The sequence below is a fragment of the Phaethon aethereus genome (genome assembly GCF_964289735.1).
Source record: "Phaethon aethereus genome assembly, chromosome: 3".
In the NCBI taxonomy this organism is placed as follows: Eukaryota; Metazoa; Chordata; class Aves; order Phaethontiformes; family Phaethontidae; genus Phaethon; species Phaethon aethereus.
The window spans coordinates 76,796,274-76,901,969 of record NC_138576.1 but is presented as its reverse complement, the minus strand read 5'-3'; the positions used below and the strand labels follow the sequence as shown (position 1 = coordinate 76,901,969).

Genomic DNA, 105,696 nt, shown 5'->3' with positions numbered 1-105,696 from the left:
TCAGAAGAGTCCTGTGGCAGCTGGTCTGCTTCCTATCTGGGGCACAGCACTATTCTTTAGCTATTTGGTGCCTAAAAGAAATCTGCCCTGTTGTGTCTTCTCTGCATTGTCTTCAACACCCTCAAAGCAGCTTACAACTGGTCATCTATACCAGTGTAATTTCGAGTATACTGTTCTTAAGTTGTGTATATACGAGAGGACAACATTGCTTTCATAATATTTACGGCCTCTGAAAATACTGGACAAAGGAATTATTGCCTACCCCATACTGTGCACTGGAAGACTCTTGGTGACAGACCAAACGGGCCATAATCTAAGATACTAGCTCTTGTATTTCAAGCGTGTCATACACAAAACAAAAGGACAACAGAGGCTAAAACAAGAGAACCAAAGTTTGTTTAGAAATGGCATTTGAGAAACAAAGGTTGTGATGCATGGCTTGACAATTGACAAAGTTAATTAATTATTGGTGTGTGAGTTTTGAGCAAACACTTGGGCCATTATTTAAGCATGCAGGCAAAGGCAAAGCCCTGGAAAGTAGCTGAGTTAGATAGTTTAATTAGTTGCAACATACAAAGATGCCAACCCTGGATGATATTTTAGAGCAGATCGGAGAATTTGACTTCTTTCAGAAACAAGCCCTCTTTGTCTTATGCCTGTTTTCTGCTACCTTCGCTCCCATTTACGTGGGGATTTTTTTCCTGGGATTCACCCCCGAGCACCGCTGCTTCAGTCCCGGGGTGGCTGAGCTGAGCCAGCGCTGTGGCTGGAGCCTGGAGGAGCAGCTGAATCACACGGTTCCCGAGTGGGGTGGCCATGGCCACGGGGCCAGTTTCAGCAGCCGCTGCAGGAGGTACGAGGTGGACTGGAACACGACGGGCGTCAGCTGCACCGACCCCCTCGGCAGCCTCGTGGGCAACCAGAGCACCATCTCCCTCGGTCCGTGCCAGGACGGCTGGGTCTACGACTCCCCGGGAACCTCTCTTGTGACTGAGGTAAGACACAGTTTGTCCAGTAAAATCACTCTTGCCTGCACACCTTGAAGCTAGAAGACGCTGTATTGGTAAAGTTTGCTTTTGGTGTACAGCCTTAGCCTGACTGCTGATAAACAGTGAATATCAGGACTTGCTAGGGACTTAGAACAAAGATATATATGGAACAATAATGGGAAGTGATTGCTTTTCCTGGGAGGATAATATTGCAAGCTTGTTATCAATCAGACAATGGCTATTCTCATAATTCAGTATTTCAGTCACCAAACTGAGGGAAGCACCCCATAGCCCAAACTGAGGAATTGCACATATGGGTGATAATCCAAACAGACACTCACGTACAATGAACAAGAAGTACAAGATGGGGCTAAATTTGTGAGATAATGAGTTAGCAACAGCAGCATTCCTTTCTTCCAACTTAACGCTATTTAAACCATATAGTTTAGAAAGTGGAAAGCTGTGCAAACCAGTACTAACAGTCTAAAATCCATATAGACACCTGAAGCATAGGAATGACCTCGAGAGACATCTCTTTTACTCCTCCTCCAGTCCCAAATCTGTATTAAATATACCTCAACCATGCCTAGCAGATGTTTCTGTAACCTGTTCTTAAAAAACTGTGATGCTGGATACTTCATAACTTCCTCGGGCAGGGTATTCATATTCCCTTGCTTCGCTATCATCACCATTACAAAGCAACTCCACCTCGCTTTCCCTTGGGACAGATGGGTTGGGGCAGAGAAGAGCACTCACAGCCTTCCTCCACATCAGTCAAGCCAGGGAAACCAATCTGAGCTGTTTGGTATGGCCCCAGCAAACTTGTCTGGGTTAGAAAAAGACTAAATAAGCAAAGACATTCATACTTCTTTCTGGGCTGAAGTCTAGTTACACCTGAATTAATATTTCCAGCTCTAGAGAAGTTAACACCAGTTTCCCCTCCTCCCCTCGCAGGGTGTGGATTGGTAACCTGTTAATTGTAAATCCAAGGCAAGCTACAGAGTACCGGTTCACTGCAAAGAAAAGTCAACCAAATCCTGGGTGTTCTGCCAGTGCTAATGAGGAGCGGGACAGCCATCTCTTGGCTCCCCTCCAGCAGGGCTCATGGCAGCCCCACCACCTCTCACGCCCGGCACTGCTGTCACACAGCGAGATAGTACATGATTAGAGACAGACTTTGGCATCTGGGAAGGAAACGATGCTCCAAGCGTCCTCCAAATTTCAAGCAGATGGGTGGGGAGGAGAGGGTGAGATTTTTCTGAACTTTTTAATTTGTTCATTCAAAGCTTCTCTCCCTTTCTCATGTGTCATTGTGCAATCATTTTCCAGGGTGTAACTTTTCCACAAGGTTTGGGAAAATCCGGACAAGATGTATTGCAGATGTCAGTTTGAGAGATTAGAGGGTTTCTTTTCTGGAGCCTGTTTTCTAGTTGCGTGTCATTGGTTTCCTTCCTCCTCTAACAGCTACGGTTTGTGCTGCATGTTCCCGCGCTTCTAACTGTGGTTGTCCTTGCAGTTTAACCTGGTGTGTGAGGACTCCTGGAAGCTGGACCTCTTCCAGTCGTGTGTGAACGTTGGGTTTTTTATTGGCTCCATGAGCATTGGCTACATAGCAGACAGGTATGTGGTATGCAGACAGGTGTGAAATGAACTGGTTCCTCTGGTTACCTGCTTTCTGCATGTCGTTGAACAATACTCACAATTCAAAGAGGAAATGAACACAATTAAAACTTGATTCAAAAGGCCCATGTGTCACTTACAAAGGGGTGGATGGTGGTTCCTAAACCCCTGCTTTCAAAGTCTGTTGTGACCCAGGAATCCACAGAAATGACATAGTATTGCTCCACTTTTACAGCCTCTCAGTGGCTCCATGGGGAATTTGCACATTCACAACTGAAGAGATTGTGTTTTCTTTCATAGTGGCAAACTGCAATGCAAGCTCAGAGTTTGAGATTAAATTTTAATTCACGCACCAAGAACTATTTGCCCATCTTTGTGATAAATTTGTTTCACATTAATTTTAACAGTATCCAGATGGCCATAAATCAGTTTCAAAATAGGAGAGTTTTTCTCAGATACAGAAATAGAAGAAGTTGCTCCTTCCTAAATTTTCTTTGGTCCCCCTTTTTCTCAGTTGGCTCTGTATGTAGCTGGATCTAGACCTTATTATCCCTCATCTCCTCTTTTCCGTCACAAATGTCATTGTGCCATGTATCTGCCCAGTGGGGTTTTATTTTTTAGGTTAGACTCTGAACAAATGTAATGCTTTGTAGCTGACCTTCCTAAACATGTTTACCAAATTTTTCAGTAAAAAGGCAAGAGAGGCTGAGACTGGAATTTGAAGAGGTGAAGGTAACGTGGGGTGAACAATCCTTCTGTAAAGTCAGTCTGTCCTGGAGAAAAATTTTTTTGCTTTGTATTCTCAGAACATAGGAGAGTACAATGAGCAGCAGCCTTTTCCTCCCATGCTGTTCAGGCCCCAAAATCATGTCTGTGGACAGATATTGCCACCATTCCCTTCTTTTCACTTTCCCCCTCCTCCAAGGGGGAAGGTCTAGGGGAAGGGGCACAGCAACCTCCCATTGTACTTCTGCAGTGTCACAAAACAAGCATGGGACTGTGTTTGTCCTGCTGGTCCCTGCTCTCATGTTTCACTGCAGGCAAACACATCATCAGCTAGGTTATGCACACCATCTTTGTGGGGAAAGTGGCTACCACAGCCCTAGCTAACCCTAAGCTGTCCCTCCACACAGATCAACCTGCTTATGAAGAAGGTCACTTGGGCATAGATTGGACAGACTGCTTTCCAGTCCTCAGTAAACCTTTACTGCCAGCAAACCAGACCATGGGGTTTTTTAAGGTTTCTGCTTAAACAGATTTTTCATCAGAAGATAGTGGTCTATCAAAGTAACTCCTTCTGGCTGCATCTTGTGTGCAGTTACACCTTTGGCAAAAAGCTCTCTCAGGTGAAAGACATCAAATGGCTACAGCGGTACTGCAAAGATCCTGCATTTGTCTTCAGTCTTGGGCTAGACTCCCTGTCTGATTTGAAGGACAAAGGTTGACACATGCTGATTTTTGCTTTTCTTCACATGCATTTTGAAAGATGTTGGTTCCTTTATTGCATCAGAAACATACGTCAGCCCCCCATCCTCTCTGTTCCTTAAATCCAAATTCTTGTTTTCTGGCCAATCTTCTAGTGAATTTGAACTATTCCATCCTTTTTCCCAGAAGGAATGGATAATGACACGCAGATAATGATGCACAGCTTATGGGAGCAAAGGAGAGGATATATAGCAACTACTCACCCAGGCATGATGGAACATGAAATAGCTGTAAGCAGATCCTGCGACCATCAGAGGCACCACTCTTCAGATCACCTTTTCAGGACAGAGGTGGATTAAGCAATCATGCTCACTAGCAAAGGCATTTCTTGGCAGCGTATTGCTGTGCAAGCCAACAGAAACCAGAGCTCCCAAACCCACAGCCATTTATATCTGAAATGCTCTCTCTCTGTGTCAAAATACTGAAGGATCTTTTTACCAAGGCTTATTATCAAGCAAAAGTATGAAAAGACATGAGGGAGTAGGATATCATTGCTGTTAAGATAAAGCACATGCATGTCATAGCTTCAAGGGCTTTTCTACTGCTCTACTCACTGCCATCCTGCCCCAGTTCACCGTGGTCCCTGCACTGCAAGCACTCAAGAACAATACAAAACCCCATACCGAAGACAGTGTTGTGCTTAGGGCAAAAACAAATCCAGAATCAAATTTAAGAGAAGGAATGGGGAATAGGCCCATGAATTCTGTGTTTCCTGGATTTGAGATACCCATCCTCTTCTCGTCAGACAGCGTGAGTGCAGCTGGAGTCTTCCCATGCATGAGATGATTCCTGCAACATGCTGTACTCAGGACAACTTCTGCAAACATTTCAAGTGCTTCGGGGGAGGTTTCAAAAGCTCTTTCCAAATGTGCTTCTCTCTGAGAGATTAGACCTACTCATTTACTTGATTGGTGTCTGGGCAACTGGTGCTGACTTTGACATTCAAGAGTCATAGGTGTCTTGGAAATGGCACCCCTGTGTCCTTAGAGAGCTCCTGAGATCAGTGCTAACATGCAGCATTGCACCTCTGCCCTTCAGAGCTGGGGCATCGGGAAAGGCCCTTTGCAGGAGAGGGCTCCTCTCATGGTCTGATGAAGCTCTCTTGGGCTGGACTTCAAGGCAAGTCAAAAATGCCTGTATGTCAGGCTCATGACAGGAGGAAAGTTTGAGTGATGAGATCTGCTGATGTTATTGTAGAGAACAGAAGAAATTTATTTTGGCTGGCATTTATTATCGTGCTATTTTTGTTAGTGGACATGGACGAATTTAATGTTTTTTATAAAGCATAGTTTTAACTGAATATCTATCTCTGTCAGCTAGAAAACAAATGCCTTCCCATTGTTCCAGTAAGCTTGTTTCTTTTGGAAATAATTTATTTCTGACTATCAGTGAGTCATGGTGATACAGGGAATTGCAAATAACAGGGATGTACGAAGTCATTTTCAAGAAGAGCTCAATAGTCCGCCAAGGTTGATGAGAAAATAGGCAAAGAACAGTTATCAAAAAAAATCCCCTTTAAAAAGCTATTGCAGCTTTGAAAGATGAGCCAAAGAGCCATATTAGAGCATTTCTTGAATTCATTAGCTAAGTCATTAACCAGAAGTGAGCAATGACCTGAAAACACAGGGCAGGGGAGTCCCCTAAGCTTCCATTGAGATGAAAAATGCTGCAAAGGGAAGAGCAGATACAGATTCCTACTCAAAATGAACAGAGAAGAGGGGGACAGGCACCATCTCCAGCCTCTCTAAACCCTTTGGTTTGCCACCCTGCTCTGCTGGCAGCTGAGCCTCTTTCTTCTCTTTTCTTCTTTCCCTCCGCAGGTTTGGCCGCAAACTCTGTCTCCTGGTCACAGTCCTCATCAATGCGGTCTCAGGGGTTCTCATGGCCTTTGCGCCGAGCTACAGCTGGACAGTGGTCTTCCGCCTGATACAGGGACTGGTCAGCAAGGGAGGCTGGCTGACAGGCTACGTCCTCAGTTACGGCAGCTTGTAATTACACTTGCTGGGCAGGAACCCTCTGGTTTAGGGGGGTTTAGCAGCAGGGCTGACCCCCACTGGTGCCATCCAGCTGGAGTCGCGTGTAACAAGAGTAGACAGTGGCACCCTGCTATTTACTGCCAAACTGCACCTCTTTGCTTAAATGCAGGTGTTTATGACCCAAGCTTGCACCAGCTCATACACATAAATGGAAAAATTAGGAGGCAGCTCTGAAAACTGGGGAGCATTCATACCTGGAGAGGCACAGTCCAAAATGAAGGACAAAGGCTAGAGACAAGAACTAATTGAAAATGTTGTGAAGATGTATGACCCTTTTCTAGGAAAGGCAACAAGTGGTGCTGTGAGAGGTAACACTTGAGTTTCACAGCCTTTGTGCCAAAACAATCTTTGCTGTGCTGTTTCACATGCTTGGTGGGGAGGAAGACACTGTTTCCAAGCCGTACGGGAGGAGGGAGATGGAGGCAAGCAAGCGTCAGCTCTCTGTTTTATTTTCCCATTTAGTTCTTAGCTAGCGGGAACGGGAGGAAGAAAGCCAGCTTTGCCCTGTGTTGATGGGTGAGGGCCTGACACCCTTGAAGGCAGGGGCAAAGTTCCCAGGTGACCAGTGGAGGAGGAAGGGTCAGGACTTGCCCTGTGCTCTACGCCAGGGACCCAGCCCTGATCTGCTTTCCCATCCAAGCCCCCACCCGCACACCACGCCGCGAGGGCACGGCTGAGCACAGGGGCTCTGCGTGGTTTTAGAGCTTTGGAGTCCCCCCCCGACTCTCCAAACCGATTTATTTTCTCTGCGCCTCATGCAACTTGTCCTTGCAGTTGCAGAATTTGTTGGCTCAAACTACCGGAGGGCAGCGTGCATCATATACCAGACCGCCTTCACTCTGGGACTCCTCATCCTCACCGCCCTGGCTTACGCGCTTCCGCACTGGAGGTGGCTCCAGCTCACCGTCACACTGCCCAGCATCTTATTCCTGCTCTACTACTGGTAAGTGCCCACTGTGACAGCCGCCAGCAACTGGCGGCCGAAAACAGGGGACTGCAGCTGGGAGCAGAGGCTGCTTTGTAGGGATCGGCCGTAGCGCTACCGGAAGCATTTCCAAGACAACATCGGATCAGATCTGGCAGTTTTCTCTTGTTCTGTTCCCCCTGCCCAGGGCTTTAGTCTGAATCACCTAAGAGCAAGGGACTGCCTGCAACGTGTTGTAACGCTTCTGTGTTCGGAGCCCTTGCCACCCATCACAAACTAATACGTCATTCTTTCTTGAACAGTACTTGAGCTACTCTGAGAAATGAGTTTTTCTAATCATTGATTAAAATTGCTTTTTTTAAAATGAAATCAACAGACTTTTGTTGACTGTTCACAAAAAAAAATGAGTGAAAATGATCCTTAGAAAATTTCATAACCAGATCAGGGAACAGATTTGGGAGAGTTTTTTGTGGGGGTTTGTTTTTTTTTTTTTTTGAAAGTTTATTTTTAACATAGAGAAGCTGAAGGATCAGGTTTACAGCTGTTCTTTTCTATGTCCACAGACTATTAGCCATTTCTAAAACATGCCAACTGAATTTATCTCAGACTAATGTTTCCAAACTACAATAAACTGGTTTTAGCCTTAAAGAAAAAAAAATCAAGCTATGTTGTCATTCAAGTGAGGCATGAATCAGAGTGCAGAGACAGACACAGCTACCACTCAGTTCAATACCACTGTTGGATATTCAATACACAATAGGATCCCTGTCTGAAAAACTCATTTTCATTCTCTGTGTACCAGTAACGCACATTTTCCTTCCCCGTAGCTGTCATGCCTATATGTCTTGCAGGTGTCTGCCTGAGTCTCCCAGGTGGCTCATAGCTCAAAAGCAAAATGACAAAGCTATGGAAGTTATTAAGCACATCGCCAAGGGAAATAAGAAGAAGCTACCTCTCTCTTTCCAGGTGACTGCACTGCATTTGCTGCGTATATGCAAACCACGAGGCAAATAATGTTATGAGTTTAGGATTGTTTTGGGGTTAGAGTAGGGAGTAGGTTGGCAACCAAAAGCACTGCAGTTCCCTAAAGCAGAAGCAAGTGAATTTTCTTCTCTTTGACTGCCTGGCACTCTCTTAGAGCATGTTTAAGAAAAGAGGTTTGCAAAAGTGGCCAGCAGATAAGAAAAATTATTCCTTTGAGTAGTATCAATCAACAGTAAACCTGACAAATCTCATGACTTAAAATTTCAGAACATCCTTATTCATTTTTTTTTAAATGCTGCTTCATGACATGCAACAACCTCATATACGTGCCTACACAGATATGAAGACTATATAAATTTCATGTTTCCTTTCCCCAAAACACTCCGGAGAAGTTATTTTGCCCTCAGTTACTTAACTGGCAAATGAAAACCCTCATCCTCCCATTAATGCAGATAAACATAGCCATTGCAGTGCTCACCACCCTCTCTCCTGCCCACTGTAAGCTCTTGTCCTGTCGCTTGTACTCCCAGAATCTCAACTCTGAAGAGGAAGATGGAGAAAAGCTGAAACCTTCATTTCTAGACCTGGTCAGGACACCTCAGATCAGAAAACACACATTCATTTTGATGTACAGTTGGTAAGGGAAGGCTTTTGCAGCCCAAACGGAGGTGTGTGATTTGGTGCCCTAAATTGTCATCATTGATTTAAGCCTGTTTTGTTCACAGCCAGCTGCAAATCTCAGTTCTTTGCATAAACTCTCTCCCAAAGGGTTTGGCTTCATTTGCACCCTGTTCTCTGCCCAGGTTCACAAGCTCCGTCCTCTACCAGGGCCTCATCATCCACATGGGAATAGCGGCTGGGAACATGTATCTGGACTTCCTCTATTCTGCTCTCGTCGAGTTCCCAGCTGCCTTCATCCTCATGCTAACACTGGATCGCATCGGCCGTCGCTACCCCTGGGCTGCGGCAAACGTGATGGCAGGTGGTGCTTGCCTCGTTACAGCATTAGCCCCAGACAGTGAGTCATGCAAACCTCTTCTGTCCACAAATTCTCTCCCTGTCTCTTGGTTATTGCCCTGGAAAATGGAAATCAACCCTTGCTGAACTGGCCCGTGTCAGTACTGTGATCCGGTGAAGACCAATGCCATAAAAGCTAATGCATGTCCCGCCATCAGCATTTATGCCAGCTAATGAGAGGCTGGAGAAATGAGGTGAATTAGATTTCCAAAATGGCATCAAATCAGATGGCAAGTCTGCAGGCGCTAGATCATGAAGCATGCCATATTAAGTCCACAATTTTTTTCTGGCCTAAACTTTGGATTTGAATGCACAGTTCAGGGTTTTCATCCAAAACCCCTCATGTTTTCTGTTTCTAAAAAGGAAAAATGCATGGGCACGCACGTGCACTTGAACACCGTCTGGGTACAGTAAGTGCTTTCTGCCATCAACAGTGCTGCTGCCATGAATGTAGGGTGTTGAGCAACCATGGTGACAGGCACTTGGCTTTTGTTTAGCTAAGCATTTGCTCCAAGGCCATAGTCTCAAAGCAACATGTCCCTTAAGGGCCACCGGATGAAATATCTTTCCTTTTTCTATATGGAATACAGCCAGGCTGAAGCCACAGACATAGCAGTGCCAAACAACTACCAGTTCATGGGGGGACAAGGACAAAACCACAAAACGTTACAGAAAAATGTCATAGGCAAAAAAACCCAAAGCGCCCAGACAACGGAAACACGTTTTAACCAGTGACTGGGGAGTGCAGGGGCTGTGCAAGGGGCTGCTGGGCTTTGCTGGGGATGGGGGTCCTGCGGCCCCGCAACCGCTGCCCATGCCATGCCGCGGGGAGCAGCAGCGCCCGGGTGAGGGCCTTGCAGTGGGGCCGGGGCCGGCGGGCGAAGGTGCTGCTGCCAGCCCGGCTCAGCCCGTGGCTCAACGCCCTGCCGGGCTTGGCGGCAGCACCCGCTGGCAGAGACCCCAGCCTTCCCTCCTGCCTGTGTCAGCACCGCCAGCACCGAGCTAAGCCACCTTTGGTGCCCACAGCCCAAAGTCCGTCGCTCCAGAAAAAGGCTGTTTTTCACTCAGGCCAGCTCTGCGGGGGCAGCGGGGCGGGCAGAGCCCCGGTGGGGAGGCAGGGACGGCCCTGGACCCCCACAGCTGCAATTTCTGCAAACCACGTGCAGCAGCGGCTGGTGTCCCAGCTGGGGAGAGACTCTGCCCGCGGGGCTTGCCGGCAGCCATGGGTCAGTAAAATACTGCCCTGGGCTTGATGCGTCCCTCAGCTGGTTAAGCGAGGGAGAAGCTCAGTGCTCAGAGTGTACCAATAGCTGAAACGTCTGAAGCTGTGATCCAGGGTCAGTTTGGGATCTAAAAGCCCACGTGGCACAGAGAGGTGTCCTGGACTGACTCTACACGCAGAGCTGGGATAGTAATTTATTTTCAGCAGACACGTGTAGCTCCAGGTGTGAAAGCAAGTGTAGAGCACACACAGAGAGACAGGGAGGCAGCACAAACTTGTCCCAGCCTGAAAGCTGTCAGAAGCCTCTGTGCAAAAGTACGGAGCATCTTGCTGATAAGCAGATTTCAGCTACCAAAAAACACAGCGGCCCTCTCTTCCATTTTACTGCAAGCAAGAAACGGTGTCTTGCACGAGCTTTTGGTTAATGCACTGGATAACCCAAACTACTTTGTACCACTGATTTCTCCTCCCTGTGACAGCAACCTAGCAAAGTCCCAGGTCTTGGTTCTTTGCTTGAATCACAAGTCAACAGCATTATAAATTCTTTATCGAGTGAAACAGAACACCATCATGTGCTGTCCTCTTGCCCCTTCATGACAGCAAACTTACTGTTTCCTTAAATTAAATCTTTAATGCTGTTCTATGTCAAGAGCAGAAACAAACATGGTTTTGTATTTCAATGTGCACAATGTCTTTCCAGCTCTTTATTGGCTTAAAATGACTGGAGGGTCCTTGGGCAGGATGGGAATTACCATGTGCTACGAAATTATTTGCTTGGTAAATCCTGAGCTGTATCCAACATTTCTCAGGTAAGTGCACTGTCTTCTGTTAGCTGGTAAAAGCACTGGGTGTTTCTTTGGGAGAAAATGCAAGAGGCCAACTCAAGGCTGTGGCTGCACGCGCTGGCACTGCCCTGGAAAAGGAGTTTGCATGTATAAAACACACCTTGCAAAGGTGGAGGAGAGCTGCTGGGTGATGCGGCAGTAACCGACCGCCTTTACTGGCCAAAGCCCCTTCTCCACCTCTGAGCCCAGCACTGGGGAAGCAGGTTTCTGAAGGAATGGTAAGAAACCTCCCCAGACACCCTCCAGACTCCCTTTCCACCACGAGAACTCAACTGCTCGTTAACATCTCTCCTCCAATACAGGGCTAGTCTTAATGTCTTGCCTCGTCTAACTCTCTCCCTCCTCACCCATTTAATCTGGCGGTATTTCTCCACAGCAGAATGCTCTGCCCGTGCTCTCTTTTGATTATGTCGACCGCAATAGGGGCCAGGCCTTTCCTAAGCCCCTTCCTAAGCCCCGGGGTGTTATCTTCCTTTTCCTCCCTGCGGCTCATGGCCCATCCCTCCCCCATCAGCGGCAAATCCCCCGGGGCAGGGTGCTGAGCCGCTCATCCCGGCAGCCGGGGTGCGGAGCCTTTGTGGGTCCCGCCGGGGTGCTGGGACGCAGAGCTGGACGAGGCACCCCCGGGCAGAGCTGGCATCTTGCACGGGTCTGCGTGCTTTGCAGGAACCTGGGAGTCCTCGTCTGCTCCTCCATGTGCGACCTCGGTGGGATCATAACGCCCTTCCTTGTGTTCAGACTAGCGGAGCTCTGGCACGAACTGCCCCTGGTCATCTTCGGTAAGAGCGCTGCGAGACAGATGGCCTGCCCGCAGCCTAGGCGAATGAGTTTGGCAGTCTATTTCCCGCCTTTCAAAAAAAAAAAAAGGTGGAGAGATGTATATACACGTGTGTACGCGTGTAAGATACAGCTTGGTAAGTCTGTTTCATCTGGGTGTTTGGAAGTTGTAGCAAAGTCACCCCTTAGCCCTTTCTACAGGCAAGGGGAGCCTATGTTTTTGGGACAGCGCTCTCAAGCTTTGACTTCTTCCTGCTGAGCTCCTCCCAAGGGAGGAACGTCTTTGGGTTCTGCCCCCCTCACCTGCAGCGTTGTTATGGGACCTGAGGTCTGAGCAGGATGGCCTCTTGTCGCCCTATGCAAAAGTCACACTCCACCTCTTGCTGGCACCTCACGGGGCCCAGTCTGTCAAGGATCCCATGGCAATTTAGGATGGCAAAGCAGCATGTCAGCCCTAATGGTAAGGCTGCTATCCCAAAAAAAGGGCTGCCTTGAATGTCTGCTACTGCACGTATTCAAATCAGTATGCCCCGTATGCACCATCTGCCCTGAGTATGGTCATAGCAGGGTCTAAAACTAATCAGAAGGTGAAAGTGCATGTCCTAATCTAGCCAAAAGAGCGGGTGACAGCTAGCTACTGTCACCCCAGTCCCATGCCAGCTGGACAGCAGGAATCAAAACCTGTTTCCTTTGCATTGCATGCACAAAGCAAGGGAGCCAGACCACCTCTGGGTCTATGGCCCAGGATGACTTTCCAGGCCTCAGATATGTCAGCAATTACTCTGAAAAATTAGAATCACATAGATAGAAAGCCAAGCATTATTACCGCTTTGAGGAATCCTTATTCAATTGTCGGGGCAGCTGTGTCTCAATGAGAATTAATTAGTGACTTGGAATTAAACTCGGGCATGACCATTGTGTTGCCTTTGTGATCCTTGTTCTGTGCTTGCAGCTGTCATTGGTTTAATCGACAGCGGCTTGGTTTTGCTCCTACCTGAGATGAAGGGAAAGACTCTGCCTGAGACCATTGAAGATGCTGAAAATCTGCACAGGTATGGCACTACATCATTCTCTGGCAGAGCACAGCAACTCTCCTTTACATCTACAAAATCTGCTAAAAAACCCCATTTATTGTACATCTCCAAAGATCTGTTGGGTTTTGTTGTAGACGTAGAAATACAGTGGCTAGCTGGTGGGTAACTCACCCCTGGCAGCAATATCAGGCTCTGGGCTCTCCTGTATGATCTGACCAGAATCCACTAACAACTTACTTGGGAGCCAGACAGTAAGAGAGGGCGTGGAGGGCGGTTTCATGGGCCATCCAAAAAGCATCGACCTGGACTTCAGCCACTCCTTAGGCAGCGCGTACAGCTGCTCTGCCCTGAGAGACGTCTGTCAGCACAGGGAAATGCATCCTCCCTGCCACAGCTGGCTGCTGCCAGCAGCCGAAGGCGGCTTTCAAGGAGGAGAGCACCTTGGCACAGCAGCAGGAGTTTTCAGCAGCTTGTTCAGCCATCCTACCTGCCCAGGGAAGGTGAGGCAGAGGGGCGAGGGCACAGCTCTTTGGGAAAAGCTGAGCAGATTGATGGAACCCTACTCGAGCTGGCTGTCATACCTGTGTGAAGTAAAGCCGGGGAACACAACCCTTGGTCACACCATCCTCCCGAAAACTTAGCAGTCCCATCTAAGTGTCTGTGGCTGCTAGCTGCACCCCACATGTGCCCAGGGGTGCTCACCACCCTGGTCTTACCTCCTGTATGCGGCTCTGCCAGCGAGAAGACCTCTGATGTCCCCAGAGATGCTCACACGCAACAGGGACAAAGCTGGCTGAGGTATAGTTTTAAATTTGGGAAGCAATGTAGGGAACGTCCTGTGGTTTCAGTGCTTTCTCCTTCTGGCATGACTCACACCTGCTGGAGCAGCTCCCAGGGTGAGGGTAGAGCTCCACAGACACTGAAGGAGCCACTCGGATTTACCGAAGGTGATGCAGAGCCAAAAGACTACTTTTTTTTACCAAGTTAAGGGTGGTAAAAAATTGGGTGTGGGAGGAAAGGACCCAGCCTGGCCAGAAAAGGGTGGCAATGTAGAACAGGGTAGAGCATGGAAAGGTTGTTAGGGAAAAGTTAGGAGTTAGGAAGTCCGTACATGCAACCACACACCCAGACGTTACTTTAGTAAACCACCTAGAATAACACTTTTTACAGTAGGAAATGCCAGAGTTAAAGTTACTAACGCTACCGTTGTGATAGATTTCCAGACAGCGGTGCAGCTGCAACAAGGCCACAGAAAGTCTCTGATTTACTCCTTATTCTGCTGCTTCTCAAAATAATCTAACCTCATTTGAAAAATTGCCAGTGATGAGACATCCATTAAATCTAGTTTTCAATGAATGTAAACATATGGATTATTTGGTGTATACTGTTAGCCACCGGGAGCATCATCTGCCTTTTCCTCTTTCCTTCTGCAGGCAAGAGAGAAGCAAAGAAAAAACAATTTATCTCCATGTTCTGACTTCCGAAGCTGCGCCCAAGTAAGAATCACAGAATCGTTTAGTTTGGAAAAGACCTTTAAGATCATTGAGTCCAACCGTTAACCTAATGCTGCCAAGTCCACCACTAAACCATGTCCCGAAGCACCACATCTACACATCTTTTAAACACCTCCAGGGACGGTGACCCCACCACCTCCCTGGGCAGCCTGTTCCAATGCTTGACAACCTTCTCGGTGAAGAAATTTTTCCCAATATCCAATCTAAACCTCCCCTGGTGCAACTTGAGGCCATTTCCTCTCGTTCTATTGCTTGTTACTTGGGAGAAGAGACCAACACCGACCTCGCCACAACCCCCTTTCAGGTAGTTGTAGAGAGTGACAAGGTCTCCCCTCAGCCTCCTCTTCTCCAGACTGAACAACCCCAGTTCCCTCCCAGCTCCGTGTAAGACTTGTGCTCCAGACCCCTCACCAGCTTCGTTGCCCTTCTTTGGATGCGCACCTGTACCTCAAGGACGCATTTTGCCCCAGATCTGCCTTTGTTGGGGCAGGGACACAGAAGGGGGGCAGCAGAGCAGCCATAGCAAGCCCAGCCCTTGACCCCACATGCAGGGGACGAGCCAGGCCAACGCAATGGTCTTTTCCCCATTGCACTATCCCAGCTGCCAGCAGTCTGCAGCTTGGGGACTTCCCGAGCCAGAGATCATCTGCCCACATTTCTGCTGCAGTCCCTTGTGGACCATCCTTCCACGGATGTTTTCTATTTGTCTTCTGAACTCATTCATGCTTCTGGCATCCCAGGGCATCTGGCAGCAGCAACTTGTATGGCATGAGTGGGAAATTCATGAAGAAACACTTTCTTCTGCTTGTTATAAAACTAAAAATCTCTTTGTACAGCTCACTCACAGCTCATTTTTGTAGTGAGGGAGAGTGTATTCATGAGCCCAACTCACCCTCTCCAAGCTACACCTGATTCTGCATGAAAGCAAGCATGTAGACAGTAACTGACTTACTGTCACAATATCACCTACACCCCTTAAAATCTTGGTACCGTTGGTCAGTCTATAGCTCCTGAAGCCCAGCAGGCCATCTTTGAGAGACAGCTCCTGCTGCCCAGCAGCAAGCACTGCCACTGCAAAGCCCGCTTCGGGAGTCCGAGGCATCCAGAAGCCCCTCTTCCCTCACAGTTTACTCTTCTTCCAGAGAAACAAGTACCAAAAATAAGTACTTCTAATCCCACACTGACTTTTAAGCTTTGGCATCCCAGAACTCGACTGAATATTAGGAAAGCTGGAAAACACAAAGGAAGGTGAAGAGGAGTCGGAGGCAGCAAAGCCTCATGACTGTGGGGGGCTGTGTGCAATTACAACATCATTAGGGATCAGTGACGGGGAAGAGGAGAAAGCCCCATCACAGACACCCACTGGGAGCAGCATGAGCAGTAACAGGACACCGTGCATGTTAAAGCATATTCATGTTTGTGTTTACGCATATTTGTTTTCCTAATGCAATGAGTTTTGGGTTTTGTATGGTCAAACTCCAAAAAGAGATGCAAGGGATAAGGACTGAGGTGGCACAGAGCGGGAAAGATGAGCCAAAAAAAGGATATGGCTTTCTAAGTAGATCTCTCTCAAGAATATGCTGGAAAAATCACTGCTCTGGTGCTTTTGAAGGGTCCTCTCTATAGCCCTTAGGAAGGACTTAAAATGCGATTCACATCATATTTATCAATTTGTGTATATTCTCTGGATTGGGGTTTGTCTACTGACCAGTCTCAGTTCTGGAAGAAGACCCAAATTCTTTGTATTTTAAAACATTTACAAAATGTAGGATGTCAAAGTGCCATACAGTAAGGATAGGATTGGAGCAAGTTGCAAATAAAATCTAGCGCATGCATCGTTTTGATCACACAATAAACAGGAGAGCTGAAGATCACATGAGCTTTGTACTGGCCTGTAGGATGCGATTTTCTGCCAACTCATGCACTCAAGAACACCGTGAAAAAACCACCATGTTAAGATTACAGCTTGCAGACAATAAGCCTTAATGAGTCTCTGATACACCACAGAACCCGTAGCCATGTTTAATGGGGTAAAATTAGCACTGGAGTCTCCAAAGAGTAGCTATGCTGGCATGGTGGTGTTTGGATGTTGGTGCTGACAGCAACAGCAGAGGACAAGAACAGTGCTTAGAAAGTGCCGCCCTGGACCACATCTGCAGCCAGGCTGTCCATCAGATGATGCCAGGGAGAACACCAGAAACTTTGTAAAAGTGAAGAGCAGTTCTTTCCAAAACCCAGTTATGGAAAGCTGGTGGGTACCCCAAAACATGGAGTTTTTATGTTCACTTTAGGCACAGTCCTTAAAACCACAGTATAAGTAGTTGGGCAGGGAACAGGGTCTTCTTAAAAGGCCGGTCTCACTTTCATTAACCTGGACACAGCCATGTCCAGGTGCCCCCTGGGTTACCTGAGCCAGTCAATGGTTGGGCCCTGAAGTGCTGCTTCCCAAGTTGCAGGGACGGCCCTGCCACCAAGCTGGTGGTGCTCCAGCAGCCCCAGGAGCAGACAATCTTCAGCTGCTATTAATGGGGAAGGAAGCTGGCAAACTGTTGTTTTATCTAAGGCAGAATGTTAGACAGCTTGTCTCATACCCTGAAAGAGACCCAATCCTACCACGTGCCCAGGACACAAAAGCTCTCTGCACCTTGACAGCAACCATGTGCATCTGGACGTGATTTGACGTGTTTCATTGACTTCCCAACTCCAGGCAGTACTACATGAATCGACAAGGTCGACAGCAAGGAAATCAATGAAGCACATTTGCCCTTGTGCTCATTAAGGTGCCACGATATAACTTGCAGGTGACCGCCAAGGCACATCGGAACCTGCCACCTCTGCAGCTCCTCCTGTGGCAGTAGCAGTGCTTATGGAAAAAAATGCCAGTGTGATGGGTAAGGGTCTTGAGAGTCAGATTTTGTAGTTACTCATTTATTCATCCCAGTATTTGCTTTGCTTGGCTTCTTGCCTCCTCCTCCATTTTCCTTCTGCATGGAGTTTTCAACAGCTTTTGAATTAATGAACTATAATAAAGAGAGCTGTTCTGCTAGATTTCTTTTGTTGCGGAACAGAGACATCTCTGCAATCACAACAGGACACCCACTCCACAGGACATACATTCCCACTGTCCCTTTTGCCCATCTCAGGACCAGACTGTTCCTCTCTGACCCTAAAGCAAATATTTTGCAACTGCCTGGGCCAAAGCCACGTCAAAGCCATGTCACTCCAGATTTGTCCTCACCTCCTCAGAGCAACCTCGTCATGGCCCTGCTTTGCTGGACGTGCTTCCCTGCCTTTGAGGCCCTCACAGCAAGACTGAACATTAACTCATGCAAGTTGAAAGCAAGGGCAAGGTCACCGTACTGCCACACCGGGAAGCAATCCCAGGGGAATAGCACGCTGCCTGCGAGAGTCCAGCAACACTTTGCTCAGCTGGAAGCTCTCTCATTGCATGGCAGCAGTATCTGTGCCCTGCATACAGCATCCTTGTTGAAAACTAGCGTTTCCCCACAGGGCTGGGGACCAACAAGACAGCAACGGTGATGGAGAGCCGCAGTACCATTGTGCCTCTTTTCCTCTGCAACCTCAAGGCTCTTACAGTTGCTAAGTGGGAAAGACCAGGAAAACTGTGAAAGGTGCTGGATATTTCTTGGCAGACCCAGTGTTGCCCCAGCGCTCCCTGAAGCACAGGACCCTTGGCCAAATCCCAGATCAGAGTCCTGCAGGTCCTTAAGCCTGAGCCCAGCTCACTCCAAAACGATGCCCCTGCAGGGCTGCCCCCTCCAAACACAGAATCATTAAGGTTGGAAAAGACCTTTAAGATCATCAAGTCCAACCATCAACCCAACATCACCATGCCCACTAAACCATGTCCCCAGGTGCCACATCCACACGTTTTTTGAATACTTCTGTAGAGATACAGCTCTGTCCTGGCCTCAGCCCCATACTAAGCCTCCAGCTGAGCAGGACTCTGGTGAGATCTCAGACCCATGGCAGCTGTAATACTTTTCCCACCCTGACTGGAGTGTCAACATAATATTTTTAATAAAATTCTGCATGTCTGTGCATGCACACAGTTATAATCCTATGGAAGCTTAGGAAATCAGCTTCATACCAAAAAAACAGTATAGATTATCCGCTATGAAGATAATATTCAGACAGGAAAATTTAGTGGTTACACATTGAAAAGTGCGCAAGGCTATTACTTTATGAAGGACTATGAGTCTTTCTCCCATGCACACCTTTTCATGATCTGGAGTTGCCACATGCCCATCTTTGTGAGATTGAGGATAGCTAATAAAATCCCCCAAGAGAGCTACTGTACAGGCACCTGGTCTCACATAAACACCATAACACTAAGGGCTAGAAAAATAATAATCTGTGCAAATCTGTTGCAAGTTGTACCAAGACTGTATAAGCTTTGTAGTCATCTTGTCTCCATAACAGAAGTAAATCTCTGTTATATTATGTTACCCCTTCATAAGGCAAAACAAAGACTTCATGGAGGCTTGTAAGCTTTTGTTGGGATGGACCCCACCATCCCCAAATTGAGATCTGCCCCCGTGTTGAGGTCCACATAGCTGGTATGAAAAGTTCCCAGCTCTGAAACATATTTATATTATAGTGTACAGAGAGGAAAGCAGCTATGCAGTAATAGGGACAATCCCATCAGAAACCCTCAAACGTTGTAAATAAAGGATTGTGAGACAAAAAGAAGCAAGACAGGAGAGAGTATTTATTCCAATTTCCCTTTCCACACTAGTGCTTTAAAGCAGACAACCCAGAAAGAGTTATGCCTTCTTCAGTTATGTGCTACTTCTGACATTTGGACATGGAGATAGATCTTTTTGGCCTTTGGAGCACTTTGCCTGTGAGAATAACAAGACATGAGCTGCAAACCAGGAATGAAGCTGTTCAGTGAGCACCTAACTTCAAGTTCTTCACTTGCCCCGTCTCTTTCCCAGAGAAAACGAGCAGCTAATCCTGAAAACCTCTAGATTTGCTCTGGCTCCTCAGTAGATATTAGTGCTTCACTCACAGTATGAATAGCTGCTATCAAGAATGCCCTTTTTCTGTTTCACAAGACCAGTTACTTTTTTTTTTTTTAAGCACAAATAACATTTATAATAGTGTTGCAGCAGGTTTGAGAGAGTGGTGCAGCTATTCACAGGCCAGTAAAGGCCTATGCTGCTTGTTTTCACATGCCTAGGTAGACAAGCAGTAAAAAGAAAATCTCTCCAGCTAGTCTGGGAATGAGCTAGCAACTTCTTGGAAGCATCGGAGCTTCCCCAAGGAGCTCTGAGCAGGGATTTTGAACAATTTCAAGTGAAAGCTGCTAAGAGTTCATCTTCCTGACTCACCCGTGAAAGTTTTCAACATCTTCAACAGTCTCAGGCAAAACTCTTCCTTTAGTTTCAGGTAGAAGCAACACCAATCCGCCCGCAATCAAACCAAGAACAGCTTCAAATCGAACAGATGCACAAAGAGCTTGTTAGCACATACCAGTTTCCAGCATATACACCACTTTCTTCTCCCTGGCACAAAGGACTCATAAGTGGCATCTTATTTTGTTCTTCATACAAGACGTGCACGTCAAGGCTCTACATGCAAAACTGGCATACCACCTCTGGAGGGTGTGGCAGCCGCTTGGAGACAGCAACGAGCCAAGTTCAGTTGCGAGTTAATGCACTGAACTATGGCATCTCAGGCTGGACAGGCAACTGCAAAGAGGGAAGAACCCTTTCTAGTCTGAGTGTATGCCAGGACACTGATCCAATTTTTCTGCTATTTACGTAACAAGATTTAGAAAATATATACACAATGTGTTCTCTCCTACACAACATGATTAACTTCTCCACTGGTCATTTCTTTTGCCCACTTTGTACATGCTTGGTGTTTTAAATCTACAAAGCACCCTCCTAAACGTGCTGTCTGTTAAAAACTGCATATTGCCATTCAAGACATTTTTCTATAAATAGTGTGCTGATCCAAAGATTCAGAAAAGTTTTGCAGACCCTGACCTGAGAGTTCAGCTCACTAGTCTGCAAACACTCCTCTGGCATTTATTTACCAACCTCTTTCCAAATAGCTGGAGAACAGACAGTTAACAGATTGTCAGAAAAGCTGAAGTGTAACAGTCACGTTATTAAATAGGCAATTATGTGAAATTCTAGGTTTAGGCTCCAGGACTGAGACAATATACCTCACAGAAGAGCAGTAATTTATCAGATTTGAATTCATCAAAATACTAATCTCATCAAAACATTAGAATGTTTCTCAGCTCTTTGCTGTCTGTGGAACCTGTATTCACCTCTAGCTTCCTTTAAAATGCAAGGAACAATAATAAGTGCAAAGGAGACATCAATGTTTAAACAAGCTCCAGGTTGTTATAAACTGAAGGCTATGGCTTTTGTAGATGGGAAAGGGCTTCTGCTGAATTTGGGGCAACTGCCTTAGCTGCTTTTCCCTCCCTATGAAACTTGGGACCCGCTGCTGCACCCCAGGAGCAGCCGGCAAGGAGATAAGGTGGCACTTACTGAAGACTATCAGCGGCAGATCGTGCCAGACTTCCACCAGTCTGTAGACGATGAATGGGACGATGACTCCACCAACATCGCACAACGAGGAGCAGACCATCACCCCGAGGTTCCTGGTTCAACAACAAAGCAATCACATTAGCATCACAGTACTGTGGACGGAAGGGCACGGATCACAGTTCTGACCCTTGCACAGAGCTGCAGACCACAAAATGCCAAAATAGTTTGCAAAGACCTAGTTTTCTATTGGTAGGCACATCCAGTAGTTATTTAGACCTAAGTATTGCAAGAATAAAAAGCTTAGCAAATAGGAACAGGAGAGTATATCTGTATTTTCACATGTGTAAGCAAACTCCCAGGGTTAAAGATAGAAGAGAATCAGGCCCAAAGCATCTGAGGGGAGTCTCTGGACACAGTAAAAATGTAAAACCATGAGCTGCAGTATATCTTTGGTGACCTAGTGCAAGGGGTGGCAAACGATCCTTCTGTTTGCTATACACAATTAGTAAAATTTACAACTCCAGTGTACTCATTATGGACAGAGGAATGAGATTAATGGAGTCTTGTTATTTCATATGTTGTGTAGCTTCACATAATCAGTGTCTCTCCAATGAAGAAAGGACGAGTAAGATCCCTCTGGTCAGTGCAGACATCTTCTCTGCAGGCAACAGCCTGCAGTCGCTGCATAGAAAGAGGAAATTCCGAAGAAGAACTAACTCCCATGCTTCAGGTTTCTGCAGTGCACTTATCTAGTTCTGAGCTATTCACCATGCTGCCCGCTTACAAATAGGGAAAACATCTATCCTCAGGTGAAGGGCTTGAGTTAACACACATTCTCCATAGCAGACTCCGCTCTGAACAGGTCCAATTAACTTCAAACAAGATACAAATCCAAGCGATTTCCAAGGGACTTCAGAGCCCTCAGCCACCCCGGTTGTCTCCACTTTTCCCTTTATTTCAGTCACAGGAGTTTTCATCTACCTTAAAGCACATTTGTTGTCTCCATGAATCTACTTTTTAAAGCATTTTAACTTATGCTCCACCTACTTTACGTTCAGCAGTACCTGTGTAGTTCTGAAGCATCTGAGGATAACTTAGTTTAGCGAAAAACAGAATATACACATCGGCCTCAACTATTTGTTTCCAGGACAAATGCCGACGGGGAGGGGGATGCACCTACCTGATGTATGTTGGATACAGTTCCGTGTTTACAAAGCAAACCATTTCAAAAGCTGTTGTGATTCCCATCCTCCCGATGCAAGCAGCCATCACTTTTAGCCAATGTATGTCTGCAGAGAAAATGCGTTCGACATGTTGAAAAGTATCCCAGCGGTTTAGCAGGAGTCAGTTAATAGACCAGTGCTATTGTAGGGGGGAGCTCGTATCATCTGATGCTTTTAAGGGGCCTTGTTTCACCTCTGTGAACGAGGGAAGGGGAACAGCCAGCCCCGCACGAGCTGTAGTGCGGGGACCCTGCCACAGCAGCACGGGGGGCCCGGGTGCTTTGAGATTGACCATTAGCAGTGCTAGAAATAAACCTCATTTTGCTTCTGCAGCACCAGGAGCGCTAGGAGAAGTCAGGGAGGCAGCGCCCGGCGGCGGGCGGGGGTTTGCGGACCTGCGGGGCTGGGAGAGGGAAGGAGAGGTGGGCACTGCTCCCGGGGGCAATGCCAGGCTGGGAAGCCACCCTGTGGCCCCACGCAGGCGACTCACCCTCCGGGATCAGGGCTGTGACAAGGCAGGCGGCCCCAGCCACCAGGTTCGCTGCAGCCCAGGGGTAGCGTCGCCCGACGCGGTCGATGGTGACGATGATGATGAAGGCGGCTGGGAACTCAACAAGCGCAGAATAGAGGAAATCCAGATAGGCGTTCCCAGCGGCTACTCCCATGTGCATGATGAGCCCCTGGTAGAGGACGGAGCTCGTAAACCTAGACAGAGAAGAGCATCCTGGTTTCATTAGTCAGTCGGAGGACCGAGGTCTGTGTCCTGCTGGAGCCTTCATAACCACAGCTTCAAAAACAGCTCTCCAACATTGTCTTCTTACCAGTTGTACATCAAAATGAATGTGTTTTTTCTCATCTGTGGTGTCCTGACAAGGTCAATGAATGAAGGACGCTGCTTTTCACAATCTTCCTCCTCAAATTTAATATCCTGCAGAAGAGCCAGTACAAAGTACAGTAAGCTTCGACTGGGACGAACTGATGGAAGGAACTATCATGATGCTTACATGCATAAGCAAACCTCAAAATGGGAAGGCATCTTCTTCCGATTTTTTTTAGCCATGTCACTGACAATTTTCATAGCTTCGTCATTTTTTCCTTGAGAGATCAGCCACCTGGGAGACTCTGGGAGGCACCTACAATGTGAGTGGAATGCTATTATATACCAAAACATAAAGCACACACAGCACTCCCATGTTTGGAAACTGTGGAGAGAAGACTTTGGTTGAATAGAGGCAGGTGGGTTTTTTTCCTTTGTTTTTTGTTTGTTTGGGTCTTTTTATGTGTCTCTCCCCTTGCCCCAAAAAGTAGTATATTCCATTGCTGAAAAGGGAAGAGGAGCAGTTGCGGGTAGTGGCTCTAGTGAGAGGTGAGTTTGCTAAAGATAAATCAGGGAAGGGCTTTTGGTGAGAGTAGTGCTATCATTTTATTCAGCCTGTTCACCACAAACTGGCAGTTGTGCCATCACAGGTTAAGAAGAAGTAAACAGGCTAGAACTGGCTTACCAAGTCACAAGTATGGAAAAAGACAGACAAATCTCTTTCTACTATTCCTAACCTCTTGACCCATCCAGACAGTAATTCCTCCAGACCCATTCTCAAATCAAAGCACTCAAACTGAAAAATACCAATCAAAAAGAGAGGAGAGAATCCAAAACAAAGGTGAACCACATGCCTTCTTTTGGTTGGACCACAAAAAGCTGCAACGTTTTTTCCTTAAAAGAACATGTAAACAACCTGTTACAGTTATGTTAGCATTCGACAATCTCTCAATCACCATCTTTTCAGTGTTAGAAAACAGTAAATTATGTCAAGGCATTTCTTTTCCTTTATGAAATTCTTAATGAAGATAATATATGTTATTAAACCACTCTCCTCCAGTGTTTCAAAGCTGAGATGCAATGAAGTCTCAGCTGCTGGGGGGGTCCTATTTCCCTGTCCTTTTTGTTGTGTACTGCCTCTTTGTACTAAGAGGCACACACAACCAAAGTCTCCCTCAGTATCAAGACCTGGCAGACACAAGAAGCTGGGTTTTGGGGGCAGAGGGGGGCAGGGGTACAACGAAAGCCCGTTTACCAGTAGTAGAACAGGAAGAAGCAGCTCGGCAGGGTGACGGTGAGCTGCAGCCACCGCCAGTGAGGGATGGCGTAAGCGATGGCATCAAAGACCAGGAGCCCAACGGAGAAGGCCGTCTGGTAGAGGATGCCCACCGTCCTCCGGTACTTCGTACCGACGACTTCCGTCACTGCAAACACGCACAGAGGCGGGTGAATGACAGCTCAGCACAGCAGTAACTTGCTCTGTGGGGACACTGGAAGACCAGTGCTGTGTTAACACCCTGAAGAAAACATCTTGGTAATCCTGGGCTTCCTGGCATAAAGCCTCCAGGCAAAAATCCCTGGTGCTGGCAGAGTAAGGTTTGCTTTTCTCCCAAAGGTTTGCTTTTTCACCCTAACTCTCAGCAGAGAAGAAAACACTGCTCCTGCTCTTACACTGACCTAAGGCATCCAGTACTGTCCTCTGTCATGGAAATCTCTGATTTCAAAATCACACATTCCTCAAAGTGCACAGATGGATTTTTGTGGTAAAATCTAACACCAACCTACATAATGTCTCCAACCCAATAACAAAACATCATATTTTGTTTTCTAAGTGCAGCCTTTCAGCCTGCATCTCACTCCAAGTGTGTAAGAAATGCTTGTACCACAGGATGGCATACAGCTTCCTGACTCATCCTGCACTTTGCAACTGCACATCACAGGATAGACCCACAGGTCTTGTTGATACAGACCTAAAAGTAACTATTCCAGCAGGCAGGCGCAAGCACACTCAAAATTTTGCATCCAGTAGTGTGATTTCAAGAACGCAAACAAATTAGAAAAAGAACAGAAAGCCGTTCTTTAGCAACTGAAGGAAGTGCTGTGTTTTGGAGCTGCGGATTAACTACCACTGCTTGGCCAAATCATGCACTGAGACAAAGACATCTCCTTGGGCTGAGCCAAAAGCAGCTGAAGAGTAGACAAGTGTTCCAGGAGGGTATGACAACAAGGTTGTCCTTGTTGTCACAAGGACCCAGGGTCCTTGTACCTTTCCCTGGACATTCGGTATTGGCCACCCTTAGGGAGAGGAAACAAGTTTAAAGGGGCTTTGGGGCAGATTCTGGGTGATTTCTCTCTCATGAGAGCATTTCAAGGAGAATCCAGAACTAGCAAGGTGTAACTGCTGGCAAATATCAGGATAGGGCAAGTCATTGTCCTGATAGGGATCTTATGCTCTCAAATGGCATAAAGTTCCCCAGAAGAAGTGATAAAGATTTCATTTGTGCTAGGAAAAGATTTAAAAGGCCAAGCAAACATCTATAATGTGCACAAGAAGGAACAATCATGTCTTGGCAGAAGACGGTCTGGACCGTGGGCTACATGGGGTTTTTTTTTATTTATATCAGACATCCAGATAACTGCATTAGCAAGATGTCCCTGCTAAAAGACTTAATAGACATCTAGGGTGTTGATATTTACATTTTTTCCACTATCACAATGAACTAGATCACTCAGAGCTATTCAACAGAGCCACCTGACATCCTAATCCAGATAAGGCTCTGTTGGGCAGCACTCAAAATATTTAATTTGCTGCTTTGGTGATTGCTTGGCATTGGGTATTTTTGACAAGAGCCCGAACTCCACACCAAGAAGTCAGAGAAGTCCCAGGCAGCTCTACCATGCACCAGAAAGCGGCCCCAACCCTGCTCCCACGCAGCCGTGCTTCACCACCAGGCACGGTCGGCGCAAGGCGCTGGAGCGGCACCGGCACAGCCCGGCTCCTCGCGTTGCTTTGCCATCCCCTGGGTTGGCCTCTGCTCAGACAAATGCACAGACACCCAAACAGCTTGTCTCTTTCTCAGCAAGTACGTGCCGTCCTTCGGTTATTTTTGGGCTGTAAAGGCTCTGTTTGCCTTTTAATGCTCTTTGTGTCATAAAAATGCCTCCAACTTTCCGCACCCTCTGCCTCCTGCTTTAATGGCCTCCTCTGTCATCAGCCTGTCCGCGACGGGGCTGGAGCGGCTGCGGTCTGCCCTGGGACCGTCGCCTTCCCCAGCAGATGCCTGAGGGGAGGGAGAGGAGCGTGGGGGCCCAGATCTGCAAAAGGGGAGCTGCAACAGAGGGGAAAGTCTGTCTTAAGGTAACAGTCCTGATATACCACTGCTTGCTTGAGCTTTGAAGGCTACTGTTGCTTCTCCCTAACGACAGCGCATGAAAAAATCCTGAGAAGTCAAAGAGGGAGAAAACTCCTCGAGAAAACACCATGGGTGGCATTTTTTAAGAGGCTTTTGTCCAGGGATTCTTGGTTGGGCTTTTTCTTCATCTTCTGCAGCCAGTCTTGCTCCTGGGAAAAGGTCTGAACTCACCCAGGATATAGCCTGCAGTCCAGCAGCCCTTGCTGACCAGCCCTTGCAAGAACCGGAGGATGACTATCCACAGGTAGGTGGGCAGAAAGACCAGAAGGATTCCGCAGACAACGTTTGCAAGAATTGTATTTAAGAGGCAAAATTTACGGCCAAACCTGGATTGGAAGATAATACGTGTAAAGCAAAACACTAGTCATGAAAACAACGGCATTTTAAATTAGTAAGGACTTTGTGTATCTTTGGAGAGGAAAAAAACCAAAACACCAACAAATCCAACTTTGCTGTACAAGGGATAGATACATACTGATTTTTATTCTTAGCCCATTACTCACTTATCTCCTTTTCTATCCTATTCTTTCTAAATTACTGTGCCAATTGCTCTGCAATTCCACAAAGGCTTTCAGGAAAAAGAAAAGTTTCCCAAGTTAAAGAACAATAGTCCTGTATTTACATGTATTTGGATCGTGACTGTTAACCTTAAATTTCAGAACAGGCAGCTTAGTAATCTGTTTTTTTATAATGGGGGTGAAACATAAGTATGGGTTAATACTATGTTTCTGATATGTCTGTGTGCACCAGATTTATATACCACAATCTTAATCTCCAGAAATCTAATTTGTACAGCTCTTGTTGTGAGTGGGCTGCATTTCACAGCTGGAGCAACTCAGAGCCTGCTGTACTAACAGTCCTGGGCAGGAGGGGAACAAGGGGAAAAAGGGCCTTCAAATACTGACATTTGTTCCCTTTTAACCCCAGCTGCCTGGGCTGGGGCAGGTGTCTCTGCTGGCTCTGACCAGGGAGCTAGAGATGCCGCGACAGAAGGATTTCTGCTTTTTCAGTGTGACTGCTGCTGTACCTATCTGGCCACCTCTGCGTCTACTCTTCCAAAGTTTCTGCAAAGGAAGCAAGACGTTTCGAAGCTGCAGCCACACAGAGTGCGACAACTCAAGTTGGGGCTCCAAACCAGCGTTTCCTGGCTTGGGCTAACACCCCAGGGCTCTGGTGCAGCACGGTAGGGAGTCTGGGGTGTACGGTCCTAAAACAGCCTTGCGGGCTCTGCAGAACTCACTGAGCGGAAGATTTGTGCAAGCCACCAGGTGTGACCTAAGAGACAGAGTACTTGCTCCTCATGCTGTGACTGCACGTCCAGGTGGTTGACCTTATTTTGAGAAGAGCAGAGATGATAGCAGTTGCACAACCTTTCCCTGCCTTTACCTAAGGTTAGCTGCTGAACACTGATAAGGGAGGTCAGAGGGTTTTACTGTCAGCCCACACATACCTGTCTGCTATGTAGCCAATGTTTATGGAGCCAATAAAAAACCCAGCATTCACAGAAGACTGAAAGAGGTCCAGCTTCCAGGAGTCCTCACACACCAGGTTAAACTAAAGGAGCAAACACAGTTAGAAGCAGAGTGAAAAGAGGGGCTGGCTCACATCCACAAGTTTCCTTTGCCTCAGTTAAAGATTTAAATTTGTTTCTAGGTCAAAGATCGTTTTATCAGCACCCAGAAACCCTACTGACTTAATTAAGTGTCCAACATTAAAAACAGGATCACGCCCTTGAGCAGGTTCCTGGTTATTTCCCATTCACGTCTCATCTCTTATTACTAGAAAGAACATAACCGAGTTATTACTTGTCCAGAGTAGAACCCTAGTTTGCGTTAGGCCTTGTTGATCAAATCAGCATGGACATGCTGATCACCCTGGGCTTTACAAACAGCTTTTTTTGTGGCTGATGGGGAGCATTTCTAAGCAGTTCTGGTTGCTGCATACCCTCGCATGCCACAGTAGTCCCTGCAGACACCTCAGGACTAAGGGTGATGCCTTCACTAAAGGTATCCTAGATGCTCACAGAAGTCTGCCTCATCCCAATTCCCGTGGAACACCAGCTCCTGAAAGGAGGGTGGGAAGAGGGTATCTGCATCTGCTGTGGCCGCAGAATCTTCTTTCTGCTCTGGCCTTTTGCTCAACTAAATAGTCCTACAGCCTAACATGTCTGGAGACCAGGTATTTTGTGTCCAGGGCCACATGGGTGTGCACATATATTTGCCATCTGCCCTTAGTTCTCTTCTCTTACTTAAGTAGAAATATGTAAAAGCTATTGGAGAATAAGTTATTTCAAAAAAGCTGTCCTAGCATGACTGAGAATCCCTTCCCATCCTACTGGTAGATGGGTTTATTTAAAGCTATGCATCTTTAATCAACATAAAACCAGATACTCCTCCTGATGCTCTGTCGGGCTTCCCGTGAGGATATTCTTCCACGCATAAATTTTTCCTTTGAGAAAAGTAACATGCTTTACTCCACACTATTCTTTCCCTTGCTTAGCTGCCAGAGCAAGGGACAACACAACAGAGCCCGAGAGCCTTCACAGAAGCAAAGGTGCTTCACATCCAGAAGCAAAAAGCATTGCCAAAGTGCACAGAGGCGCGTGTGACGTTTCTGGTTACCCTGGGAAGGAAGCAGCCTGCGGGTCTGGCCTCGCACCCCCTTCGGAAGACAAGGGAAGATGACCGATGTGAAAGCGTGACCGCATGAATCCACACAAACTGCAAATTTTCAGCTTCCCACGATCTGAAGAGATAATGGTGGGGGCATCTGGGCCACGGCATCTGCTCAAGCCTTTTGCAGCAAGATGTGCCTGCTGCGCTGCTGCTTTGTAGAAATCCTGGGTCACCCTCCATTTGGGGTGTCTCACTTCCTCACTTTAACGTCACACAGTCCATGCTTTGCTGAAAGAAGTACACTCACAGTACACCACCTAAAATCTAGCTCCAACCTCTTACAAAACCACAAACGCTGAAGTTGCTAGAGCACAGAATTTACCTGCTCCTGTGTTTGTGTTAGGTAGGGGGGAAAGAATCCTGACTTCCATCACCTGTAAAAATTTGGAGGAACTCTCTATGACAACATCAAGTTTGTCATCCCAGATATTGGTTTGTTTTTAAAGTTAAAGCACCTAAAACCCTCAAGTACCCCAAGCAGCTTAAATACCATTTTCAGTTTATTCACACATCTTCTGAGAACAAAAAACAGCCATCAGATTTCCTGCAATTTATTCCTGAATTAAACTGCTTAACTATAGGAAGTGATTACCTTTTCCCTCACCCATAGTCATTCAATTGTATTTGAAACAAATTTAAAGAAAAAGAAAAAGAAAAAAAAAAAGAAAAAGAAAAAAAAAGAAAAAGAAAAAAAAAGAAAAAGAAAAAAAAAGAAAAAGAAAAAAAAAGAAAAAGAAAAAAAAAGAAAAAGAAAAAAAAGAAAAAGAAAAAAAAGAAAAAGAAAAAAAAGAAAAAGAAAAAAAAAGAAAAAGAAAAAAAAAGAAAAAGAAAAAAAAAGAAAAAGAAAAAAAAAGAAAAAGAAAAAAAAAGAAAAAGAAAAAAAAAGAAAAAGAAAAAAAAAGAAAAAGAAAAAAAAAGAAAAAGAAAAAAAAAGAAAAAGAAAAAAAAGAAAAAGAAAAAAAAAGAAAAAGAAAAAAAAAGAAAAAGAAAAAAAAAGAAAAAGAAAAAAAAAGAAAAAGAAAAAAAAGAAAAAGAAAAAAAAGAAAAAGAAAAAAAAGAAAAAGAAAAAAAAAAGAAAAAGAAAAAAAAAAGAAAAAGAAAAAAAAAGAAAAAGAAAAAAAAAAGAAAAAGAAAAAAAAAAGAAAAAGAAAAAAAAAGAAAAAGAAATCAAGACCTTCACATCCGGGCAGGGATCCCGGGAAGATGGGGAGGTCCGTGCAGCACGCCCGCTCGGGGATCTGCTGGTGGTGTTTGCAGCGCTGCGCGCCGCGGATGCCTCCCAGCCGCTGTTTACACACCTCCACCAATGGGACCTCTCATGTGACGGGAGTTTCATTCAGAACTGGACTTTATCTACCTAGGGATTTATTTGCTGAAATGGGCTTTGCTCCCCAGCTGGAGATATAAGCCCCCTGAGCAGCCAAGGCAATGCTTCACAGCCAGGACAGAGGGAAGACAACCTGCAAAACGCCCGGCACAAGTTCGCCACAAGAGGATCCCCTCGTCCAGGTAAGCAGGCATCGTTTTAACACAGCCTAAGCTACACCAGCCCTCTCCCACGTCCCTCGCTAGCCTGTAACTGAGGGGGCAAGGGAAGGGGGGTATTTGTTTTTACCTCAGTCACAAGAGAGGTTCCTGGGGAGTCGTAGACCCAGCCGTCCTGGCACGGACCGAGGGAGATGGTGCTCTGGTTGCCCACGAGGCTGCCGAGGGGGTCGGTGCAGCTGACGCCCGTCGTGTTCCAGTCCACCTCGTACCTCCTGCAGCGGCTGCTGAAACTGGCCCCATGGCCATGGCCACCCCACTCGGGAACCGTGTGATTCAGCTGCTCCTCCAGGCTCCAGCCACAGCGCTGGCTCAGCTCAGCCACCCCGGGACTGAAGCAGCGATGCTCGGGGGTGAACCCAAAGAAGACGACACCCACATACACCGGGGTGAAAGCAGCAGAAAGCAAACACAGGACAAAGAAGATTTGCTTCTGGAACCTGTCAAATTCTCCAACGTTCTCCAAAATGTCATCTAGGGTTGTCATTTTGGTATCAAAACCACCCCAAAAACCTCATCTAGGTCTTCTCTGCAGCACTGATACATTTAGTTGGCAGCAAAGCTATTTAAGCCACAAAGACATTTGACCAAAAGTCAAGACTAACTCCATAAATTATTAAACTACATGTTGCAAGCTTTATTTTTTAGGTTTCATTTGAAATCAGACCTTAATTCACCCAGGGAGAATTTGATTTAACCCCTAATCAGAGCACATATGCTCCTTTCCTCCAGAAAAGCCACAAACAGCCCCAGCACTCTGGGCTCTTTTACTAGCCAAACCAGCTCCTCAAAGAAGAGGCATTTTTAAGGAGCAAGTGTAGATGGAAAATTCCACCAACGTGCAAGCAAACGAAAAGCGTAGTGTGGCAGTTGCCGGGCGCCACATGTGAACAAGGCTTACCAGCCGGGTTCTATAAAGAATTGGCAAGCACGCTGAAACACAAGCATCTCTGCGTCAAGCCACGTAACGGTAAGGGAAGGGCTTCCGCACGACTCCGGCATGACGTACGTCTCACCTCTGCCATCGCCCTCACTCGCCGCACGCCTCCACGTCCAAGGAAAACCTCTCCCCCCGACATCAGGGAACAGAGTTTTCACCTGACCGTATTTTTGCGGTGATAGAAAAGATAAAAAGCGCTCGCAACAGAATTACGCACTGGGAATAGCTTTGGGAAGCCATAATATAAAATACTTGTGGCCCAAACAACTATTTCTTCCTGTAGAAGACCTGTAAGGCCTAAGATAAAATTCATTGTGGGGCACCCCCAAAAAAACCCCAGCTATATCAGGCTCTGATGACAGTTTATGCTGTCAATGGAGAGACGCTTGCTACTCCAACACATTTTGCTGACAACAGCCGTTTCCATCAGAAAAAAAAGCCTAAGTGGAGGTAATGTTTTAAAGATGGAAAAAGGTGAAAAATGGTCTAGAAACTGACTTGCCCAGCTTAGGCAACCAGGCAAAAAAAGTTACAGGCCTTCTCACAACACGCTCCAAAAAATAAACCCCAAGCCCGGCGCCACACCACCCCACACCAGATTATCGCCTCCGTGGCTGCAGGGGCTCCACACGGAGCCGGGGCAGGGGGACGCACGGGTGCGCAGCGGCCGCCGCGCTCAGGGCCTGCCCCCACAGCCTCCCTCGGCACGAGGACGCCGGCAGTCGGATGAGGCCAAGGCAACCGAAATCAAAGCCTGCCCGGGAAGTGGGCGAGGTTTAAAGCCATTAGACTGTACCTGAGAAACACACCCCAAAAACCTTGCACCGCCTCTTTCCCAGCGGTTTTGTTTAACCAGCTGGTAATGGTGTGCGTTAAGTTCCACGTGGACTAAAAAAGTTAGATCCAGACTAGGCCTTTTTTCCTGATTTCCCACTCCCCTCTCTGCAGTCCAGAAAGGCGTTGGGTGGCCCAGTAGAGGTGGTGCAGAGGCCGACTTCCCCCGGCGTCGTACTGTTGACTGGCAGGGTTTCTGCTCCCGGCCCAGCCATTTGCACACACTCATCTGGTCCCCACGACTCTCGCAATGCCTCCCTCCCCATGGTTAAGCAGGGTGTTCTTCTGGAAAAATACGCTGGCGGAGCAAGTCGTGCACCCAGCTCTGAACAGAAGAAGACGCAGCCAGCCAACCTACAAACGCCTAGATAAAAAGCGGGCAACAGTTCCAAGACTACGCACTGAAGTCACTCACTGGCTGTCAGCTGCGTATTCGAAATACATCATTGATATTGCTCAGAGAAGCCCCCCCAGGCAGAGTACCTCTGTTCTACCCAAGCCTCATTATGCACAGTCACAGCGAAGAGATGATGCGGTGCTATGCCTTAATACCCGGGAAATGATTTCATGCAGCAGTTCATGGATCAACCAACTCCAAGATGCCAGCCTTGAAGACTTGGGGAAGGAAAGCACCATTCTTCAACACCCACTGAGAGAACTGTTGCAATGGTAACTGACAGTATTAAAAATACAGTCAAGCCTCTCACTCCCCCAAAATTAACCTCATGCTAAGTTTGAAAAATGCCACTTTTAAGTATGACAAGACGCAGCTTTAGCTGAACTGATTTACAGTTGTAACAATACAAGAGGAAGAAAACTCAAATCTTGTAACAAAAAGAATACGTCACTGGGGCTTACCTATATGTTCTGATCTTTGTCATCAAATGCCAGTTCTTCTTTTGAGTGCTGCTGTGGTGGGCTGACCCTGGCTGGACACCAGGCACCCACCAAAGCCGCTCTATCACTCCACTCCTCAGCCGGACAGGGGAGAGAAAATATCACAAAATACTTGTGGGTTGAGACAAGGGCAGGGAGAGATCACTTGGCAATTACTGTCACGGTCAAAACAGCCTTGATGCAGGGAAATTAGTTTAATTTATTACCAATAAAATCAGAGTAGGATAATTAGAACTAAACCCAAATCTTAAAACACCTTCTCCCCACCCCCCCCTTCTTCCCGGGCTCAATTTCATGCCTGATTTTTCTCTCCCTCCTCCCCCTGAGCGGTGCAGGGGGACGGGGAATGGGGGTTGTGGTCAGTTCATCACACACTGTCTCTGCTGCTCCTTCCTCCTCAAGGGGAGGACTCCTCACACCCTGCCCCTGCTCCAGCGTGGGGTCTCTCCCACAGAAGACAGTCCTCCATGAACTTCTCCAACGTGAGTTCTTCCCACACGCTGCAGTTCTTCACGAACGTCCCTGCCACGGCGTGCTGTCCTTCAGGAACAGATGGCTCCAGCCTGGGTCCCCCGTGGGGTCACAAGTCCTGCCAGCAAACCTGCTCCAGCCTGGGCTTCCCACAGGGTCACAGCCTCGTTTGGGTATCCACCTGCTCTGGAGTGGGGTCCTCCCCGGGCTGCAGGTGGAGATCTGCTCCAGCATGGAGCTCCATGGGCTTCAGAGGCCCAGCCTGCCTCACCATGGTCTTCAGCACGGGTTTCAGGGGCATCTCTGCTCCGACCCCTGGAGCACCTCCCGACCCTCCTTCTGCACTGACCTGGGTGGCTGCAGAGCGGTTCCTCTCACATATTCTCAATCCTCTCTCCAACTGCAATGGCTGTCCCGTTTTTCTTCCCTCCCTTCTCAAATATGTTATCCCACAGGCGCTACCACCATCACTGATGGGCTCAGCCTTGGCCAGTGGCAGGTCCATCTTGGAGCCGGCTGGCACTGGCTCTATCAGACACAGGAGAAGTTTCTAGCAGCTTCTCACAGAAGCCACGCCTGTATACTCCCCCACTACCAAAACCTTGCCACGCAAACCCAGTACAGATGCAATTAAGATATTAGCTATCACAGCAAAAAAGGGTAGCACCAGGCTGACGAGTGGCATTATAGACTAGTGTAAGAAAGATTCCAGACTTGAGATGTGGGATTTGGAATACCCACTTTGTATCTTTTATTGAAATTGCTGAATACTTTATATTACACTATTTTGATTCAAAATGGAGCTTTTATAAAAAGAAACCATTGTTGAAACTGAGTAAGCCAGCCAAAAGGAACAATGAAGAGTTTCAGAAACTTCTGACCAATACATGTACAATGCTTTGAAACTCTATCATGGCCCATAATTTAATTTAGGAAACACCTGTAGAAGAGCCAAGACTGCTAGAGGAAATTTGACTTGCATTCATTGCCAGCAACATTCCAAATCAATGACCATGGCCAGGACTGTAGCATAAGGGCTAGAACTTGGGCTATCAGAAAACACTGGCCCAAATTTTTTTCTCGTGTAATTAATACCAGAGAGAGGTATTGTGCCTACTAGGGCTCCTCTAGTTGTTGGGCTTTTCTTGGTGATGACAAACTGGGCAGTGCAGATTGTATTATAGGAATTCTGCCTCTGTGTCCTTGAAAACTCTGGTTCTTTGTGCAGTCGGTCTAGTCCAGCCATAATCTAGGAAAAAAAAAAAAAAATCTTTGGGTGCTCGTCAGCTGCTTAGGCAAATACTGATAAAGTCAGTCATATAACCAGTACCAAAAAAATATCATGCAAAGAACAGCAACCATTTCAGGCTAAAGCTATACAGAGTTGTACCTTTCAGTCAATACCTCTGAACCAATGATCTGTTTAAATTAGAATGGATATTCAAATTTACAGGATAAATTAGACCAGTTCCAAAATTTACATCAAATCATCCCAACACACAAAAGTTATATTTTTCCTTGTCTTACGATGGGTGAACCCATAGAATAATACCCTGCCGGCAGGAAGAACATGTTGCTGTTAAGCAAACCTGAGTAGTGAGGGTCAATAAATACAAGGAGTTTTAAAATGCTAGTAGTCAGATAACTTGAGTCTCAGGAGCCAGGGGCTTCACTGAGCCTTAATCCTTTCCTTTCAAAGGTTTCTCTTTTTTAAGCAAGCATTTAACATCTATGCTGAGGCTTAAAAATAAAAAAAAGTGTCCTGGCTAGAGAGAGTCAACATAACTCAGCCAACTGGATGGTAGAAATCCAGTCATTACGGAACAGATCATTGTAAACAACCAAGAAATCTTTCTCTTCTTCCCTTTTCAATGGTTTCTTGTTAAAGGCAAAATTCAGAAAAATCTTTCAGGCTGAAGTCCTCATATTTGGTTGGAAATGTTGTCCCATTATATATAATCTCTCTATATATATTTGATTAGGCACAAGAGGGGTTATTAAACATTCAACAAGTCCTCATCACTATCATCATGAAACGATACTGTATTTGTGGAGTTCTGTGCCTGTTGCTGGCCTGGCTTTGCTTTTGCTTTCCTTTCCTTTCCATTCAGCAAACAAGCTTTGTCATCACTTCCAAGACTAGGTGGCTTCTTTTGTGGGTGCTTAATCTTGTCTAGTCCTCTTCCTGTCTGAATCTTTACATCTGGAATGGTTAACACTTCATCCTCACTGTCCAGGTCGTCCACATGGAGAGAGGTAAAGGCTTCAGATGTAACAGACTTGGTAGTAATGTGACCGTTCTCCTGCCCTCCTTTCACTGTTCTTTGATTTGGTGCTGCGATTTCCTCCATAAGCCACTCTGTTTCATTCTCATTAGCTTCTTCTTCAGTGTTTATCTGCAAGGGGAAAAAAAAAGAATTGCAAGAGGAGACTGCATATACCACTCCAGACTCTGCCACATGCTGATCTCCCCAGTTGTCAAACCCCACACCACACATGGCCTTGGGTTTAACTTAGTTATAAGACAGTAATACTGCAACAGCATGCTGTTACTATTGCTTTTCACTATGTCTGAAACAGACTTCTCTCTTCCTGTACATTTGTGTGTTATTTGGCTACTTACGGACTGCTCTTCATTTCCTCAACTCTATCTTCCTTTCCCATTTCACAATATAAATGTAGATACATCTCAGCTACGTGGCTTTCCTAAAGCCACATAGTATGGTTTCCATGTACTGAAGGAACTAGGAATTAAGGGGGTTTATTTATTTATTAATAAAAGCTTCACATTAGGAAAACTTGACAAGAAATAAAACCTTCAATTTTGCCACTGTGTTACCTTTGTGTATTTGTAGGAAACACCAGATGTTCTTCTGCAGCAGTTCGTTATCTTGTTTATTACGATTTCCCTAAAGAAGGGAAAGAATACTGCATTAGGGAGACCATATCCCCCTTATTAGCCCTCACTTTTCTTCACTGTACTTTTACCATCAACATAAAGCATTTTACGAAGCAAGCTGCAAGCTATCGCATCATGACACTTGCCCCTAAACCACCCTAATTAACATAATTAAGTCCATGGTGATGTACATCTTCCCCTTTACCACAGCTTCAGGGTGACTGTTCAGAAACACCTCTGGCCTTTGTATCTAAGGGGGGAAAAAAACCCACACACTTGTCTGGAAAGCAGAGAATCAGCAGGACTTGCACTGGTTCCTCGCTGCTGTTGTATGGTTCCAGCTTGACACCATAAGAGGAGAGGGATATCAAACATAAACAATATTGTCACATTGTTTTATCCTCCTTATTTAGGAGTTGTCCACTATAGAGACTAGCCCAATTCAGCCCTTTTTACATGAACCTTCAGACAGTAATGGGGAATTAAAAAAAACCAGTGGTTTGACAGCTGATGCTGCAAATCAGAAAACAGAACTTAAATCTCTAAAGTTCACTACTTCCCTTTCGCTGAGGAAACCAGGTCCTACCAAAGCAAATTCTAAAGCCTCCCACTCATTTCTTACCTCCTCTCTTTTTTGTAGAAGAGCAAGATTATTAGGCATGCAGTGAGAACAACCAGGAGGACACTTAGTACAGCACCAACAGCCTGACTTCTCCTTGAAAGGCCTTTGTGTACTTGGGCCTCCTGATCAGTCTCGCGCTCACTGCTTCCTGGGTCATTGGTTGATCTAATAAGATAAATTGTGAAGAAAAGGACGAGTAAGATCTATTGACCAGTTGCATCAAACTGGATTAGAAGCCACAGATTCAAAGAAATTAAACATGTCACACCATCCTGTCAGTCCTACCTAACAGCTATAAAGAATTTAATTCAGGGGGGTTTGTTCCAAGTAGAAATTAATTGGGGGGGGGGGGGAACGTATGTACTGTGCCTACCTCCTCGTATGTCTTCCAATGGTGCGTAAAACTGATTACAGTCAAGACTGACGTGCATGATTAGGCACTCTAGAGCTTACACAGCAGCAGTTATCCACACAAAGCTGCTATCTTAGAACCAAACCTGCACCTGAGCTGCAAAATCTACAGCAATTATTTACCTTCCAGTAGATCTCAATAGCTAATTGCCTGTTTAAACCAGAATACACAGTTTCCCTGTGTTTTCAAGCTAGCAGCCAGAAAGTGAACAGTCCTAGAAGTCACTCCATTCTTCACAGTGAGGCTGCCTACATGTTAAGAATGACAGTAGGCATTTGATGGTTGGACTTGACGATCTTAAAGGTCTTTTCCAACCTTAATGATTCTGTGAAAGGCACTTAGATACCATTACCCTGCTTTTAACACTGTCACCTCACTACTCCATTTTTGGATCTGTAGATTAACTGATCATAATTAACTGCAGAAATACCTCATTGTTTTTCTAAGACTTGTAATGATTTCCATTCCAGCTGAAGTAGGCAGATAGAGGGGAAGGCCAGTCTTTGCCACAGCTTTAAAGTTTTCCAGACAGTAAGGCAAGGAGGACAAAAAACCTTACCCAAAGACTGGTTACTCCTCTCAGTAACATGAAACAGCATGTTCTGTCAGCTACAGTGGGTTTCACTTAGTAAGAGCAACAATATTAATTGCAGCACACCTCTCCATTTCCCATGCAAACAAGCAGCTTTAGGTCCAGATCAGTTTGGCAAGCTTCTATTCAGTCGTCATGTGCCAAACATTACATACCAATTCCATCTACCCATGAGTCTACTGCTTTTTTAGCTTTCTATTTTTCCCACAGTCACTGTGATGAACAAATACAAAAAAGCCTTTAGCTGAGAAGTGCTGACAAGAGCTGCTTTCAGAAAATGGTTAACTACTCACATTAATGGACACACAGCAGATGTATACCAGGTAAATAAATACTGGCAGTCTGCTGTCTCATGAAGGAATTCAGGGATGCCTTCCTTTACTTGTGGACTGCAGTGGAAGAAAATGGTTGAAGACACAAACTTTGATTTATCTTTACCGCATCTGGAGTCCGATGAAAATATGACATCCAAGTCATCATCTACAATGAGAAGAAAACATTACAGTTTATTACTTCCTTGAGAACACTATTAACACTAGACCCGGGGAAGTTATGTATTTGTTCTGCAGTAACAGCTTACACTTTGCAGTATTTGCAGATGAGCTTACACTTTTACGTAGCTGATCCTATCAGTTCCTATGGAAAAGTGTGCTAAGGTCTTCAAAAGAAAGAGTATCTAGATAAAAGGAGATCATTGCTTATGGAGCACAAGCACAGTGGAAAACAGGAGACCAAGTCTTCTATTTCACGTTGTTTCTACCAAAGTCTTTCAACAAGTGTCAAGCCCAAACCCTATTAAGGCCACATTTGCAACTAAGTTTACACAATAAGAAAAAACCCAACCTAAACTCTGCTAGACAGACTCTGGATACCTTTACAGAAGTAGATTAGCACAGATGATGTGAAACAAGAACCATTTTCTGATGCAGCAATTCACATGGAGTATCAAGCAATTCTGGCTAGTGAGCAAGTACTTACCCTCAACATAATATTTAGCTTTTCTGGCAGAACCAATTCTCCGAAAGCGACGTTCATTAGTTTTAACCTGGCAGATGTTTGCTCCAGAGCATTCTGGGAAACTTGAGTTTCTTATACCAGGAAGTTGAATTTCATACACATATTTATCACCATTTGTCCGTATGTCACCAGAAGCCATGTACAACCTGAGGAAACAGAGGGCAGTTCTATCCTTAAGTCTAAACTCACAGATTTAGGTTATTCCCAAGACAAAAAAGACTGGCAACAGTGGTAGCTGCTACCACTGGTTGATTCCAGAGCAAGTCAGAGTGACTGATTCAGCAAACAGAAAAGATGCAGGATGGAGACTTCCTCCCTGAACATTACAAATGACGATTATATTTGGCATAAATATAAAATTTTTCTAAGAAAGCACAAAAAGCAAACTTTTCCAGTTATATTGCTGTCAATGGGTGTATGAATACATAAATACCTCCAAAGGACTAAGATAAACTGGAGACAAAAGCATGATTCAGCAGCTCATACACAAGCTAGCCTACTGACCATAAGAACCATATTGTGTGCTCTGTAGCCATCTTCTCCAGAACGGTGACTAGTTCTACCATAAGTGTTACTTAAGTACTATTTACAATTGTATCCTTTCACACTGCTGGTCAGAGTGAGAATGCTCCAAGATTCATAGCTCTTTGTTCTAGCCACTTGCTCAAAGGTTAAGCTTTCTCAAAATGACTTGCCTTTAACCTCACATTACACCAAGTTTTACTTTTGTCCTGACTTCCTCTCCTCCTTCATCCAGGCCTCTTTGATTTTTGTTTTTTCTCTATGCTTGTAATGCTATCACCACATTTGCACAGCAGATTTATTCACAACACTTCTGCTCAGTTACTCCAATCCTGCACACTAATGGTTTGTGCCCTGCAAGCAGAGTTTATTCTTCCCATAACACCAGTATGGGCAGATTTCCTTCCATAACACCAGCATTCATGTTAAATATAGTAGTTTATAAGAGATTCTGGACCAAAATTGTACAGTCAGTGTAACTGCTGGTCTTCCCTTCCCTCTCCTAAGCTCAGTCATGTTTGACCATTCCTTCAGAGCTGTCCTTCCTCACTTCTAAGGCTTCTGAAGCATGGGTTCCTACTTCCACACGGATTGTCTCAGCAGGAAAAAAGGAGCTGTGTAAAGAGTCAAGGGGTACTCTAGGTGGAAAAAAAAAAAAAAAAAAAAATCAAGTTCTCTAGCACTGAACTAGTATCTACACACTATGGAAGAGAGCAATAACCCACAATAAAGAGATCTAACATAAAGGTGAGTATGTGCGGACTTTAGACCAGCCTTGAGTACACCTGGACACACTCAAAGCCCTAAGCCCAGCTGTGAGCTGCACAGGACTAAGTCAGTCATTGGTACGAGGTGAATTCAGTGCTATTTCCACTTGACAGCTAAGAACTGTTAAGGCAACGTAGAACATTCACACCAAGCTCTCTTTTCTTGCAGTACAGTTCTACAGGACTAATGAGTTGCGGTTTTTGGTTGTTGGGGATTTGTTGTTTTGGGGAGAGGGGGTGTGTTTTTTTTAAACTTACTTGTAATAAACATCTCCTAAAGAGAAGTTTTTCCCAGTTGCAGCATTAATAACTGTTCCATTCACCACCTCCACCTCCTGCTGCTTCACAGCACAAGCTGCACGTGTGTCCCAAGTGATGTAGTAAGCACAGTTTTCTTCATCAATCCTACCAAATAATGGACAAAAGTCATGATTTCAAGAAACAGTCACAAGTGCTTAGTATCTCGAGCAAAGGAAGATACACAGCTCCTAACCCATGAGTGGGAATGTCCTGCCTAAGCACCATGCCAAGAGTAAGCTAAAATAGTCAAGTAGCACTACTCAAAAAAAAAAAAAAAAAAAAAAGGCTACATTAAAAGTTGCACTCCACTTTTCTGCAGTTCCAAGACCTAAAAAGACCTGGCTGCACTTGAACTTCCTACTTCAAAAGCTCCAGAAGTCAAACAGTGTATTAGAGGGTTTTATCAAAATATTTTACCTAAAAAACATGTCAAACTGCTCTTGGCAGGTTTAACATGCTGCACATTGTTTAACTAGGACAAGGAGTATAAGCTAGTCAGATTTTTGCAGCCTACTTCTTTGATTCATTATAGAGCATCTTGCTCAGTTTCCCAATTCTACAAAAAACAGTTTGTACAGTTAACCAAAACAAGGCTGAGCAAAAAGCCATCAAGCTTTCTTAGTATTTGTGATCATGCATATATCACAGAATCATTAAGGTTGGAAAAGACCTTTAAAATCATCAAGTCCAACTATCAACCCAACACCACCACCATGCCCACTAAACCATGTCCTGAAGTGTCATGTCCACATGATTTTTTAATACTTCCAGTGATGGTGACTCCACCACCTCCCTGGGCAGCCTGTTCCAATGCCTGACCACCCTCTCAGTGAAGAAATTTTTCCTAATATCCAATCTAAACCTCCCCTGGCGCAACTTGAGGCCATTTCCTCTCATCCTGTCACTAGTTAGTTGGGAGAAGAGACCAACACCTCAGCACAAGCCCCTCTCAGGTAGTTGTAGAGAGCAATAAGGTCTCCCCTCAGCCTCCTCCAGACTAAACAACTCCAGTTCCCTCAGCTGCTCCTCATAAGACTTGTGCTCCAGACCCCTCACCAGCTTCGTTGTCCTTCTCTAGACACGCTCCAGCAACTCAATGTCCTTGTAGTGAAGGGCCCAAAGCTGAACACAGTATTCAAGATGCGGCCTCACCAGTACAGGAGCACAATCACTTCCCTACTCCTGCTGGTCACACTGGTTCTGATACAGGCCAGGATGCTGTTGGCTTTCTTGGCCACCTGGGCACACTGCTGGCTTGTGATCAGCCAGCTGTCAGCCAGCACCCCCAGGTCCCTTTCTGCCAGGCAGCTCTCCAGCCACTCCTCCCCAAGCCTGTAGTGTTGCGTGGGGTTGTTGTGACTCAAGTACATGACCTGGCACTTGGCCTTATTTACAACTGGCCTCATACAACTGACGTTGGTCCATGGATCCAGCCTGTCCAGATCCCTCTGCAGAGCCTTCCTACCCTCGAGTAGATCAACACTCCCACCCAACTTGGTGTTGTCTGCAAACTTACTGAGGGAGCACTCGATCCCTCATTAAGGATATTATCATCATTAAGGGTATTAAACAAGACCGGCCCCAGAACTGAGCCCTGGGGAACAGCACTTGTGACCAGCTGCCAACTTCATTTAACTCCATTCACCTTGACTCTGGGCTCAGCCGTCCAGCCAGTTCTTTACCCAGCAAAGAGCGCACCTGTCTAAGCCACGAGCCACCAGCTCTCCAGGAGAATGCTGTGGGAGATGTTGTCAAAGGCTTTACTAAAGTCCAGGCAGACAACATCCACAGTCTTTCCCTCATCTGCTAGACATGTCACCTGGTCATAGAAGGAGGTCAAGCAGGACCTGCCTTTTATGAACCCGTGCTGGCTGTGCCTGATCCCTTGGTTGTCCCGCACATGCCCTGTGAGCACCCTCAAGATGAAAAATATATATACCTCACTTTGGACAGCTTCTAGTTAAATAATCTGTACCGATGCAACAATAAACCATGTTTTATTAGCTCAATCACTTATCTACAGTAAGTGTGCTCTACTAAATAGATTTGAGCAAAGTTAAGAGTGGTTATACTACAACTGACATTGAAAACAACCGCATCCCAGCCATTGTCTGATCTAATCTGGAAGCAGAATGCTTAAATTTTTGCCCAGAAATTTAAAGATAAATACAGAATACAAGTGTTTATGGAAGCAAAAGGGTGCAGAAACTCCAGAAGATGTCTTACAAGTACAGACCAAGGATTATTTCAGGGACTGTCCAACAGAATGGACAGTCACTGCCCTGAGACTTACAGTTTATTAGAGAGGTACAAAGGAATAAACCATGAAGATCAGTGGTATGTTAATTCGTTACTCACCTCTGCAGCACAGGCATGCCAACTGTTTTTGCACACTTCAGTTCTATAATTGTTGTTACTTTCTTGTTTTTCCTGCATTCCTGCCCACTGGAATAACTAATATACACTGTATCGCCTAGAACAGAAAAATGGTGACACACAAGGTTTTTGTAAGCACCTGTCAGAAATTCCCTTTGCTTATTCTCCAGACTTCATTACTTTAGATTAAATTCTAGGACTTTTTTCCCCCTGCATAGACCATGTATCAATTATACCACTTCAGTAATTTGAGGCCTTCACACTGATGATCCTTTAAAAATCACTCCTCAAACACCTTTGTATTTACATCATGCTGTGTGTTCAGGTCACCAGTATGGCTATAATGGATGTTTACATTTAAGACGTCATTTTTTAAACAAGAGAGTAAATTAAGATATCCATTTATAAATGAACTCAGGCAGTAAGTACGTGCAATACATCCCATTGTTTTTTGTAAGCTGGATGGAAGATTTCCCTCAATTTTACAAATCCAGCAGCAATTTTAAAAGATATTCTTTAAACAGAGATTTGGAGTAAGGTTGAGATATTTTTTACTCCTTTTCTTAAGAATGAAGCCAATTAGCCATCTTTCACATGCTGCTTTAATTGAAGTTAGTGGACATATAACAAGTCTTTCAAAACAGGATGAATAAAAATAATCCCCCCTCCCACAATGATAGAATGCTGAGGTTGGAAGGGACCTCTGCAGGTCATCTAGTCCAAACCCCTTGCTCAAGCAGTGCCACCTGGAGCTGACTGCCCAGGACCACATCCAGACAGCTTTTTTAATATCTCCAAAGGTGAAGACACAACAACCTCTTTGGGCAACCTGTGCCAGTGCTTGGTCACCCTTACTGTAAAGAAGTGTTTCTTGATGTTCAGATGGACAATTCACTTCGTACAGTGTTATTGACAACATTGTTTATTTGCCTTAATGTTTTCCCATAGCTTAAACACCACTTTTAAGTTTAAGTAATAGCATTTACTGGTTTTGTTTTTAAACAGAAGATTCACTAGTAAAGATATTTCAAAATAAAGGTTTCACCATAAGTTAAGAACCACTATAGCTAGGTTGTAAGATTTAACCATCTCTAGCTCTCTACAGGATCCAAAGTAACGTTACCTGTCACATTCAGCTTCTGTGTATGAACAAGTCCAAGAACTTGAATATCTCCATTGCTGCTTTTCCTGCAAATACTGGCTCTTTCAGGGCAGCCTGTGGGTCCCTCATGTACCCTCTGACAGAGATTCACATAATACCTATAGAGAACATGGTAGACACAATTTCTTTAAAATTAATTTAGGCTAAACTGAAAAAGTGAGATATAAACTTTAGAATCCTCATGGGAAGCTAGGCAGGTTGAAAGAAATGTAATTACCTGACAGAATAAAGCATGTACGAAGCTATAGCAGATTACTTCTAACTATCATTTTCGAGTAAATGACTCTGTACCAAAAAAATTGATCATTTACCACATTAGTTCACTAGTTAATTTTGACATAGGTCAAACTAGAAATTGGAACTGAGTCAATAAATGCCCAAAAGTTTTTTCAACTATAGAGTTTATAATACTATCTTAAATTCAGCGTCTCATCAGACCTATACAAGTTCAGTTTTATTAGAACAGAGGGACTAGTAGTAAGGCAGTGAAATGAAACAGTTCTGTTACTCCATAGTTTATCCTACGTTTAGAGTAAGATGCTCTAATCCTTGCCAGTTCATTTCTATTTGCTAAGTGGAGAGGGGAGGCTGAAGAGGTTGATGACATCCTCCCATTCATATTTTCCTCTAAGTTGATACTTAGAGGAAGTAGGGAAAAAGCCCTACTTAAACTTTAAACAAAAAGTTACACGCTTCAGTCAAAAGACAGCAACTAAGTCATTGAGATTTTTGTTCAACATGATTAAGAACCCCAAAAATTGCATTTAAACTACAAAATTACTTTGTTAATACAGCAGTTCAAATAGAAAGCCTTTAAAAAGCTTTTAGTTTAGACTTATTCATCCTTTAAAAAGGTCTTCCAATAGAGGGAAGGGGTGAGGATGAAGACAGTAATTATTCATCCTTTTCAGATAAAATGGGTTCCTTTCTGTTTTTTTGTCTATATGCAGTGTTAAGCATTCAGTTTTAAAGACACTGCCAAAAATTTAAACAGACTCTGAACAGAGACAAAACGTAAGTACTATGCCACCTTACAACTTCAACTGTATTGGTTAGCAAGCTGCTCCCTGGGAGTTGCTCATTACTCACGAGTTCCCATTGTGGAAAAAGATCCATGATCCTGTCAGGGAAGAGAGCATTCTCAAGTCATAAGTTCTGTGGTTTTGGACAAACTTGCACTCCATCTTCTTGGGAGGACAGACGGCCAGAGTCTTCCATTCAAATGTCACAGCACAGCCAAGTGTCTCACTCAGAAGGTGTGGTCTCCCAACACCAGCATTTTCATCACATGTGAAGATAATGGTAGATTCCCTTCTTGCAGTTGCTATAAGGGAGAAGGTTGAGAAAAAAAAAATTCTTTGCAAGAGGCTTTCAGGCAAGTATGGATTTTAGCACAGTAATTTTGCAGTATCAACAAAAATTTTCATCAGGTATTGTTTCACATAGCAAAGAGGCACAAATGCTTTACCTAGCAATTTTATTCCCTAGATTAACTTCCATGTTTTTTAGAAAGTCGTGTTCCTTCCAAAACAACTAATCTCCAAAGCAGAGTCATCATTTAAGACTTGAACACTCATGATCTAAAGGCATGAACTTTTTATTTTAAAAGTATTTTGCTCACTCACTTGAGTAAACTCAGGTTTGTCCTATAGATTCCTTGTCTTGCCCACTCCTATCCCTTTACTTTCACTGTATTGCACCAGAGGTCTTTTTCCCCAGCCTGATAACAGCTAACTCCCTGTGTTAGCTCAGATCCTTGCACAAGAAGTGTAAGAAGTTCTTACCATTACCACAAAATCCCCACTTTCCATCTCCCTGGTAGTCTTGAGTTGTAGCACACCATGGCCTATTCTTTTCTTCTGTAATACATTCCTCATAGGTCTTCCCTTTGTACTTGAAGGGGAACACACAAAGCTCTCCCTTTTCAGTCACTGAGAAGGAAAGGTATATCCCTCTTAATAACATGCAGTAGAATAGCAGGCATATCCATATTCAGGACCATATCCAAAGCCTGTACTTCAATACTAAAGAGAAGGCAGAGGCAGACAACAGAAATACTGAAACATTGAGTCTAAACCCAATTAGAAAACTAGGATGTAGTGTAAAATTAGCTACGATCATCCCTACAGAAAAGCTGCACTCTCTTCTCGGAGATACATGTCGATGTTGCAGATTAGTATGGTGCATGTGATTTAACTAACCTACATGTTTCTTCTATTAATGCATGAAAAATCCATTTTGCTTCCTTCCGATCACAATAAAACCTCCTATTTTAAGGGTAAAAGAAGATGACAAGTTTTTACATAAAGAATGGGTCTTCTTCAGTCTCACCTGGAGGGCACCGATCACCTCCAGTATACTGCAAGATAACTGTTTCATCCTGGTGGTTATAGTCCATTTTCATTTCCTTTATGTTTCCAAAGGATGATGCACCACTTTCAGATGTCAGACACACTGCCCCGTCTTTGCATTTTCCTTGGGGCAAGTCTGCTGCCTTGCTGCATACACCAACATGGTAACTGTTGGATCCAGAAAATACCTGTGTGGACATCCAGAAGCATCACAAACAAGGCTGCCTCGGAGCCCACAGTCAATACTTACAAGAACCACCCGAGTGCTTTATAAACCAAGTCTGATACAGTACTTGCATAATGCAGGAGGAAAATAAGATACCTAATTTTGCAAGTCTGGCCTTCCTTAATAATAAACTGCAGATAAAGTAAACCCACAGGACCAAGGATATAGTCTGTTCAACAGACTTCTTGTCATGTTCAGGATTCTGCAACAGGTGAAGATTTCTCCTTCCTTCCCCTATCAGTATATCCATGAATTTCCCTCTCAAAAACATTAAAAACTCTAATGTTATTGCCTCTAGTATTATTTCTTCTGTCAGAGGCCAAATATCAACACTGACCACAGCTGTATCACATGCTTCAGTCTCCTCTCACACCCCAAGATGCTTAAAAGAAACCCCTGCTTCAGTTTTGAATTGCCCACTGCTAGCAACACTTTGATTAAAAAAAAATTTTTAAAAACCCCAACACACCACCAGAAGGCATTACCTCAAATGATCTTCCAGAAAGGCTGGTCAGGTTAAAAGTATAGTGTAGCTGTTCATCAGTCACAGAGCAGCCTAAAGTTTTCACTTTATCAGGACACACAACCGGAGTTTCCCACTCAAACACAAAACTGCACTCAAGTCTTTTTATCATCTTTGGCTTGCCCTGTTACCAAAGAACACAGCAAGATACATTAGGTTTAATATCTGAAGAGTTTGTTGTTCCTTCTACTCCCCCTGCCCTGCCCCGCCCCCCCCCAACAGCTGACCTCAGTTATTACTGAGGTTAGACTTTACTGACTGTAGGCCAAACACCATGCCTTCATATTACAACCAGTAACAAAAAAGCTACAGGTGAAGTACATTCTACCTAGCTCCTGAAAACAATCAAAGCAGTAATTGAAGTACACAAGCTTTCGTATTAATTAGGATTAAGATTGTCATGTTCAGCCTAGTTGCAAGCAGCAACAAAAGTATGACAGCTGTGTAGTTAAGAAAGTTCACCAAGTTAAGGTTTAGAAAGAATACCGTTTCCTTTGTTATATTTTAAATAAGAATATGACTATGGCCTGTGTAATATTCAGAGCTCCCTAGAGTTTCAGCTCATGCCTCATGCTGATGGAAAATGTTTCCACCGAGTATCTTCAACAGGCTCTAGTTTGTCAATCATACCTAAGTGCTTCTCTACAGTTTGTTAAAGCACCCAAAAAACTCAGGAAGTGTTAGATTCACACCACCATGCAACCTCAAGTTAGTGTTCAGGTGACAACACAAAATAAAAACATAAGTATCTAAATGCAAATTTTTAAAGCTGTGTATGATTATGGAAAGGGCTACAATATAGGGAAAGCATTTCACAGGAACAGCTATACAAACAGTTATACGAGTTCTTGCGTTCACTTGTGGTACAAGTACAAGCTTTTGGACCTAGACAAGGTGCAACACAGCATGCCGTTTAACACCAGCAATGAGTTACTGCTACATTACTTCAGTGGAATCTGATCCTTGAAACCATCAGAAACTGCTACTCCCAAGCCTAAAGTTCATGCACTAATTTTACTGGTTAAGAGTACAAATATTAAGTATATTCCTTGCTGAAACAAGTCCATCCTTACACACTAGAAACAAATCCTTGATTTAGTTTTAAGCAAAGCTAACACTGGTTACTACCCACTTCCCATTGCACTCCAATATCAACATAAGTTTAATAGATGTCTTACCAGACTAGTTCCTTGGCGGCAGTGAAATACAATAAGAGAAGTATAGTTCAATTTGTTGTTCATCTGACAAGGAGTAGTGCTGTTGTAAGTGATGTAAACTTCATTTACTGCCTCATTTAACTTGGGAGGTTCAGTAACACGACCAATATCCTACACAAGCAAAAATATGTATTAATAGACATATAGGACACACCTAGATTTCAGATCAGCCCAGAGGTTCAGATCAATTCAGATTCACCTGTTTGCAGTTTTCAAAAGTGCAATAGTTGTGCTCCTATCTAAACCATTCTATACTCAAAGAACAGTCATTACATTTCAATCCTAACAAAACACAAGTTGAGAAGCTCAAAACACTGATTAAGTCTGACAACAGCCAGGGAGGTTCTGCATCTTACATGTAGATTCTTTAAATCATTGCGCCGAAATACCAACACATCTCTTAAAAATAGTGTAGTATTAACAATGGAGGAAAGTCCCCAGATCAATGTGGAAGTTCATGGAAAACAGTCTCAAGGTTTTATGTGTGTCTTCTACAGCTCACGAACAAGACCTCAAAAAGTAAGAACCTCCGTCTCTCAAGGTAATAACACGGACAAGTTAACCAATATTCTGACACAGGCTTGCTATTCATGCAGCTGTCAAGTTTGTACATGAAAGAACTAAATGCATTTTGGAGCATGCTAGGACATAACCTCCTTTATACTGCAACAGGCTATCATGGTGTCAAGCACACCATTTCCGTGCCACAGAATGGCAGACTAAAAGGCATTCTGCTTCCCAGTCTCTGTATTTGGCACGCAGCACTACATGAAAAAATTCTCTGTAGTAATTTTTCGTATTTGTCATAGTATGGAATCTTCTGACACCCAAAAAAATCAATGGGGTTCAGGATAGGAAAATACTTCTTCGTTAGGGAAAAGCAATCAAAAAGAATTTTGTAGGGTAAATTCTAATTTTGTATTCCATTTCTTTAACCCATTGTCAAGCCTCTGGCTCAAATGAGGTCTCCAGGCAGGGACACGGTTTTAAACTAGCAGGGAAATGCACGTTTCAGTGATTCCAGGTATAGTACTTACTATTGGTGATTCATTAACAGGAACCATGCAAACAGCCGCTCCAGGTGGGCAATTGACATCTTTGATAGGATTGAGAGGCTCACAAATGTTGATGTAAAATTCTGGAGAAACATCTGTTACATCTTCATCCACAAATGCCTCATAATACCCAGTGCGATGGATCAGAGAAGACAGGTCAATAATGGAACTGCCATTCAATACTGAGCATTTCACCTACAAGAAAGTACATTTTATTGCTCTTATTCTTTTATTACTTGCTTTGATTTATTGACAAACATCCTGTCTTTCATAGGGCTAGAAGGGTGGCTGCATTTAAAGTTTCAAATTTGTTTTAAGTAAAGCAGTATTTGTTATAATTTTTGTTTGACTACAGATATATGCAGCTTGTAGGTGCTTAGTGACAAACCTCAATCATTTAAGCATTCTTATGGAATAGAGTCCATATGAGCACAGTATCAAGATGTAAAGCTCTGGCATGCATACTCCAGCATACATAGTCACTAAGTCTTCATAAGATCAGTAGATCCTACAGGTCCTTCCTCTTCCCATCTCCCACACGTGACCGTATCACCTCCAATAAACAAGCTTGGTTATAATAATATAAAGTTATAGTATTGCAAGTTGATGGCTAGAGTGCTGCGTTTCCTCACAAACTAATTTCATGTATTCTTAAAGTGCTGTCCTAGTTTCAGCCAGGATAGAGCTGGTTTTCTTCACAGAAGCTAGTGTGAGACTGTGTTTTGGATTTGGGATAAGAAACTGTTGATAACGTGCTGGTGTTTGGGGTTGTTACTCAGCAGTCAAGGATAGTCCAGCTTCTCGTGCTGGCCTGCTAGCAAGAAGACTGGGGGTGCACAGGAAGCTGGGAGGGAACACAACCAGGACAGCTGACCCAGGCTGGCCAGAGAGATATTCCCTACCATACTATGTCCTGCCTAATACATAAACTGGAGTTGGCCAGGGGGTGGGAATCGCTGCTCGGGGATGGGCTGTCCATCACCAGGTGGTGAGCAATCGCTGTATTGGGCATCACTCGTTCTTGTACATTCCTTTGCCGGTATTATTATTGTTGTTATCATTGTTTCTTTCTCTCTCTCTTGCTGTCCTATTAAACTGTTTTTATCTCAACCCACGAGTTTTTTTTCCCAATTCTCTCCCCCATCCCACTGGGGGAGGGGGGAGTGAGCAAGCGGCTGCGTGGTGCTTAGTTGCCGGCTGGGGCTAAACCACGACGGTCCTTTTTGGCACCCAACGTGGGGCACGAGGCTTGAGCTAATAACGGTTGCAGGTCACAATATCAGTTTATTTGATTTGCATCATGCTCTCGTCCTTGCCGTACATGTTAAGGATCGGTGTTGGTTTCTGCGGGCTGCTGTACTCTGCAATGATTAGTAATGTCTCGCCTGTGAGATTTGTTTTTAGAACACTGACCTTGAGCTTAATGTGGTATCATCTGAGCTTTGTACTAAAGCCGTTGCTGTATTTTGGGTACTATCTTGTGGAGACGATTAGCAATTATACTTCTGCCTCCGAAAGGCTTTTTATGGAGAAAATGCAGAATGGTACCTTTGCTACCCTGTATCATAATGTTTCATCCTTCATCACAATAACTTTTCAGTATTTTGAACACCCTTGGGTAGTTAAAATACCTCTATTGCTACTTCTGGGGAACACTGTTTTGGTTTTGTCTAAGGTCAGCAAGCAATTTAAGAATATCACCCAGAGATCTACCCCAAGGCTGGATAGTTATGAATGGCAGGGCATGTGGAACAGCATGGGCAAATGCCTGGGGCAGTGGGCACCTCCTCACTCTCAAATAAATGCAGAATCCTGATAAACTAGCAGAATATTTGGAAGAAGTATGCTGTCAGCCTGGCAGTTCCAAGGAGACAAAAATCGTTGCAATGTGCTGGGGCCTGGCCCATCCCTACCGAGCTCTATTTAATACTATGCAAAGGGGAGAGAGGCTCTCTGGGTCTGATGGCAATGTGACAGACACTGTCACTACTCCAACCCCTGTGGCAGGCACTGTGACGACTCCAACCCCCGCGGCAGGCACTGCTGCTACTCCAAGCCCTGGGCACTGAGACTACTCCAACCCTTGCAATGGGCACTGTGACTACTCAGACTGTTGCAGCTGAACGAGAGAACCAGTCCATCCTGGTATCAGTTGCCCTGTACAAAAGAAGAAATCTTGGAAGCGGAGTCAGCTCGTTTGCTAAGGGATGAGGAAGATTCTTCTAAGAAGGAGGCAGAGGAAGAGAGTGATGAGGCAGAGTGCTCTGAAGCAGGGCCATCACAAGCACGGAAGAGGGAAGAGAGCGGGTCATCGCTTGAAGAGGAGGAAGAGGAAGAACTCATAAAAGAGACAGTAACTACCCCATCTCTATCCCTGAGTGAATTGCGAGAGATGCGAAAGGATTTCAGCCGTCATCCAAGTGAGCACATTGTCACCTGGCTGCTCCGATGCTGGGATAACAGGGCCAGCAGCCTGAAATTAGAGGGTAGGGAAGCCAAGCAGCTGGGATCCCTTTCTAGGGAAGGAGGCATTGACAAAGCTATTGGAAAAGGGGCAAAAGTCCTCAGCCTCTGGAGGCAACTCCTGTCGGGTGTGAAGGAAAGGTATCCCTTCAAGGAAGATGTTCTATGTCACCCAGGCAAGTGGACCACCATGGAGAAAGGTATGAGGGAGCTAGCTGTGCTAGAGGTGATTTATGGTGACTTGGACAATCATCCAAAGATCCAGATGAAGTCAATTGCACGTGACCTATGTGGCGGAAGTTTGTATGGAGTGCACCATCATCATATGCCAACTCATTAGCAGTAATGGCCTGGAAAGACGGAGAGAGACCAACGGTGGATGAATTGGCTGGCCAGCTCCGGCAATACGAAGAAAGTCTCTTCCTCCCTACAGGCCCGCGTCTCTGCTGTAGAGAAACTGTCCTGGGAGTTCCGGCAATTCAAAGAGGATATGCCCTACCCTACACCTGTATGGACCAGTGTCTCAGCCGTCAGGAGTAAGCGCTCTTCTGCTCAAGAGAGAGGATGTAGAGGACATACACCACAAGCCACCCTGTGGTTTCAACTGCATGACTACAGAGAGGACATGAGGAGGTGGGATGGAAAACCTACCTCGACCCTAGAGGCATGAGTATGTGAGCTGCAAGGAAAAACAATTACAAAGGGGGGTTCAGGTTCCTCCAGAAAAATCATCGCTCCACTTTCCAGTGGGCAGTTCCCCAGAAAGAATAGAAGAGTTGATCTCACCTCTGATCCTCTTGAAGGGACTTCTGATTCCTATTTACAAGAAGTGGGTAACGAGTACTATGAGCAGGACTAGAGGGGCCCTGCCTCCAGCCAGGCGGAGGAGAGGGACAACCGAGTTTATTGGACTGTGTGGATTAGATGGCCTGGCACATCAGACCCACAGGAATATAAGGCTTTAGTGGACACTGGTGCACAATGTACCTTAATGCCATCAAGCCATACAGGGGCAGAACCCATCTGTATTTCTGGAGTGACAGGGGGATCCCAACAGCTGACTGTACTGGAGGCCAAAGTGAGCCTAACTGGGAATGAGTGGCAGAAGCACCCCATCTTGCCTGGCCCAGAGGCTCCATGCATCCTGGGCATAGACTACCTCAGCAGAGGGTATTTCAAGGACCCAAAAGGGTACCGGTGGGCTTTTGGTATAGCTGCCTTGGAGTCGGAAGAAATTAAACAACTGTCCACCTTGCCTGGTCTCTCAGAGGACCCTTCTGTTGTGGGGTTGCTCAGGGTCGAAGAACAACAGGTGCCGATCGCTACCATAACAGCACACCGGCGGCAATATTGCACCAACAGAGACTCCCTGATCCCCATCCATGAGCTGATTCGTCGGCTGGAGAGCCAAGGAGTGATCAGCAAGACTCGCTCACCCTTTAACAGCCCCATGTGGCCAGTGCGAAAGTCTAATGGAGAGTGGAGACTGACAGTAGACTATCGTGGCCTGAATGAAGTCACGCCGCCACTGAGTGCTGCCGTGCCAGACATGCTAGAATTTCAATATGAATTGGAGTCAAAGGCAGGCAAGGCGTATGCCACCACTGATACTGCTAACACGTTTTTCTCAGTCCCTTTGGTGGCAGAATGCAGGCCACAGTTTGCTTTCACTTGGAGGGGTATCCAATACACCTGGAATCGACTTCCCCAGGGGTGGAAACACAGCCCTACCATTTGCCATGGGCTGATACAAACTGCACTGGAACAGGGTGAAGCTCCAGAGCATCTGCAATACATTGATGACATCATTGTATGGGGCAACACAGCAAAAGAAGTTTTCGAGAAAGGGAAGAAAATAATTCAAATCCTTCTGAAAGCTATAAAACAAAGTAAGGTCAAAGGACCTGCACAAGAGATCCACTTTTTAGGAATAAAATGGCAAGATGGACGTCGTCAGATCCCAACGGATGTGATCAACAAAATAACAGCTATGTCTCCACCAACTAGCAAAAAAGAAACATAAGCTTTTTTGGGCTTCGTGGGTTTCTGGAGAATGCATATTCCAAATTGCAGCCTGATTGTAAGCCCTCTTTTATCAAGTGACCCAGAAGAAGAACAATTTTAAACGGGGCCCTGAGCAACGACAAGGCTTCGAACAAATCAAACAGGAGATAGTTCATGCCGTAGCCCTCGGGCCAGTCCAGGGAGGACAAGATGTTAAAAATGTGCTCTACACGGCAGCCGGGGAGAATGGCCCTACCTGGAGTCTCTGGCAGAAGCCACCAGGAGAGACTTGAGGTCGACCTTTAGGGTTTTGGAGTCGAGGATATAGGGGATCTGAGTCCTGCTATACTCCAACTGAAAAGCAGAGGGGGGAGTGAGCGAGCGGCTGTGTGGTGCTTAGTTGCCAGCTGGGTCTAAACCACAACAAGTGCATAAGCTTACTGACAGCCTACTTGGAATTTGGGAAGTCTATTCTTGTTTAGGTCTTAGATAAGGAGCAACTAACAAAATTACCACTTAATTTCAGGACAAATAACCATCACTGCTACCTAGCTATCACCACATTGAAAAAGCTAGGGTCACTGTGGATACACTGTGAAAAGTGATCAGAAATGCACAAAAAAAAAAAAAAAAAAAAATCACTGAACAGAGTTAATATGCTAGAAAACACAATGTTTTTAGGCACTGTTGATTTGTATTGCTACATGGTACATAATACTAAAGAGGAAACCAGAGCTACGTGCAGCAGAACTCCTACAAAAGAGGGAGGGGACATGTGACAGTTCCTGTCAGGGAAAACTGGAAAATGTTTTTCCTAAATGGAAGCAAGAGCTATGGTAGCATCGAGACAGTGATGAGGAAGAAAAACAACTTGTCACAGAGAATGATGGTCACACTAGAATTAAGGCAGTGAAAAGAATGATTAGGCAGATCCACAAAAGGTAATGTTCAGGTGTTAACAAAAGATCTGAATTCACCCTATGGCTGATTTAGCTTTCTACTTCTATTGCTAACTTTTACTCTGTGCACCCACTACTGGTAACAATTTAACTAGCTAAAATTAACTAAAGGAAGACTAGCTCAAAGTATTGTCTGGAACACCAACTCATCTAAAGTTAACTAAATCACCTTATTATAGCATGTGTTATACAGCAGAGGCAGATCCTAAACTCACGCTATCAAAGTTTATCAGTTTTTGCCCTGAGCAAACTGATCATACACTTGCCTGGCCTCTACTCACTTGCTTAGAAACAAAGACTATCTCCATGCACAGAGATGGTGTCCATCCTCAACTCAACCCACATTCTGTTGGCTGTTGCGTTGGAGGATCTTAACCATCAATTCCCCAAAAGATGCCCTATAGCCTTCATTTAAGCTGTACAGAAAAGCATCTAAGTAGGTTCCACAGAGGGGTTATTCTGAAGTGTTAAAAGTTTTAACTTGGATCACCATGCGAACCAGAAGTTCGCTAAGTATTGTTCATCCCTGATGAAAAAGTCATTAAGAAAAGTATTTGAGAACTTCTATATGAATTTGGGTTCTGTATTACAAGAAGAGATTTTTTCCTTCACGGAATTTAAAACATATACTGCTATTATGCCTAACTCCCCCCCAACCCCCCGAAATTTAGTCCCACAAGTGTGTTCCGTAGAAATAACTCTTACCTCTTCCTCACAAGCCAAAGAAGTATGCCAAGAGAAGTAACTAGTGCATGTCTGCTCATCAAAAGACAGAAAAACAGGCCGGCTGTCATCAACATCAGACTTGCATACAAAGCTAAAATAGCTTTTATGCTTCAGTTCAGGGTCTGCAGGGCAAGGATCTCCATCCTCATAGACAAGGTTTAATACTTGATCTTCGTAAGTTAACGTTTTACTTGGTTTTCCAGCATTAACTGGTTTTGGACCACCAGTGATGCAGACAGCTAAAGTAAAAAAGAAAAATTAACAAAACAGATAGAGTCTGACGTAACCACCCTCCAAAATTGCACCTTATAAGATGAACAGCAGGAAACTTAAAATTTTAGTCTCACTTTAACTTTCATAGGAAAGATAGGCAGGCTTTTTCACACCATCCAGAGTGAGCAGCTTAAAATACAAGTTAACTTCTACTGATGTTTCAGAAGCATCCAAAACAGAGCAGAAAGTTAGAAAGAGGGTTGGCATGTGTTTGAAGTGTGGACACATGGTTCAGTGCCGATGTATTACAGCAATACATCCCCAATAGAGCCATTTTTGTGCTCAGCTCATTCTAGGTGGAAGCTTGTAACTTCTTCCTTTTCACAACAGCCAAGAGGCACAGTAGAAGCATCTACACTCCTGCCCTCACATCCAAAAGAATACCCAACCATTCAGACCTAAAGAGATTGGACAGGAAGTGAGACCATGTAAGTTTAGGAATGGGGTTTGATAGGAATACATCACTTTATTTTCTCAAGCAGTTTTAGGGTGTTTTCCTAGTCAGTTCAGCCATACAGCTGTTCGCTTCACTCCTTCCACATTTGCAGTAAAACCCTCCCCATGCATTTTACTGTAAATTTGAGCCTAAGTATTTCCTTTGGGTACTCTATCGTCAGTGACTACAGTATCAGAGGTGATAAGATGCTTACCAGCTCCATTAGCACATGAACTTTTAGCTTCAGCACAAATATTCAACTCAATTTTTCTGTTGTGTGAGTCATTGATGGTATAGCCAGACTCTCGCTTTAGCGATGTCAAATCAAAGAGGTGGCCTGTAGGCAGATCAGGGAACTATTCATTTTTTTCAGATTCAAAATCAAGACATTCCTTTGTATTAAAAGCTTTCAGTAACTTAAATTCGTAGAGAGGTCAACCAGCCTCTAATCACCTGCTAGCTTGAAAGGCAAACAGTTACTAATTCATATTAATAATTAGAGATAAAACTAGTTTCAGAAGTATAGACTATTTATGTTCCAAGGCACATTGCAGTACCTTTCAAGATATTTCTACCCACCAATAAGCTTGATAGTCACTATCCAGAAGATGACTGCCCTTTTCTAACGAAGTCCCTCAAGAACACAAACCAGTAGTGCCGCATCCAGCAGCCTCTTCCACATACAAAATCCTGAGGCCTCCTCCTTACCTGTTGCAGGGTTGGTTACCCGGCAGTCATTTTGCACATTGCTTTTAAGAGGACACGCAGCAGCGGTAAACCATAAGAACGTATATTCACAATCTTCAATGGCCATTATAAGCTCTGGCTTTGATTCCTAAACATGAAACAGTGGAGAGAGTGACATCTCTACAGAGTGATACTGCAAGATTTCATGCCACAGGGTTATCCCTGAAGCCTGTAGCTAAGCTCAATTCAAATGCCAGTCCTAGGACTTAACAGACTGTCATGGTCCAATGAATTAACCCAAGGACAGGTTATTCAACTGTGACTATTTCATATACACAGGAGAACAGAACCATTACCAGGGGCAATAAAATTCATGAGAGGAGAGCTAAAAGCAGCCTAGCCGAGCAACAGAAAATCCAAAAGGTGAGGGTGAAACATCTTAAATAGAAGAGTACTTAATGGCAAGACATACAGATGTGCAAGAGTTAAGAACTACATAGGCAATAGCATTATTTACTATTTGAAATGCTTCCCAACCTGCAATACATTAATCTTCAAGACACAAACAGACAATTTGAAGCTATTACAGAAGATAAAAATCTGTGCTAGCAGATTGTACAAAAAAAAAAAAAAAAAAAAAATCTTTTAAAACTGCTTAGCATCTAAAGTTCAAATACTTATACGCCAGTCTGCTTACAAGGCTGGCTTCCATCCAACTACAGATGATTAGGGAATCAGTAAGAACTGCCCAGCACTCTCCATATATATATACAGCAGGATGAACAACTCATAAAAACATAAAACACCACCAGACCAGAAGGAGCCCACTTACAATTTTGCTTTCATCACACTTAAGGCGCAATATTGTTGTTTTCTTGCGAATTTTATCGGGACACTGCTCCCCATTAATGTATTTCAGAATAGAAATGCCATTTTCCCACCGGGGACCATCAGCCACTTCCCCAAGACTTGTACATTTTGCACCCTCCATGAGGGAGGCAGCCGCATCAGAAGGACAGGAACCTATATAGATGAACAAAAACTGCATTATTACTCCAAATGTTGTTAAGGCTTACTTGCCTGGAATATAACTCCACCACTATACTTTTAGGTATGTCATGGCTGATCGATCTCCAAGCCACTGCCCAAACCATACTCACCAGGGTGTTTTTTTCCCCAAAGTCACAAGTAGCAGCAACTGCCTCACTTCACTCAAGGTCATGCAGAAAGTAGTGGCAGCTACTACTGGGGAAGTAGACCACTACACAGAGTGAAAGGCTAGAGTCTGTTACCTGGTCTTCCACAAAATGTGGAGTCGGTTAGAAGATGCCATAGAGAAAATTCTGAAGTTAAAGATTATTTTAATCTTGGCACAAGATGTTAAGAGCTATAGCAAACTTTGGATAAGGATGGAAGAGCTAGAGTACTGAAGTTATCAAGAGAAGATAAGAGCTGCTAATGAATCTCATTTGCCAAGTAGATGGAAATCAGACCCACAATCTACCCTTCCTTCTGGTGCTGAAATTACAGTCTCCACATACTTTGCTTTGTGAATTTTTTTTTTTTCACTCTGAACAACAGCCAGGAGTACTGTTCTACCACTTGCTTCTCCTAGCTACAGCAAGAATTTTATTTTGCTCTTACGTGCAGCACCATATGGTACTAAGGGCTTGCAGACATTAATATAGTATTTCTGTGCAGAAGCAGATAGAGCAATTGCCTCCCAGTTCTCTCTATGCCGTGTCAGAGATGAGAAGTCATAGAAGTTTCCTTCATCATCCCTGTAAGACAGACAAAGGATTCAAATTAAGAGGCATTTAAAAAAAAAAAAAATCAAGTAATTATAAGTTACAATTCTTAAGTTACTACAATAACTTAATAACCTAGTTACTCCATAAGCAGAGTACCAAGCTGAAAGAGAAATCTACACCAGACTCACTGCTCCCTACAAACCTCAGATTCAGTGCAGAGATATATGTATCTGCACCAGCCATACCCACAGTAACTGTCCACGTGCACATATCCCTCAGCCAACGCAAGAGTAATTCTGGCTTTTCACTGAAGCATGCAGGCTTTCAGTGCATGGCAGGCACAGATGCACACTTACAGTGAATTGTTTTACCTATACGTTTTACCTATATATTCTACCTGTAGAAACCTATCACAATGCCAGATGTTAACACTCTGGGTCAGTTATTAGCCACATTTGATCCCACCTATCAAATCTTAATGAGCTAATACTTGGTCATGACAGAAATAGATGACATTTTTTCTTAGAGCTTTGTTTGGTGGAAGTTCCAAACAGACAGCAGTTGTATTCTCATTTAAATTAGCTACAGTTAACTAATACCTAGACACTTGTAAAAACATAACATACTCAGAGTTCAACCATCCATAACTCCATATACTCACCAGTTCACTTTGATGCTAAGCTTATTCCCCAGAAAAAGCTCAAAGAAAGTATTTTTCTTCAGCGAAATTAGTTTTAGGAAGTACAAATTGCAAAAGTTACATTGCATTGGCATTGAATGCCACATTAGTTGGTTACTTGACTAAGTCAAAACACAACTGAAGTGGCAGTATTGCACTAAGTAGCAATAAGGCTGTATTTGTTTCTGTCACCATACAGCTCCATTTTAAATTTGTGGAAACAACTTACTTGTAGGAGCACTCAGTAGATTTAACAGGTGGGCAAGCATGCTGAGTATGCCATTCAAACATGTAGGTACAGTCTGGAGTTTCCTTCAAAAATACAGGCTGAAAGAACAATACACAAAAGGAATTTACTTTCTCATTTAGACACACTGAAGCTACCAAAATGTCTCAGGCTTGCTTCAAGAAGATCCAGGAACTTGTATTTACATATTATCTTAGAGCCACACTATGCCTCTGACCAGCTGAAAGCATGGCTTCTCCCAAAGCTGAGTTTATCCACACATACACTTCTGATAAAAGGGCAGCTATTAGGAGCTTCTGCCTCCTCCATGAAATAAGGGGAAGAGAAAAAGTAACTCTAGGCACCACTGTTTAAGAACAGGAAGGAGCACAAGTACAGAGAGAGATACTGAAAGCAAGTAAACAGCTTATTTTGGTCTGGCCATATAATACCTGCTTTCCTGCAGATTTACCCTCTACCTTTTATTTCTTACAAAGAAACGGCTGTTATTTCTGGGAGAACATCCCTTCCCATCATCTCCAAGAGCTTTGCTAATGGCAGGCATCCCTTAAAAGGAACAATATGCCCTGACTTTCCTGGGGCATGACAAAGGTATCTTCCTCAAATAGGAAATTCAAAACATTACTCATTTTTTAATACTTCACAGGACCTTTCAATCTCCTGCCTGATCTGTGAATGATTAGGCAGTCCTTGAAGGAAGCTAGTTCATGTTCTTCACCTTACCCTCACACACATTAAGAAGAGGGCAACTGTGGAAGACAGTATGTACAGGAAGCATATGTTTTGAAACTAACCTCAGAAGTAGTCTTGTCACAATAGAATAATATGGCAGTTGATCGTTCATATATTTTATGACATTTTTCTCCATTGGTGTAATTAATCATTATTAAACCATTTTTGAAAGTCAGTTTTTCTGTAAGCAAGCCTAGAGGCAAAGAGTTGAGAAAAGTAAATAGTTAATCCAGTAAATACACAACTGCAGTAATGCCTCTGCCTCCACAGACAGCAATAACATGCACAATAAAGTACTGATAGAAAGACCTCAGCCCTCCTCTGAAACTTGTGACCTGGGTTGAGCTCATTCCTAATTGTGTATCAAGCTAACTATATACATAACATTTTATTTGCACATGAAGCAAAAGTGGTAGGGTGCTTTATCTTGTAAGATGTACAAGATTAGCAAGAACCCCTCTTGTATGACACAGTAGCTTCAATTACACCCTGGTTAATCTGCCCATTCTCTAAGTTCCTTCCGATCAAGTGCTATACCTGCTACTTTTCTGAAAGTATTGTCCATCTTCTTTACTTGACATGATGACACAGCATGAGCCTCTGGTTTGCAAGGTTCTGTTATTTCTCCACAGATTCTGAAGTAGTAGTCATACTCATCTGTACTCACTTTTATGTCTTTGTTGGAAAGTGGCTTCAGATTATAAACATGACCATATCTTGGATCTTTCACCTGGCAATCTTCTCCTTTAAAGAAAAGTTAAGGATATAAAATACAATTTAATATCTACGAGTTGTGCAACATACACTTAGGACAATTAAGGCTTACTGGCACAAATAAGACCATGAAAATAAGTAGCTGGCACTTTAGAGCAGTGACACTGAAGAACCATTTCAGTCCAGCCAAGCAGCTCATTTCAGGAAGTCACCAGTATCTAGAACTATGAGACTAAGCTACAAATGGAACATTTCTTTTATAACTGCCACTAAAGCAAGACGCAAAAATCACACTGTAGTTCAAAAACTACCTCAAAGTGGCCTCACAGGTTCTTCCTTCAGCCACACTGAAAGTTAAGTACAGAACCAGACACACTAAGTCCAGCACTTGCTTAATTACCCGGAAAGAACAGCGAGGTCACAAGGCCAAAGCAAAAGCTGTCAGATATGTCCGTCTCGCATCTTCTTTTAACAGCTATGAAGTTTGCCAAGTTAGGAAATAATCGATCATAGGAAATGTCAGCTACAGCTTTACACATCTACCAAGATGTATACAGAAAAGGTTTGAGAAAATTCTACTTCCACAAGTCTAATCAGCCGATACACATCAGTAATTTTGCTGATGATCAAGTTCTCAGTTTTAAATTGACCCTCTGCTCAATATTCTGAAGCTTTTAAAGAAACATCAGATTGTATCACATGATTATTATGCTCCGCTCAACCATCCAACAAGTTGGTACCAAGTTCAAGACAAGACATCAGTTTCCTTCCCTTCAAAATCACAACTCTTGTCACCACTGTCCTGCACAGTAATTCTGTGCTACAGAGCAGTAGCTTGTAAACATTCCTCTCATGCCACATGACATCACTGGCAGTTTCAGTAACATCTAGGATTCCTGCAACAGATCCTTTACAGGAAGTCTGGATGTTTCGTAAGGCATTATCTACAAGTTACAAAACAAAGCCCTCAAGGGCAGGGAAGATACCTGTACATTCAACTTCCCATTTAAGAGCCAACCAAGTACCAGCACCTGTGATTCCTTCTTGCATGTCCTGGAGTCAACTGTAAACTCTGATACTCTCCCGCTGTTCTCTCCCTCATTGTCTAACAAGAGTCAAGTTTACAGTATAGCTTCCAGCCTTCAGTGGGGGACAGGGAATGACTTGCCAGGCATAGGATCAACTGCATTCTCGTGAAACCTGATGCTTTAAGATTTACAAGACACTAGCAAGTCTGCCTGTGGTTTAACAAGGTAGTGTTATGACTTCTCAGAGGCAGTATTATTACTTCATCTCCTTTCCCTAGACAGGGAAGTACATTTTCCTGTCATTCTAACTTGTACTTTTAATGTTAGAAGTAACTCTTAGTTGGCTTAAAGCTCAGAAGAGATACCCCTCCACAAGCCAGCACCTTTTACAGAAAGATTCCCAGGGCAAGAAACAAACATAGCTTCACTAATTCTTGTACAGATTTGTTTGGTATTTTAAAACTTAAATAACTACACTTACCTTCTGCTTTGTGAACAGGACATGCTGCCAAGGTTCTCCAAACAAACACGAACTCACAGTCATCCTCTTGCTCAAACACTGGTGATCCCTAAAGAAAAGAGCCATATGAAGGAGGCTTACTAAGTCAAGTCTCAAAAAATCGCAAGTCTCAGAATGTACATACAGAATCCTTTTCTATTGCAGCTGAACAGTCTAAGATCTCTGTTACCAGATTTCAGTATTCATTTTCAGCAAACAGCTGCTTTTGGTGGCTCACCAGGATTCCATGATGGAGTTCACCGTTGTGTTCTACAGGCTTACGAAAGTAGCTAGCAGAAGAGACAAGGGAAAAGCCTGTATACAAGAGACTACTTTTTATAACCAGCCTCTCCATTCCAAGAGGAATAGAATCATAAGAATGGTTTGGGTTGGAAGGGACCTTTAAAGGCCATCTAGTCCAAACCCCCCTGCAGTGAGCAGGGACAGCTTCAACTAGATCAGGTTGCTCAGAGACCCGTCCAACCTGACCTGGAATGTTTCCAGGGATGGGGCACCTACCACCACTCTGGGCAACCTGTGCCAGTGTCTCACCACCCTCAGTGTGAAACATTTCTTCCTTAGATCTCATCGAAATCTGCTCTCTTTTAGTTTAAAACCATCAATCCTCGTCCTATTGCAACAGGCTCTGCTAAAAAGTCTCTCCCTATCTTTCTTATAAGCCCCCTTTAAGTAATGGAAGGCTGCAAGAAGGTCTCCCCAGGGCCTTCTCTTCTCCAGGCTAACACCACCAACTCTCTCAGCCAGTCCTCACAGGAGAGGTGTTCCACCCCTCGGATCATTTTTGTGGCCCTTCTCTGGACCTGCTCCAACAGGTCCATGTCTTTCCTGTGCTGAGGGCTCCAGAGCTGGATGCAGGACTCCAGGTGGGGTCTCACCAGAGCAGAGTAGAGGGGCAGAATCACCTCACAGCCTGCTGGCCACGCTGCTTTGGATGCAGCCTAGGATATGGTTGACCTTCTGAGCTGTGAGCGCACATTGCCGGCTCATGTCCAGCCTTCCCTCCACCAGTACCCCCAAGTCCTTCTCGGCAGGGCTGCTCTTAACCCCTTCATCCCCCAGCCTGTACTGATACCAGGGGTTGCCCCAAACCACGTGCAGGACCCTGCACTTGGCCTTGTTGAACCTCATGAGGTTCACATGGGCCTATTCCTTGAGCTTGTCCAGGTCCCTCTGGATGGCATCCCATCCCTCAGACACGTCAACCACCCCACTCAGCTTGGTGTCATCTGCAAACTTGCTGAGGGTGCACTTGATCCCACTGCCTATGTCACTGATGATGGTATTAAAGAGTACTGGTCCCAAGACTGACCCCTGAGGGACACCACTCGTCACCAATCTCCATCTGGACACTGAGTCATTGACCACTACCCTCTGGATGTGACCATCCAACCAAGTCCTCATCCACCAAATAGTCTACCCACCAAATCCCCCTCTCTCCAATTTAGAGAGAAGGATGTTGTGGGGGACAGCATCAAAGGCCTTACAGTAGCCCAGGCAGATGACATTGATAGCTCTTCCCTTGTCCACAGATGTGGTCACTCCATCACAGAAGGCCACTAGGCTGGTCAGGCAGGACTTGCCCTTGGTGAAGCCATGCTGGCTGTCTCAAATCACCTCCCTGTCCTCCATGTGCCTTACCACAGCTTCTAGGAGGACCTGTTCCATGATCTTCCCAGGCACAGAACTGATGTTGACAGTTCTGTAGTTCCCAGTGTCCTCCTTTTGACCCTTTTTAAAAATGGGTGCAATGTTTCCCTTCTTCCAGTCTCCAGGGACTTCACCTGACTGCCAGGACTTTTCAACTATCACGGAGAGTGGCTTGACAACTACCTCAGCCAATTCCCTCAGGACTCTGGGATGCATCTCATCAGGTCCCACAGACTTGTGCATGTTCAGGTTCCTCAGGGGCTCACGAACCTGACCTTCTCTTACAGTGGGAGGGACTTCGCTCCTCCAGTCCCTGTCTTGTGGTCCATCCACTCGACAGGTGTGGGAAGAGAGATTGCCCGTGAAGACTGAGGCAAAGAAGGTGAGTACCTCAGTCTTCTCCTCCATTGTTACCAGTTTGCCAGTCTTGCTCATCAGGGTGAAGGGGGGATACACTTTCTTTGACTTTCCTTTTCCAGCTGACATACCTGTAAAAGCCCTTCTTATTACTCTTTGCACCTCTTGCCCAGTTCAGCTGCATCCACGCCTTGGCCTTCCTGACCCCATCCCTACACAACTAGGCAGCGTCCCTGTACTCAACCCAGGTTACACGTCCCTGTGATCAAGTCTAGTATCGCATCCCCTCTGGTAGGGCTGTCTATAACCTGGCTTAAGAATTTACCCTCAATGCATTCCAGGAGCCTACAGCTCGCTGTGCTACTTTTCCAGCAGATGTCGGGGTGGTTGAAGTCCCCCAGCAGGATCAGAGCCTGGGAGCGCGATGCCTCCTGTAGCTGGAGTGAGGCGGCTTCATCAATAGGCTCCCCTTGATCAAGCGGCCTGTAGTAGACACTGACCACAAGGTTCCTTTTGTTGCCTCAGTCCCCAATTCTTACCCATAAGCTTTTGACCTGCTCATGACTATTCCTCAGAGACAGCTCTTCACACTCTATCCATTTCTTGATGTGGAGGGCAACGCTTCCACCCTTCCTTCCTCACCTGTCCCTTCGGAACAGCCTGTAGCCATCAATAACTGCACTCCCATCATGGGATTCGTCCCACCAAGTTTCAGTAATGGCAACCAGGTCGTAGCTTTCTTGCAGCACAGTGGCTTCCAACTCCTCCTGTTTGTTGCCCATGTTGCATGCATTGGTGTAGAGGCACTTCAGCTGGGCTGTGGGCCATGTCAGCCATTCTTCCTTCTTAGAGGAACACCCCTTAATTCCTTTGAGGTGTTTTGCCAGTGTTTCCCTGTTGGCTCCTATTACCTCAGGAGCCCCTAGCTCATCTCCATAAGACTTCAAGTGTGCTGCAGTGTACACAGCACATCTCAGAGCAACAGGCTGAGGGCCATTGCTAGCACCCTGTCCCTCTAACCTTGGCGTGTCATCCCACAGCTTGTCACAGGCAACCCTGACATTATCCCCTCCCCCGTCAAGTCTAGTTTAAAGCTCTGTCTAAATAAACATTGTCTATTTTGTTATAGTAAGTCCAAGCTTTAAATCCTCATTAATAGCAACTGGCACAGAAAATTACCATTGTTTGATCACACTGGAAGATTATACGTGTAGAATAACGTTGCTTATTTTTGCATGGGTCACCATTCAAGTAAATAATGCTTAATGACCCATCAGTAGCAGCCTGTGGGTTTATCTGAATGACTCCAAGGTTCTTGCTTTTATCAGTGTATTTCACACAAGATCCTATGGCACCACCTACAGGAAAAAGAAAAAGCCTGTATTTTAGTTCAAAGCTTTGACAACTAGAGTTAACTTTATTGTAAAATAATGTAATGATTGTAGTTTTAAGAAAGCTTTAAGTATTAAGGCAGACTTCAGTTATCCTGAAGCATAACACAGAAGAAGTGCTTTCATAACTACAGTAAGAGACATTGCACACCTAAAGCCTTTGAGGAATAGAACAAGTTACTGTCCTGCATTTACCAAAACCTTTAAAACTGCATTTACTTATCTGCTCCCACAGACTAACAGAAAACTACAGCAACAGGTTAAATAAATCAAACTGGCTAGAAGTGCAATAAGACATGGCGTAAGCGTCTCATTTTGGCCTCATCAATTAGGAGGCTTCAACAACATTTAACTTTCCTTTCTTCTTCCAAAAAAAAAAAAAAAAAAAATTTTATCAATCAAGGATACTGGCAAATATTGCCTTCTATGCATTTTTCCCTAAATGCATTCCCACATATCTCAATGCAAGAATCCTGATGAGCATTAAGACTGCTCTCAGTTTGAGAAAGTCTGTTTACTATAACCTTGACATACCTCACCCAGGTCTATGCAAATTCAGTGACTGAATGGGCAGGATTCAAGAAATCCTACTAACATAATCAGGGATGTCATTCTGCATGTAACGTCTTACATCAGAAGTCACAAGTTAAGAAATGCTTGCCACTTGGCTTACCAGGGCATCCAGGCACATAGGGCAAAGGCTTACAGACATTCAAGAAAAATGTTCGCTTCTTTGCTTCCTTTGAAGTGTCTACAGCAACCCATGGTTCACTCTCTTTGCTCAAGTCACTTAAGTCATACTCATTGCCAGCAGCATCTGAAAGATATGTGGTACATACAGTAAGCTGAAAGACAGCCTATTAGATAGTCACAGAAGTATTGGGTTTGAAATGATACAAGTTTCACTGATGAATACGCATAATTCAAAGTAATTTTCAGAATCACATTAAATATCCTTTAAGAGGACGTACTGTTTCCATAAAAAAATGTCACTACACCGAATGTAAAACAGAGTTCCCTTTACAGTTACTTCCCACAAGTAATTACTCTATAATTCACAGCTGCATTTTTCCAGAGGCCAATACTAAATTAATCCATTTCCTTTGGAGTTGGGCTGAAGCAGCACCTGGTCACGATAAAGATTACAGAATCACAGAATCACAGAATCACTAGGTTGGAAAGGACCTTTAAGATCATCAAGTCCAACCATTAATCCAAAACCACCATGTCCCCTAAACCATGTCCTGAAGTGCCACATCCACACGTTTTTTGAACACTTCCAGGGATGGCGACTCCACCACCTCCCTGGGCAGCCTGTTCCAATGCCTGACCACCCTCTCAGTGAAGAAATTTTTCCTAATATCCAATCTAAACCTCCCCTGGCGCAACTTGAGGCCATTTCCTCTTGTCCTATCACTAGTTACTTGGGAGAAGAGACCAACACCCTCATCGCCACAACCCCCTTTCAGGTAGTTGTAGAGAGCGATAAGGTCTCCCCTCAGCCTCCTCTTCTCCAGACTAAACAACCCCAGTTCCCTCAGCCGCTCCTCATAAGACATGTGCTCCAGACCCCTCACCAGCTTCGTTGCCCTTCTCTGGACACGCTCCAGCACCTCAACATCCTTCTTGTAGTGAGGGGCCCAAAACTGAACACAGTATTCAAGGTGCGGCCTCACCAGTGCCGAGTACAGGGGCACAATCACTTCCCTGCTCCTGCTGGCCACACTATTCCTGATACAGGCCAGGACGCTGTTGGCCTTCTTGGCCACCTGGGCACACTGCCGGCTCATATTCAGCCGGCTGTCAACCAGCACCCCCAGGTCCCTTTCCGCCGGGCTGCTCTCCAGCCACTCCTCCCCAAGCCTGTAGCATTGCATGGGGTTGTTGTGGCCAAAGTGCAGGACCCTGCACTTGGCCTTATTAAACCTCATACAGTTGTCCTCTGCCCATCGATCCAGCCTGTCCAGATCCCTCTGCAGAGCCCTCCTACCCTCCAGCAGATCAACACTCCCACTCAGCTTGGTGTCATCTGCAAACTTACTGAGGGAGCACTCAATTCCCTCATCCAGATCATCTATAAAGATATTGAACAAGACTGGTCCCAGAACCGAGCCCTGGGGAACACCACTCGTGACCGGCCGCCAGCCGGATTTAACGCCATTCACCACAACTCTCTGGGCTCGGCCATCCAGCCAGTTCCTCACCCAGCGAAGAGTAAACCCGTCTAAGCCTCGAGCCGCCAGTTTCTCCAGGAGAATGCTGTGGGAGACGCTGTCAAAGGCTTTACTAAAGTCCAGGTAGACAACGTCCACAGCCTTTCCCTCATCCACTAGGCGGGTCACCTGGTCATAGAAGGAGATCAGGTTGGTCAAGCAGGACCTGCCTTTCATGAACCCATGCTGGCTGGGCCTGATCCTTTGGCTGTTCTGCAGATGCCCTGTGAGCACTCTCAAAACCAACCGCTCCATAATCTTCCCTGGAACAGAGGTCAGGCTGACAGGCCTGTAGTTCCCAGGATCCTCCTTCCGGCCTTTCTTGTAGACGGGCGTCACATTGGCAAGCCTCCAGTCTTCTGGGACCTCCCCTGTTAACCAGGACTGCTGATAAATGATGGAGAGTGGCTTGGCAAGCTCCTCCGCCAGCTCTCTCAGTACTCTTGGGTGGATCCCATCAGGCCCCATAGACTTGTGGGTGTCCAGGTGGCTTAGCATGTCCTTGACTGCTTCCTCCTGGATTATGAGGAGTACATTGTGCTCTCCATCCCCGTCTTCCAGCTCAGGGGGCTGAATATCCTGTGGATACCTGGAGTGGCTATTAAAGACTGAGGCGAAGAAGGCATTAAGTACCTCAGCCTTGTCCTCGTCCTTGGAGACAATGTTCCCCGCCATATCCAGTAGGGGATGGAGATTCTCCTTGCCTCTCTTTTTGTTGTTAATATATTTGTAAAAACATTTTTTATTATCCTTTACGACTGTGGCCAGACTGAGCTCTAGCTGGGCTTTTGCCTTTCTAATTTTGTCCCTGCTTGACCTAACGAGATCTTTGTACTCTTCATGAGTTGCCTTCCCCTTCTTCCAGAGGTGATAAACTCTCCTCTTTTCCCTGAGTCCCAGCAAAATCTCCCTGTTCAGCCAGGCCGGTCGCCTTCCCCGCCAGCTCTTCTTACAGCACATGGGGACCGCCTGCTCCTGCGCCTTTAAGATTTCCTTCTTGAAGACTGTCCAGCCTTCCTGGACCCCTTTGTCCTTCAGGACTGTCTCCCAAGGGACTCTCTCAACCAGTGACCTGAACAGGCCAAAGTCTGCCCTCCGGAAGTCCATGATAGCAGTTTTGCTGAGTCGTCTCCTTACTTCACTCACAACTGAGAATTCTATCATGTCATGGTCGCTAAGCCCAAGATGGCCTCCGACCACCACATCTCTCACCAGTCCTTCTCTGTTTGTAAACAGCAGGTCCAGCAAGGCACCTCCCCTGGTGGGCTCACTCACCAGCTGCATCAGGAAGTTATCCTCCACACACTCCAGGAACCTCCTAGACTGTTTCCTCTCTGCCGTGTTATACTTCCAGCAGATGTCCGGTAGGTTGAAGTCCCCCACAAGAACAAGGGCCAGCGAATGCGAGACCTCCACCAGTCGCTTATAGAATGTCTCATCCGTCTCTTCATCCTGGTTGGGTGGCCTGTAACAGACTCCCAGCAGGATGTCTGCCTCATTGGCCTTCCCCCTCATCCTTACCCACAAGCACTCTACTTGGTCTTCAAGATTAAATGTTTTCAAAGTAATTACCAGGTCTCTTGTGTATATCACTATGTTTCACATCAACTTCTTGCCTGTCTTTGTAAGTTAAACCTGCTTCAAACAACTTACCTCCTCTCCCTCTCTACAATTTCCATGAAGACTTCAAGTCTTATAAATGTCTTCACAACAGCCCTTATTCCTAAAGCCTTCTTCCACAGAAGTTTGCTGTTCAGTTAATCCTTCCAACATTTGTTGGACAGAGCCCACACAAATTCCAGGTACTTACCTGTAACCTGGCAGTCTACAGGAGCAGGAGCACAGGCGAGAGCTGTGTGAAACTCAAAAAAAGTATCATGGATGTTCAGCACAGTGTTTATCTCTTCACGCACAAACTTAAGCTCTCCAGGATATGAATCATTACAAATGAAAGTCACTGTGAATGTGTCCGATGTTCCTGTAAAACAAACACTTATCTGCTGCTCGTTCACTCAGGAATATTTTAATTTAAGTTCAAGCTAACACTTGATTTTAAAATGTTCTAACAGTTTCATATTGCTAATTGCTTCAAGGAGAACACTGTCTTATTATGTTTTTTTAAATTGTAAATACACAAGCCTTTAGAGACCTGTGCTAAATTGCCTAGCAGCCACAACTGTCTCTCCAAATGGGAGACCAGAGTGCCTTGACATATTTCAAGAGCTTAATTACCTTCACTGAACTGTGCTTCCTAGGTCTTTGACATGATGTATTTGAAGAAACAGAAAACTTACCAAGTCTGTTGTACCAGCAACCTCTAAACTACATCTACATAGCAAAGTTTTGGGGTTGGGCGTTTGTTTGTAAGTTCAGCATAACGACTGCAGAACAAGTAATACCAATGCTATTTAAGCAGCATATGTTAATTTCTGTTTAGTCCTCCCTTCCACAGCTGACAAGAAATGGTAGAAGGGGGGGGGGGTGTGGAGGAGGAGAGTAGTATTTGTCATCAGTGTATCCTAGTGTTATCAAAATGGTAGCAACTCTTAAGCAAAATACATGAGACCTCAATCACTTGTTTCCCATTGCATATTAGGTATGAAAACATCACAACTGGGAAAATAAGAAATATGATAGCAATTTGTCCAGAGGACAACCATGCAGGAGCATCTGAGGCTCCTGAATCCAAAATCCTGTTTTCCCAAAAGCCTTTTGTTGTTAAGGTGTCATATACCTTTCTATGACAACTCAGTTTCAGTATAGTTGGAGAGCATGTAAAATCCAAAAGTTAGATACACATTTTTCATTACTTTCCTGCGAAACAGACTTAAAAGTAGGTGTACATGAGGCACTATAGAGCACTTGTTCGAGAAATTCCACTTGAGAGCATAAGCTTACTGAAAAATAACCTTTCATATATGAAGCAACTTTAGAGAGCATTATTCATGAAACTGAAGCTTAAAGCAATGACTTCACATAGAAAAAGAGCCAGAGTTCATTTTGATTGTTTTCCTAATTTGACTATCCATTTCTCCATGCAAGAAGCAATATTTTTCATCTACTCAGTATGGAAAAAATCCTGTACTGTATTTGGTCTGCTTCCAGGAGTTTTGAAATGCACATGTATTACTGAAAACTGAGCCATTACCATTTTGCATTACCTGATTTCTTCCTGACATTTTCATATGACTTGTTTAAGCGACTAACTCCAAGCCCAGTAGGTTTCAGTACATGAACAAAAGGGAGGAATGAAGACCTTTCACAGAAAGTTTGTACAATCTCAGCATCCATCTCCACTGCATATTTCCAGAACTCACCTGACCGCACACGGAAAGGGCCTCTGTAGGTAAGAGTTAGAAACCCTTCACCAGACAGATACAGGGTTTTGTCCAATTCCACCAGCCGCACCGATGTCAGATTTTCTGCTTCACATCCAGCAGCTGTTTTACCATTAATTTTACCACAATCTGGCATGGGTCCACAAATGTTTAGCTAGAAGTTTTGAAAACATGTGGGTGTACACAGTATTAACTACATCAGAAAAATTAGGTCCACATAGCCATTTCTACATCAGTAAAACTCTCCTGTCAAGAACTATTTCAAACAGGATGAAATGTCTGTCATTTCTAGACTGCAAGACAAGCAACTATAATACAGGAACAATATCCTCAATATTCAACTTACAGGGTCTACAAATTCTCCCCTCTAGAAGTACAAAATGTGGTTTAGCAAGTTTATTCTTAGACTAAAAAGCACTATGGTAGTATCTGTGGACAGCCTAGGACTACTGATACATGCAGACTGCACTAAGAACACCGATATGGACACATTAAATCCCTTTCTAGGCTTCATCTGTCCATTTCTTCAGCACCAGCAGATAAACTGGTATTACGCAACAGAGTCCATAACTGGAAAACCATGCATAGCCTCGAAAGTGTGGCTACCTTATGTTTGCTAAGAACAGGAAGTTCGATGCCTTTAAGACCATCTGAGATGAATCAAGTTATCTTCCATTCCTCCCCTCAAGCACAGTACTCTCCTGCCAACTCAAATTTCATAAGAGGACAGAGTCAAAACTCCGCTTGCTCACTAAACAAGACTGGAAAAATGCAACAACAGCATCCATAAGCAACAGATTGTGCAGTCAGAATCCTTACCAAGAACTTCTTCCCAATGCCAGTAGCCATATAGCCTTTTCTAGAAGCTAATGGCTGCAGATTGAACAGAAAGCCAGTGTTTGGATCTCGCACAGAGCAGGACTGAAAAAAAACCAAAAAACAGCAGCATTATTTTCTCCTTTTGCATTTCTTCTGTTTAAGTTTTGGGTTTTCATTTGTTTGAAAAGCCAAAGTAGTGATTTACACATATTGCTAGCCTGCACACCAATCAGCTACTTAATTAGGATAACCAGAATACAGCTCTGGCAGTAGCAACACTTCATTAAATTCTTTTGCACAGTTGTCCATTGACATCAGCCACATACCAACATATCAAAGGGCAATTTAACGGATGACATCCATCAGGTTATCTAAGAGCAAGGAAATTTTAACTGAGGGTTGTTTTCACACCAATGTGTTTATGTTGAGACCTGTATAGTAGAAGCAACTGAGTAGATCAGTATGGGAAAAAAAAAAAGCCTTATTTGATGATCTGTACACAAACAAGGACAATATATAGCCTTACATATAAACTCAGTTTTACTAGCAACCTTGTAAGGAAATGAAACATTCAGTGCCACAGCAAGCTGTTCTGAAGAGAGCACGTGAATACTTTGGTCAGAAGTTACACATTTCAGAAACACTTCAAGAAGAAAGCAGTAAGGTATCACAAGACTCCATCATGATCAACTTCAGATGTCACTTTGTCCAAGAGTCATTTAAACACAGAACCAGGAGTGCTAGGAAAAAAAACCCAAAAACCAGTATGTTGAGACTATGAATACAGTTAGGTCCCCTCCTTTCTCACCTGAGAATCATCTTTTGTTTCCTTGATTGGACAAGCAGCTTCAGTTTCCCATAAGAATGTGGCCACACATTCCTGAATAGCTATAAACCGTGGGCTGCTACTCTGGAAACAGATTGCAGGGAGAAGACCAAAATAAGTGTAACAGTCAACACCTTCTCATGTTTGAGATTCCACTTTATGAGAAACTGTCAGGTTCTTCTAAAAGACTTCACTACAAATGCACACAATTCCCACCCTGCTTCCCTCTCCCCTATTTATTTTGAAAATCACCACTGAAAACTTTTGTCTAGCTAAACACTTAGCACGTCATTAAGCTTTAGCAAAGAACTGAATCTGACACCCAAATACTCAGATTAAATTTAATACTAAATCTAGACATACATAACCAGACCTTGCCTCAGTCTAAGCTTTAAGGAATTCTGGGGTATAATGCATCATCCACTATTAAAAAAAAAAAAAGTAAAAATCAAGCAATGCAAAATTCTGTTAACTGAGGTAACAAGGTAACAGAAGCATTAATTATACACACTTCATTTCAGTGTTTTCAGGCAAAAGCAGAGCCGTTCATAACTGCTCCAAGTCACAGATTTTCACCATACCTCTTGGCTGAAGATCATGTGAGTGAGGGGAGTAAGACCTGCAGATTCACAAACCAGCAACAAGCGTAGGCATGCTTCAGTCTAACAATCCCCTCAGTCTTCAGTACGTGAAGTTGTATCAGCAAAAGCTTTATAGATTTAAGAACTCCTCTGGAATCAACAAGCTACAGCGGATGCAGAATCTAAGCCTGAAGATACACTTTGCAATATTTTTCCTCTTAAGAGGGTCTGCAGTGTTCACATGTGTGACTCCTCAGTCTTAAGTCCCCGTGTATTTTTCATTAGTCTGAAACATCACTGTTCACTGAGGCTGTTAGTTTTAACTAGTTCTTGCTTATGATAAAATACTCAGGCTGAGACACACACTTCTCTAGCGTCTAAGTCAGCTTTGTTTTTACATCTTTAAGTCCTCAAGAAGTCTCCCTTGTCATGAATCTGCTTTACGCTATATATCTTCATGTGTTTCACATTATACAACAGAAACCTACTATGATGAAGTAACAACTGAAATATTATTTGTCCTTACAAGAGTACCCCTGGAACAGATGAAGTGGATGGTGGTGGTATAAGTAGTTTTCTTTCCATCAGCATCGATGCACACTGAGCCATTTGCATAGGTTAGAAAAATGTGTCCAAGTCTTTCAACTACTAGTTCTTTGCTGGCAACACCAAGATTACTAATAGAGGTGACTTCAGAGTAAGAAACCTAGAAATAAAGATAAGCGTGTCAGCAATTCTAAACTCAAGTGAGGAGTTACAGTCAAAAAGAAGAAAAAAACCTCCTATATATAAGATTGTGTACCTTGTGAGTTTTGAAGATAACAACGGTGTAGAGATCCCCCTGCATTTCTCCCCTATTCTGTACTTAAGTTTCACATGTTTAACAGGCAAGGTCCACAAGCAGGCATGGTTTGGTTTTTTGTTGTTTTTATTTTTAGTACAATAAGGTACCTATAGTGCCTCGCAACAGCCATCCTCATCTCACCAGCTACACAGCTTAGAAATTTAGGGAGGCCTATGCCTCATGTGCAGTAAGTAGGATTTAATTTGTACAGCTCTTTAAAACATGCAGAAGCCTCCAGGTATTCTTAGAATTGGCCTTAGGGATCTGCACGTTTAGCAAAGCCTAAAAAGCACTAGCGGAAACTGAGCATTAGAACAACAGTAGGTGCTACTATCAAGGCCCAACTCAATCTTCACTTCTGCAGGATAACTGGTATTTCCTATTTTTAAGAAACTACTTTAAGTTAGCAACAGCAACAAACAGAAGAATACACCTCCAAGGCAGCTCTGTCCAAAGACATTTGCTTTTGTCTGTTTGTTTGTTGGGGGGTTTTTTGGTTGGTTGTTTTTGTTGGTTGGGAGGGGTGCTTGTTGTTTTTTGTGCTGCTTTTTTTTTTTTTTTGTGGGTTTTTTTAACAACTCTGCATTTAGGTTGATTCAATGTGCTTGCTTTTTACTCCCATGTCTTCAGCAATGAAGTAATGAAGCCCTAATGTGTTTCCACATGTAAAGTAAGTAGCCTTACCCAATAAGGACTAATGCCAAGCACAGAGAACTAGTAATATTTAGCTCAAGTGCCATGATGGTCACGTACAGATTCAGTCACTAGGACTTCAACAGTGTGGAGGGGAAGATGTTCTCTTTGTTTTACAGGAGGAATTCGGACAGGTTGGTGGGCTTCTAGTTCAACTTTCCCTACAGCTTTGAGTACCACTGAAGCCAAGCCTTAGGCAAAGTATCCATCCAGCCTGTCAGCACATTCCCATGACAAATTGTTATACTTCAGGGAAATATAGAAGCAGAAGTCCATAACCACCACACCTTTTTTTTTTTTTTTTTTTTTGCTTGGCAACATCTGCCTAATCTACTCCTCAAATCCAAAGAGGGCAGTGACAAAGAATCTTTAAACACATTTCTTCCACAGTTCAATTTAAAACAAGCCAGAAGCAAGCCAGAATATCCAGAAGAGCAGCCTGTTCCTAAAGCAATGTTAAGAGTCTCTGAGATCGCAGCAGTTTACACAGAAGAGATGCAGTTTTTCTGCCTCTGCAACACAGGACAAAGAATCATGCACATCAAACACAACATTGGTACACTTGTCAAAATTAAAGCTTTGGTCTTTGAAGAGGTGGACAGGAGGCCTACCATTCTGCAATGATTAAGCCAACATTATGGATACACAGAATACCATTTTGCATAAAGAAGCCATAATTCGTGTGCCTATCTTGCATACCCCTTAATCTCACTCACTTGGCAAACCAGCTCTGAGCTAGGATGGAAAGGCTACTCACATGATCATGTCGATATTCCATCTGACAGACAGAAGCTCGCCGGTCACATCCTGGGACAGCAATCAGTGGTCGACAGACATTTATGTAGTACTTCTTACGTTCACTTGGCCTTGAATTATCCATGGCATACCAGTTTTCACCTCTCTTCTCAGATTTTGCTAAGCTAAGCAGGAAAAGAAAAGTTCTACTCTATAGAACACACATTCTTCATAAATTGTCTCTAGCTTTCTCTGTCAGTCTCAAGAAACAGCGCAACCATAAGGCATTGCAGAACAACTTTTCCCCCTCATTTTTAAGCGTTACAGTTAAAAAGAATACTTCTAGGAAATAGAGCACAGTTGACAAAGTAATAAGTTTTTGTTAAGCAAACCCAACCCAAAAAGTCAACTTATGTCATAGGAGGCAAGACAATGTATGAGAGGGAAATACTGTCTTCATTTCAAGATACTTGCAGTTAAGGTTGCCACAACAGATGGTGTTTCTAGTGTTGTCTACACAGGAAACCAACTTAATCCAGTGCTAAGCTATAAGCCAGAACTCTAAACTAGAACAGCCAAGTTGTGTTGTGTATTTTACTTTCTTACCTTGACAAGTCGTATTGGTCCATGGTGTTGTGATCAGTCACAACACATTCCAGCGGCACTTCAGGACAAGCATACTCAGTGTACCACCTGAAGTTGTAGGTATAGTTATCTTCCATCTAAGAAACAACAGAATAGGTCAGTGATTCTTTCCATACAAGAATACTTTGTGACTCGCAGCTACTCCCTTAAACGTTAAGCTTGTTATTTCCCCTGGGTTTTGGGATATACCTTCTCAGATTGATTTGTGTAGGTCCATTTTGCTGTAGATCTTGCCATTCGCTGTGTCACCAAAAATAATAGAACCAGAGCAAGTAGAGCAATGTAAATGCTGTCTGCTGTGTTATAGGACACACAGCCCTACCACTTGTTACTCCTCAGCCAGCTTGGTTTTTTTCAGCTAGAAATACATGATCAAAAGCACTAGTGACTACCAGAGACTAGAGAAGAGTGAAGTAAGAACCTGGATCCAGGTGAACAGCTTACTGTTCAGTGGTCAAGACAAGCAACAAGAAGCAGATATACCAAAAGAAATAACTACTTCTCTTAGTCTGCTTTATAGATACTGGGAATTTCTGTCCACGAATCTCTGCTTACACTCGCCTAGCAGCAGCTATTGTCAGGATTTGGGGATGGAGATCCTTCCCTCTTCATATAGAACTTTTTACCTGATATTCAGGCTGACCTATTCCAGCCTGACGGTCACACAGGAAAGTTATAAGGGTAGATCGCCGTGTTTTCTTCTCATCATTGTATGCTGTACCATTTTTGTAGGTCAACTGAATCAGACCATCGTAATATGAAAGTTTGGAACTGGGCAGTCCAAGACTCCAAAACTGATCCTTACTAGAAAAGAAAAAGTGGGCTTTGAGACTGAACAGAATGCAAAATTAATTCTGTCTTTAAGAGAAGCCTTACAAGTAGTAAGCACAGAATTACGTAAGGTTGACTAAACATAAGTGAGCTAGGATGAATAGAATGCTGCCAAAAGGAAACCTAAAACATGAACACATGTCCTTCTTTGGAAAGGAAAGGAAGTTGTACCTTGCTTAGACATCCAGAAAACTTTAATGCTCCCTTCTCTAAAAGTGTGGCAGAAATATCAAGTTCCCATTCTCCAGAGTAGAACTCAAACTGCTGACACCCTAATGCTGGGCTCAAACTGGTTCCATGCAAAATACATGTGGACAGTGAAGACCTGGCACTGCATAAACGCAAATCTTCTCACTCAGGAGAGATGACTGCCTTCACATGTTCTTAGCTCAGGACCAGCTTCAGTTCAGGAGGGTTTCTTTACTCCAACTTAACACCAGCTCTATCAGACCTAGTCTGACCACCTTTCCCTGAAGAACATTTTTAGTGTCTGCAGTGAAGTCTCCTTGTCTGGAGAGCAGCTCAGAGTCAACTCAAGTACAGCTGCATGTGTTTGCACTGTATCACATCTCTGGCGACAGGCTGACCTGGAACCTGAAGTGTACTGATACTATCTCAGTCATAGCTTGTAGAAGACAACAGCAACGAAGCTGTCAGAGTAGCAGTATACACTGGGACTGTGCCTGCTCAGCACTTTTAGTAACGCAAATGCAGTACAACACCCAAGCTCTGGGCTCCACCTCTGCATAAGGCAGCCACTACTCACACGTAGCACAGCAGTGCTTCTTTAGGCCGGCTCTTGGAATTCAGCTGGCCCTGAATCTGAATTGTAGGTTGCCTTAATACAGCTGCAGCAGTTAATCTAAAGCTTACAGTCCCTATGGGAAGCATAAGGGGGAGCAATGGACACACTCATTCAGTCTCAAAAGCTATCTGTAAGCAAGATTACATGTGTGTGCACTTCGCTTGAAACAGCTGGCAGCATAATTACTGTACTACAAAACAATGTTTTACATGCAAATTACCTGAATCTATTACAGGCAGGACAGTAATTATTTTACATGCAAATTGTTCGCTGTTGCACACAGACACATGCAACAAGACATCTTCTATTACAGACAACAGAACTAGAGTTACTCACCTTTGTGTTACTTGGCATGCTGCTGATTTTGTGTGACACAACTCATCTGGCATACTGCCACAGATGTTTATGTAAAACAAGTATTCCGTAGTATTAACTATATAGTGCCCATTTTTCTTGGCCAGAGGTGATAAATCGAAAGAGAAGCCTAATTGGGAAGAAACAAGCTTTATCAGTTCAATTTTTTCCTGTGATCTCTCATAGGTTTTGATTCTACCAGTCACACAGCTAGTTCCCCTCACCCCAAGTAAGTGTCCTTCCGTGTAATTATTGTTCCAGAAACAATTTGGACATGCTAAAAGCATGTTTTCTTATACAGAGAGATTTACTACGATGAAATACACATTACACCTATTTTCCTCCACACACTAGGGGAATATTAAGCTCGCGCTGTTCTGATCTTCCATACACACGTGCTTAAAACTGCTATGCTCAAATATTGTCGGTGCTCAGAATTAGGCTGAACTCTCTCTGCTGTTGCACATCAAAAGGACTCAGCGTTGTGACATAAGTTCTATCCCTCATGACCTTTCAATTTGCTGAACATAAATACATACCTGCCTGAGGATCAGAGACTTGACAGTTATCTCCTTCAGTTTTAGACAGCACACATGCAGCAGCAGTATACCAATCAAATGCGTATGAACATTCACCCTCAGACATCAAGATTGGAGCACTTTCTAGATCACCTGGTATCACAAGAGCAATGTGTTATACATACAGACAATCAGGCTGCCAAAAGGAACTATGAATTTAAGGTTAGGAACACTAACCCCTCCCCAACAGCAGACTAACATTAACTGTTAAGGTACCTCTCCTCTGATAATGAGGACTAAATAGAACCAAAAAATCCTTGCACAAATTCTTTGCACTCTCATCCCCAGAATAAAAGTTTAGTCCAGAGGTAAAGACGCACTGCTCAGTCTGTTCCTGAGTACCATCACCCTCTTTGAAAAAATGTTTGCTTTGATACACAAACCTGGTGTTTTGCTACAAAGCAACAGCTTTATTAGGAAGTCGTGCATAACCTGATCCCAACAGCCAGCACACTTGGAGGATTCCTCAGGCTGCAGTAGAGGAATACAGGTTTTCTATTTCCTTGGGAGATGGTTAAACTAGTGGGCAAATGCTTCTGCTTTTCGTAAACTGCAAGCAGTTTAGACATAAAACTATTTATTGGAAAAGAAGGTTAAAGTATCTGATCTCAGTTCAGAACCAGTCTTCTCATCAAGACAATCTAGGGATAAAACGTGCTTTGTAGAGCTTCCAGGTATTTGTGGAGCTTTAAACAGTTAAACATACTTTCATCATGTTTGTGAGAATCTTACTTCAAGAGTACTTGTATAAAAGGTGAACAGAGCTAAATACCTGCAATTACATTTGCTATCATCCTAGTAAACAAACCACAGTGCTTCAGCTTTGGTAATGGTACATGCTAATATTTAGCACTCACATCTGGGCATATTAAAAGACCTCCAGTTTCTAACTGGGTCAAAGAACAGGGTGTGGATATTCTCACCTGGTCTGCACACTAGAGTGATGACAGTTTTGATTTTTTTGTTAACACCACAGTTGTCTCCATTTGAGTAGATAAGTTGAATATTTTCTCCAACCTTTTTAGGAGAAGACACAAATGTTCCAAGATTCTTACTCTCTTTTTGTTTATCTGTAAAGACAGTAAGTACATGACTTCTTTCCAGGGAAAGAAAAGTGAAGTTTACACTATTAAGAGAATATTAATTACATAAATGGAAAGTCTTAAGAAAGCATATGATTAGAGTTTGCTTTTAACCTCACCAAAACCATGCTACAAAGCCTGGAGGAGAGTATAATACCATTCTTTAGTTAGAAAAGGCTACTTGCATCATTTCTTCTAGGGTCTTTGGAAGCATAAGAGAAACATGCTCCTAACATCTGTTTCCTCAAATAACTGAAGGCACTCAGGGCAGCCAATTCCATTTGCAGAGCAAGTGCCAAGCCTTCAGAGCCTTAAAAAAGAAAAAAAAAACCAACAAAAAAAAATCCCACAAAACCAATCCAAAAAGACTCACCTACAGAGCAAATAGCAGCAGCATCTGGGCAGCTGGAAGCTCCTCCTCTCTTCAGTACTTTATGGCAGACATTGATGTAATAACGCTTCCTCCCTACCTCCGAAAAGGTACTGTCCACGGCCTCCCAGTTCTGGGCTAAGTCTGAAATACCGGGGATCATTAAGAAAAAGTTATCTGGCTTAATTGTTCTAGCCTCTCCAAGCCAAAATGCCTTTATCACAAAAAACCCCCAAACAAACAAATTTAAAACCTTAAGATGACAGCAACCAAGGCAGTAGTGGATACGGCTACTTTCATAAGGCACTCAGTCCCTTCGGGATGAGGGAAGTGAATGCCAGTACCCCAGAAACTCATTAAGAAAAGCAAAAGCTGATGAATGTTCAGCTAAAGAATTGCACTAGAGATGTCATGTAAACTCAAGACAAAAGTAACTAAAAACTAGTTTTCACTGCCGTACCTGAACTGCGGATCAGAGGTGACAAGTCATAGTGTTTTCTCTTATCAGCAACTCTGCAAAGGAGATCTTCTTTCTCTTTAACACATGCGTATTTTGTATCCCAAGTAAAAAAGTATGTGCAGTCCACTTCACCAGTAAATACTGGAGTTCCTCTACCATCATTACCTTAACATTGAAGATGGATAAACACATATTAGGTTTCCAGTAGGGGAAGGGAAGAAAAGCAAGGAGACTTGGGAACTAGCAATGAGCAAGGAAGATAAAAATCCTTTTGCTGCACAGGACTTGCATTTGTGGTTTGGCGTTTTTGTCTTTTTTTTTTTTTACTGTTGCCTAAGAAACAAGGTTCTTTTACACCTCAATATTTTTGATCATCAATCCTGCCAGCCACAGAAATTAGTGCTTACTCTAGCAATATTTACTCCTTGTGTTAGCTGTGGGTCAAAGCATGCACCTATTTGAACATAAGTAGTAGAAGACTTCTTCTTGAACAGAAGTCAAACCCTGAGCAAAGTCATCACAGCTTGTTAAACTCACCTGCTGTTTCATTGCACTCAAAGTTTATGACAGTCATTCTCTGAAAGCCGGAACTACATGCATCTCCATTCGGATAAATTAAAGTGAGATCCCCATCAGAATATCTGAGTAAAAAATAAAGTTTTAGGTAGAAACATGGGATCAGATACAATCACACAGTGTTCTTCACATAACAGAAGCCACATTCTTGTTTGTTTAATTATTTTCTCGCTCAAAGGGAAAACAAATGCTTGTTCAACACTCATATTGACATTTCTATTGCAACAAAGGCTTGCATCTGTTGATTTTTCTGGTTACTTTTCATGAATTTGTATAACGTTTAAAGAATGCTTTAAAGCTATTCCAGCTTTGAATAGAACAGAATATGTGTGCTTTCAGTTAGAATAGACTATTTCAGTTCGAAGGGACCTACAATGATCATCTAGTCCAACTGCCTGACCAGTTCAGGGCTGACCAAGTTAAAGCATGTTATTAAGGGCATTGTCCAAATAACACTGACAGGCTTGGGGCATCAACCACATCTCTAAGAAGCCTGTTCCAGAGTCTGACCACCCTCTCAGTAAAGAAATGCTTCCTCATATCCAGTCTAAGCCTCCCCTTGACGCAGCTTTGAACCATTCCCACACGTCCTATCACTGGATACCAGGGAGAAGAGACCAGCACCTCCCCCTCCACTTCCCCTCCTCAGGAAGCTGTAGAGAGCTATGAGATCACCCCTCAGCCTCCTTTTCTCTGAATGTGGAATGTCTTTTCACATTAGTTTACTGCATGGCTATTTTTGCAGGTGGGAGAAGTCATACTTCCTGGAAATCCTCTCCAGCAAGTCTGTCACATTCTTACAGATAGAATGGAAGCCTATATCTAGGTGAATAAATAATCTCTGCTTTCAATCTCATGCAAACTATTGTCCCAGTATGCCACTTAGGAATCCTGAAGTTCTTTAGGGAAAAAAAAAAAAAAATCACAAAATCCTGGACTTGGATATGATTAATGCATGCTCTTGCAAAGGAAGTAGAAATGCCTTCCTGTTGAGGACAGCTTCTGAAACATCCAATCCTGATGCCCCTTTACATGAAAAACTCAAGGAGGGCAAGAGGCAATACAGCTCAATCTGCAATTCTGACACCAAAGTTGATGAAAGTTTCTTCCCTGTCTAGGCAATGGCCTCTAGCAACCCCATCTGCTCCTTCATTTGCTAATGATATCCTGGTCTACTGTTAGTGTTTTTCTATACAAAATTGAGCAAAAATACTTGCATTTTGTGTCAAATATTGCTTATATGACAAATAAAGGCAACTAATTAGGAAACAAAGATGAGTCATTCAGACAAGGTAACAGGGCTAAAGAGCTTTTACACACCTTAGTGTTTGGTTCTCAAATCTTCCTGCCACTTTTTGCTGGTTATTTGAAGATTTTACTTGGCAAGATGAAGTGTATCCTGTGCTGTCCTTGCAGTTACCTGCAGCAGTTTTTCCACATATATTCAAGTAATAGTAATACTCCTCTTTGTCATCTTTGGCTAAATACGGTGTGACATAATCTGAATGAATAAGAAAAAGAGAAGAGTTCTAAAACACAGCAGAACAGATGTCCTCTATAGATATTTGGGTTTACATTTTTCCTGTCTCCAAACATGGAACTGGAAAACTGACTAGTGGCACCACAATGAGCTTACCTGGAAGTTGAGTAAGTGGTCTTAAATCAATGGAGATATCATGTTGCTCATTAGTCAGAAGACAACTCCTACTCTCCAGGTAATCCCTGTGACAGGCATACTCAGTAACCCACTCAATTTCATACCGGCAATTTGTTTTTGCTGTGAGTTTGGGACCTGCACTCTGATACAGAAGTGAACAGAATTTAAATTGCACGTACTTATTTGAAATATAATCTTTAAAGCAACAGTACCACATTCATTTAGAGTCAGTAATGACCAGCTTCACCTGTAAATTGCTTAACAGCTGCAAACATTGTCTCTGGTCTCTCAGAAATAGGTGTTGAGAAGAAAGTAAAACAGGTCTTATTAACGATGTGGCAAACTAGAAGTCTAAAGAGAGGTAAAGTATCAGGTGTTAGCAGAAGGTTAGCAGCAGTAACGGTACATTAAAAAGCACTTCTCCTTAATATGTTGGCAAAAGCAGAGATACACAAGTCCACATTGCTAAGCACAGCTTGGATTGTGTTTGCCTCAGAGGAGTTCTCAGAAGGGAGCAGAGATTAATTATTCTCCAAAGGCAAAGCAGCCTCTTAGACACTGGTGTTTGAGCAACTTTGATTCCCTCAGTCCAAATCAAGACTGAAAGATACTTGAGAATTCTTTAGCCAACACTTTAGCCAACTTTTGTGAGATGCCATTTTCTGTAGTTGAATATTTTTGCATCTCTGGGAGAAGAGGTAGTCTTGTGTTTCCTCACTTTTAAAGTGAGACATTTAGAGGCTCACCTTGTTTCATAAATCTGTATTTCTGCCACCTACTAGAATAACAGGCAGATACACTGGTAAAATATCAGAGAAGTTATCAGCACAAGTAACATTAGCAATGCTATTCATGCTACGTGTGTGCGTAGCTGCAGTGAGATATTACAAAGTGACAGCAGAGGAAGGCCTATGGTTTGTTTCTGCAGCGATGAGGATGAAGTATGGTACCTAACTAGGTCAGATGAGAAACAAAACATTAAACCTAAAGTTAACCAGACAAGCGTTCTTCCTTCACTAACCTGCAACCAAAAGCATCATGATATGAAATGGCAGAGCATTAGCAATAGCCACTCCGGCCCGATTTAAGGAGTGTGGGTGGTTGAGATTACCTGGCATCGCAAAGTGACCATCATACCGCATTGAAGCTAGGCTAAAGCTGTGTCCTGCAAAAACTGAGCTGCTGCTTAACACTACAGATTTTACCTTAAGGTAATAGGAGTTCATGAGCCTGCGTAGTAAATGACAGACTTCTGCCATGCAATGACCCTTGCTATCTTTTTTTTTTTCACTGAGGAAGGCCAGATTAATAAAGAAACAAGTTACAGACAACTTTTGTAAGCATGCCCACACTGACTGATGACACAAGAGTGCTCGTCAGCAAACAGAGCTCTGAGCCAAGAATTAACACTGTACTAACTCTGTCCTGTTCTCATAGGAAAGCTTTGAGCCCAGAAAAGGGCAACCAGATTCACCAAAACAAGAACAAACACACCCCTGGGAAAATTTTAGTCAAGTTCTTGTTTCTCTCTTATGCTCTTTAAAAAGCCTTCTAAAATTTTTTTAGACTCCTACACTCTTCATAAGCTGCAAACCAGAAGAATTTCTGTTCCCTTCAGCCTTCAATAAAAATGAAAGATAATGCAAATGAAAGTTAAAGACCAACCATGTAACATGAACTAAAACAGCAAAGTTACCTCTTCTCCCCTCCTTGATGGGCACACAAAAGTGATCGTCACTGCTGGGTTATGGCCTAGGCAGAAGTCTGGCTTTTCTTCATCACTGTATATTCTCTCATAACTCAATACCAGCCTAGTAGCAGAAAATGGTAAAGCAAAAATACAATTAAGACACTGTATAGAAGAAGGACATTTTTGAAAGAACATCCACCCTTTGCTAGATACCCAGGCAGGATATACCAAAGTAGCCGTGCTCCTGAAAGATACTTTTACGGACATCTTTATTCCTTCAATCTTACAGTTAACCAAAAGAAAGATTCAGACAGTCCCAGCAAAACTACTTAATACAGCATCCTCTTGCATCCCAGTTAATACTGTGCTCATTGCCTTGTAACCTGTATTGTAGCAGGAACTTGGCTGATAGTCACAAGAACACTCTAGCTTTGCTCTCAAACTGCTGGAAAGCAGATGTGATAAACACTCTTGTAACTTTTGGAAGTAATAATCACTGATGTTTTACCACATCCCTATACTTTACCACCTCTGTATGTATAATCTCTTTCCTTTCTGCCCCCAGAATTAAAAGCAAGATGAACTCATTACCAAATTGACAGGAGCAAGGCAACTGGGACAGATCAGACAAGGCTGGAATAGGAGAATGAAACATGGTACCTAACTGACAGGGAGAGACAAATGGCAAGATGACTTGGATGAGAAAACAAGGAGACCAACACAGTTTCCCAGCTAAACATCACTGTTCTATACAATTCAACAGGCAGAAGACAACAGCTCGTGGAGGGGTGACAACCTGGCTTCAGGTTAGCCACACCTCTAACTGACCTCTCTATACTTTAGGACACAGATATACAATCATCTTACACTCTTCCCGGGCCACCCTAGTCTGATTGAGCACATACAATGAATTCTTCTCAAACAATGAAGGGTTCTTCAATCCTAATAGGGATAAGACAAAACCTTCTCACCAAGCACTTCTTATAGAGTACTAATTGCACTTTAATATGAGAACAAGCTTGTGCTTCCTCAGATGTAAGCTTCTGCCTTCATACAGAACACTTCAGCCACTTCTCTCATGCTGGGGGAAAAGCCTTGCAACAAAGGACAAACCAAAAGCAAGCCCATAACCCTGTCACTGAAATAACCCTGTTATTAACCTCGTTTATTCTGCTTGTCTTCTTCAGCTTGCATCTGGGATAAAGCGTACTGCAGAAGTCAACAGGGTACTACTAACCCTACAGAGAAGGTAAGCAGGCTCAGATGACCTGAAGCTCAGAAAGATCAGCATGTTAAGTAAGTCCCCTGTGCCACACTGGGCTTTTTGGGTGTTTTTTTGGTGGGGTTTTTTTCTGTTACTGTTTTGGGGGTTTTTTTGGTTAGTTGGTGTTTGTTTTGGTTTTTTTTCTTTCAAGCTACACTTCCAGCACAAAAGGCAGCAAACAGAATAAAAGCAGCATCAAGGAAACAGTTTCTCCTAGTCCCACCTCTGTTACCACCAGGAACAATAAGCCTTGCATTGCTTATCTATTTTTTCTATTAAGAACTCATTAATGCAAAAATACAGGAGGGCAGCATCCATCAACTTTTAAAGTACTCCAGGGCAGTAAAGCGAGCCAAACACAGTGTGTAAATGCACAGAAAGCCAAGTGCATTTACCCTGTGGGCCCTCAGATGGTAGGCAGATAGGGTCAAATCTCACTCTTCTACTTGTGGGCAGAGAGCAGCAATCATCCCTCGCTTCTGAGAGTTTTGCAATTTTGTAAAAAGGAGTCTCTCACAATGAAGAAGAAAATTTGATCTGTTATGGCAGTACAACAGGATGCCTGAAAAAGACTCTGCCCTGCCAGTATTTGAAGAAATTGTTCCTGCCAATGCTTCAAAACTGAAGTGGTATTGATGTTAAGTTTTAGAAGATTCATCTGTTACCAAGACTGCTTTCTCCAGCCCAGATGACTGAGAAGTGTTCACAGAAGTATCACCACAAAAATTACATACCTGTCTTTGTCATGAAGTTTCAGCTGTTCCTGTGGATGGCCAACGTCATACACCTGACCTTCACGCCACAAGCAAGCAGCACTGCCAGCAGGGCAGTTTCTGGTCTCTCCACTTGAACTTCCTGTTACAGAATATAGAAAGCAGAATATAGGACTCAGTTTCTAAGCCCCACTCCACCTGAAGTATCTTGCCATTTTATCTGTGGGCTCACTTACCATTCATTGCTTTACCCTTTTCTAAAAATACCTTTAAAACAGGTTACATTAAAATGTGAAACCGGGAAGACAAAACCTGAAATACTTGTGATATAGAGGGGGACTTTAATGCTGCCCTGCTTTTGGGCAGCAAATTCATCCTTTCTGATGAAGTAGCTGCAGCTAGTTTCCAGTTGCTACTACAGCTGCGGGATGCATAGGGCTTCAAGAACTTCTAGAAGTGTGCCAAGTATTTATTTTTCCTGTAACACCAAAATGATACCAAGTAATGGCTAACCCCTCCTCACAGGGAAGGGTTTTTTTGCCCTCCTTTATTTCTTACAAACCAACTTATTCAAAGATGTCAGCAAAAAGTTTCAAACTAATAGGATTTTTAAAAGAACAGACCTGCCACTAAACTAAAGCATTAAACCCTTAACAGGGGCACAAAATACAGATTTTACTGCAGAGTAAAAAACACAGTGGGAGTATAGAGCTAAACTAGCCTTTTCATCAAGTTTCAAATGAGTGATTTTGCTGGTTTATTTCTTTACATATATAGCTTCCAACTGACATGCAAGTGCTAGCTATGCACCATTACTTACCCAAGCACCCAAACGCTATTTTAGATGTATCTCAGGACATTCACTTGAAACTACACAACAGCCTGAACTGCAGCCCAAAGCAATAAATTTAGAGCACATGAAGTGCTATGAACCATCTCAGTCCTATGTGGCAGCAAACAGAAACAGCTACAAGACAAGCTGAGCTCTTGCACTCAGGTCAGTTTAAGTCAACTCTTCTAACAGTACTTGCCCATCCAGAAGGAGCATATCTCTGGACACCTCAGTAGCTGGAGAGTAAGACTTGGCTTCACAGAATGCAGCCTTCAAATCAGCAAAAGGAGCTTGAAACAATAGTGCAAGTCTTAAAACACTGATCTTTGGTCATAGGACAACTTCAACTGAGGCACTGGAAAAGAGCCACACTACTAGAAATTTATACACTGACAGGTGATACAAGCAAGTGTTCACACCTAAGTCCCTGCAGACATTTATGAACAAGGAATCATCATCAGAATCATCCACCAAGTAGTGTCCTGAAACTTGGATGAGAGGATTCAAGTCATGTTTCTTCAAATCTTCATCAAACACATAGCAAGGGACCTAGAACAACAACAAAAAATTACATACAATCTATGCTACACAAGTAGGAAGAAGTTATGAACAGACATATATAAAGCTAAGTTAATGTGTGGAAAAAGTTTTTACTCAAATACTTAAAGCTAGACATGCTGACTAAAGTGAGGCATCCAAAGTTAGATTGTTCTGCTTTAGCTTTTAGAAGAGTTTTTCTATAAACAACCATCCAGATGACAAAAAAGGTTGAAGAGTTATTTAAAATTCTCAGCTCCACCCAATTCTACTAGGTGCTTTATATGCCTATGAAAAAGTTAGGTCTATGGAGGTTGTTGGGATTTGTTTAGCGTGGGGGCAGGCGGTTACAGCAAAATTGCCAGATGTGTGAAGAGTAACTTCTGCATGGATGGTACATAGAATACCTCTTTCACAGGTTTAAACAAGTCTTTCTTGCAAGCCACAAAGGTTCGCCATTCAAAATAGTGCACACACTCTGTTGCTGTTACAAACTCAGGGGTACCCTAAAGGAGAAAAAAATAATTCTTTGAAAAACAGACTTCAGTTTTATTTTACATCTGTAGACAGCAAGAATTTAATTCAAAAGATTAAGAAAAACAGAACAGACCACGTCACAGAGAAAGGGCATGCAGTTTCTCAGTAGCACTTGTTAAAGCAAGTTTGTTATTTAACAGCTTTGTTGGTAAACTCAGAAAGATGTAGATGCCAAATCCTTCTTAGTCTGCATATGTACCAATTCTCAAATTAACATGCACTAGTCCTAATATGCAATCATTGTACTACATCTTTTAGAATCGCTCACTATGCCAATTGATATTGGCAGAAGCACCACTAACATCTAGTTATGAGAAAGGAAAACACCAATATGAATGTATGTAACAGATCAACAGCAAGGCAATGCATGGTTTACCAGTTCCCTGTCTTTACCCTACAAAGATGACTGATCTCTTCTGCTACACAGAAAGAATACCTCTGACCTCAGCTACTTATTTTTATAGGCTTATGGTACACACTTTTGTATCCATTTCAAGATAGGGGTTCTACCATGGTTCAGGGCTGAAAGCTCAATTGAACATTTCTACTTCAAGACAGACAACAATCAGGTTTTTCCATTCTCTCTCCATCACCTCGGCTAGAAGCACTTTAGCATATTTAAACTGATTCCCTCCCTGTTTAACCCTGCCATAAAAGCGTTGGAAACAAGTTGTTCCAGACACTATTACAAAATCCTTTTACTAGGTCACATGAAGAACTATGCTAACTAGAAGAAGTTTGAAGATTTTTATGATCTAGTGTTACAGCTGGAGTTGAGCAAGAATTTTTAATTTAGTTTAAAGAGTCATCTACTGAAACAGAACAGGAAGCATTTAAATCTCTGCTGCACTAGCATGTTGTTGGAATTGGCTAGATCTCCAAGACGGGGTGTGCAACAGCATCATCAGTGCCAACAGCAGCACTAATGCACTAATAAGTACTTATCTCTGATACACAAGTACGTAAACTGATCAGAGTCTGTACAGAATACCAAGCTGTGGTATCAATTAAGTGTGTGGAAGGTGTAACTCCAAAAGCATATGAAGGTGAACTGCATACACACATGCCCCTAGGAACTTTTCAGGGATCTTCATTCACACTTTTAAGGAGAGTCTCATGAACAACTACCCCCCAGAAGCCCAGCTGGACCTGTAAGCCCTGTTAGTTCAACTATGTGCAGACAAAACCTAATGCTTACTGTTGTCAGCTGCACTGACCCATAACAGAGGTCAGTCATTTTCTTCGATGTTGTTCTATTAAAAAGCCGTATTAGGTTTACAGCTTGGGCACAGCCAGCATTTAAACAATAGCTCTCATTGTTACAGCACCCTGTACGCTGTTGACTCATTCCTCCATATTTCACTACCAAAATACTACAGTGCAATCCCTGTAAAAACATTAAAGATCCAGAAGAGCCCATGATCAGAGCTGAGCTGCAGACCTGCAATTATTTTCTACTGGGATTGAACCTTGAAAGCCACAATAGAATATTACCTTAATTTGGTACTAAAACATAACTGAATCTTCCTTATGCTATGAAGCTCAGTAATTAATACATCCACAACTACAGCAAGTCTCCTTAAAAAGCAAATTAGAAGTATTTGCCATTTTCATTGAAGATAAGAACATGTAATTTAGACTCACCAGTGTTTTCCCACACAGGAAGTTAATGTTGCTTTGAATTTGGTGCTGACTGCCTTGCTGCAAGCAGTTATGTGTAGTGTTGAGTTCCAGAAGACTTTTAGAAACTTTTTGCAAGCCTATGTCACCTAGGGTTTAAAAAAAAGAAAAAAAAAACCCACAAAAAAAAAAACAGTGGTTATCATACCAACATCTATGATAATACAGCACCTTCACAGACAGGCTCTAATTTCAAACACTGAGTAGCCCAAGACATACCAGTCCACCTGAAGGCACTCTTTGAACAGAGTATGACTGAAGACCTTCTTTGCAGTTCTTGCCATTTGGAAGACTAGGTCCAAGTTAAGATAGTGCTTGATATCCCTAATCACACTTCTACTTTCTCAAAGGTTTTTAGCAAACACTTTGAATGTTAAGAAGCCAAATAGCAGGTGCCACTACAAACAAATCACTGCCTTAGGAACATGGGACTCCATCAGAAAACTGCTACCAACTAGTTTCAGGTACCACAATTCACCCCTTCCTCTCACCAGCTTCTGTTTATCAGGTTTTTAGCCTTTAAGTCGTTTATACACATAGTGTCAGTACAATACGAGAGAGAGTCTACCATAGAATAGTTTGGGTTGGAAGGGACCTTTAAAGGCCATCTAGTCCAAGCCCCCTGCAATGAGCAGGGACAGCTTCAACTAGACCACGTTCCTCAGAGCCCAGTCCAACCTGACCTGGCATGTTTCCAGGGATGGGGCATCTACCACCTCCCTGGGCAACCTGTGCCAGGGTTTCACCACCCTCGCTGTGAAAAATTTCCTCCTTATATCTAGTCTAAATCTGACCTCTTTTAGTTTAAAACCATTACCCCTTGTCCTATCGCTACAGGCCCTGCTAAAACCTCTGTCACCACGTTTCTTATAAGCCCCCTTTAAGTACTGATAGGCTGCAAGAAGGTCTCCCCAGAGCCTTCTCTTCTCCAGGCTGAACAACCCCAACAACTGGTTATAAATGTACACAGTTTTAAGCCCCAACTTAGCAGAGAACTTATGGCAGCACCATCCAAGGGCTTACCTCAATAGTCTGTAAGCATTAGTTTTCTCTCAGCTCTGAGAACACACTACATTGCTCTAAAGGCCGTGTGAGCCACCTCCTAATTTCCTCAGTTAAAGTGATATTCAAGAAAAATCAAGTTAAGCCAGTACATCTTGTTTACTACAGGCCAATATGTGTGCTCTCCTCCCCCTGCATGCCTAAAACTAGTTTGGGAACTTGCTAAAAGTTTTAGCAGGAATCTCTTCAGTGGTACATGACTCCTCCCATCCCTGCTCACAGAGCAAGCAGTCTCATGAACCATCCCGTCACACCACCAGCTTCCTGTGAGCTTCCTTCCAGAGGACCAGTTCTGCAACCATCTTTTCCATAACATCAAGTTCTCTCTTCAATAATCACTTAGATTTCTTCATGACTTTAGAGATGCATTCCTTCCACAAAGTAACACACTAAAATCATCTAGTACAGCTCAGAAAAATTAGCACCAGATACTTCACATTACACAGTTTGCTAGTCACTATCAAAGGCACTGTCCACAACACCTTTTACTCATTGACTCCTTCATCTGTTCAGCTGTTTGGAAGGAGAAAGGCAATCATGGAAGACAACCAATCAGCTGTCCAGAAGAAGGGGGCATTTAGGTGGCAGCTATCATTTTATGTCAAGTCCTTCTACTGCAGCTGGACAAAGTGCACATTTCACCACTCGGGTCAACAAACAGTTAAGGTAATAGTTCCACTTTTAATTTTAGTAATAGTTCAGCTAAGTGGCACACAAGTCACTAGGTGTCACACTAAGTTAGCTACCATGTCATTTCCCTCCTCACGGACATTCAAGAACTAAGCATTCGCCTACACCTTGAAAACTTCTAAGGTCAATCAATGAAGCTGAAGAGCTTCTTTTTTTTTTTTTTATGAGAGGCCTTTGGCGTCTCAACACAAACACCAGTACATCACACTGAGACATGGTTAATGTTAGCCACAAAGTTTCCCTTGGATACAGACTGATCACAGTCACAGAGCATATGGCCTACCCCCATCAAAGCTGGAATCAACAACAGAACCAGTTCTATAGCTGTTACCTCTTGCGTAGCCAGTATTTAAAAGCAAAACTATTGTTTTCAGTGAAAGAATGAAGAAGAAATCTGATTATGTCCATATTTGAAGAAATCTTACAACTTAGCAAAGTCTGGCACCTTTGGCAACTGGGAACTTGCCCGTTTTCCCCCAAATCAAAGCTCTTCAGCTGCACTCAGCTTTGGCATACAAGTATATGCATCCTCTCATATCAGCCAGATTGCTTGAAGACAGGCATGCCGCTTAGCTTCCACATAACTGGAATCTACACTGGGATTATACATCTGCCTAGACATGGATTAAGGAGATTCCTCTTTTCTCATCAGGAGTGATTATCCCTTTTGTTTTTTGGACGAACAAGAGGCTTATTAATCCATTAGCATGTTCTCAACTCAGTGTGATGGTGCTGAAGCTCCAATGCAACTAGAGGCAGTACAATGAAGTATGGCAGGCATCACTAACAAGCCTCTGACTTACCATAAACAAGAACAAAAAACTTTGACAATTTGAACAATAAAACAATGCAAATTCAATGTCAATGTTAAACTGCCCTACCTCAATTTCTTAATTTATTGCCTGGTGGTTAAAGATATATCCTACTTGAACAGGATTTGTGGCTTAACCCTTGAGAGTCAGTTCAAACAGCCTCTGCAAGACAAAGTTATGTTTGCTGCCAAATCCTCTCCCACCCAGTATCAGTCAGGCAATGAGACATTCAAGGTTTGCACACAGAGGAATATTTCATACTGCTCATGGTCATCACCCAGCTCTGTTCTCCCTTCCTCTTTCCACAAGAAGCATGGAGTAAAACTTACACAAGCTCTAGGTCTCACACTTGCCTGGGGAGAACACAGGAGAGAACCTGCCACACTCCAGTCTCACTCAAAAAAGCACGTTAAAACAGATGTCCATATGCCACTTCCTTTTGTAATCCACAGGCAGCTAAAGCCTCAACTGCATACAAGTTAAGATCCACATCAGCAGGAAACAAAATTCTTGCTGTGCATTTTAGGAAGGAAACACATTAACAGCATCAAGTGGTCTACTGAGATGTCGTGCTCCTCAGAGTAGAAGATGCTACTACATGCAACTGCAGTTTGAACTCAGATGCATCTAACAAGTCATCCCAGGAAACTCCAGAGCTTGGATTAAAAAAACTACATAGAAAAACTATACAGCCATGAACAAAGATACACTTTTATTCATGCACCCAATGGTTTTATAAGCCTGGGTCACCACACTAGTAATTTGTTTCAAAAGCACTGCTTGAGCACAGCCTGAAACCAAAGTACCTCTACAGTTAACGGAGAGGAGTGGGGACAATGGATGCTAATTAGCTGCTGTGCATCTGTATACAGGCAAGAATCATCTTCCTCCTCATCACCTTCCAGCAGTTCAAGCTCAAACACTTTTGCTGAAGAATCATAGCTTCTGATAAGAGCTGTCTGCCAACAGAAAGCAAGATTGGCAAGCATGTTTAGATTCAGATTTCAGATCTGTAGGACTAAGTGGCACTCTGAAGAGATCTTACTCTTCAGAAAGCTATTGCTTTACTCTATTAGAAGTGACAGTCAGCTATCAGAAAACCTTTTCATTAGTATTAATATATTATTGTTTCATTAGCTGAAGCACAGAAGCAACCTTGCAAGCAACAAGCATCCATGAAAATAAGCACACAAACACTGTTCAGAGCACAAGCTGCTCGTGATTGATGAAAGCATGTGCAAGTATGTGTATAGGAATATGCCAGTTTCATATTTAGATCAGCACGCAAAAGTGCACTACTCCTCAGAATACCAAAGACATCAGTGAACTACTGAAGCATCCACCAGATTTGACAAGTGTAACTGAAAACAGAGCACTGTACGTAACTGACTTCCTTTCCATGTGTAACAGCTTAAAGATGACAGCCCAGAAGCTCAACAATACTCCAAGATTGCATTACAGAGAGTAACCTGACTCTGAACAAAGAGCTGATGTAACACTGTGGTAGAGTTTAGAGCTATAACTCAAGCTTTATCCTGTGTTCAGTATCAAGCTTCAAGCAAGGCTGTGCGCCGTGCATATCCTGCCACAGGTAGATACATTTATTTCTACTTGAAACAGCCTTGCACAGTTTCACACTAGAGTGCAGTTAACCAGACCATAAGTTTTGCTGTCCTGTGAAGTGTTTGTCTGCAATCAGATCACATTTTCCCAAGTCTCCCCAGTAAATCTACAACAGTTTTACACTCTTCCGAGAAGAAAAAAATCTTTGCTAACATGTCAAAGTTTGCAATAGTTGTAAGACCATCCATTAACACGACTCTAGACTACTTAAGAGGAAGGACACTTGTTTACTTACCTACAGACAGATAGGTCTTCTTATTAATGTCATATGCACAGACTGCACTTGATCTTCCACACTCTTCAACACCAGAACAGAAGTTTATTTTATAAAGCACGTGTTTGTCTGCATCAATTGCTTCCCATGTGTAACTGAAAAGAAAAAAGCCCTGTCAGTTGGTATTCATATTGTCTGCACTGCCATCCTCTAGACACCAGTTGCTGAAATAACCAAGTTATAAAGCTAAGAGCACCACTAACCCGAGTTTCATATTCGTGTTCTATATCTGTAAGTACCAGAAATAATTGTTACTGTGTCAGGGCCAAGAACAAAACAGATTTAACCACTTGAGGAAGGTATATCAGGTCCATTTTCTGCTTTCTCGAACACCCAACCATCCATTCTTCCCCCTCAAATCTCTCTAAAGGCCACTCTGTCTAGGTATATCACCGCTGATGAACTTTTTTTCCTTGAGAACCTGATAAACTTCTCAAATTTCTTTGGCAGACTGCACACTACTGCATTTTATCAATACCCAGTAACAGTGGCAGAAGTGCTAAGCCCAAGTGAAATAGAAGAGCCAGCCACATCCTGCCTGCCAGCAGCAGAGCCACCTACCTCCAGGGTCAAAATTGGAGTTGAGATTCTTGCAGCATTCAGATTGAAAGATAATAATGATGTTTATTAGTGCCCAGCTGCACCTTTATGCATTTTATACATAGATCCATCTCAATATCGAAAGAACAGTTTCTGAAGGGTGATGTCAGAAGCTGGAAAGCAAACTGAGCAATCCACAAGAGACTCAGTGAAAGACCACACTGGCTAGTTACAACCGTATCAGAAAGTCAGCTGTCTAAAAACTGATAAAGGAACATGAAGCTCTGGTTAAATACAATGGGGAACAAATCAGAGTAACAGAAGAAAAAAAACCATAAATGCAGTGCTGTTCAGAGGCAGAGCAAGGATTTGTTTCCCTCACAGCAAGCGCTAAGACCACAGTGAGATGTCTTCAGCCATACAACGCAGCACCACCCACTTTCGAGGCAGGCCCAGGTCAGCTAGTTTGGAGATGGGAGCTCTTTAGACACAGCCTGGCTAGTAAGCACAGTGCAGTGGCCAAGCTCCGTTAAAAAGGCACAGCTCAGTAAACATTTGCCGTCAGCTTGGCTCAGCTACACCTCTTCTGGCACTGGCAGCAGCCTGCATCCTCTGGACGGTACTGATTTCTGCAACGTAAGAGACTGTCCAGCTTCCCTTCTATCCCAAGTGGAAACTTCAGTAGGATTTAATACAGAGTCATCACATCAGAAAAATGAGGACAGCACAGCGACTTACTAGGTATTCCCATTATGTACAACTCACACATGGTTTAATGCATCTATCTGACTATAGAAGCATTTGTCTTAATCTACAGATGAGTACCAAACCCAGCAAGGGAGCTCAACTGCCCCCTCTCAGCTATCAAGAAACTGGAAGTTGACCAGAAGCTTCACCCATAAGGATGGTCTGCCTTAATCGCTAGCTCATGTGTTGCACCACTTGACATCATCACACCCCAGATGCCCCCAGGAGGAAAGCTCATTCTTGTTCCACTCCGAAACACAGTCCCTGGGTGAGGAAGAGGCAACAGCAGTTCAGCTACTTTACTTAGACTTTGAATCCTCCGAGAGCTCCTCTCAAATACAGTTCATCCCATCTCTAATCATAGAGCCAGCAGTAAGATACCACATACTTTTCCACTTGATTACTGACTACAGGGTTCTTGGCTTCCCTGTGCTACAGCAGCCGTATTAATTTCAGTATGCTAATGATTGGGACAAGTCAGGGACAACTACAAGACAGTTCTGTCTGCGAACTGAAAAAAATTAAAATCTTTATATTCTAATTATATTGGTATATAAAGGCTCAAATATAACAATATAAAGCTCAAAAAAATAACCTACCAGGTACTGAGTCAAAACACCAACAAAATTACTTTTTGAATCAGATTCAAGGACTGTGTCTCAATCCTAGACAAATACTTGTCGTTACTCTTTCCTCATAAGGAGGCAGAGGTGACATTTTACAATCGTACTGATTAGTTCTTTGAATTAGTTCCTTGCATTTCTGAAGTGGATAAATGCAAACCCAATGCAGGACGATGATGAGAATTAAGCTACAGTACAGAATAACCAAAGTTCATCAGTGGAAGAAAGCTTGACAACACACACAAAAAAGAACCTGACTCTACCTTAAAAGGCTCTGAAAACAGCAAGAGTTCAAGACTAAAGCAGGTTTTACATCCAAGAGAAAATGCATTTCAATCAAAATACAATTACTTCACAATGAAGACCCAGAAAGTTAGCATTTCACTGAAAAATTCCCAAGGGCTTCAGTACTCTTTTTTTTGACTGGTTTTTGAAGATGATAAAAAAATAACATATACTATTAAGGCACAAAGTTTTTGATCAAGCGAGAGTGTGCTTCAGTGTGGTTTTTTTTGAGAACTTGCAAGTTAAAATCTGTTTGTGAACTGAACATAAATTTAAGTCCTTCACACAACAGAATTATCACTCTATGAGAGATTAAGGGTTTCACTTTTCCAGTTGCATGTTATGAAACAGAGGAAATCAACATCTGCAAGTCAGTTCACCCACATGCCAGAAGCAAACGAGAAACAAGATGAGCAGCTTACAAAACAGAAGCAAAGCAGTCACTGAAGCCAGCCTTTCCCTCTGCCCTTTCACAGGCCCCTGGACAGGGAAGGCTGACGAGTCCTTCAAAACAGTCCACAGAAAGGAAACAAGAAGTCCCACGTTTAATCGTGTTCCAAACCACACTTTTCAGCAGCACACAAAAATTAAAATCTAATGCAGTTTCAGAGTAGTATGACTTTCAAGAAAGTTCAAGGGACTTTTTCTTCCTTTTTTTTTTTTCCTCCTTTTTCCCCTTTAAATGTGTGGGAGGAGCAGGGCAGGATTTATTCATCAGGAGTAACAATAGGCTGGATGTAGCCCAAGCAGCTGCTCTCATCAGAGAGATGCAAAATACACTTTCACAGTAAAAGCAAGAATTATTTCTCTCACAAGCAAGACTCCTGGCATTAAATCAGTGTCCAGGAATAGCTTCAAGCTGCATGTGCTCTACTTTCCAATAAGATACAAGCTGATCTCTCCGCCACGTCCCATAACGGAAACAATCTGTTGGCAACCACATCGCCCATCCTGACTACGGCTGCGCCACACGGACTGGCTTCCTCCAGCTGCTCGGCACTCACCTCCACCAGCGGTGATGCCTCACGTAACTACCTCCTCAGCCGGGCCCAGCCGAAGTTATCTTGTTTGAAGGGCTTAAGCTATCCCAGATTCAGCTGAGCTAGTTTCGGGAGCCGTTATACCAACAGCTTTAAAAAGCGACAGCCTTGGCCATGGGGTGGGGTGCGATGCACCCTCTACCCTGGGGGCTCGGTACAGCTGCTGCACAGGTGACGCCATTCAAGCAGCCATTGCTGGTGCGGTCCAAACTCCGGGCTCAAACATGGCATCTGCCTTGATTAAAACTGCCAAACAGTTACTTGTGCTGGAATCCCAACATGACGCCTGTTTCCAGATAAACCCAACCATGGATTATCCCACGGTTCGAGGCCTGAAACATACACCCACACCAACCCCCCAGGGCAGGCTCCCCGCCCCCCTGCACGGTGCTGGCCCCAGCGCCCCACACAAGCTGGGCCCAGGGACCGCCCTCTCTCCAAATGAACTCGGCAGAAACAACAGGTGTGTGCACATGTGTGTGGAGCAGGGGCTGAGCCCGGCCCGCTGCCCGCCTGGCTCGCAGCGCTTGCTGGCTGCGCACCAGCAGCGGGAGGGAGGCAGGGAGGGAGGCAGGGAGGGAGGGCCAACCCAGGCCACTGTTGAAAGCAGTTGTGCAAGCAAGGTCCAAACAAGTCACTGGCAATAACCTTGCCTGCAGGTCAGCCTTTCCAGCTACCCAGCTTTGTTTTTAAGACGCTGAAGCACCAGCACGAAACAGAAAATTAAGCCACTTTTCAGCGAGTTCCAAGAACAAAAAGAGCACTCCGCATTTTTTTGACAAAGCAAAGCAGCAACTCAGGGAAAAAAATAACATGAGAATGTGTCCCGGTTTCAGCTAACCCACGACAGAAAGGGAAAAGGGACATGAGCATTAGCAAGTCTAGTTTACCTTGCAAAGCAGTAGCTCCGGCATGGAAGTCAGACAAGGTGCAGACGGCCAACGGCCGCCACAGCACGTGCGTCCCCAGAGCCACTTTGAGGTCTGAGCCCCAGTGAACCACTTCAAACACAACAGAGCAGCGGAAAGACTACTGCTACCATTCTCATGTGTTCAAGCGTTTTGGTTCTCAAACTCTTACCCACAGGATGACTGCGAGGAAGAAGAGTACACGCTGCTCCTAACAGCTGTAAAGCGTAGTTACAAAGACACAGGCGTTCGCTCTCTGGGGAAGGCGCTGAAGTGGCTCATTTTGCCGGAGGGGTGTTACACAGACGACCCAGCACAGAGACAAGGCAACTGGTGACCACGGAGCTGGAAGGCAGATCTGTATATGATTATGCATCCACACATATTTTGTGCCCAGCAGCTCCTCAGCTATTGGAACACTGCAGAGGTTAAATTAGTAGCTGAAGCTCTTTATGAGCAGGTTCAACCAGCACGATCACAGGTAGACAAGCTCAGGAACAATTTCCAGGATGACCCCTTCAAATTTGAAGCTATCGGCTCAGATCCGCTACTTGCCACAGAAATCACTATTAGATGTGGCTAACAGTTTAGCACAAATACATATGGTAAAGAAACCTCTATGTCAAAGCAAATTCACCTTACAGAAAATGAGAGCTTGAATGGCAGAAGGTACAGAGCTATAGCTATGCTTCAAGTGCTTTTTAAGGCACCCCTACTCATGCTTATTTCTGCCCTGGCTTACCTGTCACCTTTTCCAAGCATCACACACACTGCATCTCTTCAGGCGAGTTTTCTTGCATATGCAACATCCGTAATAGCCTTACAGTTACACCACAAGCTGTTCAGCTTTCTCCATCCAAAAGACATATGGTGTCCCGTGCTACACTCTACACCACATCTACTACATCATTTTACAGAATGCTTAAGAAACGGGATAGCAATTTGAAGTTCAAGTACATAAGAGCTATAGGAAGCTCATGTGCTGAGAAATCACATTCAAACCATTATAATGGCAGTTTCCCAGGCATGTGAAGCAACCATGCACATATGCAAATAAGTCCAGTAATGACTTATTTATGACATCTCCCACTTAAATATGTCAAAGCACTTAATAGAGCTGAGTAAGTTCACCTAAAGGTCACCTGAACACTAACCCAGCGTTTCCAGCGGCACACAAGAGCACAGTTGTGTTTTCATGACAAAGGCTGAAGAGATCATGTTTGAATGAACAGAACTGTACATACAGTCAACTGTAGGCATTGCGTTATTAAAAACTACAACATTAAATGTGAAGTAGACTTGACTTACAACCCCAAAATTGGAAATTCTACGTAATAGCAATCCTGTGATGTACAGCTGATCAAGGAGTTTTCCTTCCACTCACGAGTCTAAAAGTTACAGAAGTTATGCACCAACTCCTGTCCTTGCACAGGAGACAAAAACATTACCTGTCATTAAATCATCTCTCATCCAGGGTAGATTATCAGGCAAAACAGGACACAGAGGATGCGGTTTTTTATTTGCTGCTCTACCGTCACACTCAAAACATTTCCTACAATTTTTTTACAAGGGAAGGAAAGTTTTACAGTAACTTCCCCAAGGTTACATGGAAGGTGAACCCAAACCGCCAAGGTTCCTTTTGTTTTTAAAGTAGATGGATTTAAAGAACAGTTCACAAAATGAACTTTTGTGATGTAAGGGGAAGAAGGAAAAACAGGGAAAGAGACCAAACTGACTAGTAACTTCCTATATCCAACTAGTTCCCTGTATTCTTTCCCAGGTGCTCATACTGCAGCAATCCTGGAGACACCTCTACACAGAAGACAAAAAGAGAATTCCAATGGCAAGTCACACAACAGCAGAGTCAGCTGTCAGAGCACACGAGAACAAAGGAGAAAGCACGATGAAAACAGTCACTACAAGCCATGACATTTGGCAAAGTTGCAGAGGATCAAAGCTTTTCTTCTTTCCCCAGAGTGGCCAAGCATACCAGCAGCAAGGCTACACGAAACAAGCAATGAAAACCACTAACTCAAGTTTAAGTAGCCTCATGCCGCAGTTCTTGCGCAAAACAGTTTTGACACCTTTCCTCCTCCCTGCAAGACAGCTGTCCTAACCTGGGTATCTCTCTACCCTAATTTAAAGGGGAGTCAGCACCTCTTCTAATCCCCAACATTTTCCTTCCTTGCCCACCTTTGGACATCCACACACCAGACACAGAGGCTGCTGCAGTCTCAGTAGCCCTATGCCACGCAAAAGTCAGGACACTGTTTTTTTTAATAGTTGTAAAGAAAATGAAAACCTTGTCTTAAGGCAGTGCAAAAATAGGTTGGTCATGGACTTGTCATGCACACCCATGTTGTATCTTTTGGCTGAGACATCAGCCAGTAGTGTGTCTCCATTATCTATCTGCATCATCCTTCACTTTTCTGCAACTGTGCCCGAGATGACACATCACTACCAATCTCCATGGGGTCTTCCCATCTGTCAGACTGTAAGTTCTTGTTTTTTTCCTTTACCCATTCTAGATTACCAGATGCAAGTCCTTCAACACAGTTTTTCCCACTATGGCACAACAGCAAGCACATGTTTTTGAAGCAGTCCATCTTAAAAGGACAACTGCCGATCATGCTATCTATTCACAATTTATTTTTCACTTGCCAGTAACAAAAGGAAAATAGCTTAAGTAATTTGCATCCAAAGAGAGACTGCATGTCTGTCAATGGCACTCCCAAATATTCCTCGTCACAGACATGCAACAAAACCAAAACACTGATAGGACTTAACGCTATTCTCAAAATGGGAACTGCTTGAGACTCAAATAATTTAGGGTAGGTGTGTTTTTGTTTTTTTTTTTAAATCATTAGAGTCAGAGCAGTTAAACTCCCTCCAGAAGCCACACAACAGTTTCTCATTTCTGTCTCAATTCTACAATTAGGGCGGTCTTCAGGCAAAACCATACTTTTTCCCTTTTTTAACATTTAACATTATCATACCCCAGATGCCACCAGCAGGAGACCCCATTCCCTCCAGTGACCTGCCCTCAGTGCTACTACATTCCCTGCGTTACGTTGGTGCCTGCCCAGTGCTGTTGGTTGAGATAGTGTATTCCTGTAAGTACCACTGCATATTCTGGCTAAATAATGAAGAAACGAAGACTAGCAAGGTCTCGCTGCCAGACTAAATTCTTGGCTGAACTCCGAGTAGGAACATGCCAAAACATGAAGAATAGTGCCCTTTCCACATGGCAGTTCTCATTTCTCAAAGCTTTCTTAACTCTCCTGTAAGTAACTTAAAAGAAACTGGCAATATCCTTAGTAAAAAGACGACTGTCGAGTGATGCCCCTTCCAAAAATCACTTCGGGCTGTTTCACACTAGAAGAGATACAGCGACATACGCCAGCAGTCCTGGCCGCAGGCGACTTGAACAGAGCCAGCCATCTTCTCACCTGCAGGCTCCCTGCATCTGCAGGGAGCGACAGGGTGATGTCCCACAGGGCACTGCTCGGCGCCGCACGCCAGCCCACACCCCTCACCCCCTCACCCGAGGCGCCGCGGCAGCTTCTCCAGCTGCCCGGCGCCGCCGCGCATTCGCTCCAGACCAGGCCCGCTCTTGCGCCGGGGAACACCCGCACGCCCAGTCGCGAACGGCACTTTCCCCTGCGCTCCCCGGCCTCACCCTCACAGGAACGGGCGACCAAAAGCCCTGCTCGGGCCGCCCCGGGGACGGGGCCCGCCCCGCCGAGCCCCCAGGCTGAGCTCCCGCACTTCTCGCTCGTTCACAGGGCGCCCCGCGGAAGGCGGGAGCGAGGACAGGCACCGGGAGACCCCTCTCGCCCCGCACTCCGCCGGTTACAGCCCTTCCCCGCGGGAAGGCCCTCTCCAGTCGCCGCGAATTCCCCCCCGCCGGCCGCCCCCCGCTGCCCACCTGCACAGGTCCCGGTAGGCATCGCTCAGGGCCGCGGCGGCGCCACCGCCTGCACCCGGCCCGAGAGGCAACGAGAGGAGGAGGAGGAGGAGGAGCGGGGCGAGCGCAGCAGCACGGAGACGGGACCGCGCCGTGCGGGAGGCGGCGGGCGCCGGGGGTGCCATGGGCGCGGGCCGGGCCGGGCGGAGGCGGCTGCCCCGGGACGTCAGGCGGCGCCGGCGACCAGCGGGACGTCATGTGACCGCCGTCCGCCCATTCCCCGGTCATGTGACCGCCATCATGTGCGGGCGCGGCGCTCACATGATGCGCCCCTTCCCCTGCGGCGGAGTGGGCGGAGCTTCACTCTGCCCCTCCATCTCCTAACCCTGCACGTGGTGGGCGCGGCTACTGATCGCGTGCCACCGCCCCAAGAGGGTACGGGGGCGCGTGTGGTGGCGGCGGTTACGCGGCCTCAGCGGTGTGGCGCGGCCCGGTCCGTCCGTCTGTCCGTCCGGCGTACCCGCTACCCGCTGACGCGAAACAGGCGGCCCGGGGTGGCGTGTGGGTGCGCGGGGCAGAGCTGCTGGGGACAGGCCATCCCTCTTCTGGAGCACCAGCCTTGGGACATTCAAAAGAGGGACTTGGCTTTTCATTTTCATGAAACTGCAGTTGAGAAGAAGCACCTTTGAGAGTGGGAGGAGGCATAATGGTGGGGAAAGAAAATTTAAAAGTTACGCTCATTAAGCAGACAGCTGACTTACTTGTGTGAAGAAATCCTGTTCACTGATTATGAATGCTTTCAGAAAGTCATCTGCGCAAAGAAATGCAAAAGGCCTACAACTGAAATAGTTTCTATTTTTCCTGCCCCATTCCCTGGCATCCAAAGGAATAAGACAGCGCTGAAGATCTACCTCTGTAGCAGTTTAACCCGATGCCAGCCTGCTGTGACCTACTCCTTTCCTCCTCCTTTGTCTCAGTTACATATTCCACTTCCCTCCTTTTCAGTAACGTTAGTTCTTCTGCAGGAGGGCAGCCAGCTGCTTATGGATGCTGATCTGGCTGGCAACTGCCATACCATTTTGATTGGTTTAGGTAAGTTTTCAGCGGTTATCCGTTGCCTGACTGACTTGGCTCACTGCATGTCTGCACAAACGCCGACACCAGCTCAAGAAGGGGGACAGGAAGGCATAGCTGGCGCTGCAGGGGAAGGAGGCCCCGAGTGAGATCAGCTTTAGCTGATTTAGCTGAAATTTGACCCAACGGGAGAAGCCAGACATTAGAGCTCAGGTCTAGCCAGTGGCTCCCCACTGCCATGCACGGCCTCAGCCCCCAGTCCCCTCTGCCTGTCTGCTTGCACACGACGTGCTGGTACTTGTGTAAAGCCACTCAACCCGTTTCAACTCATTAGTCTCACAGAAAAAAATCACCTGCTGAAAAAAAAGGAATATTTTTTGCTGGCTCAGCAGTTTTAGCAGCTTAGGGAAGCGATGAATCCTGGTGTAAGAGCAGAGGAGGAAGAGGAGGCAGGTAAAGCAGAGAGGACTGCATTGGTTGGTCTGTTAAGCTGTGGTGGCAACTTAGCTTTTAGAGTTCTCACAGCCTAACCTAACAGCAATGTCCTCAGCTGATGAAGAGAGGAAGACCTTCCATCTTTATGCTGGAAAGAGAGTTGTGATGTGAAACAAGAAGCTAGCTATCTTTGCTCAGGACCTGAGAAAAAAATGAATGAAAAGGACCGCGTAAATGCTGTTATCCCGGGCAGTTTTCTGTTACTATATGATGGATTATTGCCAGTGCTTGGTCTTTTGTTTTAGCTTTCAGTGGATTCCTTGAAGCTCCAAATCTGATTACCAAAGAATCCCAGTTGTCTGTTTTTAAAAGACCCTAGCCTGTATAGCTTAAAGATAAGCTTGATGGCATGAAGTCCAAGGCTCAAAAGAAGATAAAAGCAGTAGACTAAAGGAATACCACGCTTATTATTTCTGTAGTTATGTTTCTTAAACTTTGCTGCTCTGCTGGCAGTAGCAGTATCACTCACTCTAGACAGAGCAGTACAAATACATTAGAGTTACTG

General features: G+C 44.0%; 3 protein-coding genes across 3 annotated transcripts; 1 reads left to right on the top strand and 2 right to left on the bottom strand.

Moving 5' to 3' along the window:
• Positions 1-578: 578 nt before the first annotated feature.
• Positions 579-14,434, top strand: LOC309403100 (solute carrier family 22 member 2-like; the record flags this gene model as incomplete). The annotated part of the gene is made up of 11 exons (XM_081997120.1): positions 579-995; positions 2,506-2,609; positions 5,915-6,069; positions 6,905-7,073; positions 7,907-8,021; positions 8,570-8,676; positions 8,843-9,057; positions 10,979-11,087; positions 11,790-11,902; positions 12,853-12,952; positions 14,368-14,434. The coding sequence occupies 11 exons, from the start codon at positions 579-581 to the stop codon at positions 14,432-14,434; spliced, it is 1,671 nt and encodes a 556-aa protein (XP_081853246.1).
• Positions 14,435-19,114: 4,680 nt separating this feature from the next.
• Positions 19,115-31,246, bottom strand: LOC309403855 (solute carrier family 22 member 2-like). The gene is given in 11 exon segments (XM_081998143.1): positions 19,115-19,905; positions 20,982-21,094; positions 22,162-22,270; positions 22,695-22,909; positions 23,026-23,120; positions 23,123-23,132; positions 23,209-23,337; positions 24,277-24,445; positions 26,606-26,760; positions 27,885-27,988; positions 30,725-31,246. Coding segments are annotated over 11 exon segments (1,620 nt in total). The 5' UTR covers positions 31,142-31,246; the 3' UTR covers positions 19,115-19,801.
• A 4,547-nt stretch (positions 31,247-35,793) lies between these two features.
• On the bottom strand, positions 35,794-103,880 carry IGF2R (insulin like growth factor 2 receptor; the record flags this gene model as incomplete). Its single annotated transcript, XM_081998226.1, is given in 49 exon segments — positions 35,794-36,192; positions 36,636-36,705; positions 37,318-37,482; positions 38,615-38,801; positions 39,300-39,484; positions 40,886-41,032; positions 43,286-43,400; positions 44,427-44,563; positions 45,555-45,789; positions 46,250-46,396; positions 46,797-47,004; positions 47,528-47,689; positions 48,744-48,893; positions 49,820-50,032; positions 55,969-56,228; positions 56,913-57,035; positions 57,407-57,533; positions 58,218-58,408; positions 59,030-59,166; positions 60,045-60,142; positions 60,857-60,987; positions 61,332-61,538; positions 63,018-63,105; positions 66,240-66,418; positions 67,125-67,268; positions 70,475-70,642; positions 71,982-72,156; positions 72,822-72,923; positions 73,630-73,731; positions 74,755-74,934; positions 76,523-76,685; positions 77,107-77,222; positions 77,772-77,949; positions 79,118-79,265; positions 79,675-79,806; positions 80,637-80,783; positions 81,169-81,309; positions 81,626-81,790; positions 82,163-82,266; positions 83,522-83,702; positions 83,838-84,000; positions 85,555-85,669; positions 87,547-87,667; positions 88,777-88,906; positions 89,302-89,400; positions 91,076-91,200; positions 95,534-95,667; positions 103,644-103,817; positions 103,819-103,880. Coding segments are annotated over 49 exon segments (7,530 nt in total).
• Between the last annotated feature and the right edge of the window lie 1,816 nt (positions 103,881-105,696).